Consider the following 144,179-nt stretch of genomic DNA (forward strand, 5'->3'; position numbering starts at 1 on the left):
CCAACCCATGTCTCCCACCACCCCCACCCCCCAGCAGTGCAGGGGCACACTCCACCAGGCCCACACCCATGTCTCCCACCACCCCCAACCCCCAGCAGTGCAGGGGCACCCTCCACCAAGCCCCCACCCATGTCTCCCACCACCCCCACCCTCCCGCCACCAGGGGCACCCTCCACCAGGCCCACACCCATGTCTCCCACCACCCCCACCCCCCAGCAGTGCAGGGGCACCCTCCACCAGGCCCCCACCCATGTCTCCCACCACCACCACCCCACAGCACTGTGGGGAACCTGCCAGCAGGCCCCCACCCATGTCCAACCCATGTCTCCCACCACCCCCACCCCCCAGCACTGTGGGGAACCTGCCAGCAGGCCCCCAACCATGTCCAACCCATGTCTCCCACCACCCCCACCCCCCAGCACTGTGGGGAACCTGCCAGCAGGCCCCCACCCATGTCCAACCCATGTCTCCCACCACCCCCACCCCCCAGCAGTGCAGGGGCACCCTCCACCAGGCCCACACCCATGTCTCCCACCACCCCCAACCCCCAGCAGTGCAGGGGCACCCTCCACCAGGCCCCCACCCATGTCTCCCACCACCCCCACCCTCCCGCCACCAGGGGCAGCCTCCACCAGGCCCCCACTCATGTCCCCTATCACCCCCACCCCCCCGCCACCAGGGGCACCCTCCACCAGGCCCACACCCATGTCTCCCACCACCCCCACCCCCCAGCACTGTGGGGAACCTGCCAGCAGGCCCCCACCCATGTCCAACCCATGTCTCCCACCACCCCCACCCCCCAGCAGTGCAGGGGCACCCTCCACCAGGCCCACACCCATGTCTCCCACCACCCCCAACCCCCAGCAGTGCAGGGGCACCCTCCACCAGGCCCCCACCCATGTCTCCCACCACCCCCACCCTCCCGCCACCAGGGGCAGCCTCCACCAGGCCCCCACTCATGTCCCCTATCACCCCCACCCCCCCGCCACCAGGGGCACCCTCCACCAGGCCCACACCCATGTCTCCCACCACCCCCAACCCCCAGCAGTGCAGGGGCACCCTCCACCAGGCCCCCACCCATGTCTCCCACCACCCCCACCCTCCCGCCACCAGGGGCACCCTCCACCAGGCCCACACCCATGTCTCCCACCACCCCCACCCCCCAGCAGTGCAGGGGCACCCTCCACCAGGCCCCCACCCATGTCTCCCACCACCACCACCCCCCAGCACTGTGGGGAACCTGCCAGCAGGCCCCCACCCATGTCCAACCCATGTCTCCCACCACCCCCACCCCCCAGCACTGTGGGGAACCTGCCAGCAGGCCCCCAACCATGTCCAACCCATGTCTCCCACCACCCCCACCCCCCAGCACTGTGGGGAACCTGCCAGCAGGCCCCCACCCATGTCCAACCCATGTCTCCCACCACCCCCACCCCCCAGCAGTGCAGGGGCACCCTCCACCAGGCCCACACCCATGTCTCCCACCAACCCCCAGCAGTGCAGGGGCACCCTCCACCAGGCCCCCACCCATGTCTCCCACCACCCCCACCCTCCCGCCACCAGGGGCAGCCTCCACCAGGCCCCCACTCATGTCCCATATCACCCCCACCCCCCCGCCACCAGGGGCACCCTCCACCAGGCCCACACCCATGTCTCCCACCACCCCCACCCCCCAGCACTGTGGGGAACCTGCCAGCAGGCCCCCACCCATGTCCAACCCATGTCTCCCACCACCCCCACCCCCCAGCAGTGCAGGGGCACCCTCCACCAGGCCCACACCCATGTCTCCCACCACCCCCAACCCCCAGCAGTGCAGGGGCACCCTCCACCAGGCCCCCACCCATGTCTCCCACCACCCCCACCCTCCCGCCACCAGGGGCAGCCTCCACCATGCCCCCACTCATGTCCCCTATCACCCCCACCCCCCCGCCACCAGGGGCACCCTCCACCAGGCCCACACCCATGTCTCCCACCACCCCCACCACCCAGCAGTGCAGGGGCAGCCTCCACCAGGCCCACACCCATGTCTCCCACCACCCCCACCCCCCAGCAGTGCAGGGGCAGCCTCCACCAGGCCCCCTCCCATGTCTCCCACCACCCCCACCCTCCCGCCACCAGGGGCAGCCTCCACCAGGCCCCCACTCATGTCCCCTATCACCCCCACCCCCCCGCCACCAGGGGCACCCTCCACCAGGCCCACACCCATGTCTCCCACCACCCCCACCCCCCAGCAGTGCAGGGGCAGCCTCCACCAGGCCCACACCCATGTCTCCCACCACCCCCACCCCCCAGCAGTGCAGGGGCAGCCTCCACCAGGCCCACACCCATGTCTCCCACCACCCCCACCCCCCAGCACTGTGGGGAACCTGCCAGCAGGCCCCCACCCATGTCCAACCCATGTCTCCCACCACCCCCACCCCCCAGCACTGTGGGGAACCTGCCAGCAGGCCCCCACCCATGTCCAACCCATGTCTCCCACCACCCCCACCCCCCAGCACTGTGGGGAACCTGCCAGCAGGCCCCCACCCATGTCCAACCCATGTCTCCCACCACCCCCACCCCCCAGCACTGTGGGGAACCTGCCAGCAGGCCCCCACACATGTCCCCCTGGCCCCAGGTCCTGACGATACACAATCATGGCAGTAATGGCCAGCATACCCAGCACAAACACCCAGGCAAGGATTGCATCCACCCACATAGTGAATGCAATCACATGACACAACCCCAATGGCAAGTATGCAAAAGAACACATGTCCGTCACACACACATACACAATGGGTGCAAGTGAGTGTCAAAACCCATATCATGACATGTAAGAAACCAATGAGAAAATAACACAAGTGTAAGAAAATATAAAAAATGGATTAAATACCAAAAATAAGTTAACTTCTCAAACATACAACTATGTGGCTAAGTAAATAAATGGTCCATGTCCGAGAACAAAAGTGATAAACAAAAAAACAAAGGAATAAAAAAAAAAAGAATTTGTCCAAAGCAATATCATGTAGTAGGAAATTAAAGAAAAACCATTACGTCATGGTGTAAACAATAAGAAATTAAAAAAATGTATCTCCCAAAAAAACAAACTATATACAGGAATGTTCCAGGGTCCATGAGCCCAACACCATAAATGAAACCTACTACTAACTAATGAAAAATATATGTACAAAAAAGTGGCCATTGTCCGAGCGGTCCAAAATAATAAAAATAAATAAAGGAAACCTAGCACTAACTAACTAAATAACTATATACAAAGGCAGCGGGCAAGTCCTGCGGCTCACTTGGTGATGTTGCTGGCCAGGGCATCATCGAACTCCATGTCGATGTCCTGGAGGCGGGACTCTGTCCTGGCCTCGAGGTCTCGCAGGGACAACCCCATGTCCACCTCAAACTCCCTGCGAGCTTCCTCGAGGCACTCAGCCCGCCTCAATGCCCGACGCATGGAGAACTCCGCCCTGACCATGGCGAGCCGCTCCTCTTCCGCCCGCTGCCGCTCCGCACCTATCCGCTGGCCAAACTCCTCCCACACGGAACACACCACCATGCCAGGGTTGCCCTGCCCTCCGGCCGATGCCTGCCCCTCTGATCTTGATGGCCCCGAGCCATGATGCCTCCCACGTCGAGCCCGCTGCTGCCTCCGACGCCACTGCCTCTGCCAGCATGACGGCATCCAGGCTGATGGAAACCACTGACGCCGTCGTGCACGTGCCCTGCCCGATGATGCCGTCACATCTTCCATCTGCTGGGGTCCACTTGCTGTGTTGTCCACCCCTGCTGGACCTCCGACTCCCAACTGTGGCAGGGATGGGATCCCCACCGAGCTGGCTGCATTGGTCGGGGCAGGTCTACAGGGGGCCCTGGTGGCATCTGGGCCGGAAGACGGCAAGGAGAACGACCGGTGGATAGCCTGCACAGAGGAGGAGAGGGCCGTCAGATTGGCCAACACATGCAGGAAACCCCCGAACATGGCCGATCCCAATTGGGCCACGTCGGCACGGTGCACTTCGTGATGACGTGCGTGCTCCTCCCGGGAAGCACGCACGTCATCACGAATCACAGCCGTGCGCATCGCGACCCCAATCAGGACCTTCTCCACGCGGCCAGGGGTTCCCACGTCCGCAGGTGGAGGGGAGTCAGGTGACATGGACATCCCCTCTACCTGCGGACGGGCCTGGGATGGGGCATCCCTGCTGGTGCATGGTGGTGCACTCACAGGGTCAGGGACAGTGACATGCACAGGCCCCTCCACGGTGACCTGTGCTGCCTCCTGCCCCTGGCCCTGGACTGCACCACTTGCACCAGCAGGGATGCTCCCACCAGGCCCCATGTGTGCACCAGTGTCGGCCTCCTCCTCCTCTGTGCAAACCACCAACCTGGATGGCTCCTCACCGTCTCCCGCCGTAGCAGGCCCCTGTGGGGGCTCACCCACCCCTTCCGCTGCAGCCGTGGGGGCATCCCCGCCGCCTTGCTCCACAGCGCCGTCTCCGCCCTCTTCTTCACTAGCCACTGCGTAGAGGGAGACAAAGGACACAAGCATCAGGCTACTGTACAATGGTCCCCTAGACAGGAAGCAATAGCAGATGAGCACCACTGTCAAAGTACACTTCCATCATGTCCCTCCACAACACATGGGTCAGTCCAGGCAAAACACACACAGTAACAGGCATGGTGCATGCCATGGACATTTCCATGCATGTCCAATGGACTCTTGAAACATTCAATGATATGTAACTCACATGCATCATGGCTCATGCATATCACATGCACACACTTCACCTCAGTCACATCCATCTGGCCCCAAACACACCGAACACAGGCGAAACAAGGGTAAGTTGGGTGCGTCACTGAATCTGTGCATTGTCACACACATGTGTCATGCATCCATGGCATGCACAAGTCACAGACACGCAGGTCAGGCACACAGACATGGCTACCATATATGTACCTGGCATCAGCACCCATCCTTCACCCCCATCCATGTCCAGGTACAGAGACTGGCATGCTCTCATGTCCAAAATCTGCATAGGTCTCCCCATGCCGCATTTCAACACATGCAACAACCATGTGGGTCACACATCACTGGTCGCACATGCATTACCATGATGTCCCTGCACACATACATGCATACATGGCCCATGGCACACATACAGGCAAGTATCATAGAACCAGCACACCGCAACATGCCCTGTCTCACACAGTAATGCTTGGACACTTACCGCTCAACTCCAGACGGGCCTCCCTCTCAAGGACCTGGGCGTGGAGCGCTGGGCGTACGCGTTGCAGGACCCTCTTCTGGATGGAACTCATGCGGCCCCGGCCCCCCTCCACGAGGCGCCGGGCCTTCACAAGGGTCCTGGACCTCAAGTCCTCCCAGCGCTTCTTGATCTTCTGGACGTTGCGGGTTGCCACCCCCTCCGCGTTGATGGCAACCACACAGTCGGCCCAGATCCTCTCCCGTCCTTCCTTGCTGGCGCAGGACGATCCAAAGAGGGCATCATACTGCCCCAGGACATGCTCCACCAGGACACCAACTTCGGTGGCAGTGAAGCTGGTGCCCCTCTGCCCCTCTGGCCTGGGGTTGCCACTGGTGCCAGATGTGGAAGTGCCCGACATGGCAACCCCAGAGGCAGGTGTGGGTGGGCAACTGGGTCCTGGGGCTGTGCTGTGGAGCGATGTAATCCCAGTTGGGAGACTTCAGTTCCAGCAGGGGTGGACACAGCAACTGGACCCCTGCAGATGGCTGATGTGCAGGCACCAAATGGCAGGGCACGGTGGCAGCAGGCAGGCAGGCAGGCAGGCAGCAGCAGATAGCACGTGGGAGGCTGCTCAGGGCACTGGGGGGCAGTAACTCGGCCTTCTGGGCAGGAGCGTGGTGTTCCGTGTGTTTTCGGGTGGCCAGCTTGATACGGAGTGATTTGGCACGTGAAAATCCTGCACGTCAGCGTGAAATCCGAGGAAAGGCCCTTAGCGCGTAAGCGCGTCAGCACGCATACGCGATTCTATTGGACCAGAGTCCCTCAGCGCGTAAGCGCGTCTGACGTGACCCGCACGGGCGTTCCCCACTCAGCACGTGATGACGGAGCACACGTGGAAATACTGCACGTCAGAGTGTCATCGCGTGTAATTGGTCAAAAGTGCGTGTACACGCGATTGGCCTATGTACGTGTATTTCTGGGGTGCGTCATCGCGTGTAATTGGACAAAAGTGCGCGTACACGCGATTGGCCTATGTACGTGTATTTCAGGGGTGCGCGGGCACTTACACATGCAAGTACGTCAGCGCACCTGTATCCCGTGCTGCGTGGGAATTTCCACACGCTATTGGAGTGGGAACTAGATTCCAGGGGTGCGCGGGTCACACGCTCGCCTAGAACACGCGCAAAGCATTAATTTGCGCACTTTTCAAATAACAAGCCAGATGCCAGGATGAACATACCGTTCCTAGCAGCAGTGGCAGTGGGCTACCAAAGGAGGAGGAGGAGGAGAGTCAGGGCCAGAATATTCACACCCAGAACCAGCCTTTTCGGGATGCCTGTTGACCAGGTGTATGGAAGGTACAGGTTTCCACCACACATAATACTGGACCTGGTGAGTGAGTGGGAGGATGACCTCACATCACCCACCCTGTGCTCTCAAGCACTCAGCCCCCTGGAGAAGGTCCTCAATGTACTGCACTTCTTAGCCACTGGATCATTTCAGCGGACAAGTGCCATAGTGGGTGGGGTGTCACAGGCCACCCAGTCACGCTGCCTACACCAGGTCTTGGACATCATCACTGCACGCCCATCAGTCCGCAGGCACATATACCTGCCCAGAACACCTGCTGTAAGGCATGCTGCCGCCCTGGATTTTTACGGTGTGGCACGATTCCCCAAAGTGCTAGGTGCCATCGACTGCACCCATGTGGCTCTACGTCCCCCCAGGGCATCTGAGCACATCTATAGGAACCGCAAGCACTGGCATTCCATCAACGTGCAGGTAGTATGTAATGCCAAGGGAATCATCACCTCAGTATATGCCAACTATCCCGGGTCCACCCACGACAGCTTCATTTACCGAATGTCCACCCTATGCCGGGACATAGATGCTGGGCGGCATGGCGATACATGGCTTCTTGGTGAGTATGTATGCCACTGCACATGCATGCATGTTGGATACTGAGCAAGGTCACAACCCCACCAATGATACCAATCACCACCTCCACAGGGGACAGTGCCTACCCTCTCAGCCCCCACATGATGACGCCAATTCGGAACCCCACCACGCCACCCGAGGTAAGATATAACACAGCCCACATTACAACCCGGGGCATAGTGGAGCGCACATTCGGAGTGCTAAAGTCACGCTTTCGCTCCCTTGACAGTTCTGGCGGGCAGCTGTTATACGCTCCCCCAGGAGTGTGCAGGATCATAGTGGCAGCATGTGTCCTGCACAACGTTGCAACACGCCGGGGCCTGCCCGTGGACATGGTGGTGGCCCCACATCCCCAACCACATGCACAGCCGCTGCGCATGGGAGGGGAAAGGGCACGAGGGGAGGCAGCCCGTACACAGCTAGTGGCTAATTACTTCACATAGTATTCACTCCCCTGTGGAGTGCACACTGGCCTGGCACATTCCATCTGACAATCAATGATGACTCAACCTGACACTGATCCTGAATGTCTGGAGATTCAACCGTGAAAAGCATATCAGCCTGAGATTGTTCACCTGGAAGTGTTACAATGTGTGCATCCCTACCCACACACAACACCAATGCAGTTTTGTGAAGGAACACATTCAAGCAGCCAAAATGAATACCCACTTGCTAAATGCAACAAGAGGACAGTGCCATGTCACCCAACCCATCCCCAGCACCGCCACACAACACACCGTGCCATGTCATGCTATGTGCAGGTAAACAAAGTAATCCCCACAACATGACAAGTGTTGCGATGTACAGTGTCCCCAATTGAAACTTCCTACACCTGAAATGCTCACTGTAATGCAGGACAAACAACAAACTTGAGCAGGTACTACCATAAACATGACTTCAGTAATGTAATAAATCAGTTGTCTCACCACCTGGATATGCCTGCACTCCCACCACTTCCAACTGAACAGTGTTGGTGCCATGTAGAGTTGTAGGTGCACTGCTGCCAACAAGGACCCCATCTCCAGACTAGAGGGCCTTGTGTAGACATGAGGAAGGGACCTGCAAATTGGGAGGCAGACACAGATGATGAGTTACACATCAATGCAACATGCAGTGTACAACACAACAGCAATATGCACTAGGAATGTATACACAGTATTGACTAGACTACCCACACATGTAGTGAGAGTCCAATGTCACCATGTACTTCAATGTCACTTGGGCACACCCTTTGCAAGCCCATGGAAACGGGAAGCAGGAGGGGTGTGTGTGACTCAAACCCAGGCATCTGAACCTAATACATGACAAGCCTGCATGTGCCCAGCCACAATGCAGCGTATGCCCACAGGAACCACGGAAGCCAACAAATTGTCCCAAAAAAATTGGGAAAAATATTTAAAAAAAAAAAAAAAAAAACATTTTTTTAAAAAAATAAAAAATGGCCATTAAAGGGCCCGGGGGGGTTGGGGAGGCCACCCAGGAGGTCCGAGGTCAGGGTGCACACCAGAAACCACCTGTGTGGATCCTGGGAAAAAAAAACACCTCCATGGGCTCATGGCCCACACGGCTACCCTATTGTGGGAGTATCAGTGCTGTCGCTATTATCACCCTGTGCAGCTGCATCCGGAGGTGGTTGCACTATGGGAGGCAGCCCACGCAAGGCCCTACTCTGTTCCTCCATGGCTGCAAGCATGCGGGTGTGGTAGGTCTCGTTCTGGAGGATGAGGGTGCGGAGGTCCCCATGCAACAACTCACGGGATGCCCGGACCTCCGCCCTCGTTGCTTGCATCTCAGCTGACAGCGTACGGGTGAGACGCTCCAGCTGCTGTTCTGTCCTTTGGTGTGTTGAAGCCTCTAGCTCAACAAGAGTCGTCCTGAGTTGATGTAGCTCCTGCCTCAGGGCTTCCCTGTGGCCCTGGGACTCTATGGAGATGGCCTCCTGCAGAGTCGCCAGTGCCGGCCGCCTGTCCCTGTTGGACGCCAACATGTCCTCCCTGTGTGACTGGCAGATGGAGTCGGTTGCCTGCTCTAGTCGCTCCATCAGCCTTTCAGCGGGGACAATGGAAGTGGCCACCCTATCCATGGCCTGAGCCATCATCTCGGATGATGCTGCCTGTTGGGTAGCCATACCGTAAATGGATTGCTCCCATGCGGTATTGCCAGGTGGCGTACGGCCACCACGTCGGCGGGCACCACACCTGTCTGGGGCAAGGCGGACTGCGCCTTGCTGTGCCGGCACTGCCTGAGGCTGCAGGACTGCATTCCCCCTCTGATCTGCTGGCCCAGGAACAGGATCAGATGTCGCGGAGTGTGACCCTGCATCCGTAACCACCAAAGGCCTAGCTGCCAACACTGACATCCCCATTGAGGGTTCTGACCCCGGTGCAGGTGGGTGGGACAGAACAGATTCCCTCCCTGGAACACTCACCTGCGACGGCACGTAGGTCTCATCATCCGAGTCAACAGCTGAGTACAGCTCGGGGGAGGTGCAGCCAGAGACACCCCTTGAGAGCACGACCTGCAGCACTTGTGGGTTTTCACCCACCAGCACACCATGTCCCTCACTGGTGGTTGGTCGGCCCTCGGACCCCTCCTGGCTCTGCACCATCTCCACAACCCCAGCAGTATCAGGTGCGTCTTCCCCTGCAATGACATAATGACAAAGAAATGGAAACCCGCATTAGCACCATGGCACACAATGAGGGCTAAGAAGCAAGAGAACCAGTACTTGATTGACACATGTCCCACATGACTAAGACCCTCCCATGCATGCACCCTCACTGCGTATGAAGGGCAGGCAAATGGCACACACTCATTACACAAAGATGGAAGATGAACACATTTCATGCATGCTGCCTGGCAGTGGCATCACACATTGCCCTGTGATTGCCAGGTGACACACACATGCCATCACACAGATGGCATGTGCCATTGCTATTGAGTGTAGATGGAGAGGAGGGCAGCACTTATTCATTCTGTCCAGTTCCCACATGCAATAGCTATTCTAATTCAAACAGGTCTGCTTTATCACCTGGAGCTGCCAGTCCAATATGGTCCAATTGCACAGGGACATGTGTGAACATATGATATCCAGGTAACAAAGTCAATCCACTTTACCATGGCCATGCCATACATGTGACTAGAGGACCGAGGAATGCCTAGTATAAGTGGTGGAATGCATACAATCTGTCTGATAGAACATAGGAAAATAAGCAACAATGTTGTGGCAAGGTGACACTTCAAGGCCAACTGGGGTGCTGTTGGGCTAGATGTCTACTGTTGGCAGAAGGGATACTGCAATGGCGAAATGCAGCTGCGCAGGATGTATTGCATGAAGCACATGGCTGACCCATTCGACTCAGGTGCACACACTCTCACCTGGCACACAAACAGATGCCCTCACACACACACCATGCACATGGATGACACACACATGCATGTGCACTCACCGGACAATGCCTCGTAATCAGGCAGATCTCCCACGCCTTGGATCTGTTCCTCCGTGATGTAGGTCCCAGCGACTGACTCATGTGGAGTGAGTTCCATGTCTTCTACTGGAGACCCACCTCCAGTCACTAGAGTTGCGGCATGACTTGAGGCCAGCTTCTTCTTTGCCCTGCGCTTTAGGTCATTCCAGCGCTTGTAGCAATCATTGGCTGTGCGCCTCACGATTCCAAGGGCACTTACGATGTCCGCAACGGTCTGCCAGTGTGCCTGGCGTTGTGCAGGTGTGGTCTTGGATCCTGCAACAATGACCATCTCGTTATCATGTCCGGACACATACTCGACAAGTGCATTCAGTTCGGCATCCGTGAAGCTGGGCTTCCTCGACGGACCGGACTGTGTAGCCGTGTCTGGGGCATCAGCCTGTGCCGGACGAGCACTCTTCCTCTTCCGCTTGGAAGGTGGTGGTGAGCCTGAGTGTCCTGCGCCGCTCTGGACACTAGGGGCAGGAGCCCTGGTGGGCTCTGTATCAGGTGTGTGGGATTGCACACTCAGCATGGGAGTTGGTGCAGGCATTGGCTCAAGTGTAATGGTGTCATGGGGAATCTCAGCAGAATGGACTAGGACGGACACTGTCCTGGCTGGGTGTGTGGGAGCTGGGGTGGATGGAGCCGCAGCAGCCCCTGCAGCCTCTCCGCCCTGCCTACTTGGGGCAGCAGATGACCTTGCTGCCCCAGATCCACGTGGCATGATAGCATCAACGTGCACCAGCGCACGTGTTGTAGCCCTGCTGACCTGGAAGTCAGCCATGGAGTCAGCCAGGTCTGGTGCCACAATGGGCTGGTCCAACAAGGGCTGAGCATGGATGGTGTCAGCCACATCAGCCTCAACGGGAGGGGGGGAGGGCGGTGAGGGGGGGGGATGATGGGTGCCCTTGACTGGTCCTCCACACATGGGGGGACAGGCTCACCCTGCAAGTTACGACCACGTCCCCTACCGGATCCACCACGGCCACCACTTGTGGCTCTTCCACCTTTGCCACCCTTACGGAATCCTCGCCTCCCAGCCATGGCACTGATATTAATGTGCGTATGGGAGTGGCTGTAGACAATTGTCCTGGGCAATTGGGGGTCAAAGGGGTTGGGTACCAGATGGTAATTGTACCCTAGTGCTCTAGCACGGCTGATTGTAACCCCTGGGGAAAGATGACAGGTCACGCAACGCACAGGAGGCCCAAAAAAGGGAGATGACGTGCACGCAACCCCTCCTAGACCACGTGTGCAGAAAGAAAAACCTGCACTACGCTGTGGCACCCAGTAACACAAGAATGAACGTATGCGTGTCACACGCAGCCTAGAATGACCTCTGAAGGGGTAGGCTACACACGGGGCAAGCACAGAAGTTAGATACGTGCGTGACTCACCGTCTGCCAGGTAAAAGAGCGTGAAAAATGAGCGCGTTTGGTTGGCAACACCCCCGCCAAAAGAAGATGTGTACGCTGTCTGAGGAGACAGGACAACAGTAGAAGGGGACACTGTTTGAGGGAACAGGCCCAGGTAAACCAGTACAAGAGAAAAAAGAGAAAAAGCTGTCAGAGGTAACAGGGAGTACGAACTGGAAACGCCGTGAAGTAAATCGCGTGTGAAACGACAAGAAGTACAGAATTCACCCACTCGCTCTCCACGAAAAGCACGTACAAGGAAATGGTGTTCTACACGTACCTTATATACAGGCCCACACGTACAGCGTCACTTACACGGTGTGTACGTGCTTGGCCCATGTTCACCAATCACACGCTTTGTCACTCCTGCGTGTAGATCCACTTTCAACAATCACACGCTTTGTCACTTCTGCGTGTAGATCCATATTCACCAATCACACGCTTTGTCACTCCTGCGTGTAGATCCATTTTCACCAATCACACGCTTTGTCACTCCTGCGTGTAGATCCATTTTCACCAATCACACGCTTTGACACTGGGACGTGTCACGCAACATTTTCCGGCACGTGCAGGTGACTATAGACGCACATATGCTGGTGACGGGTTTACGGGCGATTCACACGCTGACGTGTGGGATTTTCACTTGCAAAATCACTCCCTATCAGGCTGTCCACGCGTTCACACGAAAGACCACGCTCCTGGCCAGGAGGCCAAATTACTGCCCCCCCAGAGCCCTGAGCACGCTCCCACCTGCCATCTGCTGCTGCCTGACTGCCTGCTGGCCACGTGCCCCACAGTGCTGGTGGGTGGGGGTGTTGGGAGACATGGGTGGGGGCCTGGTGGAGGGTGCCCCTGCACTGCTGGGGGTTGGGGGTGGTGGGAGACATGAGTGGGGGCCTGGTGGAGGGTGCCCCTGCACTGCTGGGGGGTGGGGGTGGTGGGAGACATGGGTGGGGGCCTGGTGGAGGGTGCCCCTGCACTGCTGGGGGGTGGGGGTGGTGGGAGACATGAGTGGGGGCCTGGTGGAGGGTGCCCCTGCACTGCTGGGGGTGGGGGTGGTGGCAGACATGGGTGGGGGCCTGGTGGTGGGTGCCCCTGCACTGCTGGGGGGTGGGGGTGGTGGGAGACATGGGTGGGGGCCTGGTGGAGGCTGCCCCTGGTGGATGGGGGGTGGGGGTGGTGGGAGACATGGGTTGGACATGGGTGGGGGCCTGCTGGCAGGTTCCCCACAGTGCTGGGGGTTGGGGGTGGTGGGAGACATGAGTGGGGGCCTGGTGGAGGGTGCCCCTGCACTGCTGGGGGGTGGGGGTGGTGGGAGACATGGGTGGGGGCCTGGTGGAGGCTGCTCCTGGTGGCTGGGGGGTGGGGGTGGTGGGAGACATGGGTGGGGGCCTGGTGGAGGGTGCCCCTGCACTGCTGGGGGGTGGGGGTGGTGGGAGACAAGAGTGGGGGCCTGGTGGAGGCTGCCCCTGGTGGCTGGGAGTTGGGGGTGGTGGGAGACATGAGTGGGGGCCTGGTGAAGGGTGCCCCTGCACTGCTGGGGGGTGGGGGTGGTGGCAGACATGGGTGGGGGCCTGGTGGTGGGTGCCCCTGCACTGCTGGGGGGTGGGGGTGGTGGGAGACATGGGTGGGGGCCTAGTGGAGGCTGCCCCTGGTGGCTGCGGGGTGGGGGTGGTGGGAGACATGAGTGGGGGCCTGGTGGAGGGTGCCCCTGCACTGCTGTGGGGTGGGGGTGGTGGCAGACATGGGTGGGGGCCTGGTGGTGGGTGCCCCTGCACTGCTGGGGGGTGGGGGTGGTGGGAGACATGGGTGGGGGCCTGGTGGAGGGTGCCCCTGCACTGCTGCGGGGTGGGGGTGGTGGGGGACATGGGTGGGGGCCTGGTGGAGGGTGCCCCTGCACTGCTGGGGGTGGGGGTGGTGGGAGACATGCGTGGGGGCCTGGTGGAGGCTGCCCCTGGTGGCTGGGGGGTGGGGGTGGTGGGAGACCTGAGTGGGGGCCTGGTGGAGGGTGCCCCTGCACTGCTGGGGGGTGGGGGTGGTGGCAGACATGGGTGGGGGCCTGGTGGTGGGTGCCCCTGCACTGCTGGGGGGTGGGGGTGGTGGGAGACATGGGTGGGGGCCTGGTGGTGGGTGCCCCTGCACTGCTGGGGGGTGGGGGTGGTGGGAGACATGGGTGGGGGCCTGGTGGTGGGTGCCCCTGTACTGCTGGGGGGTGGGGGTGGTGGGAGACATGAGTGGGGGCCTGGTGGAGGGTGCCCCTGCACTGCTGGGGGGTGGGGGTGGTGGCAGACATGGGTGGGGGCCTGGTGGTGGGTGCCCCTGCACTGCTGGGGGGTGGGGGTGGTGGGAGACATGGGTGGGGGCCTGGTGGAGGCTGCCCCTGGTGGATGGGGGGTGGGGGTGGTGGGAGACATGGGTTGGACATGGGTGGGGGCCTGCTGGCAGGTTCCCCACAGTGCTGGGGGTTGGGGGTGGTGGGAGACATGAGTGGGGGCCTGGTGGAGGGTGCCCCTGCACTGCTGGGGGGTGGGGGTGGTGGGAGACATTGGTGGGGGCCTGGTGGAGGCTGCCCCTGGTGGCTGGGGGGTGGGGGTGGTGGGAGACATGGGTGGGGGCCTGGTGGAGGGTGCCCCTGCACTGCTGGGGGGTGGGGGTGGTGGGAGACATGAGTGGGGGCCTGGTGGAGGCTGCCCCTGGTGGCTGGGGGTTGGGGGTGGTGGGAGACATGAGTGGGGCCTGGTGGAGGGTGCCCCTGCACTGCTGGGGGGTGGGGGTGGTGGGAGACATGGGTGGGGGCCTGGTGGAGGGTGCCCCTGCACTGCTGGGGGGTGGGGGTGGTGGGAGACATGGGTGGGGGCCTGGTGGAGGGTGCCCCTGCACTGCTGGGGGGTGGGGGTGGTGGGAGACATGGGTGGGGGCCTGGTGGAGGATGCCCCTGGTGGATGGGGGGTGGGGGTGGTGGGAGACATGGGTTGGACATGGGTGGGGGCCTGCTGGCAGGTTCCCCACAGTGCTGGGGGTTGGGGGTGGTGGGAGACATGGGTGGGGGCCTGGTGGAGGCTGCCCCTGGTGGCTGGGGGTGCAGGGGGACATGATCAGGTGTGCAGGGTAGTCCCCTGTTTTGTGGGCTGCCTGCAGGGGCCGTGGAGGGTGTACAGGGTACACCTGTGAGGGCCCACCCAGCCTAATCGCGTGTGATAATTCCCACGCACCCCTATTATACACGTACCCAGCCAAATCGCGTGTGATAATTCCCACGCACCCCTGTAATACACGCACCCTGCCAAATCGCGTGTGATAATTCCCACGCACCCCTGTAATACACGTACCCTGCCAAATCGCGTGTGATAATTCCCGCGTACCCCTGTAATACACGTGCCCTGGCTAATCGCATGTAAGACTTCACGCATACCCCTGTAATACACGTACCCTGGCCAATCGCGTGTTGAACTTCCCGCGTACCCCTGTAATACACGTACCCTGGCCAATCGCGTGTTGAACTTCACGCGTACCCCTGTAATACACGTACCCTGGCCAATCGCGTGTTGAACTTCCCGCGTACCCCTGTAATACACGTACCCTGGCCAATCGCGTGTTGAACTTCCCGCGTACCCCTGTAATACACGTACCCTGGCCAATCGCGTGTTGAACTTCCCGCGTACCCCTGTAATACACGTACCCTGGCCAATCGCGTGTTGAACTTCCCGCGTACCCCTGTAATACACGTACCCTGGCCAATCGCGTGTTGAACTTCACGCGTACCCCTGTAATACACGTACCCTGGCCAATCGCGTGTTGAACTTCCCGCGTACCCCTGTAATACACGTACCCTGGCCAATCGCGTGTTGAACTTCCCGCGTACCCCTGTAATACACGTACCCTGGCCAATCGCGTGTTGAACTTCCCGCGTACCCCTGTAATACACGTACCCTGGCCAATCGCGTGTTGAACTTCACGCGTACCCCTGTAATACACGTACCCTGGCCAATCGCGTGTTGAACTTCCCGCGTACCCCTGTAATACACGTACCCTGGCTAATCGCGTGTTGAACTTCCCGCATACTCCTGATGTGAAGGTTGTCCGCTTTGCGTTCCTTGTTTGGCAGCCCTGTAAAGTGGTCCAGGGTTAGCGCAGCCCTTTGCGATGATTTAGCGATTTTGATGGCTTTTCCTTGCGCGAGGGCGTTCTTGGGGGCGTTACTGGCGCTGCTGCAGGCTCGCTGCGATACTCTGCGCCACGGCTGGTTTGGGAGCATGAAATCCATGAATACGCTGTGCGCGGAAATCGGTTTTATCGCACGTGCCTGGCGCAGACAATCGCACACGGACACTCTGCGCCAGCCGCTTGCGACACTTTTCTGCGAAATTCTATGAATTACCCTGTAAGTCTGCAGATTGCCTCTTATTAATCGTAGGTTCCTGGAATTCAAAGAAATTCAAAAGGTTAAAATGACCAATACTACCAATACGTTTTTGAGTATCCTTAGATTGCACCATTCTGAAAACTGTTTGACCTTTCACAGGAGTTAATTGTAACAAGTCTCCAAAAACAAGTACATGTTTACCTCCAAACAAATGTTGTAGTCAATCTTCAAAAGCTCTTGCATTCGCAAGTGAATGAAAGCTAGCATCAAGTTAACACCATACTTTCTTCATCTACAAACAATGTATTTAATTTTCTAAGAAGATTTTTTCTACTTCTTTTGCTGCACTTTCTACAACTATTTGATAGTCTAGTTTGTTGTCATGCTCCACTAGTAGCATTAACAGGTGATCTAAAGTAACACCTCCTACATTAATGCTGCAAAACATGTTGGAGCAGTTACAATGCATGACAAAGAGGAATCCGTTTAATTTAGGATCATAGCTCTTATTGCATGAATTAAAAAGATGTACCTGTCCCTACTTCTCCATTACCATACAACAAAACAGGCTTGTATTGCAGACAAGAACATTCATGCTTGTCATGCAGTAAACCATGTAAGAACCTCTCTTTAATTTTATGATTAACTTCTTTTTGCTCTTCATCAAGTTTACTAACAATTTCAGCACAATTCACATCTGTATCTTTACTCTATTGCATTGCACTTTCTACTTCCTCCATGGCAAGCTCAATATCAGTTTGAATAATTGGCTCACCGAGCACATTTTGACTTCCTAATGCAGAATCTTGACTTCCCTCAGGAGTCTCTTTTGCCAAAAGTTCTTCTTGACATAGTTCTTTCTCCAATAACTCCAAGTACTGCTCAACTTTGGGAAATTTAATTTAGCAAAAAATGTGTTTTCAAAAAGTTTCAAAACTTAAAGGCAAATCACTCTCTGCATGATATGTGAAGAACAACTGCAAAAGACAAAAAATTAAATAATTCCCTTTTCTCTGAAGTTTGGCATGACAGTTGTATGTGGTTAATGAGAAGTGCCTTCTTATGTCTCACTAGAAAACCACTACATCCATGTACTTTAAACCGTCCTCTGTCACTGTTTGTTTCAACATTTCGATATGAGAAGTGTTCTGCTACTTCATATACACAAAAATCCTCCAACATTTCAGATTGATTGGGATAATATGTATCAATCAAGTTGGTTTTCAAAATCTCTGAACTGTCAGGTGCTGCTTCAGCTAACTTCTCAATTTCATTCAAATGCTTAAATACCTGATTTCTAGTACTAGCTGGTCCAAGACTTAACCAAACTAAATTAATGATACGTCCATACAGAGGCAAACTAGTTAGCCAAACTGCAACTTGACAGCTACCACACTCTCTATGTGAAAGCATCTTCAAGTCAAATTTTAAAAGTTGCTCACTAAGACTTTTATCTGCTGATAAATGTGCCCATACCTCAGCTGCATTGCTCTTTTCAGCTTTTTTCATGTATGCTGTAACATAACGAGCAACAGATGTTGAATCATCAGCAATAAACTGTACATCAGTATTTGCATTCCATAGCTCAGCAATTACAGGACTGTAATGATTAATGCATTGGCATTCCTTACTTGTTTTTAAATAATATGTATTTCTTGGTGACATTAAACTATTCACTCGACCAACTGGTGTCACAGTCCTTGGAAAGCCAAAACTGCACTCAGTGTAGTACTTGTCTTTACTTTTTTCCCTGACTGTACTTCCTCATGTATGCTTTTGAAATCTTTCCACCTTGTATCGTAGATCAGCTTTCATGTGCTGTGCTGGAATGGAACAAGTGACATATTTTTCAATGAACTCCATCACACAGCCATCACTTTATTTACCAAACTGAGGAGCATCTTTAATCCATAAGAGCATATGTATATGTGGAGGCCCACGTGCCTGGTACTCTTTCCTCCGAAAGAAATGTTCCACAGTACCTAATGGACCATTTTCTTTATTACATATAAAGTGTAACATGGCTAAAAATATGTGATGAAAAAAACACAATACACTTACAGGATCCATAGAACACAATTCTCCTGGTATCATGTGGTTTCTTTCTATGCATTAGTTTCACAAATCCACTCTTCAAGATCATCCCAAACATACTCAGCGCAACTCCAAGTCACAAACTAAGTTGGAGATCCCAAGTTTCTGATCATGCATCTAACCTCAGAATGTCTCCCATACCAATATTCTCTCATTGTTGGAAGAATATTCATAGGTTTACCCTCTGAAAGTTCAATTTTTTCATTCACCTTTCACCTGTTGCAGAATCTCACATGCAGAAAGATTTTGAAATAGAGATCCGCTCTGAAGTGTATGAGCAACAGCATAACATAATGCTGAAAATTCACTTTCATACAATAAGTGAAAAATATATTCATAACTCTTGAATCTTCAGAATACATTCTTGTACAATGATATTCTAAAGCAAAAATGTGTACCTTCCAATTATCTGGTCTCCGTCCTGTACCAGTTGGAAAAAGCATTGGGAAACATCGTGCTTCTAATGTCCTTTCCCAGATACTGATTGGTGCAACTTTCATTGCTTTCATTTGATACAACTCTAAACTGTTGCCCATAACTTAACAAGAGTGTAAGGGATGAATAGTGTAATGTTCATACAAACTATTCCCTTCTGCAACAGATAGACTCTGAAACTGAACTTCACTGATTTTGTTTGTTGACGCAACATCAAGCATAGAGAAGTCTGGTACAGTCAGACTGATTTTGCATAAATCATTGTCCTCCAATAGCAACGCCAATGCATTTTTCACTTTTCCAATATCTATAAGTTGTTGCCAAAAGCTCTTATTTTTAGTGGCAACACCATTTACTAAAACAAACAAATAATTTGCAATGTGATGCTTCAGACACATTGTATTCCAAATTGAGAGGTAAATACAATATTACCTCTCACACCTTCCACTAATGATTTCTCAGGCAGATTGGACACCTTTGTTTGCAATCTAACAATAACCTGGAAAGGATGAACAGTGTGAAAAGCAATCACTTCAAACACGTTCAATTTATGAAGCACAGAAGGGATATCAGGCTATACCATGTCATTCAAAACTCTACTTTGATTATAAAAACCAACACAGTGTCTACAAACATACAGTGCCTCTCTTGTGTCAAATAATTCTTCTACAAAAAATACAGATACAGTTCTATCCAAACATCCTCTACAGTGTGTTTAATGTTCTCCTCAAAGTACACTAGTTGCACTTGAGACTTATAAAATGTGTGTAGACAAGATATGCAAAGAATGCCTGGTCTTTCACTAGAAGACAACTCAGACATTAGAATACTTGTATACTGTTGAGAAATCTGATCCTCTGAAAGCATAGGATCATAATTTCCACTTCCTGCAAGTGTTCCATCAACATACATGTAAGGTTTTTCTCCATGTTATATTCTTTACATTTGTTTCATCCTGTAAAACAATGAGTGAATAGAGACTGTAGGAGACCTGAGTATGGGGGAGGGTAACACCTTATGGCACACATGTGCCAGAGTTCTATATAGCCCAAGGGGGTGCAGTGGCCTCCAGGAAGCAGCTACCCAAAGAGGGCGCATGCAGGTTAAGACAACAGGCCTCATTACGAGAAGTGGGCTAAAAACGGGGTCATTACCGGCATGGAGGAACTAGTGGGTCCGTGCTCGTTTGACACCGCTAATAGCGGCTGATTACGAGTGTGCAAGCACACACGAACCCTCATTCCGGGAATAGCCATACCACCATGCCGCTAAAGGCCCTCCAACAGCCCGATAGCAGCATCACGGGACCCGCCGATACCGCCTCCGCCTAGGGGGCACCCCTTAATACCGACCCGGTAATAACACCATGTAAATACCGGGCTCGTAATACCAGACCCGGAAGTAACGTCATCGCGTTGGAACAGGAAATGTGCCAGTGGCCATCTTTAAAAACACAATCCATTGCAATCCTCCCAAACCACCACTGTTGCATAGGAGAGACCAGGGCCATTGAAAAGAACAAGTCTAAGGCAACCAGAAAAAACTAACCCCCCTGCGCAAGAAGCGTTTCTCTGATGAGGAATTGAACATGTTGGTAGACACCCTTGCTGCCCATGCTGATGAGATCAACACCCATAACCTCAAAAGGGAGGCGCAGCAGAGGAGGAGATATGGCAGGAGGTAGCCCGCAAGGTGTTTGCAGTCGGCACCACCCCACGCACAGTTAAAGACTGCAAGAAAAGGTGTGATGACCTCCGCCTCAGGGTACGCAACATCCTGGCCAGTAATCGTCAGGAGGCCATGGCCACAGGCGTTGGTGCCCATTCCCCGGTCAAACTAATGCGCTGGGAGGAGACATGCAGCGCTACAATCCAGATGGAGTCGATCAAGGGCTTCGGGGAGATGGAGACGGGTGCCGCAACATCTGGAGATGCAGGTGAGTGACCCTGCAAACCCCAGTAGGGCAAACCATGACGTAGCACAAGTGATGTGGAATAGAGCCTAGGCAAGGCAATGCATGTCCCATCACACACACATAAACATATCCATGTCCAGATGGAGGCCCAAACCCTGCCACACTGAAATGCATGCTGAGTGCCAATCCCATTACCAACAGACAACCACACAAGCTCCAATACAACGGCATGCCACCTGGCATGCAGCATTGCCGAATTGAGACGTCACGGCTAATGCCAAAATGCCCCCCCTTCAAACTACCCTGTGTGACACACCTGTAAGATATGAATGCATGAAAAATGAAAAACTCCACAGCACCATCTAATGCATCTTGCATGTAACACCATCACTGATGCCCTGCATCTCTTCTACCCCCCAGGCACCGATGGAGAAGATGGCAGTCAAGACCCAGCCACAAGGCCATCCACATCCTGGGCCAAACCACCTGGCACTGGCAAAACCACCTCCGGGGCAGCATTGCAGCCCACAGTACAAGCCAGGGCGAGTGTACAGGCCATGGTGGCACATGAGGGCCCCACAGCTGCAGATGAGACTGCAAGCACAGAGGTGCCAACCACAGTGGAAGGGGAGGCCAGTGGCACCCATTCTGCTGCAACAAGTTCCGTGGGTGAGGCAGCAGCCACAGCCCCACTGAGTGACATTGACATAGGAGTGGAGTACGTGGACCGAGAAGGCACAATCCATGTGGCATGTCCACACACCCCAACCCCCCGTCCACCCCCCAACCCCACACTCAGGCCACAATCTCCAGCCCCATTGCGGATCCCATTGCACAGTTCTGACCTGAGTACCACCCCCAAGGCCAGCCCTGCAATTGCATGCCCAGCCGCAGCACCCTCAACCTCTGCTCCTCCCACTCACTTTGAGGCACGGCTGTCAAGGGTGGAGGCAAGGCAGGACTCCATGCTAGAACTAGTTCGCCAATAGGTGGCTGACAGAGAAGACACAAGGCGAGAGATCACTCAGGCCATTGCAGGGAACACTGCCGCCATAAATGCCTCTGCGGTCATGATACGTGACAGTTTGGGGGCCGTCACGCAGGTCCTGACCAGCATACTGCAACACATGCAGAAATAACAACCTGCGCCAGCCGTGCCAATCCCTTCAGCATCCACCCCATCCTCCACACCCGCATCCTCTGCACCCTCCAGTCCTGTGCGACTGACAAGGCAGAGTGCGAGGCAGTCCGAAATGCTGCCCCCGGACACAAAGAAAGCACGCAAACAGTGTGGGACAACAATGGGAGTGGGGGAGGTGGTGTCGGTGCTGTATAGGTGAATAAGGGGGTGTTCATTGGGGGAATGGGGAGTTCATTGGGGGTATGGGGAGTTCATTGGGGGTATGGGGTGTTCATCGGGGGTATGGGTAGTTCATTGGGGTAATGGGGAGTTCATTTGGGGGAATGGGATGTTTTGTGTTTTGGGGGAAGGCGGTAGGGGGGAGGGCATGGAGTGGTGGAGGGATGAGGCACTTTTCTGTAGTTTACATTAATACACCCGTTGTGTAAAAAATAATGTAATGCCTGGACATTGTTCATTTTGTGTGTATTAATTTTATTCATGACAGTGCACAGTGCCCAACTCCCCACATACCCTGTGTGCATGTCCACATGGACCCAGTGCTCAGTGTAGTACTGACACATATCCATCAACGTCCCTGTGGTTCAGAAGTATTCGTCAATCAGTGATTGGCCCACAGCACGGCCATCTGGTGCATCACGTAATGGCAGGGGTGCTGCTTCTCCTCCATCTTCATCCTCATCATCCCCACCCGGTGCATGCATGTCAATGTCAGATGGCAGTGGTACATTTCTCCGGACGCACATGTTGTGCAGCATGACACAGGCCATGGTGATATATGCCACCTTCTCAGGCCTATAAAGGAGTGCTCCACCAGACCTGCTTAGGCAGTGGAACCGCACCTTCAACAGGCCAAAGGTCTGCTCACTCACGACACGGGTATGGGTATGAACCCGATTGTACTCCTCTTCATGGCTGATACGCGTGTTCCGCACAGGGGTAAGTAGGCACAGCTTCAAGGGATATCCTCCATCACCTGCATGGGAGTACAGAGAGGTCTGTGTGAGTCATTCTGAGCTGCCACCTTCAGGATTCACAGCCATGGCCACAGCTATTTGCTGTTGACATGCACATGTCCCTGTACGTATGCACAAAGATTATTTGGATGCATTGTGTACTGCAATATGGTCTGCTAGTCTGGATGGTGTTGTACAGATGATGCAGGTTGTTAACTTGCATGCTGATGCGGATGTACTGTGGATGCGGAACGATGTCTTGCCTCCCATGATTGCAGTGTATGCTATTCTGTGCCTAATCACACTAGACACATTGCCACAGTTGTAATCATGTTTAGTCATGCATCGCTTGACATACCCATGGTGGCCTGGTTGTGCGTCTTACATGTTGTCATTGATGTATGGCATTGGTCCAATGTGTGGCGTTGATGTGTCATGTTCGGGTTGGGAGGTTCAGGTCAGAAGTGTTTAGCTCTGAGTGCATTGTCCACTCACCGCCCATTCCCACCCTGCTGGAGTATGCATCCCCCCACATCACAACCCCGATGCACTGCCATGGGCCAGTCAGGCAACTCACCAAGCAGCCAGGCACGTTGTCCAGCATGTCGCTCCATGTGATGGGGTAGCGTGGAGTTACGCAGCACCATGGAATCATGTGTCGATCCGGGATATCGGGCACAACAATGTGTGATGATCTTGCTGGAGTCACATACCATCTGTACATTGAAGGAGTGGTATTGCTTGCGATTGCTTTACACCGCCTCTATGGCATGAGGGAATACCAATTCGACATGGGTGCAGTCGAGGGTACCGACGCAATTGGGCATGTCTGCCAGAGCATGGAAGCCTACTTTGGTGTCAGCAATCTCCTGGGTAGTCTGTGGTAGAGATATGTGGGTACTAGCGGGCTTCAGGAGGGCATCCAGCACTTGGGTCAGCATGCATGAAAAGAGTGGTTGTGATATACCATGCAGCTGGCCCACTGTGTGCTGGTGGGTGCCTGTGGGCAGGAAGTGAAGCACAGACACCACCTTTAGTAGCGGGGGGATGGCAGTGCGTATTTCTATGAGGCTGACCATGTCATCATGTATCATGTCCACAATGGTGGTGATGGTGGCCCGGTCCAACCGGTACAGGGTGTGGATCTGCTCAGGGGTTAGATTGAATGGGCTGGGTCTGATGCGAGGGATTGGAGGCTGCCTACGGGGTACTACTGGCTGTACTGGTGGTAATTGCTGGTCCTGTCTCACTCTCCTTCTCCTCCTGCATCTCCTCTGTGCTGCCTGTTGTGGCTGTAGTTGTTGTGGTAGTTTCTGTTGTTGCTGTAGTTGTAGCAGTACAGGCATGTCCTCCAGCCCCATGATTGCAACAGCTAGTGGTATCAATTTGGTGTGGGAAGGGGTGTGGTGTGTGGGTGTACTCCTTTTATACTGGGACAGGCTCCATTGACTCCACCTGTGGTGATTGTGTGCACCTGTAGCAGTTGCCTTCACTGCAGGTTGCTATTTACAGGTGGTCCGCGATGCCTGTATGGCCGCCGTCATGCAGGCCCTATTTACCGTCTTCAGGATGCTGGTAAGTATATGCCCGCGTAACTTGTGATGTCCTCCTATTACCGGCATCCCGGTATTTCCTCCACGAAGGGGTGCAGGTATGCGCACAAGTCGGTATGACGGGGCACGGTACGGGCAGTTGCGGTATTGGCGGGTTGTCATGTCATAATGGCCCGGACCCGTTAACGATGCCGGTAATACCATTTCGCCTTCCTATTTGCATTACCTCCATTCTCGTAATGAGGCCCAAAGAGTTTTGACCTGCATACCAACACTCATGGGGGGGGGGGGGTCAATGACCAATAAACAGGCACATACTTCTTGGTTTTGTTTGAGCGGGAGTCCACTTTATCTTTACATGAACACAGTTGGTAATGATCAAACAATACATACTTTGGACCTACATCACACCGTAGATCTTTGACCAGGGTGGTTCTCATAACATACCATTGTATTACATATTTGCACATGCACTAAATAGCTCAAATCTTATGTCAAACTTCTCTTATTTTACTGAACCCTGGTCTTTTCTACACATACCTAACATAGCTGGTCACAGATTTTACCATGGTGATGTCAGATGCTGCTGTGTTACATAACAACTTTTTCTGTCGACCGTCTCAGGGTTGACAGGGCACTTTTACCTTTGAGGAATACAGTGGAGTAATGCCTACAGGTGCTCCCTGGAAGCAAACATTTCTCACATTACAAATAAACAGCTCCTCCTGTCACTAGTCTTTCTTGTGACCATACATGTTTACCTTTGATAAATAAATAACATTAATGCCCATTGGTGCTCCCTGGAAGCGAACGCTTCTCATGTGACAAATAAATAGTTCCTCCTGTCACTAGTTTCTCTTGTGACAGAACACGTTTACCTTTGATAAATAGATAGCATTAATGCCCCATAGGTGCTCCATGGAAGCAAACGCTTCTCATGTGACAAATAACTCCTTCTGCCAATAGTCTTTCTTGTGACAGAACACTTTTACCTTTGATAAATACATAACATTAATGCTTCACAGGTGCTCCCTAGATGTGAACGTTTTCCATGTGACAAATATATAGCTCCACTTATCACTAGTTTCTCTTGTGACAGAACATTTTTACCTTTGATAAATACATAAAATTAATGCCCCACAGGTGCTCCCTGAAAGCGAATGCTTCTCATGTGACAAATAAATTACTCCTTTTGCCACTAGTCTTTCTTGTGACAGAACATTGTTACCTTTGATAACTACATAACATTAATGCCCCGCAGGTGCTCCCTGGAAGCAAACATTTTCCATGTTCCAAATAAATAACTCCTTCTGCCACTAGTCATTCTTGTGAGAGAACACTTTTACCTTTGATAAATACATAACAATAAAGTCCCACAGGGGCACCATGGAAGCAAACATTTCTTATGTGACAAATAAATAGCTCCTCCTGTCACTAGTTTCTCTTGTGACAGAACAGTTTTACCTTTGATAACTTGTTGACGCTTAGGGTCACGGACATTCCCTGAGAGAAAAAATGCTTCCCCCTGTGCCTGGCTACCAACTTAGTTTGTCACTGATGTTTCTTTGGATGAAAAGGAGGCCGATAACCACCGACTGAATATGCCACCCAACCGACAGGGTCGAGGTGAGAGCATGTAAAACACAGAAGCTGAGTAAACAACCTTCTACCTCTGAAGCCCCCGGAGGGGAGCACAACTAGTATTACCCAAGTAATGTTTGGCTAAAAACAAAGCAAACACCAAGCCTGTTGATAAAGCCCGGCTGACTATCTAGCGGTGACGGGTATTCCAGTTGCCTCTTCGGGTGTCTCCTATCTGCTCGGCCCCAGTTGCCTCATGAGCCAATTAATGAACGGTCCCTATTATGGGTTGCTCTCACTATGTGTCCCGGGTGGGGAAAGGGGGAGAGCTGCCAACCACACCAATAGGCAGATGCCCTAGGGTAAAGGGTGCTGGAGTCCCTGACTCGACAGAGGGCCTCAGTGCCCTCTGGAGAAGTCACGGCTTCAGCAGGGATTCCTCTCTCCCTCTTCTCTCCCCTTACGAACCTCCGTCTGGCTGATTTGCCCAACCAACGTTTACATTTTCTTCACCAGCAGGGGAGCTCCCTGCAAACCTGAGGTGAAATCACCTCATACATGGCCCGCTCCCCCTGCTGGTAGTACCCACATTATAATGGTCCCATAAACTAGGCACCCAAAACCACCACCGTGTGGAGAGTGGCAAACACAAAAAAAGGGCTAAGAAATACGCAGCCTGCTTCTCAATACAACACTGAGCCCTTTCTATCCTGAAACTTCCAAGGAAAAGGGGTTTACACTCACCCCCTGCTCCACCAAAACCCTTGTCCCAAAGGGTTTCACTAGTTTCTTACTACATACATTACAACATGACATTCCTCACTCCACAACAATGACACAGTCCACCATTGCCTGGACCCCCTCATGGATTCATTAACATACATTACTATGCCGGTACTTGTGTGAACAGGCACTCTTTGTCGGACATCTTCAATTTGAGCTCCAGGTGCATCATATCTAAAATTTCGGACTGGCCGAACTTCTCGTTGAGAGGTGCCAATTCTTGCATAACTTTTGTAAGCTGTGCCGGTGGTGCTTCTTGCAAGGCTGTTTAGGCAGGCAATTCATTCATATTAGGTGAGTCTGGCCTTGGTTGTCTTCCATGTTGGATATGGACAACTGCATTGGAGTCCCCCAATCCTGACAGTTCTCTTCTCATTTCGAACTGTTCAGGGGAGCTGGGTATGGATCCTGGCTCCCATGCCAGTAGCCAACAGTTAGGCCCTCATCACTGTCTTCTTCTTCATTTTCCTCTGTGTTATTCATATTGTCCAAGGACCTTGGCTCTACCTCACTTGTGGCAGGCCCTATATCCTCCGTATTGTTTTTCTTTTCTGTCTTGGATGCTACAGTCGGTACAGTAGGCGTGCTAGTGGGTGGTGGGATTTCTCTCTGGAGGGGCTTCTGGTGAAGACCTCTGGTGTCACATTTACTGGGGGTAAAAGGGATTTCCATACCATCAGGATCCATTACAACAACATCTCCAATAGGCAGGAGATGATTTCGGTGGAGAGTCTTCACATCGCTCAGGGGACCATCCCGCGTCTGAATACGGGCAACCCCGTCAGCTGTCCTTCAATCAGGTAGGGCTGTGAGTCCCAATGATCACCCAGCTTATTTCGCCCTCTCTTTCCTAAATTCCTGATGCACACCCTATCCCGTGGTTGCAAGTGGTCGAATTAGACTTTCTCATCATACCGCTGTTTGTTCTGCTGGGCATTACGTTTGGCAGTGTCTTGTGCTAATCTGAAAGCTCTTGACAATTGCTCTTGCAGATCCTACACATACTTTCTGTAGCTTTCTATCCCGGTGTCATCAGAAGAGACTCCAAAGCTCAGATCTATGGGGTGTCGGGCATCCCAGCCGAACATCAGAAGGTACAGCGTGAATCCCGTGCTATAGTTCTTGGTGCAATTGTAGGCGTGATCAAGAGAGGATACATGTTGGCTTCATTTCAATTTTTCGGTGGCACTCAGAGTCCCAGCATGCTCAGCAGTGCTCGGTTAAAGTGCTTGGCTTGGGCGTCTCCCTGTGGATGGTAAGGAGAAGTCCTAGTTTTTCTCATGCCAATCAGCTGCCTATGTTCTTTGATCAGTTTGGACTCGAAGTCTCGCCCTTGGTCTGAGTGTAAACGTGCCGGCTAACCATAGCGCACAAACAATGTGTCCCAGAGTACTTTTGCTATGTATATTGCCTTCTGATCCCTTGTGGGATATGCTTGTGTATATCAGGTGAAGGGATCAGTTTCTACCAAAATGTTTTGTATCCCTCCATGATTCTCAAGGCTCAGAAAGTCCACACAAACTAGGTCCATAGGTCCAGAGCTCTGTAAGTGGTGAATATCTGCAGCCGGATGACTAAGGGTTTTTCAGGCGATGCACCTTGCACAGGTGTGGCAATATTCCTCCACCTCGGGCCCTAAGCAAGGCCAGTAAAATCCACTCTGTATTAAATATAATCTCCGTTCACTCACCAGGTGTCCATGTTGGTCATGCAACACCTGCAAAACTAGAGGCCTTAAAGCGGAAGGTACCACCAGTCTATTTATCAGTCGCCCTTGAATTTGGCTCTCCTTATGTAGCACTCCTCCCTTCATCACCAATGATTTCCATTCTTTGAGATACATATGATAATTGGGCAGGTGGAGGCTTTCCGGAGGACCCCTAACACTGTTCTCTTTGCTCAGCAGGACTTCTCTCAGTTCTTTATCTTGCATCTACTTCTGCCTTAGGTCCGTCATGTTTAGGTGTGGCAGTTCAGACGCCATTATGCGGGTGACGTCACAATAGCTCGCAGGAACACCTTCCGCAAACCCTCCCAGGCAGTCGATACACCGCGCTGGCTCAATTTTTTTTACTTATTCCTGTTTGCAGGAGAGCTTTCATGGCAGCCGCAGGGGCTACTTCCACCCCAGAGTGGGACTCGTGGCTGTCATCAGGGTGGGGCATTCAGTACAATATGTTGTTGACTCAAGTACAATATTCAAGCTGAAAATTGTACATGGACAAGGCTGCTAACCATCGGTGTCCGGTGGCTTCCAACTTGGCTGACTTGAGAACGTATGTCAGAGGATTATCATTATTTTTTTTTTTTTATTATTGTTTGTTCTTACGATGAACGCAGCTCCATACAAGTAATCATGTAATTTCTCAGACACGGCCCACATCAGAGCCAAAAATTCTAGTTTATGTGCAGGATAGTTTGCTTCAGCTGGGCTTAGGCAGCAACTAGCAAATGAAACCGGTCTAACGCCTCCCTGTTGCTCTTGATAGAGTACAGCCCCCAGTCCATCAAAACTGGTATCCACATGTAATATGGAGGGTAACTTCGGATCCACATAGGCCAGTACTGGTGCCTCAGTAAGAGTTTTTTTTTAAACTGGGCAAAATCCTGTTCATAATCTTCATTCCAGCGCAGGCCGAAAACCTCCCTAGGATGATACTGAGCGGTGGACTGAGTTCCCTGTAGCTTCATCTTCTTCTGTGTGCCAGGGTACCCTTTGGTCAAATCTGTAAGTGGACATGCTATCTTAGCGAACCCAGGCAAGAGCCTTCTGTAATAATTACAGAACTCCAAGAAGCTTCTCATCTCTCGCAAGTTGTGTGGGTGTGGCCAAGTCTTAAGGGCTTATAGTTTAGTGGGGTCGACTCTCACTCCATCAGCAGACACTACATGACCAATATATTTTACACGTGTGCGCCAAAACTGCAATTTTTCCAGGGAGACTTTCAAACCTTGTCATTGAAGGTGGTCAACACTTTTGGCAATCTTTGGTGATGTTCTTCTAATGTCCCACCAAACACTATCACATCATCTAGGTACACCAAGACTTCAAGCAAATTCATGTCTCCCACGGTTCGCTCCATCAGACGCTGAAAAGTGGCTGGTGGCCCCAATATCACCTGGGGCATTCTGGTAAATTGGTAGAATCCTAGAGGGTAGATGAAAACTATCTTCTCCTTATCTGTGGGTAGCATAGGAATCTGGTAATACCCACTCCAAAGATCCAGTACAGAGAACCACTTGCGCCCCACTAGGCAGTCGAGTGCTTCATCCATTCTAGCTATGGTATATTAGTCTAGTATGGTTTAGCTATTCAACAGTCGATAGTCGATACAGAGGCGCACATCTTGATTTCTTTTTTGTCGCCACCACTATTGGGGAGGCATATAGGCTCTGTGACTCTTGGATTATACCAGCATGGAGCAATTCTTCGAGGTGACGTCCCACATCCTCTACATCCGGGGGGGGGCAGTCTTCTTGACCTTTCTCGAAATGGAGTGGTATCACTCAGACGGATGTGGTGTTGCATCCCTTGGCTTCACCTAAATTCCAGGTACTGGTTGAAAATACATCTACCCTCGTGGCCAGCTGGTCTCGTAAGTGAGTTTTTTCACATTCTGATAATGGGGAATCCCCGAAAGTCTATTTATTTCACATCTAACATAGGGTAGGAATTTCTGGTTCTAGCCGTCTGTGCTACTGAGTCAGCAATATACAACTGCGCTATGCTTCAACCTCCTGGCAGATGTACAGTTTTATCGGTGACATTCCTGATAGGAACTCTTATGTGGGTCACTGCCACTCCAGTCTCTCTTGTCAATGTGCATTGTACCATCAAACCACCCGCCAATTCTTCACCCTCCAGCGCCTCCATCACCAATGTACGGTAACAGCTGTTACCTTGAAGTTGCACATGGCCAAGCACCATAATGGTTTGACCCAGTGGTATATCAAGTTGACTGTGGTTAGCAGTGCTCACTTCTACCACAGGGCCGTGGAAATGCTCCACCTTCTCCCTGATGTTGTTAAGGTAGGCTTGTTTGCAGGCAGGGTGCATTGACAGAGAATGTGCAAACTGAGGACCGGCCATCTCACTAGACATCAGTGCTAACGTACCAAACATGGCGGAGTTGGGGACCATGACCAGGGGTACTTCGGAAGACAGGTTTATTGTGGTGCACACTAATGCCAGGGCGGTCAACGTAGTGTTTACTCCAGCCACTTTTTGGTCAAGGCGGATCTTTATGCACACATATCCCAGATAGCGGCAAGTGGCGTTGCCGACTCCCATCAAGTTTAACCCCTCGAGGGGTTCCAAAGGCAGATGTGACATATGCTTCTGATAGTAAGGCTGATAGACAATAGTGACCTAGGAGCCACTGTCCAATAGTGCTGTACTACACCGTCCTTCAAGCTCAATGGGGATGGTTAGTGGTGGCCCAATCAAACCCTCAGGGATACCTCTGAACGAACTTGCCTGAGTTCGTAGCCTGTTACATTTCGCAGGCACCAGTTGTCAGCCGTTGCAGAGCTCACAGACTAATCTGAGGTGGTCAGCTGTGGGACCCTCATGAGCCTTGACTTGGTGTTTGGTGGTCGGCACATTGGAGTCCTGTGTTTGAACGGATATGCAGAGATTAGTGTCAGCGGAGCTTACTCCTGTACTTGATGTTCTAGTTGCTCCTCAGCTACAACCTCCTGTGCGTTTCCTGACAATGCACAGGCAGGAGTTGGTTTGAGAGCAGTAAATCAGGCAGCTATTCAAGCATAGTCTTGTTCTTGGTCGCACAGCCAAGTAGGGTGGCGATCATCCCCATACCGATGGCAGAATCTACAAGGTGGTAACGGAGCGGGTGCAGATGTAGCATACTCTCAGGGCTCTTGAGTACGTCTAAATACTTGATGATCTATGTCACGGTCTGAGGGGAAAACATCTCTACCCCGTGGGGAGTTACTTGGATTTTCTTTGGGTAGTACCTGTGTCGGTAATTTCTTCACCATCTGTTGTAAGTCCTCAATCATTTTCTGCTGAACGAGGGGATAATCATGAGTGGGTATCTTGTGTTTGACGGGGTGACTCTGAGCATCAACATCGCCGGTTTCTTCCTCCAGAGCCCTTATCAACCTCAATAGCTCCTCATATGGGGGTGGGGAGTCCAGCTTTTCTTGCAGCCTCAATTGGAGGATGGGTATGGCAGCATCTTTGGCCCCTCTAAGGATCTGTTTCAAGCGTCATCGGTTCAGTTGGGACGTCTTTGATGTGCCAAATGCAAAAGTTGCTCAATCCTCATGAGAAATCCGGATAACTTCTCCCCAGATTTCAGTGAGGTGGAGTGGAACCTCATCATCAAATCTTCTATGGGTTTGGTGGTGCCAAAAGCTCCTTCCAGCGCAGCCATCACTTGTAGAGAAGTGGGGATTCAGGATGTGCAAGGACTGTACCGTCTGTAGTGCTGGTCCTCGCAAGGCCTCTATCACATGCCTCCATTTCTCCTGGTCTGACACTTTCCAATCCTGAAATATAAGTTGAGCTAGATCGGCCCACACCTCGTACCCTTCCTCTCCTATGGGCATGGATTTGTCACCTGAAAAGGGTTACAGCCGGGTGTAGGCTCCATGTTCGTTAATCAACGGCAATGTGGATTTCCGGTCCATAGTCACCCGGACTACTTCAGCCATCGCTGCAGCAATGACAATGGCATCCTTAGTTGAGGTGTCAGCTTCAAAGCGTGTAGGTAGTCCAGGCCATGTGTCGAGCTGCCACACATGGCAGGTAAACAATGGTTCCCTGCCTTGAATTTGGGTAGGCATAACTTTTCCTGTAATAGAAACTCCACCGTAACATAACATATAACATTTATTATCACGCCCTGGTAGGCGGCCCACACTTTTCACTTTTCCAGTGACCAATTCTAAAGGACTAGTTATGGCTAAAATGTCATCTGTGGTTATGTGTAAGGGAACCTCTCCTATCATGAAACAGGCCCCGGGGCTAAGTCCCTCAGCCGAATCCAATGTATCACATATTCTTGTGCCATTTTGACTAATGGTGTAAATAACTCACCAGGGGGGTGCAAGGGTTATTATAAAAATAAGTGCTAAAGTGCATCTATAGTGTACTTCTCTCAGATTCTTATATATATCATCCTTAATACATTAGGGCTAGTAGCTATATTTCTGTTCATTAGAAAATATTTCATTTATATTCATTTCATAGGAAATAGTACAAAATATCACCTATAAAACAGAGCAATTGCTCTCGAAGAAAAGAAGAAGTACTATTTGTACAATACTAAATATCAACTAAAAGTATCTTGCATATATTTATAATGCCCAAGATATCTAGTTATTCAGTAGTTTCGACAAATAGTCATATCTAGTTCCGCCCACACCCAAAAACAGAAACCGGGGCTGGGAGGAGCTGATAATCGTCTTCATCAGGACAACAACAAGTCAATGTTCAACAATTAATATGCAAACACAAGTGTATATGTGAATTAGAATCCATTTATAGGCTAGCTTGAGTATAGAAAATTAAATAGTCATCATCTTGAAGCTTATTGCAATCCACCTATTGTACAGGGGATAAAAAAGAAGAACAAGCATATTTAAAAAGAAAAAAGAAAAATAGACCGAGCCTAGCAACCCCATAGCACCAATAGAGTTCTAATTTTGTTTTCAAATAACAAATCCAAAAGTAATAGACCTGATAAGGTCCAGTGGAGAAATGAAGAATCAATCACACAAACAGACTCCACTGCAGCCAACAGATAATTGAAGAATATATCTGGGGAGACACAAAATCGGAAATAGGATTCAAAACTATCCCTAGTTCCACTACTATAGCCAAAGTAAACCATGAACAATAGAAATGACCGGTGTCAGATTTAACATACCTCCATAATAAATGGGTGAAATTTAGGAATGCATTCTAGTAGCCTTGTAAAACGGGCCTCAGGGTGATTCTTGGATGAAAAATCCATCTTCCATGGAATGGAAGGACCAGTGTCACTCATCCAGGTTCAAAAGCCTGGTAGAGAAGAAAAGAAAAGGAAAGAGGCGGGGACAGATTAAATAGTCCTTACAATATCATTAACAATAAACTTGCAAGGTCCAGTTGCAAACTAAGGAGGGTGTCTAGGTCCTTAAAGATCTTATGTCTTAAAGCCATCTCTATAAAATACACTCTAAAGGTCAGTACCTGTTTCCAAGCTCATGCCCTAAAGTCATCCGCAACATCCTCAGAGTTAATGTATGTCAACTGTATTTGCCGTATATGAGAGCAATGCACTTCTACAAGTTGGGGGTCACGACATGGGAATATCACGACACAACCTCCTTAAAGTAGATTAGTCCCAACTAATAAAAAGTTAATGGCCCACAAGTATAGCAACGCAACACGGGACTCCCGAGAGAACAAACCGACAGCACACGCTTGCCTACCCCAGATCTCAAGCTGATTAGGACCGGGCTGCCAGTAGCTGTAACGCTGTGTGCATAATATGCAAGACAGTATGCACTCTATTAAGCTCCTACATAGGTAATGGCAAAGCCACGTCCAATAGCTCGCGCTCACGTGACTAGAAGCGAATGTGTAATGTGACTGCGTGTCATGTGGAACACGATGGCATAAACATCTCCTCACGTGTTTAGAGGGCAGAAGGGCATAGTGATGAAAACAGAGCCCATGTAAATACCATAGGCTCAAAAGAACAATCGTATGGTCATAAAAACAGGACCTATTTATCCTGTATCAACCGTCCACGTAAAGCATGTTATTGATAACAATCTCAGAGGACCAGATAATCAGAACCAACATAATGAACATGATCACGTAATTCCAGAAAGCTCTCCCCTAAGATCTAAGACCAGATATTGCAGCAATAGCTTGCCACTCATAATGAAAAGCGTCAGACCTGGATTACGTTGATGCATTAGCCCTAGATTACGTTAATACACTATCCAGCCCGTATATATAAAGTGTGGAAAAAATAAATAAATCACGTGGGGCTGTCAACTAGCGTTTCCATTTTCCTTCACCAACAGGGGAGCTACCTGCAAACCTGAGGTGAAAGCACCTCATACACAGCCCCGCTCCCCCTGATGTTAGTGCCCACATTATAATGTCCCCGTAAACTACGTGTCCAAAACCACCACTCGTGTAAGAAATACACAGCCTGCTTCTGAATCAGCACTGAGCCCTTTCTATGCTGAAACATACTCTTTTAAATGTATGATATTTATCATTTCCACTGTAGAAACTAAACTTTCAACAGTTCCAGTGAAAAGTGCTTGATTTAGAACTGCAAGAGACATACTTGGTGTTTTGCACTCATACAGTTTAACTAGAAGGTATCTAATTTTAGTATGATGTTCATCCTGCATCCGTATATAATGATGAAACTGACTCTTACATCTACCTTTATCAAGACAAGCGTTGAGTGACCCAGAAGTCTAGTTTGTTCACGGACTTCACAGTCATCTACTCTTTGCAGTATCTTGATCTGTCTTTGAACATTATCATTTATGTGGAAAACTTGCAAAAATCTCTTGAAGACTTTACAGGAAAATGTATCAATATTGCACAAAGAATTGCATGTCCATAGCTCACAGTGCTTAGTTGGTTTTATTCTAGACTAACCTAAACTTTCCATTTCTATATTATCACACCTCTGATTTCTTCTTTTTTAGAAATAGCACTATTTTGGACTTCATAGCTATGTCCACTCCCATCAATAGCTGGCTGAACATTATTTCCTTGAATGTACTACTCCTCATTAAAAAATCTTTCCTTATGAGAAGTGTGAATCCACTCTCCACCAAACGCGTCACGTGTACTTATATGAACTCTTTCTATATTTATATACACAGCTGGAGCTGCCACGAGAGGAGCCGCCCTTTGCCTAGAGGCCCTTAGCCGCAGGGGCTGCCGGGCAGCGGGCTGCCCAGGGAGAGTCGAGTTAAGACTCGAGATTTAGCCTAGAGGGGAGGTGGGTGAGAGGAGGAGGGGAAACAATCACGGAAGACAAAGGATAACGGGAGAGGGCAATCCAACGTGCCGAGGGCTGGCTCAATTGATAGTAAAACAAACACAAACACAATCTGCAGGTGGAACGCGGAACGCAAGGCACCTACCTCCTCTGCTTCGCTGGTGGAATGGAGGGCAGCTGCAAGGACACGGCCAGTGAGCCCAGGTGCAGGCCCCAATGAGGGGAGGTGGGTGGGTTGGGAGGTGGGAGGAGGAGGGGAAACATCACAGAAGACAAAGGAGAAAAAGAAAAAGAGAGGGCAATCCAACGGGCCGAGGGCCCGGCTCAATTGAAAGTAAAACAAACACAATCCACATGTGGAACATGAAAAGCAAGGCACCTACCTCCTCAGCAGCGCTGGTGGAATGCGGTGAATGCAGTGCACAAAAGGATGCAAGGTGTAAAAGCAAACCCACCTATATACAATATTTTTAAAATGGTTCACAAATGAATGTAGTGCACACAAAGATGCAGGATGTTAAACCACAACTACCCAGATACATTATTTTTTAAAAGGGTTCACAAATGAATGCTGTCCACAAAAGGATGCAAGATGAAAACAAAGCACACCCACCTAGAAACGATTTTTTTAAAAATGGTTCACACGTGAATGCAGTGCATAAATTGATGCAGGATGAAAAAGCACACCCAACTAGATACGATTTTTTAAAAATGGTTCACAAATGAATGCAGTGCACAAATAGGATGCAAGATGAAAAGGCACATCCAGCTAGATACAATAAGAAAAAATGGTTAACAAATGAATGCAGTGCACAAAAGGATGCTAAATGAAAAAGCACTCCCACCTATATACGATGTTTTAAAAATGGTTCTCAAATGAAATCTGTGCATAAAAGGATGCAGGATGAAAAAGCACACCCAACTAGATACGATTTTTTAAAAATGGTTCACAAATGAATGCAGTGCACAAAAAGGATGCAAGATGAAAAGGCACATCCAGCTCGATACAATAAGAACAAATGGTTAACAAATGAATGCAGTGCACAAAAGGATGCAAAATGAAAAAGCACTCCCACCTATATACGATGTTTTAAAAATTGTTCTCAAATGAAATCTGTGCATAAAAGGATGCAGGATGAAAAAGCACACCAACCTAGATACAATTTTTGTTTTTAATCTTTCACAAATGAATGCAGTGCACAAGATGGAGAAACACAAGATGGAAAAATGAAGAAGCACAACTTGAAATGAAAGTACCTTTGTAGTACAGAGTGCAGTGAATGAAGATAAGGTGGGCGAAAGGGAAAGGACATAATCGGATAAGCACAGATTATGGTTAAGGAGATAGGTGAAGGATGCCATAGGACAGTTCGAGCAAGAGCAAGATGTGCAAGGGAGGCTGCAGCATTGTTTATAGAAGGGCACAATGGAGGGGACCCTCCTGAGCCCTTCCAGGTCCAGACAGGCTCAGACAGGGCCTAGCTGTGGGCCTTTGCTGGAGGGGCCGGATTGCACCTGCCAGCACCTCTCATTTGCTGAAGCGGGAAGAGACAGCCAATCCTGGTAGGGGCAGGTACCAGGCAGGCAGTCAATGGCACCAGCCCCTAGTGTGGAGCGGCCACCTTAGAAGGTGTTGAGGCCTGCAATGCGTGTTGGTGGTGGATGTCAAAAAAGCCCCACAGGAAGGTTTAAGCACTTTGAAATCCCCCAAACAGGGGGCTATGATTTCAAAACAATATTGGATCATCTGAGGTAATTTCCAGCATGATGCACGCTCAGCATCAAAAATCAAACAAATTGCTTGTTTTGCCTCCTCTGCAAGCTATCAAGCCCCACGGAGTCTACCTTCTAAGAGATCTGCAGCAGCAGCTCCCATTGCAACAATGTGATGGTGCCTGTAAAAGGGTGCTCCTTCAGCCTTCTTCATTGGAAACAAAGTCAATGCTGACATTCCTAGTATCCTAGAATACAACTGCCCACTAGCAATGTACACCCCCATCTAGACCCCCAATGTACTCAAAAAAGAAAACCTTTAAAAACTAATAGAAACAGAATCTATAACAGATCTCCCAACAATACTGTTAAAAAAAAAAGACTAACTGCTGGTCCATCAAATAAAACATCCAGAAAACTGTGTTGTACAAATTCACCTGCACGTCCATCAGAAGACAAAGAGACAAATGTCTCTTTTAATAAAACAACTTCAGACCAAACAAAGGATGCAGAGGCACAACTCTCTGATCCATTTAAATTCACTAAAACAACTGGAGTAAATAGCTATGCAAATTTAGCAATCAATATTCTCTTCCAATTGCCACCAATTGTTCACAATATTTACTTAAACGGCTCACACCAGTTGTGTTTGCAAATGCTTGTCCTTCATAATAATGCCACAAATAATCCTGACAGCAGTTACACTGTCTCAGGTTTAAGGCAAGAATTGTACTACTGTACAGGAATGGTAAAATTCACCATCAACACACAGGAAGATCCACACGAATTCCTAGTGTACTTACTACAAGCACTGGAAACCAAAAATATCCCTATAAATGAAATCTTCCACGTTTCCTACACGTGGAAACATATGTGGACTCTCTGCAACCATGTTTCACAAGAGCACATCCTTAATGAACAATTTGTTTATGTATCTTGGCAAACTCCTGGAAAAGTTAGCCATCTCTCAGCTTAACCTTCATTCCAATTCTGTTGGCTGTCTCCATGACCACCAGTCTGGCTTCAGAGCTGCCAGAAGCACGGAAAATGCTCTCCTAAACATCCGTGAAGATCTGCTCACCAACCTTGACTCTAACATTCCCTCTGTCCTCATCCTCCTCGATCTCTCTTCTGCCTTCGACGCGGTCAACCATACCATCCTGCTCAACCGTCTCCATGAAAACCTGGGTATCACTGATCAGGCTCTGGCCTGGCTGACCTCTTTCGTATCAGAATCGACCCTCCCAGGTCCAACTTGGGTCCTTCCATTCATATATCTTCCTCTCTAACTGTGGTGTTCCCCAGGGGTCTAACCTCTCGCCCTGGCTTTTCAACCAATACCTGGCAACTCTCGCCCACTGCATTGCCATTTTCTGCTCTAATTTCCAGTGTTACGCTGATGACACTCAACTCATTTTCAGGCTGCCCTCTGCCACCTCCTCTCCCTCTCTCATCTCTGATTGCCTAACTGCCATTCAAGATTGGTGTGCCGCCAATGATCTTTGTCTGAATGCCAGCAAGACGGAGATCCTCCTCATCGGCACACCTTCACCATCCTTTCCCCTCACTCTCTGGCTGGCCTCCCTTGGCCCTCCTCCTACCCCCACCTGCGAGGCTAAGAACCTCGGGGTAATCTTTGACTCCACCCTTTCCTTCTCCGCCCACATCTCTGAGGTCTCTAAAAAGTCAAATTTCCGACTGCACCTCCTCAGAGGTACTCTGCCTTTCCTCTCCTTCCCCCAGAAGCTCATGGTATCTCAAGCTCTGGTTCTCTCTAGCTTGGACTATTGTAACAGCCGCTATCTACATCTACCTGCCTCTACTCTCCGCCCTCTGCAACTAATCCAGAACAGGACTTGTCCTTGGCCTCAAGTCCTGGGATTGTATCTCTCCAGCTCTGAAATCTCTCCACTGGCTCCCAGTGGATGCAAGGATTAAATTCAAAACCATCTGCATTGTCCACAAGTCTTTCTGGGTCCTGGGTCCAAAATTCCTTCAGCTATCCCTCCGCAAATACCTCCCCTCTCAAGATATTCACTCCTCTACCTCCAACTCACTCAGCATCAGTCATTTTTCTAAGAAACAAGCTTGGGGTAGATCTCTGTCTTCGGCTGGGGCCTCGCTCTGGAACAGCCTCCCTGCCACTCTAAAACTTGAGGAGAACCATCTCCGGTTCCGGAAGCACCTCAAGACCTTCCTCTTTTCTTCGGCCTTCACTCCCCCTTTCCCCTGCTGATCTGTTCTCTCTTGGCACCGTGCACCTGGCCACCCTCTGTCTTTTGTGCCCAGGTACCTGCTCATCCTACCACCCTCCCGCACTGCCTCCGGGCCACCCCTTGCACTGGGGTCTGTATCTGTACCCATACAGGCCCCCCTTTTTCTTCCTGCACTTATCAGACCTACCCTGTCTGCTGCCTTAAACCTAGCACTTGCAAATTGCTGGCTGCATTACCACTGTTTGTTGCCTTTATTATTTATGTATTGTTATTTATCTGTTTCTCCTCTGCTTCGCACTTTCCACCTCTCCCCCTTCCATGCACTTTTCCCCTCCCCCTCTCCCATGCACTTACGCGTTCTCAATGTCACTGGGCCTAGTAAGATCGCTGTTTTGTTCTCCCCTGTTCCCCTCCCTTGCCTTGTCGCGCTCTGAAACACTTGTGTACGAGCGTGATAGAAATACAATATCAATCAATCCATACCAAATTCTGAATCCATTTCATTTCACCAGCTTCTGCAGAAAGCAAATCATAGCATAGTATGCCCTTTTTGTTATTCAGACAATCGTTCCAACATACAAATAAACTCCCATGGCCAATATGTGATACAAATACTTCTAAGGTACAATGCATATTGTACCAAAAACAACTGTAAACTTACTAGTCTTACACACAGTCAAATATTTCTTGTCAAGAAAACCTTCACAGCAGTGGGCATAATTTACCACACTTGTGCTACAATGACTTCAGGCTACTATACTGCATAGGTAAAAAAAGAAGTGGTTGGTTTGAATATAACAACACCTCAGTTACTCCAAAACAGGTTACCAGCAAATCTAACAAATGCCTACTGAATTTTCCTTCAACCCAAATTTAGTCACTAAACTGTAGCACAATAAACAGTTAGAATACACCAGTGGGTATCTAACTACATCCATAATACTACAATAGTATTTTTAAAAGCCAAGATAGAATATACCAACAGGAATCTAACTACCTCATTGTAATATACTTCAAATATACCATAGCAGTTCTTGTTACTGCAATACGTCTTGTAAAAACCAATATAATTATAATTCACCAAGGTTACCATCAAATCTAAGAAATGCATACTTAATATTCCTTCATCCCAAATGTACTTACTTACTAAACATGTACAACACCAACGGGTATCCAACTACATCAAAAATACTATAATAGTACTTTTAAAATCCAAGACAGTTAGAATACGCCAACAGGTTTCTAACTACATTAAAAACACCTGTCATTGTAATACAGTAATACACTTCAAATATGCCATCACAGTTATTGTTACAGCAGATGTTCTTGTAAAGTCCAATACAGTTAGAATATGCCATCTAACTAATTTAAACATTACCTAATTACAACACATTTTCAAACAAACATCCTATCACACTTACACTCACAGAATATATTCATGCTACCACATACAAGTATTCTGTAACATGGACATTCTTTAAAACTACGTAAATGCCAAATGTAAATGTAATTACAGTAGGGTGTTTTAATCAACTTTGGATTTTCTTTCTCCCAATTACCCATTGATTATTTTATGTCAATACAACAACAGTGTACCATACACTAATGTTGTATCAGACTTAGTGCACTTGCACGTTCTGAATACTCACAAGGCATAGTAGGTTTGTCCCTCTCCCATTTCCCCCCCCACTGCTCTTAAATATTGTGTTTTAAATGTATTTCCCAACCTTGCTCCCTCCCTGCCCTGTGGGCGCTTTGAAACAGTATTTTCTTATTGTACAAGTGCCTATCAGTCAACAGTAAATAAACAACACAATAACAGTTATGAAGGTTAAAAAAGTAAATCTATGTGTACAATGGTATGCAACTAAAGATTTTAAACTATCTTGTTTAACAAATTAGACTGTTTCTTATTTCACAGAAAAATAATCAGAGATTTCATGTTTATGACCATATGCAACTAAGTAAACATAAACATTACTATCCTATTCATTATCTTCACAAAGAAACAAATCCATATTCCAAAAGCACTATCATAAATACCATATACACTTAGTACCTATAATTACTATACACAAATTACTATGGTTGTGGCCAGTGGCTAGATCCCCCAAACATCTGGCCACAACCACAAGAGAATTAAACCATATAATAAATACATACAATACACCTTCAAATAACATGACTCACCCAGAACCCCCCAATTCCAAAAACGTCCCCAAACAGGAAAATTGACTGCGGACTTGGCTGCAAACCTTTTTTTTTACCTATAATATATATATATGTTTGCTACTTGCATTTGGCCCGCGGGAGTGTGGTTCGCCTTTTTCTCTTTGCCTTTGCATATATATATATATATATATATATATATATATATATATATATATATATATATATATATATATATGTATATATTACATTACATGGCCACGGTAGTGGCCATGTAGTTATGGTTAAGTTGCTGTTTCCATAGGAAGAGCACATTTTGGGTGGCTTATAACTTCGCTCTCCCTGGACGGATCCTCACCAAACTTTGCAAGAAAAGTATTTGGGTCACGTTGAATTGTTCGTCCAGGGGGGGCAAAGTTATAGGGGGGTCCCAAAACTTTTTCTTTTCCCATAGACATAATGGGAAAAAACTTTGCTCACGCCTACAGCCCAAACCGCTGGACGGATTTACACCAAATTAGCGTCAGGAGCGGCGGCTTGGTCCCGAAAGCGTGCTTTGCTTTATTTGGTGTAAATCCGTCCAGTAGTTTTTAAAAAAATGACAAAAATGTAAGTGAAAAAAATCAGTGATATCTGTGTTCGCTTCGCGGACACACTTCCCTGTTCGCTCCGCTGACAGGACGGTGATTGGGCAAGCAGCTTGCGTGACATCTGACGTGCTCTCTCATCGGATGCGTGAAAGCGTGCAGTGCGTCTGGCTTCAGAGACGCCCGCCATCTTTGTTCCTCGCATGAGAAGCTTTGTATCTCGCCTGTAAATCCCCCACCCCTGCTCATGCCCGTGTCTGTCTCCTGTTCCTCCCACCCCCCACTCATGTCCGTGTGTCTTTCTCCCTCCCGCCGCCGGCTCATGTCCGTGTGTCTTTCTCCCTCCCGCCCACCCCCGCTCATGTCCATGTGTCTTTCTCCCTCCCACCCACCCCCCGCTCATGTCCGTGTGTCTTTCTCCCTACCGCCCACCCCCCGCTCATGCCCCGCTCATGCCCTGCTCGTGCCCCGCTCGTCTCTCCCAACCGCCCACCCCCCGCTCTTGCCCCGTGTGTCTCTCCCACCCCCGTGTGTCTCTACCACCCGCTGCTCATGTCTGTGTGTTTCTCCCCACCCGCTTATGTCCGTGTGTCTCTCCCCACCCGTCACCCACCCCCCGCTCATGTCCGTATGTCTCTCACCACCTGCCGCCCACCCCCCGCTCATGTCCGTGTGTCTCTCCCCACCCCCACTCATGTCCGTGTGTCTCTCCCCACCCGCCGCCCACCCCCCGCTCATGCCCCGTGTGTCTCTCGAACTCCCGCCCACCCCCGCTCATGTCCGTGTGTCTCTCCCCACCTGCCGCCCACCCCCCACTCATGTCCCTTGTGTCTCTCTCCCTCCCCCCCACCCCCGCTCATGCCCCGTGTGGCTCTCCCCCTCCCGACCACCCCCCGCTCATGCCCCATGTGTCTCTCTCTCCTTCCCCCCACCCCCCACTCATGCCCCGTGTGTCTCTCTCCCTCCCCCCCACCCATGCCCCATGTGTCTCTCCCCCTCCCGCCCACCCCCCACTCATGCCCCGTGTGTCTCTCGCCCTCCCGCCCACCCCCGCTCATGCCCCGCGTGTCTCTCCCCTTCCCCCACCCCCCGCTCATGCCTCGTGTGTCTGTTTCCCTACCCCCCACCCCCACTCTTGCCCCGTGTGTTTGTCTCCCTTCCCCCCACCCCCCTGCTCTTGCCCCGTGTGTCTTTCCCCCTCCCACCCACCCCCGCTCTTGCCCCGTGTCTCTTTCCCCCTCCTGCCCACAACCGCTCTTGCCCCGTGTCTCTTTCCCCCTCCCGCCCACCCCCGCTCTTGCCCCGTGTCTCTTTCCCCCTCCTTCCCACCCCCGCTCTTGCCCCGTGTCTCTTTCCCCCTCCCGCCCACCCCCGCTCTTGCCCCGTGTCTCTTTCCCCCTCCCACCCACCCCCGCTCTTGCCCCATGTCTCTTTCCCCCTCCCGCCCACCCCCGCTCTTGCCCCGTGTCTCTTTCCCCCTCCCACCCCCCCCGCTCTTGCCCCGTGTCTTTCCCCCTCCCACCCACCCCCACTCTTGCCCCGTGTCTTTCCCCCTCCCTCCCACCCCCGCTCTTGCCCCGTGTCTTTCCCCCTGCCGCCCACCCACGCTCTTGCCCCGTGTCTTTCTCCCTCCCGCCCACCCCCGCTCTTGCCCCGTGTCTTTCTCTTCTCCCGCCCACCCCCGCTCTTGCCCCGTGTCTTTCTCCCTCCCACCAACCCAGCTCTTGCCCCGTGTCTTTCTCCCTCCCGCCACCCCCGCTCTTGGCCCGTGTCTATCACCCTCCTGCCCACCCCTGCTCATGCCCCTTGTGTCTCTCCCCCTCCCGCTCACCCCCGATCATGCCCCGTGTGGCTCTCTCCCTCCCCCCCACCCCCCGCTCATGCCGCGTGCGTCTCTCTCCCTCCCGCCCACCCCCCGCTCATGCCCTGTGTGTCTCTCTCCCTTTACCCCCACCCCCCGTGCTCATGCCCCGTGTGTCTCTCTCCCTCCCCCCACCCCCGATTATGCCCCGTGTGTCTCTCTCCCTCCCGCCCACCCCCCCGCACATGCCCCGTGTGTCTCTCTCCCTCCCACCCACCCCCCGCTCATGCCCCGTGTGTCTCTAGCCCTCCCGCCCACCCCCCACTCATGCCCCGTGTGTCTCTCGACCTCCCACCCACCCCCCGCTCATGCCCCGTGTGTCTCTCTCCCTCCTCCCACCCCCCTCTCATGTCCGTATGTCTCTCACCACCTGCCGCCACCCCCTGCTCATGTCCGTGTGTCTTTCCCCACCCGCCGCCCACCCCCCGCTCATGCCCCGTGTGTCTCTCTCTCCTTCCCCCACCCCCCACTCATGCCCCGTGTGTCTCTCTCCCTCCCCCCCACCCATGCCCCATGTGTCTCTCCCCCTCCCGCCCACCCCCCGCTCATGCCCCGTGTGTCTCTCGCCCTCCCGCCCACCCCCGCTCATGCCCCGCGTGTCTCTCCCCTTCCCCCACCGCCCGCTCATGCCTCGTGTGTCTGTTTCCCTACCCCCCACCCCCACTCTTGCCCCGTGTGTTTGTCTCCCTTCCCCCCCACCCCCCTGCTCTTGCCCCGTGTGTCTTTCCCCCTCCCGCCCACCCCCGCTCTTGCCCCGTGTCTCTTTCCCCCTCCTGCCCACCCCCGCTCTTGCCCCGTGTCTCTTTCCCCCTCCCGCCCACCCCCGCTCTTGCCCCGTGTCTCTTTCCCCCTCCTGCCCACCCCCGCTCTTGCCCCGTGTCTCTTTCCCCCTCCCGCCCACCCCCGCTCTTGCCCCGTGTCTCTTTCCCCCTCCCACCCACCCCTGCTCTTGCCCCATGTCTCTTTCCCCCTCCCGCCCACCCCCGCTCTTGCCCCGTGTCTCTTTCCCCCTCCCGCCCCCCCGCTCTTGCCCCGTGTCTTTCCCCCTCCCGCCCACCCCCACTCTTGCCCTGTGTCTTTCCCCCTCCCTCCCACCCCCGCTCTTGCCCCGTGTCTTTCCCCCTGCCGCCCACCCACGCTCTTGCCCCGTGTCTTTCTCCCTCCCGCCCACCCCCGCTCTTGCCCCGTGTCTTTCTCTTCTCCCGCCCACCCCCGCTCTTGCCCCGTGTCTTTCTCCCTCCCACCCACCCAGCTCTTGCCCCGTGTCTTTCTCCCTCCCGCCCACCCCCGCTCTTGCCCCGTGTCTATCACCCTCCTGCCCACCCCTGCTCATGCCCCTTGTGTCTCTCCCCCTCCCGCTCACCCCCGATCATGCCCCGTGTGGCTCTCTCCCACCCCCCCACCCCCCTGCTCATGCCGCGTGCGTCTCTCTCCCTCCCGCCCACCCCCCGCTCATGCCCTGTGTGTCTCTCTCCCCTTACCCCCACCCCCCGTGCTCATGCCCCGTGTGTCTCTCTCCCTCCCCCCACCCCCGATTATGCCCCGTGTGTCTCTCTCCCTCCCGCCCACCCCCCCGCACATGCCCCGTGTGTCTCTCTCCCTCCCGCCCAACCCCCACTCATGCCCCGTGTGTCTCTCTCCCTCCCACCCACCCCCCGCTCATGCCCCGTGTGTCTCTCGCCCTCCCGCCCACCCCCCACTCATGCCCCGTGTGTCTCTCTCCCTCCCACCCACCCCCCGCTCATGCCCCGTGTGTCTCTCTCCCTCCTCCCACCCCCCTCTCATGTCCGTATGTCTCTCACCACCTGCCGCCACCCCCCGCTCATGTCCGTGTGTCTTTACCCACCCGCCGCCCACCCCCCGCTCATGCCCCGTGTGTCTCTCCCCCTCCCGCCCACCCCTGCTCATGTCCGTGTGTCTCTCCCCACCCGCCGCCCACCCCCACTCATGTCCCGTGTGTCTCTCTCCCTCCCCCCACCCCCGCTCATGCCCTGTGTGTCTCTCCCCCTCCCGCCCACCCCCCGCTCATGCCCTGTGTGTCTCTCCCCCTCCCGCCCACCCCCGCTCATGCCCTGCGTGTCTCTCCCCTTCCCCCACCCCCGCTCTTGCCCCGTGTGTCTGTCTCCCTCCCCCCCACCCCCGCTCTTGCCCCGTGTCTCTTTCCCCCTCCCGCCCACCCCTGCTCTTGCCCCGTGTCTCTTTCCCACTCCCACCCACCCCCGCTCTTGCCCCGTGTCTCTTTCCCCCTCCCGCCCACCCCCGCTCTTGGCCCGTGTCTCTTTCCCCCTCCCGCCCACCCCCGCTCTTGCCCCGTGTCTCTTTCCCCTTCCCGCCCACCCCCGCTCTTGCCCTGTGTCTCTTTCCCCCTCCCGCCCACCCCCACTCTTGCCCTGTGTCTCTTTCCCCCTCCCGCCCACCCCCACTCTTGCCCCGTGTCTCTTTCCCCCTCCCGCCCACCCCCGCTCTTGCCCTGTGTCTTTCCCCCTCCCTCCCACCCCCGCTCTTGCCCCGTGTCTTTCTCCCTCCCGCCCACCCCCGCTCTTGCCCCGTGTCTTTCTCCCTCCCGCCCACCCCCGCTCTTGCCCCGTGTCTTTCTCCCTCCCGCCCACCCCCGCTCTTGCCCCGTGTCTTTCGACCTCCCGCCCACCCCCGCTCTTGCCCCATGTCTTTCTCCCTCCCGCCCACCCCCGCTCTTGCCCCGTGTCTTTCTCCCTCCCGCCCACCCCCGCTCTTGCCCCGTGTCTTTCGACCTCCCGCCCACCCCCGCTCTTGCCCCGTGTCTTTCGAACTCCCACCCACCCAGCTCTTGCCCCGTGTCTTTCTCCCTCCCGCCCCCGCTCTTGCCCCGTGTCTATCACCCTCCTGCCCACCCCTGCTCATGCCCCTTGTGTCTCTCCCCCTCCCGCTCACCCCCGATCATGCCCCGTGTGGCTCTCTCCCACCCCCCCACCCCCCTGCTCATGCCGCGTGCGTCTCTCTCCCCTTACCCCCACCCCCCGTGCTCATGCCCCGTGTGTCTCTCTCCCACCCCCGATTATGCCCCGTGTGTCTCTCTCCCTCCCGCCCACCCCCCCGCACATGCCCCGTGTGTCTCTCTCCCTCCCGCCCAACCCCCACTCATGCCCCGTGTGTCTCTCACCCTCCCACCCACCCCCTGCTCATGCCCCGTGTGTCTCTCTCCCTCCCGCCCACCCCCCACTCATGCCCCATGTGTCTCTCTCCCTCCCACCCACCCCCCGCTCATGCCCCGTGTGTCTCTCTCCCTCCTCCCACCCCCCTCTCATGTCCGTATGTCTCTCACCACCTGCCGCCACCCCCCGCTCATGTCCGTGTGTCTTTCCCCAGCCGCCGCCCACCCCCCGCTCATGCCCCGTGTGTCTCTCCCCCTCCCGCCCACCCCTGCTCATGTCCGTGTGTCTCTCCCCACCCGCCGCCCACCCCCACTCATGTCCCGTGTGTCTCTCTCCCTCCCCCCACCCCCGCTCATGCCCCGTGTGTCTCTCTCCTTTCCCCCCGCCCCCGCTCATGCCCCGTGTGTCTCTCCCCCTCCCGCCCACCCCCCGCTCATGCCCTGTGTGTCTCTCCCCCTCCCGCCCACCCCCCGCTCATGCCCTGCGTGTCTCTCCCCTTCCCCCACCCCGCTCTTGCCCCGTGTGTCTGTCTCCCTCCCCCCCACCCCCGCTCTTGCCCCGTGTCTCTTTCCCCCTCCCGCCCACCCCCGCTCTTGCCCCGTGTCTCTTTCCCCCTCCCGCCCCCCCGCTCTTGCCCCGTGTCTTTCCCCCTCCCGCCCACCCCCACTCTTGCCCTGTGTCTTTCCCCCTCCCTCCCACCCCCGCTCTTGCCCCGTGTCTTTCCCCCTGCCGCCCACCCACGCTCTTGCCCCGTGTCTTTCTCCCTCCCGCCCACCCCCGCTCTTGCCCCGTGTCTTTCTCTTCTCCCGCCCACCCCCGCTCTTGCCCCGTGTCTTTCTCCCTCCCACCCACCCAGCTCTTGCCCCGTGTCTTTCTCCCTCCCGCCCACCCCCGCTCTTGCCCCGTGTCTATCACCCTCCTGCCCACCCCTGCTCATGCCCCTTGTGTCTCTCCCCCTCCCGCTCACCCCCGATCATGCCCCGTGTGGCTCTCTCCCACCCCCCCACCCCCCTGCTCATGCCGCGTGCGTCTCTCTCCCTCCCGCCCACCCCCCGCTCATGCCCTGTGTGTCTCTCTCCCCTTACCCCCACCCCCCGTGCTCATGCCCCGTGTGTCTCTCTCCCTCCCCCCACCCCCGCTCTTGCCCCGTGTCTATCACCCTCCTGCCCACCCCCACTCATGCCCCGTGTGTCTCTCTCCCTCCCACCCACCCCCCGCTCATGCCCCGTGTGTCTCTCGCCCTCCCGCTCACCCCCCACTCATGCCCCGTGTGTCTCTCTCCCTCCCACCCACCCCCCGCTCATGCCCCGTGTGTCTCTCTCCCTCCTCCCACCCCCCTCTCATGTCCGTATGTCTCTCACCACCTGCCGCCACCCCCCGCTCATGTCCGTGTGTCTTTACCCACCCGCCGCCCACCCCCCGCTCATGCCCCGTGTGTCTCTCCCCCTCCCGCCCACCCCTGCTCATGTCCGTGTGTCTCTCCCCACCCGCCGCCCACCCCCACTCATGTCCCATGTGTCTCTCTCCCTCCCCCCACCCCCGCTCATGCCCTGTGTGTCTCTCCCCCTCCCGCCCACCCCCCGCTCATGCCCTGTGTGTCTCTCCCCCTCCCGCCCACCCCCCGCTCATGCCCTGCGTGTCTCTCCCCTTCCCCCACCCCCGCTCTTGCCCCGTGTGTCTGTCTCCCTCCCCCCCACCCCCGCTCTTGCCCCGTGTCTCTTTCCCCCTCCCGCCCACCCCTGCTCTTGCCCCGTGTCTCTTTCCCACTCCCACCCACCCCCGCTCTTGCCCCGTGTCTCTTTCCCCCTCCCGCCCACCCCCGCTCTTGGCCCGTGTCTCTTTCCCCCTCCCGCCCACCCCCGCTCTTGCCCCGTGTCTCTTTCCCCTTCCCGCCCACCCCCGCTCTTGCCCTGTGTCTCTTTCCCCCTCCCGCCCACCCCCGCTCTTGCCCTGTGTCTCTTTCCCCCTCCCGCCCACCCCCACTCTTGCCCTGTGTCTTTCCCCCTCCCTCCCACCCCCGCTCTTGCCCCGTGTCTTTCTCCCTCCCGCCCACCCCCGCTCTTGCCCCGTGTCTTTCTCCCTCCCGCCCACCCCCGCTCTTGCCCCGTGTCTTTCTCCCTCCCACCCACCCCCGCTCTTGCCCCGTGTCTTTCGACCTCCCGCCCACCCCCGCTCTTGCCCCATGTCTTTCTCCCTCCCGCCCACCCCCGCTCTTGCCCCGTGTCTTTCTCCCTCCCGCCCACCCCCGCTCTTGCCCCGTGTCTTTCTCCCTCCCGCCCACCCCCGCTCTTGCCCCGTGTCTTTCTCCCTCCCGCCCACCCCCGCTCTTGCCCCGTGTCTTTCGACCTCCCGCCCACCCCCGCTCTTGCCCCATGTCTTTCTCCCTCCCGCCCACCCCCGCTCTTGCCCCGTGTCTTTCTCCCTCCCGCCCACCCCCGCTCTTGCCCCGTGTCTTTCGACCTCCCGCCCACCCCCGCTCTTGCCCCGTGTCTTTCGAACTCCCACCCACCCAGCTCTTGCCCCGTGTCTTTCTCCCTCCCGCCCCCGCTCTTGCCCCGTGTCTATCACCCTCCTGCCCACCCCTGCTCATGCCCCTTGTGTCTCTCCCCCTCCCGCTCACCCCCGATCATGCCCCGTGTGGCTCTCTCCCACCCCCCCACCCCCCTGCTCATGCCGCGTGCGTCTCTCTCCCCTTACCCCCACCCCCCGTGCTCATGCCCCGTGTGTCTCTCTCCCACCCCCGATTATGCCCCGTGTGTCTCTCTCCCTCCCGCCCACCCCCCCGCACATGCCCCGTGTGTCTCTCTCCCTCCCGCCCAACCCCCACTCATGCCCCGTGTGTCTCTCACCCTCCCACCCACCCCCTGCTCATGCCCCGTGTGTCTCTCTCCCTCCCGCCCACCCCCCACTCATGCCCCATGTGTCTCTCTCCCTCCCACCCACCCCCCGCTCATGCCCCATGTGTCTCTCTCCCTCCTCCCACCCCCCTCTCATGTCCGTATGTCTCTCACCACCTGCCGCCACCCCCCGCTCATGTCCGTGTGTCTTTCCCCAGCCGCCGCCCACCCCCCGCTCATGCCCCGTGTGTCTCTCCCCCTCCCGCCCACCCCTGCTCATGTCCGTGTGTCTCTCCCCACCCGCCGCCCACCCCCACTCATGTCCCGTGTGTCTCTCTCCCTCCCCCCACCCCCGCTCATGCCCCGTGTGTCTCTCTCCTTTCCCCCCGCCCCCGCTCATGCCCCGTGTGTCTCTCCCCCTCCCGCCCACCCCCCGCTCATGCCCTGTGTGTCTCTCTCCCTCCCGCCCACCCCCCGCTCATGCCCTGCGTGTCTCTCCCCTTCCCCCACCCCGCTCTTGCCCCGTGTGTCTGTCTCCCTCCCCCCCACCCCCGCTCTTGCCCCGTGTCTCTTTCCGACCTCCCGCCCACCCCTGCTCTTGCCCCGTGTCTCTTTCCCACTCCCGCCCACCCCCGCTCTTGCCCCGTGTCTCTTTCCCCCTCCCGCCCACCCCCGCTCTTGGCCCGTGTCTCTTTCCCCCTCCTGCCCACCCCCGCTCTTGCCCCGTGTCTCTTTCCCCTTCCCGCCCACCCCCGCTCTTGCCCTGTGTCTCTTTCCCCCTCCCGCCCACCCCCGCTCTTGCCCTGTGTCTCTTTCCCCCTCCCGCCCACCCCCACTCTTGCCCCGTGTCTCTTTCACCCTCCCGCCAACCCCCGCTCTTACACCGTGTCTTTCCCCCTCCCTCCAACCCCCGCTCTTGCCCCGTGTCTTTCGACCTCCCGCCCACCCCCGCTCTTGCCCCGTGTCTTTCTCCCTCCCGCCCACCCCTGCTCTTGCCCCGTGTCTTTCTCCCTCCCGCCCACCCCCGCTCTTGCCCCGTGTCTTTCTCCCTCCCGCCCACCCCCGCTCTTGCCCCGTGTCTTTCGACCTCCCGCCCACCCCCGCTCTTTCCCCATGTCTTTCTCCCTCCCGCCCACCCCCGCTCTTGCCCCGTGCCCCGTGTCTTTCACCCTCCCGCCCACCCCCGCTCTTGCCCCGTGTCTTTCACCCTCCCGCCCACCACCGCTCTTGCCCCTTGTCTTTCACCCTCCCGCCCACCCCCGCTCTTGCCCCATGTCTATCACCCTCCCGCCCACCCGCGCTCATGCCCGTTGTGTCTCTCTCCCTCCACCACACCCCCGCTCATGCCGCGTGCGTCTCTCTCCCTCCCCCCACCCCCTGCTCATGCCCTGTGCATCTCTCTCCCCTTACCCCCACCCCCCGCTCATGCCCCGTGTGTCTCTATCCCTCCCCCCACCCCCGCTCATGCCCCATGTGTCTCTCTCCCTCCCCGCCCACCCCCCGCACATGCCCCGTGTGTCTCTCTCCCTCCCGCCCACCCCACTCATGCCCTGTGTGTCTCTCTCCCTCCCACCCACCCCCTGCTCATGCCCCGTGTGTCTCTCTCCCCTCCCCCCACCCCCGGCTCATGCCCCGTGTATATCTCTCCCCTTCCCCCACCCCCCGCTCATGCCCCGTGTCTGTCTTCTGTTCCCCCGGCTCATGCCCCGTGTCTGTCTCCTGTTCCCCCCACCCCCCGCTCATGCCCCGTGTCTATATCCTGTTGCCCCCCCACCCCTCCCGCTCATGCCCCGTGTCTGTCTCCTGTTCCCCCCACACGCTCATGCCCCGTGTCTGTCTCCTGTTCCCCCCACACGCTCATGCCCCGTGTCTCTCTCTTGTTGACCCCCACCCCCCCACTCATGCCCCGTGTTTGTCTCCTGTTCTCCCCACCCCCTGCTCATGCCCCGTGTCTTTTTCCTGTTCCTCCCACCCCCGCTCATGCCCCGTGTCTGTCTCCTATTGCCCCCCACCGCCCCGCTCATGGCCCGTGTCTGTTCTCCCCACCCCCGCTCATGCCCGTGTCTGTTGTTCCCCCCACCCCTGGCTCATGCCCCGTGTCTGTCTCCTGTTCCCCCCACCCCTCGCTCATGCCCCGTGTCTGTCTCCTGTTCCCCCACCCCCGCTCATGTCCCGTGTCTCTCCTGTTGCCCCCCCGCTCATGCCCCGTGTCTCTCCTGTTGCCCCCCACCCCCCGCTCATACCCCGTGTCTGTCTCCTGTTGCCCCCCACCCCCCGCTCATGCCCCGTGTCTGTCTCATGTTGCCCCTCACCCCCCGCTCATGCCCGTGTCTGTCTCCTGTTGCCCCCACCCCCGCTCATGCCCCCGGTCTGTCTCCTGTTGCCCTCCACCCCCTGCTCATGCCCCGTGTCTGTCTCCTGTTGTTCCCCCACCCCCTGCTCATGCCCGTGTCTGTCTCCTGGTCCCCCCACCCCCCGCTGATGCCCCGTGTCTCTCTCCCTGTTGCCCCCCCCCCCCGCTCATGCCCCATGTCTGTCTCCTGTACCCCCCACCGCCAGCTCATGCCCCGTGTCTGTCTCCTGTTGCCCCCCCCGCTCATGCCCTGTGTCTGTCTCCGGTTCCCCCACCCGCTCATGTCCCGTGTTTCTCTCCTGTTGCCCCCCACCCCCTGCTCATGCCCCGTGTCTGTCTCCTGTTCTCCCCACCCCCCGCTCATGCTCCGTGTCTGTCTCCTGTTCCCCCCCACCCCCTGCTCATGCCCTGTGTCTGTCTCCCGTTGCCCTCAACCCCCGCTCATGCTCCGTGTCTGTCTCCTGTTGCCCCCCACCCCCCGCTCCTGCCCTGTGTCTCTCTCCTGTTGCACCCACCCCCCGCTCATGCCCCGTGTCTGTCTCTTTTGTTCCCCCCACCCCCCGCTCATGCCCTGTGTCTGTCTCCTGTTCCCCCCACCCCCCGCTCATGCCCCGTGTCTCTCTCCTGTTGCCCCCCACCCCCTGCTCATGCCCCGTGTCTGTCTCCTGTACCCCCCCACCCCCCGCTCATGCTCGTGTCTGTCTCCTGTACCCCCCACCCCCCGCTCATGCCCCATGTCTGTCTCCTGTTGCCCCCCCTGCTCATGCCCCGTGTCTGTCTCCTGTTCCCCCCACCCGCTCATGTCCCGTGTCTCTCTCTTGCTGCCCCCCACCCCCCGCTCATGCCCCGTGTCTGTCTCCTGTACCCCCCACCCCCGCTCATGCCCTGTGTCTCTCTCCTGTTGCCCCCCACCCCCTGCTCATGCCCCATGTCTGTCTCCTGTACCCCCCCACCCCCCGCTCATGCCCCATGTCTCTCTCCTGTTGCCCCCCACTACCCCGCTCATGCCCCGTGTGTCTTCTGTACCCCCCACCCCCGCTCCTTCCCCGTGTCTGTCTCCTGTTCCCCCCACCCCCCGCTCATGCCCCATGTCTGTCTCCTCTTGCTCCCACCCATGCCCCGTTCTTGTCTCCTGTACCCCACACTCCGCGCTCATGCCTGTGTCTCTCTCCTGTTGCCCCCCACACCCCCGCTCATGCCCCGTGTCTGTCTCCTGTTGCCCCCCACCCCCTCGCTCATGCCCCGTGTCTGTCTCCTGTTCTCCCCACCCCCCGCTCATGCCCCGTGTCTGTCTCCTGTTCCTCCACCCCCGCTCATGCCCTGTGTCTGTCTCCTGTTGCCCCCCACCCCCCGCTCATGCCCCGTGTCTGTCTCCTGTTTTCCCCACCCCCTGCTCATGCTCCGTATCTGTCTCCTGTTCCCCCCCACCCCCGCTCATGCCCCGTGTCTGTCTCCTGTTGCCCCCCACCCCCTGCTCATGCCCCGTGTCTGTCTCCTGTTGCCCCCCACCCCCCGCTCATGCCCTGTGTCTGTCTCCTATACCCCCCACCCCCCTGCTCATGCCCTGTGTCTCTCTCCTGTTGCCCCCCACCCCCTGCTCATGCCCCGTGTCTGTCTCCTGTACCCCCCCACCCCCGCTCATGCCCCATGTCTCTCTCCTGTAGCCCCCCACTACCCCGCTCATGCCCCGTGTCTGTCTTCTGTACCCCCCACCCCCCGCTCATGCCCCGTGCCTGTCTCCTGTTCCCCCCAACCCCCGCTCATGCCCCATGTCTGTCTCCTCTTGCTCCCACCCATGCACTGTGTCTGTCTCCTGTACCCCCCACTCCGCGCTCATGCCCGTGTCTCTCTCCTGTTGCCCCCCACACCCCCGCTCATGCCCCGTGTCTGTCTCCTGTTGCCCCCCACCCCCTCGCTCATGCCCCGTGTCTGTCTCCTGTTCTCCCCACCCCCCGCTCATGCCCCGTGTCTGTCTCCTGTTCCTCCCACCCCCGCTCATGCACTGTGTCTGTCTCCTGTTGCCCCCCACCCCCCGCTCATGCCCCGTGTCTGTCTCCTGTTTTCCCCACCCCCTGCTCATGCTCCGTATCTGTCTCCTGTTCCCCCCCACCCCCCGCTCATGCCCCGTGTCTGTCTCCTGTTGCCCCCCACCCCCTGCTCATGCCCCGTGTCTGTCTCCTGTTGCCCCCACCCCCCGCTCATGCCCTGTGTCTGTCTCCTATACCCCCCACCCCCCTGCTCATGCCCTGTGTCTCTCTCCTGTTGCCCCCCACCCCCTGCTCATGCCCCGTGTCTGTCTCCTGTACCCCCCCACCCCCGCTCATGCCCCATGTCTCTCTCCTGTAGCCCCCCACTACCCCGCTCATGCCCCGTGTCTGTCTTCTGTACCCCCCACCCCCCGCTCATGCCCCGTGTCTGTCTCCTGTTCCCCCCACCCCCCGCTCATGCCCCATGTCTGTCTCCTCTTGCTCCCACCCATGCACTGTGTCTGTCTCCTGTACCCCCCCACTCCGTGCTCATGCCCGTGTCTCTCTCCTGTTGCCCCCCACACCCCCGCTCACGCCCCGTGTCTGTCTCCTGTTGCCCCCCAACCCCTCGCTCATGCCCCGTGTCTGTCTCCTGTTCACCCCACCCCCCGCTCATGCCCCGTGTCTGTCTCCTGTTCCTCCCACCCCCCGCTCATGCCCCGTGTCTGTCTCCTGTTCTCCCCACCCCCGCTCATGCTCCGTGTCTGTCTCCTGTTCCCCCCCACCACCCGCTCATGCCCTGTGTCTGTCTCCTGTTGCCCCCCACCCCCCGCTCATGATGCCCCGTGTCTGTTTCCTGTTGCCCCCCACCCCCCGCTCATGCCCCGTGTCTGTCTCCTGTTGCCCCCCACCCCCTGCTCATGCCCTGTGTCTGTCTCCTGTTGCCCCCCACCCCCTGCTCATGCCCCATGTCTGTCTCTGTTGTTCCCCCGCTCATGCGCCGTGTCTGTCTCCTGTTCCCCCCACCCCCCGCTCATGCCCCGTGTCTCTCTCCTGTTGCCCCCCACCCCCCGCTCATGCCCCGTGTCTGTCTCCTGTACCCCCCACCCCCTGCTCATGCCCTGTGTCTGTCTCCTGTTGCCCCCCCACTCATGCCCCGTGTCTGTCTCCTGTTCTCCCCACCCACTCATGTCCCGTGTCTCTCTCCTTTTGCCTCCACCCCCCGCTCATGCCCCGTGTCTGTCTCCTGTACCCCCCACCCCACGCTCATGCCCCGTGTCTCTTTCCTGTTGCCCCCGACTCCCCCGCTCATGCCCCGTGTCTGTCTTCTGTTCCCCCCACCCCCTGCTCATGCCCCGTGTCTGTCTCCTGTTCCCCCCACCCCCCGCTCATGTCCCGTGTCTGTATCCTGTTGCCCCCACCCATGCCCCGTGTCTGTCTCCTGCATTCCCCCACTCCACGCTCATGCCCCGTGTCTCTCTCCTGTTGCCCCCCACACCCCCCGCTCATGCCCTGTGTCTGTCTCCTGTTGCCCCCCACCCCCCGCTCATTCCCCGTGTCTGTCTCCTGTTCTCCCCACCCCCGCTCATGCCCCGTATCTGTCTCCTGTTCCCCCCCATCCCCCGCTCATGCCCCGTGTCTGTCTCCTGTTCTCCCCACCCCCCCGCTCAAGCCCCGTGTCTGTCTCTTGTTCTCCCCACCCCCCGCTCATGCCCCGTGTCTCTCTCCTGTTGACCCCACCCCCTGCTCATGCCCTGTGTCTGTCTCCTGTTGCCCCCCAACCCCCGCTCATGCCCCGTGTCTCCCTCGTGTTCCCCCCACCCCCCGCTCATGCCCCGTGTTTACCTCGTGTTACCCCCCGCCCCCCGCTCATTCTCCGTGTCTCCCTCGTGTTCCCCCCACCCCCCGCTCATGCCCTTTGTCTCTCTCCTTTCCTCCCCACCCCCGCTCATGTCCCGTATGTGCCCTGTACCCCCCGCTCATGCCCTGTGTCTCCCTCGTGTTCCTCCCCACCCCCTGCTCATACCCTGTGTCTCCCTCATGTTCCTCCCCACCCGCTGCTCATGCCCTGTGTCTCTCTCGTGTTCCCCCCACCACCGCTCATGCCCTGTGTTTCCTTCCTTTTCCCCCCACCCCCTGCTCATGCCCCGTTTGTACCCTGTTCCCTCTCACCCCCCGCTCATGCCAATGTGTCTCCCCTGTACCCCCCAACCCCGCTCATGCACCGTTGTGTTCTTTATACACCCCGCTTTCCCTTTCCATGGTGGCCATCTTGGTAAAAGATTTTCCTTCCTACACCGAGACGCCGCAGGCGTCCCGGCGTAGGAAGGAAAATCTTTTTGTTTTTTTTTACCACCCGGCATTCCCACTTTGAGGACATAAGATGTTAGTGGTCTTCATCTATTGAAAAGGATGTTATGGTCACGTTGTACTAATAAAAACCTTTAAAATTTAGTTTAAAAAAAATGTTACAGGGACGTTATGGTTAAGTTGCACTAATAAAAACCTATGAAATTCAGTGAAAAAACTTTGTCAAAGGAACGTTATGGTTCCAAGTAAAACCGAAAAACCCTTGAAATTCGCCAGTTATGGTAAACTAAGCAACCATAACTCGCGCCACCACCGTGCACTGCTAAGACTAACACCCAGGACATCAAAGACGACATCACAAATGTCATTGATGACATCACTGATGACATCACATGTCTGGCTCACTCTTTTTTCTTTTGCTGACATATCTAGGCCACATGGTTTTCTTCAGTAACAGTCAGAAACTAAACATTTTATTTTATTTGTAGACGTATCCTTCAAGTAGGTTCTTACAGTAATTCTGTTAGAGTCCAGTCACATCATATGAAACATATACATACGGGAAGACACAAGCTTGAAAGACAGCAATCCTTTTTGTGCATAAAGATAATCAATAGACTTATGAGCACTTACTGATAGTTCTGTTTTTTTTTTATTTTATGGCTGTACTTTCCCTGTGGGTCCAATCACATCAAGTGATACATATACATAGGGTGAATAGCAGCTTTGAAACAGAGCAATCATTTATTTGCATGAAAATAATCAGTTAAGTTATGAATTGTTTCTGCTACTACTTGTGCTTTTTTGCTAACTTCACTTTCCCTGTATATACCCATATTGGTATGTGTTCTTGTGTCTTTGTGTTTTGTCTATAGTAATGTTTTATTAGCTACGTATTACATATTTCACAGTACACAACAATCTATTAAGAAAACAATTATCATTTAATTATTCAACATATTAACGTTACGAATATTATACCTTCATCTTGTACACTGCACACCATGTTATGTTTCTGAGGTGGGTTTTAGGCTCTAGGAGTGGAACCTGCCAGTGCTAAGCTCCAATTGTATTGTGATTGTGATTTGGGCAAGATCACAGGAGCAGTTTTGGGGTTTAGCCTAAGCCCCAGTTTGGTGAGTAGGAAAAAAGAGGTTTATTGCTCCCGGCTATCTTGCTTGGAGTTTGTAAAATAAATATTTTTAACACTCTGGTTAGTACGAATTAATTTCTTTTATTTTATTGTTGGTGTTCTTCTTGGGTGATATTTTCATAAATACATGTGTTTTTGAGAAACACTATTTGGAACTTGACGAGCAAGTTTAGGTCAGCCGACACGTGTTTCGACCCTACGGTCGTTCTTAAGGCCAATTACGGTTGCTGTGTGCCCTCAGTGGGGTTCTGTAGTATTAAACTGTCCTTAAGGCAGTCCTGGCTCCTGTTGGGCCCTGTATGCTCTGTCTGGCGTCCCAGGCGGTGCTCTGCTGCTTCTGTTATGTTTCTGTATCAGTAGCTTAGTATAATAGATAGAACCCCATAATAGAATGCTATTTATATCAATGCATCGTTCAATGCACTAATTAGGGTATGATATTTATTGCAATGGTCCTCGACACTTGTTTCGCAACATTATAATAAGAATCCCTTGTACACATATTTCATGAAAAGTACATACACATGTGATGTCCTCAGTGATGTCATCAATGACATGTGTGATGTCATCTTTGATGTCCTGGGTGTTAGTCTTAGCAGTGCACGGTGGTGGCGCGAGTTATGGTTGCTTAGCTTACCATAACTGGCGAATTTCAAGGGTTTTTCGTTTTTACTTGGAACCATAACGTTCCTTTGACAACGTTTTTTCACTGAATTTCATAGGTTTTTAGTAGCGCACTTTACCATAACGTCCCTTTAACAAAGTTTTTTCACTGAATATACATATATATACATAACACGGTAGTGGCTGTGTAGTTATGGTTAAGTTGCTGTTTCCATAGGAAGGGCACTTTTTGGGCGGCCTATAACTCCGCTCCCCCTGGATGAATCCAGGGGGAAATGTTTGGTCCATGGAGAGGAAAAGTTATAGGGGGGGATCCCAAAACGTCTTTTTTTCCCATAGACTGAATGGGGGAAAAACTTTGCGCACGCCTACAGGCCAAACCGCTGGAAGGATTTTCACCAAATTTGCGGCAGGGGCTTGGTCCCGAAAGCACGCTTTTGTAAATTTGGTGACAATCCGTGCAGTAGTTTTCTTTAAAACGACCAAAAAGTAGGTCTAAAAAAATTAGTGATATCTATGTCCGCTCCGTGGTCACACTTCCCTGTTCGCTCCGCGGACAAGATACCGATTGGCTAAGGGGCTGGTGTCATGACCGCGGACACGCGACGTCTCCGCCGATTGGCTGCAGTAAGGCGTGTTCTGCGTCAGATTGTTTGGATGCGCCCGACATCTTGGATCTGCCGACAGCGCGGCGGCGACCAACGGCAAAGTGCTATTTTGGAAACTGTTTTGCTGTGTCAGAGTACTTGGGGAGGTGCAGACAGTAAGAGATGGGGGAAATACTGTATTTGTTCAGGTGGTAGGTGTTAATAATGTATTCCCTATGGCCGCCTTGTTCAGGATGTTTGTAAGTACAGAAAATGAGGGGTCTCATAAGGATAGTACTTTAGTCCGTGCTGTGCGCAGGGAACTTGAAACTATTCTAAGGACACGCGTGGTGTTAACTAACATTGAAATTGAGTACATAGAGTAGTTAAATGTTTTTTTTTATATGGATAGCATTTGCTACAGTTATAATGTTTCATTCTATGGGTGTGCTAATGATTTGTAAGCGATCATGGGTGTGATATGCTGCGGTGGTTGTGGCCAGGGCCAAGAGTCTTGGGTGCATGGCCGTAGGCCATTGGCCATTCTTCCAAGACTCTAGGCCCTGGCCACAACCACCGCAGCATGTCAAAGCTATGGATACACCTGTAGTACTGCTTATTGATCAGATGGTTGTGGGGAGTGTGTACAGTCTTGGGTGCATGGCCAAAGGCCATGCACCCAAGAACAAAGTTATAAGCACTGGAGTTATGCATTGCATTGCACCCATGCATTGAAATATCTATGGACATACACATAAGACTCTAGGCCCTGGCCACAACCACTGCAGCATGTCACAGCTATAGATACACCCGTAGTATCGCACATTATTCAGGTGGTTGTGGGGAGGGCCTGCAGTCTTGGGTGCATGGCCGAAGGCCATGCACCCAAAACTAAATTTATAAGTAGTGGACTTAGAAGCCACAATCGGTGTGATACGGTGTGGTGGTTCTGGCCAGCAGCTAAAGTGTTGGGTGCATTACACCCAAGAGTGTAGACCCTGCCCACAACCACTGCAGCAAATCACAATCATACATCACACCCATACAATTGATTATGTATCTGGTAGGTGTGGGCAGGGCCTAGAGTCCTGGGTACAAACAGAGTACATGCTACAGTTATAATGTTTTGTTCCATGGGTGTGCTAATGATTTATAAGTGACCATGGCTGTAATATGCTGCGTTGGTTGTGGCCAGGGCCGAGAGTCTTGGGTGCACCGCAGCATGTCACAGCTATGGAAACACCTGTAGTACTGCTTATTGATGAGATGGTTGTGGGGAGTGTGTACAGTCTTAGGTGCATGGCCAAATGCCATGCACCCCAGAACAAAGTTATAAGCACTTGCTACAGTTATAATGTTTTATTCTATGGGTGTTGTAATGATTTATAAGCGTCAATGGGTGTAATATGCTGCAGTGGTTGTGGCTAGGGCCTAGAGTGTTATAAGCACTGGAGTTATACGCCACTGCACACCCATGCATTGAAATGTCTATGGACATACACCTAAGTCTCTAGGCCCTGGCCACAACCACTGCAGCATGTCAAAGCTATAGATATATTCGCACATCACTTAGGTGGTTGTGGGGAGGGCCTGCAGTCTTGGGTGCATGGCTGAAGGCCATGCACCCAAACCCAAATTAGTACATAGTGAAGTTAGAAGCCAGAATGGGTGCGATATGCTGTGGTGGTTCTGGCCAGGACCGAGAGTCTTGGGTGCATGGCCATAAGCAGTAAGGTTATAAGTCAGCATGGGTGTGCTGTGGTGTGGTGGTTGTGTGCATGACCTACAGTTTTAGGTGCATGGCTGCAGACCATGCACCCAAGAGTAAACTTATAAGTAGTGAAATTATAAGCACCATGGTTTTCATATGCTGCACTGGTTGTGGGCAGGACCTATAATCTTGGCTGCTTGGCCGCAGGGTGTAGGTGGTAGGTTATACATCCAAGATGGTAGGCCCTGACTACAGCCAATGCACCATATAATTCGACTACTTAGACTAGATTAGACGTGCTGATTGGAATATGTATGCCATGTGTGCAATTATACTTACTGTTTACTTTGCTGAGAATCCATATACTTCTTACATGGCTTTAGTACTTGGCGGAAATATCCTTTTTTAATTTCTGTGATAAAAGAAAAGACCATATTAGTGTTTGTATTTCATGAAGACTTATTACATTGCACAATAGACATGTTACCTTTTTTATTTACCCTCATATTTAGTTTACAAACCAGTGTACTGTATATTTTGCTCAGTTTCTGTGTTTGTTTCTCTAATCCTTGGGTCTGGGGGAAAAAATCCTTGTTGGATTAAAAAAAAACCTTTCTTTGCTATGCTACAAACTATTTCTTTGTTTTCTTTGAGTGTTTCTGATTAATGTTATGTCTGTTGGCTTGTTGCAGATTTTAAAAAACAGTTAGACACCTGTTGGCGTATTCTAACTGTGCATTTTTTCTTACCGATTAGTGGTATTCATTTATCTGGTTGGTTGTTATACACTCTTGGGCATTGGGCAGTTAGATACCTGTTGGCGTATTCTAACTGTTTATTGTCGTTTACTTGAATTTTTGTTACTGTTGAGGTACACATTAGTTAATAAATTCTTTGGCTTTAAGAATATTAAATATGCATTTGTAAGATTAGCTGGCAATCTCTGCTTTAGAGTGATGGTGCTATAATTACATTCGACCCATCCACATTTCGTTTTAATGTATGCAGTCTAGTGACCTGCATTGGTTGTAGCTCCTGCGTGGTACATTATACCTATTGTTGTAAAGGTTTTCTTTTGACCGTGTGTGAATCCAGTCAGCTTGCAGTTATTTTTGGTACCATCTGAATTGTAACGTAGAAGCATAAGTATTATGTAGTTACTATGTGTTTGTATCAGTAAGGTGGAGCGATTATCTGAATTGCACATAGCACATAATCTGCCATGGTTTGCATTCTGTGCAAGTTGCTGAAATGGAATGGATTCACAATTAGGTATGGATACATACACAAATCGCTCATTTGGGATTTGTTCCTGTATCACATTGTTACAGAGAGTGCATGTATGTTTCCATATGTATGAAATCTGTAAGATTTCATTTATAGGTATGTTTTTGTTTTCCAGTACTTGTAGTAAGTACATTAGAAATTCTTGTGGATCTTCTTGTGAGTTCATAGTGAATCTCGCCATTCCAGCACAGTAGTCCAATTCTTGTCTTATTCTGTGAACACTGTACGTGTTGTCAGGATTGTTTGTTGCGTTTCTGTGAAGGACTAACATTTGCAAACACAATTGGTCTGTACTGTGCAAGTAAATATTGTTAACAATTGGTGGCAATTGAAATAGAATATTCATTGCTACATTTGCATAGCAACTTACACCAGTTTCATTTGAAAATTTGAATGGACCACCTAGTTCTGTCTCTGAGTGCTTTTTTCTGAGTTGTTGTTCCTTCTTTGAAGAAGTACCTTATTTACTTTCCCTAATAGGTTCTTCTTTGCTTGTGCTAATTGATGACGTTTTCGCTGCTTTTGTTTTCTTTGAAGGATTTGCCGTCAGATTTTGTTGCATTTCTGTTTGAATTAGTTTTCTTTTACCACATTTTACTTATTCTGGAACAGGATATTGTTTCAGATGGGGGTGTACAGTGAACACAGTCTATTGTATTCTAAAATGCAAGGAATATCAGTGTTCAGTTTACTTGCATCAAAGTTGATTAGAAATAGACCGTCAAGTGTACGTAAGCGTGATAGTGCTACGTAGATCATGCCTTCTTTAAAGACTGTGTTTCCTATATCTATCAATGCTTTGTCTAGGGTAAGACCATGGAATTTATGAATTTGTGACTGCATATGCAAGCGTTAGAGAAAATTGTTCTCTACGTACATACATGTCTTTGAAGAGAAGGAATCGAGCAGTTGAGCGCCCTATCCTTTTCACTTCTGTAAGATTGTCAAAGCGAATATTGACAAACTGAATGTTGTTGTCACGTGGGTGTGTTTGAAAGCCAACAACTGTACCCAGTGCCCCATTAACTAGCCCTTGCTCCACGTCAAGGTTATGTTTAAGCATTACTCTACAATTTAAGGATAATTTTAATATTTTTCCAGCCCAGCTGTGTTGGAGATTGAATTTTCTATGGTATTTAGTCTTGTTGTGGCTTGCTCACACATGGGTAGTGTCATACCATGTACGTCTAGTTTATCTGCGTCACAAATTTCCATTATTGGTTGCATTTCTTTGTTCCATAACATCAGTATAACATGCATTATCGCCATAAAGTGCATGAATGTGCCGGTTTTTCAATATTGCTTGTGCTTCTTGAGATAGTACACCAACTATAATACTTTTTAAAATGTTGGCATAAGTGAGATCTGCAGATTGCTGCATGTTTTCTGTTAATTCTCTGTATTGGAAATGTTGCCAAAGGTTGACATTTCCTATGCTGCCAACAGTTGTACGGTAGAGTTTGTGTCCTAAGGTTTTAAAAATAGGTTCACCTTTTACTGGTGTCAATTGTAGAAGATCTCCGAAAACGATAATGTGTTTCCCTGCAAAGCGTTCTTCGTACTTTTTTTCAGTACCTCTTGCAATCTGAGGTGAATCAAAGCCAACATTAGGTTGGAGACCATGCTCACTTCATCTATTAGTAGCATTTTCATTTGTTTTAATATTTTGCGTAGTTCCATTGCAGTTTCTGCAGAAAGTTTGTAATAGTCTCATTTGTTTTGGTGTTCTACTGGAAGGAGTAGTAATTGGTGTAAAGTGACACTGTCTATGTTGTAGGCAGCTAAACCTGTGGGGTCAGTTACAACAGCTGACAGTTTGTTATTTGTCAATTGTTGAAGAAACTTGCTGATGATTTTGATTAAGAATGTTTTTCCTGACCAAGCTTCATCACTGACGTACAGCGGTATAGGTTTGTAATTTTGGCAGGTACATTCTTTATTTTCGTGTTGTACACCATTTGTTTTGTTACTTCTTCAAAAATGGTGCGCTGATCTTTGTTAAGTTTTGCTTGTAGTATAGTTAAGTCTTCTGTATCTTCTTCATAGTGACACATGGTGTTTTCCACTTCTGTCATAGCTAATTCTGCCTCATTTGCTATTAGTGGCTGTCCTAGTGGTTCTTGCCTTCCTGTTACAGAAGGTTGACTACTGTCGGAAGTGTCCTTATCTAGTTGGGCCTGAGTTCTTCTTCGTGTTGCTGTTCATTGTGCAACATTGTTTTGTACTGCCTAAAGTTCACATCGGTGATGGTGCTTTCATTTGCTTTGAAAGCATCTTCATAGCAGTCATAGTTATCTAGTATGTCTTCCTCTTTTCTCCATGGTTTAAAAAGTTGTAGCAGAGACATGTAATATAGTTCTTTCTGTTGAGGAGTTTTTAATGACAATTTGACATGATTAATTAAGCTTCATTTGATAAGTTTCACTAAGCTGACTTCACAATCTGTCACTCTATATTTCCTTTGCTTTCATCAGGTTTCATATTATTTTTGTATGCAAAGTTTTGACCTATGTGGTATAGACACATGCTTTCCAAAGTGCTAGTCCTGTTCAGATAGTATGTGTCCAGTAAATTGTTTTTTAAAATGTCTTGGCTGTTGGGATCATTTCTGGCAATTGTTTCTATGTACTCATATGATTTTAGAACTCTTTTTCTAGATTTAGCAGGACCAAGACTTAGCCATACTATGTGGTCTGATTTTCCATACAAAGCAGTACTGGTTAAACGATCTGCTGCTTCATAGGCTCCACATTCTCTATGAGAGAGAATTTTTATGGCTAGGCTGTACAATTTCTGAGATAGTGTTTTGTCTGATGATAGGTCATTCCAGAGGTCTTGAAGCTCTGTTTTTTTCTGCTTTTGTTAAGTAGGCTGTAACACATTGTGCAACTGCAGTGGAATTGTCTGCAATGCATTGCACATCTATGTTTGAATTCCATAAGAGGGCAATGATTGTATTGTAATCATTGATATATTTTGAATCTTCTGTTCTTTTTATGTAATACTTGTTCTTAGGTGATTTACCTTTAACACTAGGTCGAACTGAAGACATGAAGTTGTTCACTTCACCTGTTTATGTAACTGGTCTAGGGAAACCAAAGCGGCATTTGGTGTAGTATTTCCCTTTGCTTTTGTATTTGCAAGACAATATTTGCCACATTTGTGTCTTTGAAATTGAAAAATCTGTCCATGCAGGTCACTATGTATCCATTGTGAAGGGATTTCACAAGTGACATATTTTTGGATGAACTGCAAAACAGTGGCATCACTGTCGTGACCAAATTTAGGTGCACTTTTGATCCATAAAAGCATGTGAATATGTGGTGCTCCTCTCGCTTGGTATTCTTTACTCCAAAAGAAGTGTTGCACTTCTCCGAGGGGAGGAACAGTTTTATTACAAATAAACTGTAGCATAGCAATGAAACGATGATGGAAATATCTTGACACATTAACTGGATCTCGAGAGCAAAGTTCTCCAGGTGTTAATATATCTATGTTGGTTTTGTTGTTGTTTGATATGCGTAGGAACTTATGTAAATCTTCCCATGCATATTCTGCACAACTTAGTGTAACAAACCAAGTCGGTGGTCTAAGGTTTCTGATCATACACCGTACATCTCCGTGCTGACAGAACCAGTATTATTTTGTACCACGCATGTTTGCAAACAGATTTGTTATACTTGATTGTAAAACCTCATCTTTTTCTTGTACTTTTTGTATTAATTGCGTAGCTGACATATTTTGAAAGTGGGTCCCAGATTTCAAAATGTTTGCAACTCCGTAACATAGGGTTGCTAGTTCACTTTCAAAGAGTAGGTGGAATATGTACTCCACATTTTGTCTAAATCTGGGATCTTGCGAATACATTCGTAATGACCGGTATTCTGATGCCATAATCTGAGTGGGTCTATCATCATATCTTCCACCTTTGCCAGTAGGAAATAGCAGTGGAAAAGCATGTGCTTCTATACTTTTTTCCCATATGCTCATTGGTGACCCTTTGGTTTGTCGCATTTGGTAAGTTTCTAGTGCATCATCGATGCTTTCATTGGAAGGCAATGTGCCTCATTCCGAGTCCGGCGCTAACCAATGGCGGTAGTAGCGCCTTGGTCGGCACCTGACCCGTACCAGCACCGCCCTGGTGGAATGGGAAATTACCGCCCTATTCCGAGTTGACCAGGGCGGTAATTTCCCATTCCCCAGGGCCCTTCCCCATTCCCAAATGAGCCCCCATAGGACTCAATAGGAATGGGGAAATTGCAAATAACCGTGACCGTACTTTACAGTCATCGTTATTGGCTAAAAAGCCCCTTTGCGCCCTCGTCCCTAACTCCTGCTAAAAGCAGGCGTTAAGGACGAGGGCGCAAAGGGAACTCGGAATGTGGCGGTAAGGGATTACCGGCACCGGTCTCGTTAATGGTGACCGGTATCCCTTACCGCCATACTCGGAATGAGGGCCAATGGATGAATTGTGTAATGGTGCAAAAGAGTGGATAATGCAGCAGGATCCAGAAGTTCAAATTGACCACTTTCTGTTGACTCTTGAATTATTTCAGTTGTTTCCCTTAAGCTTTCCTCAGTATTTATTTCTTTGTAGTATTCGTTATTGTCTTTCAGATATTGCAAGGCTTGTCTAACTTTATGTAAGTCCACCAGTTGCTGGCAAATCTTTTTGTCTTTTGTTGGTACACCATTTACCAAGACAATTAAAGAATGCTGTATTGGATGTTGCACTCCTAGAATTTGTAAATTTTCTGTTAGATCTAAACTACTTTGCCACGAATGCCTTTCACCAATTCAGAGGAAGGTAATTTTGCTGTTTTTGGTTGAAGGCGTATAATTGCTTGAAATGGGTGAACTGTTTGAATTATGATGCTCTCATATAAATTGAGTTGTTGCAGGGGTTTTGGTAGTGGGAACAATTCCAAATTATTTGTGATAGCACATGAAGGAGTTTGGTTGTTGTCCAGTTTTGTAGTGCAGTAACTGCACCATATTAGGGGTTCACTTATTTGGTACTTGTTTTCTGCTGAAAGGTAGAGAGCTAATTCAAACCATTTGGAATCTTCATTGTCTTCTATTTTGTATGATATGTCTATATTTTTTGTGTTTCTTTTGTAAAACGTTCTGCGGCAACACACACACACATGGTTTGGTACTTCAGCTGATGCTTTTTTAAATTTTAGTATTTCTTTTTTGTATGTGTGTAATAGAAGGTTGCTATGTGCAGAATTGTTGCCAGTCGGTTCTAAAACTATTGCATTTTGTAAGTGGCTTTCACTTCCAAAATATTTTCTCTGGATACGGTCAATTTATTGTTGTAGGTATTTGGGTGTACCATGCAGAAGAGTGTTATTTAAATTGGCTAATTCTAAAGCTGGACTTTTAGCATAGTACATTTTATACACTAAATTTCTTACATTTGAATGATGTATTGATATCCTTTTGATATCATGGAAGGTGATTTTGCAAATAGGTCCTGAAATGCAGGCAAATGAATGTCCTTTTAGTCCTGTGTATTTGCCCATTGGACAGATATCCATATTCTGAAGCACTTTCATTTTAGTTTTGTCTTTACCTTTCACATACTGATTGAGGAACTGATGTAAAGATTTGAAAGATTTGTTAGGAATGTCACACATTGACGTGCATGGCCATTTGTATACTGGACGGTCTGGTTCAGTCGAATCGAGACGTAATTCTGAGTTTTCAGGGGATACTTTTGTAAGCAGTGTTTCTTGTTCCATGATGGTATTAATAATTTTTTCATACCCTCGTCCACTGCTATGGATGGCAATTGTGTTTGTTTGATTTTGTTTGTATGCTTTTTCATTAAAATATGGTTCTGTGGTTGTTGTGACTCCATTCACCTCCACAAATATTTAAGAAGTTATTTTTGTTCACATTCTGTTTATTGACAAGTTTCTTTTTAGTTTAGTACTTAGTTTTGTTAGTGGTTTCATCCAATTTAACATTAATATAAACAACTTCCTTTGGAGAAGGATTGCACTGTCTACGAGAGCTTGTAGGATTAATTTTCTACGGTAGGGTTTAAGGGTTGAGGATGATTTTGGTCCTCTTCTTATTAGATTCTGAAGGACTCTGTGGTGAAACATTTTTGCTAAAACACTTTTTTTACTATGGTTTCTTGTTACTATATCAGGATTAATGGGAGCATTGTTAGCAGTACTGGTAGCTGATTTTTTGTGAAGCGTTTTGTATGTTGTGCCACATTTTGATGGTGGAGGTACAGTTTTGGTAGTTGAAGCTTCCTTTGTTTCGCTAAACGACTGTATTAGGTGTTTTGTTCCAACGTTCTCTACAAACTCTGCTACAGATAGATGCTTACTTTGGACACTTTTATTTTCATTTGCTCTATTTCTGTGTTCCTTTCTACGGACTTGCTTTTTGGTAGGCATTCTTTGGGGTCTGTTGAAAAAAAGAAGGCATGGTTTGGTCTGTTGCACAATGTATGTGTGCTGTGTGCATGAGTGCATGAGTTTGATGGGGAAGCTGTTTGTGGTGGTGTGTGAATATGCATTGGCTTGTTATAATGAGTTGGTGAGCCTCATTTTCTGTTTGTATACTACTACACTGTGCTTCAGATGAGAGTACAAAGTGAGCTAGTGGTGAGGAGAAGCATTAATAGTAAACGTAATGGTATAAAATTGAAACAGCTATTTTTTTCTAGTACTAACATTATAAGGCTTTTGTATGTTAGTTCCAAAAACAAAGGAATTTGTGAGCCACTCTGCCTGGTTTTCTTTGTTCAATAAATGGGGATTTGTGGGTAGAATGGTTCAGAAATCAATGTTTGTTTTGGTGCGCAAATTAAATAAATAACCCACACAATCTCTTTGAGGAGCAGTAAGAATATAAAGGTAGTACTGTACTTACTTTTTTTTGCGCATTGACCAGGTTTCTTTGGATATGTCATTTGCAGTGTAGATGCTGTTGATTTTCAGGAGAGTAGTCTTCACTGCGATTGTAAAAAGAAGAAGTTAGTAACTTTGTGTGTTTAAAGCAGTGATGTTACTGTGCACGTTAATTTTGCATCTTTCGTCTGAGTACTCTCCTTTGACATCTCAACAGAGTGTATGAGTGCATTTCACTACACTATGTACTGCCTTTGTATGTTATTTGCAGTATGTTAGTTGAACGTGATTCGCAAATGAGTACAATTTTTAGTTTATGAAAATGCCTTGTTTTTTTTAAACTGTGTTGTCCATAGCAGAGAGGTTTTTCAGTGATAGGTCATTGTAGTAGATGGGAAAAATGTCACTACTTTCATATTATAATGAATAATTAGTACGAATCTGAAAAATCTGGAGACCCTCAGAGGGAGATGTCACCACAGCAATCGGGAGATTTTATTTTTCTCATACAATCGGATTGGAAGTAGCATTAATGTAGGCGGTACACAGTAAAAAATGTGACATTTTGTAATGGAAAATCGAGTTTTGCACTAAATAAAAAGTGTTGTTACATATGTATAGGTTATGCGGGAGACAGTAAGAAGTAGTGCGATTTGTGAATGAAAAATCGGAAGTCTTGCACTTAAAGGGGGAGCGTTGGTATGTATTGGCTATGCAGATTTAGTGGCATTAATTTGTTTAAATTAAATCATAAGGGTTGCACATGTTCTCTGATTAAAATATACATACCTGTACTTTATACTCATGCATGTACGCATGCATGGAGCTGTACGAAGAAATCCGCAACACTTGCACAATAGTTTTTGAAGTAGGTGCCTTGTAATGATATGCAACTTGCATTCAGAGTGATCAATAGTACATTTGAAGTGCGAAATTTTCATGACGGAGTTAGATGTAGAGATGTTGAATGTGATTGGCGGATGGTTGTGTGACTGCTTAGCTGTGTCCAATGAGGGAATGGATTCGCGAGTGATGTCGAAAGGGTAGAAGGACTGACTAAGAGTTACGTGCCACACGTAGACAGTGCATGTCCACGGGTAGGGCGTGTCACATATGGGGTTCTACAGCAAATCCAGCATGGGAAAGGGGACTGTAGGCATCAGCCAATCAGATGTTCCCATTCTTCTTTTGTGTCGAAAGACGGTACGTATACTGAAGATGGCAGAGGTGGAGAGAGTCATGGTTTTGGTCCTTGGAGTTATTTTTGTGCAGGTTTACAGCACTATTCTGAAAGTAGGCATGTGGCACATAATTTCGATGTGAGAGGAGTGGAGGTGGTGTGGCGCGCTGAGAGTGATCGCGGCAATTCTCCAAGTTTGCAGAGACATGTGTAGGATGACCACTCCACTTGTGGTACATTTGTACTACAGTGCTTGCCATTTGAGCTACGTGAGTTCAAATACTTTGTTGGAAGATTTGGAACAGTTGGTGCAAGCAGTCATTAACATCTTTCCAACTGCGAAAGTACATTTTTATGGGTTACTCCCTAGAGGAAAATGGGACAACAGTTCTGTTTTCTGTCCTGATCAACTATTGGGAGGTGGAACATCAATTGCGGCATGCATGCTTTTATGTTACGCTTTGGTATGTTTTTCTGCAGCCACAAGAACATTGTTCCCAGGAATGCGGCTTATTTTGAAGCAGATGGTGTTGCGTTATCTTCTTTGGGAAATGCCATGTTCTTTTGGAATGTAAGGCTTGCTTTGGAGAAGGTTCTGTTATGATTATAGGAGTAAAGTAAGAAGAAATTAAATAAAAAAAATACAAAATAAGGCATCTGCCCAAAAAAGTAAAAAAAATGCTCTTTTCAGAGTCCACCTTAAAGGGGAAAAGGGGAATAATATTTAAATGTACAGTCATCACGCTCTGATCCTCTACGTGTTCACGGACATGGCGGTAGTCTGCAGACAGCGCATATTACCAACGGGGATCTGGGGTGGAGACGCATGCAAATGAGAATGTGCGAAGGTAGGGATTGGTCTGTAAAGATCAGTGGGTGTGTTCTGAACGGAGAAATTTACTGCGAACGTCTTCTCCCTGACAGGACACCAGTCAGCCATGGCTCTGTGTGCTCGAAAACAGATTATCTTGATGTTGGGAGACTCATGGATACATTGGTTGAATGTGCATGTAGAAAGTTGCGGTCTATCTGTAGATCTTGGATTTCCTCATGTGGAAGTGCACTGGCATGGCGTGAGTGGAATGAGGTGGCTGGACTTGGTACCTCTCTGTGCTACTTTACAGACAGAGCTTCATCCTGATATAATTATCATTCATTGCGGAGGAAACAGTTTAGGGCATGTCTCTGGAATTTCTTTGCAATTTGCAATGAAGGAAGGATTTACAAAGGTCATGGACATGTTTCCAAATTGCCAAATACTTTTTTCCCGTATTGCACAACGACAAAGATGGCTGCGTTCGTCTGCATGTGGTCCACAAATGGAGAAAGCGAGGCGCAATGTTAATGAGCCTGTTTGTGCCTTTCTAAGAGATGTTGGCAGTTCCTCATTCCACAATGAAAAGATTTAGTTTTGCAGCACTTTCATTTTTCGCAGAGATGGAGACCATCTCACATATGCTGGAAATTAGATTTTTCCTCAAAATGTAAAAAATGCATTGCAACCTTTTTTGGTCTCATAGTCACCTATTTGGCAATCCGTTTTTTGCAATCCATAGTTTTCAAAACACACAAAACACCACTGAAAGGCTCTTTTCAGAGCCATCACTTACTCCCAGCGAAAAGTGCTTTGGTTTTGCTCCGCTTGAACCCTCCATTTTTGTGCGTCCTACCATTGTCTGCTGACTTTTTGAGAAATGCGCGGGGGCCCACAACCGTCACTTCATAGTTCTACTGTTAAAATGAGAAAGGCGGCTCAGAAAAGAGCCTTTTTTGTAATTGTTGTTTTTTTCCAGTTTATTGCTTTACAGCACACGACACACTGGGAGAGGAGGGCAAAGGAGGGTAAGGAAGGGACACCAACTATGGGGATATGAAAGGGCAGGTGGAGAGAGAAAGATGTAAGGTGGCCTTTACTTAGGTAGGGTGCAGTTCTTCTGGTGCTCCGTGACCGTAGCCTCAAAAGCACTTCGAAAACTCTCCCCCCTGCAGAGTACTGCGTCGCAGTACATACACAATGTTATGACCCTCGAAAGGAAAGGGTCAACAACATCGCGAATGACCTGTGAGGCAGCTGGAGGGATGCGCTCTCCCACAGGAGTGTATGAGTGTCTCTTGTGGTGAGAGGATCGGACACAGAGGATGCTGTGGAGGAACTCAATCTACTACGTTCTTCACATGGTACCACCTTGCGAATGTCCGCACTGTGGAACAAAGTTAGGTGTCGCTTCATGGTTGTCATACCAAAGCTGTACACACCAGGTCTCATGTGACTCAGCACCAACTGGTTACACCTGACTCGGTTCGCACGTGCTTTTGGTACGTTCCCAAAAACGGAAAACAACCGCCACACCCACGACTCCCGGCGAGTGCTTGTAGTGCGGAGTTCCTCCACCTCATTCTCTTCTTCCTCTTCTTCCTCGCTCTCTACATCTTCACCCATATTTCCCTCTGCAGGCCCTTGGGGAGGTGGTGGCGGTGGAGGGTTCGGGGTGGTGCTGAGGCTGATGAAGCAACAGTAGCCATGGATGCCATAAGGATTAGTCGGCTAAAGTTCGCTACAGCTGTAAAGGCAGTACAAGTGAATCTGCTATAGCCAGAAGCACAATGAGGATGAGCTCGGGGTGTGGCCATTTATAGGGGTGGAGGGGTGCGGCTCGTGACCTTATTGATCACTCAAAAGCATTGCAAAAATTCCAAACACTACATTCAAAGGTAGGGCCATTGTATGGGACATGTGAAATGGTGATTTTACACTGTAAAATAATTTACCATGTTTGCATAAGTTTTTTTGAAATGTTGCAGAAGCAGACAAACTGCGCAAATTAGTCCACATGCTCAGCGTGGGTACAGTCACATGATGATGTCCTGAACACATCCGCGAAGGAAATGCATGCCCGCTGGACAGCAAATGCAGAGTAACGGACGTGTGCATTTGCGCGGGTGTTCTACAGACATTGTTCGGATCCTGAAAGTAATTGAAAGTGTGACACAAGTGACATGGACAGTTACGGACAGGCGCGATGTTCGCAGTACTTATGGGTGTAGTGCGCATGTGCGTACATGATTTGCTGACTGTACGGCCAGATACGGTGTCCTTAGGACACCTCCATTTTGTTTGCCTACGGACATGCCGGCCTCTGCGCCTGTTCTACAGACAGTTCCATCCTGGCTGCGGACGGTACGGACAGGTATAGTGCCCTTAGGACACTCCGATTTTGTTCATTTACAGACATCCTGGACACCTGGTGTGTTCTAAGAACATTTTTTATCTTGTTTGTGAGCAGTACGGAGAGGTATAATCTCCTTAGGACGCCCCATTCTGTTCATTAACGCACAACTTGACCAGATGGTGGGTTCTAAGATCTGTTCCATCTTGGATGCCATTGGTAAGGGTAGGTGTATTGCCGTTAGAACATCCATATTCTATTGTTTACGGCCAGCTCGAACAAGCACGCTGTCCGCGAACATTTTAACTCTTTTTTTTTTTAATGTTTTGCCTCACACCCTTCCACTACAACTAACATAAGAAAAATTCCAATACACACACACATCAAGCAAAACAAATACTTGGGAAGCAGATACTGAAACAAATATAGGGGAATTAGGGTTTAATACGGGCTGGTTCTGAGGGGATGATTTGTGAGGGGGTGAAGGGATGGATGTTTCATCAAAACGTTTCTTTTCTTCTTCAAGGTTTGGGGATGGTTCACTAGTAAATGGAGAAGGGGGGCAGGTACAGGTGGGACAGTGATATCGTATTTTTCCTCTAACAAATTCCTCCACAAATTGTCTTAACCTGTTAAAATTGTCATTTAGTATGTCCATTTTCAATTCCATCCTTTTCAGCCTATCCTCCTCTGTGCCGTTTGTTGGCATTTCTTCTTTTTTTACCTGGTCTGTTAAAAATAAATATATTTATATATGTTAAATGACCATAAAATACTGATCATTAATTTGCTTATGCAGAGTACTGTGTACCATTATTATCGTTATCTTCCGACATTTCCCCATGCGGAAAATTCTCCTCCAGCCACTCCAAACTACTGCATATTTCTGTGTCAAAACAACAGAAATACATTACTTTTTCTGCGTCTCATACAAAAAATACACACACATATAAGAAAAATGAGATTCACTTACTATTTTGTTGTAATTTCTCTTCGTTGTATTGTGTACGTCTACTGTTGCTCCTGGTTGCACAGTTGTGTGAGGTAATTACGTTGGAGGAATACCTTTTTTTTGTTATGGTTTAATCCATTTCATTCTACATGGTCATTAAATACATGGTTATTGTTTCAGACACTTAGGTTCACTTATTTTTTATTAGTACTTAAAATGTCTTTATGTGTCCTTTTTCAAAGTTCTGCATTTTCCATGTAACACAATAGTACAATTCCAGATATCCCCTGACTGTTTGGGTACTGTTGACCTCGTCCGCGCCCGTCCGCAGACAGGCGCTCAGTCCTTGCCTTTCAAATATCATTAGCAAGGGGGTTCAGTATGATACATCTATATAAAAAAAACTGAAATTCGCCAGTTATGGTAGGCTAAGCAACATTAATGAATGCTGGGAAACAAAAAACAGTGTAAAAAGTTGTAGAAAGCTGATAGAAGTGTTAAGAATGTTAATAGGAGGTGGGGAATGACACTTGAACGTCATAGATTGGCTGAAAATGCTACTATGTTGGGGTTGACTATGATATTAGGAAGTTGTAGCAAATTAGGGTGCACATTTGTGATGTCTTCTTTGATGTCCTGGGTGTTAGTCTTAGTTAGTCTTAGCAGTGCACAGTGGAGAGTTATGGTTGCTTAGCTTACTGGTGAATGTCTAGGGTTTTTCGGTTTTACTTTCAACCACAACATCCCAACACAGTTTTCTCACTAATTTTCACAGGTTTTTATTAGTGCAAAGGTAGCAAATTATTAATGGATGATGCTTAACACCTAGGAGCTGCCTTTAATCCCTGCACATCAAATCTTTATTTCAAACCATACAAAGTAATGCAAACTCAGAAAAAGTCCCCTCCCCGCCCCTGTGTTTTCCATCTGTAATTGTAAAGCTTAAAATCAAAATAATCTGTGAGATAAGAACACCAGCATGAAGCCATTGTTGGCACAGCCATGCAGCTTGTTAATTTGAATGATCTGAACTGCAATTAAAGGTGCACACACATGTAAACCCTTTCCGTGTGTCAAGCATGCAGATATTATATAAATCAACTATACAGCTATAAAAATGATATATTTTGTGAATTTGTTTGTCTTGAGCAGTGGTCGAAGTGACCAGGAACGGTTGGGAGTGGTGTTCCACTACTTTTATTTTTTACTGTTAACAGCTCCACTATTTTTTGCATCCATTTTCACCTATTCCGGAACTGGTCTATATGAAGTAATAGCAAACTTCTCCACTTTACCACCGGGTTATAGCTAAACTGAAATCTATTTCAGCTCAATTGGCTGTCAAGCAGCATGAATGCAACCCTTGAAAAATGTGTTGCAGGTTGCTCCTTTCCTTCCTACTCTGTGCCCTCGCCGGAGTCACAGTTCCACTACTTTTTTGGTACAGTTCTATCACTGGTCTTGAGTAAAGGCACTGATGGATTGATGCTGCAAGGGGACTTTCATTCAAATCCAATGATTGCAGTATGTATTACTGAACATTAACACTTACTAGGTAAACTTGTCTCAGGCAGTGATCGCTCCAACAATCCCTTACTGTTTGTTCATTAATTATACAGATGTTTCCACTGAAATGTGTTGCTGTTAAACAAGGATATGTGTTAAACATGCATACCAGGATGTGCTGTGTGTCACCAGCATCCTCGGTATGATGGCTCTGGTGGCGCTGCATTGAAGTTTACACTATGCAGTGATCATATAATACAAATCATCAACCTAAACATAACACTTTATTTCGTCATTTGCCATAAATGTCATTGGCTGAAGCATACAACTGCTATTACACCGACTGCAGAGCATATACAAAATGCATGCAAATATATCATACAATAATAAAAATATCAGCTAGGGTCATATTCTAGTCTCAAAGGTTAAAGTGCAAGTGCCTAGTAAAGAGAGCATCTGGAAATACAGTACATATTCACATGACGAGTGCAGACGGAGATAAAGTGTCTATATTACGTAATAATAACATTAAAAAAATGCTATTGTCGATGAGAAATTAAATACAATTTAGTACTGAAATAAATCACTAATTGTGAATTGTTCTCGATGGCGGCAAACAAGCTTTTGCGGGAGAAGAGCGATAAAGTAGCTTCAAGAACTTATGTAAGAGTGATAAGCCTGCTTTAAAGCAGTTTATAGATAACTGCATTTCATAAAAGGGTGTAAGACAGCACAAAAACATTAGATAGCCAACAAGAAAGTGGTGCTTAAAGTGTCACGCATAAGGCATGGACGCGTGACTCATAAAAACACTGTACAGGTGGAAATGTCACGCATTAGCAGACTCGCGCCAGTTTTGGAGGCTGTTCGGTGTCCTCTTAAGAGCTGAAGCGCTGTTCCCAGGCCAGAACCTGGTGATTAGGGATCGACCTCGGCGGTGCTTTCCACATCAATGTTCAGCGTTTGTCTTGAGACACAGCATAAGGGACCGAGATTGGATAGGCATGAAGAAAAAACGAACCCTTTCTAATCCAGAGGTTTTGTCCGCAGCACGAGTTTTGCCACGCATGCATTCGTTTTTTTTTGTTGTTTTTTTGTTGTTGTGTGAATGCACGTGATGACAGAGCATAATCACACAAGGCGGGAGGAAGATGTTCAAAGGGTCCAGTGGCGTGTGCGTGTCCAGCCTCTTTTGACAGCGGTGACCCAGGTGGGGGCAGTGACTTGGGCAGGGGTGGCATGAAGCGAGAGCGTGTGCACACACGTCTGAATAGCATTAATTTAATTTGTGTTTCCACTACCCATACCTACTTTAATTACTAGCATTAGTCTCTTACATTCCTGTGTTTAAACTTTAGTGATCATAGTTTAGGAAAATGGGGTGGCTCCTTGGGTGGCCAGTCAAATTCCAGGGGTAGCACGTGCCACTCCAGGCCACTCCTTAAACTCAGCCTATGCCGGGGCACAGAAAAATCCAATTGAACAGTAAAGCGTGACATATAGCTTGGTGCCAATAACTCAACTGAATTACTTAATTTGGAGGGGTGACAGACCCCAGCAGCTGCTGAGACTCAAACTGGGCATCTACCAATGAGAGATCTCAGCATTTTGGCCTTGGTGAAGAGGCTGAGTATAATATTGATATTGTCAATTTATAAAGTACATAGGCTGCATTGAGGCTTGATGCTTTAATAATATGTATTAGTTGCTCAACTCAAGCGGTGTCTCACTACTTTTTACTCTGTTTACCATTCCTCTACTTTTTATGACCATATTCACCATTCTATGTAGATGATTTATCCATTCATGTCCCTGTGCACAGTGCAAGTGGAAAGTTGCAATAGGAGTCTTAGTTACTAGTCACTTAGACTCTTGCAGTGCCCTTGTCCCATGTTGCACTATGCTTCCGCCTACCCTCCCCACACCCCCGGCCGATACCACAGTTTCACGACTTTTTTCGCTACACTTCTTCCACTGAAGCGCCCCCATTTTATCGACTTCGGAACAAGGGAAGAAGGTTTGTGTACCCGCATGGATGAATGGAGCGCCAGTGACCTGGAGGTTACAGATGTGTGGTCCAGCCTATATTATTGCATAACACTGCAGATGAACAGAAGAGACTTGATCCACGAGTTTTTAATCCAGCTTTTTCACTTGGCGCTTGTTTATTAATTAAATGTCCATAATGAGCACACATGCACGGGTTATTTCCTCGCTTCGCACAAATGCAAAAATCCCACACTTTCTAATAAGGTGAACAACGCTTCACCTTCAAGTCCTAGACTTATGGTATCAAATATTACACGTCACTGAAACCATAGCGCTTTTTATAGTACTAAATCTGGAGCGTGTATTGCGGTAGTGCAAGATGTGACTGTCCGAATACCGCTATATTTCTTCATCTAGCGTACAGTGCCAAGATAATCAATGATCACAGTGCAGGCCAGGCCCATTTTAAGGAATTTTTTGGGGGGCAGAGGTGCAGACTCATTGGAACCCGCCACAAACCAAAGAAATAAAGGATTTAAGAATATCTCGCCGTTGTCCCCCATCACATGCGCATCTGTAGTATGGTGCTTATACCAGCTACCTGGGAGGGAATGTGGAATATGCATTGGAACCAGGAGCACCCCGGGGTTCCCTGAGTGACCATTGGTCATCCAGGTCATGGGAGCTAAGCTGGAAGGATGCCTATCACCTGTTTCCCCTCTTACCTACTAGCCTGTAACCTGAAATAGATTAAATAACGAATTCCTTTTGTACTTACATGGTCCTCCTGTTCATTGAGAACCTCCTGTCTTCTGATGACTGCAACCCTAGAATATCATTGGCAGCAATTACAATAAGCCTGGGAACTCCCTTCAAGCCTGGTGCCTCTTCCATCCATACGAGAACCAGACTGATAAACAAATGGCATTTCAAGGGCAATGTTGGCAGTTCAAGATGAGGGCATTGTGGTCTGCCCGAGAACAGCACACAGTTTAATAACAGCAGTCTGGTATAAATGCAGGATACAGGTCAATAGCCGTATGGGCAAGGTACACGTACACCAGCATAGATACAGCTGTCTGAATAGCAGTTCTGCAGAACGTATGAGTGTTCAAGAATATATACAAGAGGCAGATTAGAAACTGCAGAGAAGGTACACATATCATAACATTAGATAGAGGATACAGATATGTGGCTACCAGAACACATATCCGAAAAAAGACTGAGATTAGCAGTGGGCCATGGTTTACAAGTGTTCTTGCCATTGCCATAAGCAAGTCCAAACAAATTACTTTTTTGGTGTACAATATAGCAATGGTCAGTATTATATATCAATGGTCAGTAGTATAGCTGTATAAAATGAAGGAGGGAGCCTAATTCACATCAGACCATACATTTGGCCAGGATCATTATCCCAAGGGATACATATCCTCCCAAAATCTATAAGCCTATTAGCACATAGTGGTAGAAGCAATATAGGTTTAGGAGTTGCAATCATGTAGAAAAAGACACTAGATTAATAGTAAGTAAGATAAATTGACAAAATGTGCTAGTAAATTAAATGTGGTTTAATTTTGTAGTATTTAGTTAATATGTTGTCATTATAAGGTTAACATTTCCATTGTAAGCTTGCTTGAACTCTAACAGTTTTAACATGAGTTTGCTCTGGGTGTATTGTAAAAGTAAATGGTTTCTCTTTCTGACAGGGAATGTATTTATCCCATGTTTTGGCTTACACTGTATTGTATTAGGTTGGAGCTTGCTGGTCACATTGAAGGTGTAGGGAAAATAGATACTTTCAGAGAGGGATGTCTTGTAGAAAGAAATCTTGCTGGGAATTGCTTTTTCCCTGTCTGCCTCTGAACTCAGAATGCTTAAGAGTATTCTTATTGGCTCAGAGGAGGTCAATAATGGCTTACAGGTGCTAGTATTATATATGGGGGAATAATACAGCCAACTAAACCATGAGTGAAGCTTTTTCAATTAGTGTATTCTGAGTACAAAAACACTCCTAGGGGCTAACAATTTTGAAATACTTAGGAACTGGCAATGTTGACACATTAAGCACCATAGAAGTGCCGTGGATCACACATTTTGGTTAAGTGATGAAGTTGGGATTTGAGCCCAGGTTGCAATTTAGCCACTGAACCACATTGTTTCTAAACTCTTGCTGCATTCTATGGTGCAATTAAGAGTAAATGCTTGTCTTTTAGGAACTGAAATAATACCGTATTGTGGAACTGACATGGAAAGTGCAAAGAGCACATGATAAACCAACATGACACTACTTTTATTTCAAAACAAATCTTTATATAAACATGGTAGACAGAAGGGTATTTATTGTAGCTTTACTTTCTCTGTCATAAATTGAAGTCTAAAAGTACCAAATAATAACAGATGTAAGCCTAAGAAAATCTGAAATTGGAACTAAAAGAAAACATGTAAAATTCAATGTTCTACCTGTCCACTTTTTATGTGGTTTTGGGTATTTGTTGATCTTCATTACACATACATAAAGTTTCTTGTCCTCACTCATGTTCCTTGAACTTTGAAGCACTGTGAGCCTCTTTAAAGGAAAGGAATATTCAGCGTGGCCCCTTTATATCACCAATTTGTGGGACAATAAGTTCAGACACTGGCAGCCATGCAGGGAATACCTGGCCATACAATGACAGTCCTTGGTATTTTTGCATAATGGCTCCTTGGTATTAGGGAGAGTGCCAGGGTATTTGATGACAATCTAAGCGTATGGGTCTTTAATGGCAATACCTAGCAATTGTATGAGTACCTGGACATTTGATGGCAAACCCTGGGGATGGTGAACATAGTTTCACATATGATGGCAATACCTGTAAAATGCTATAGGTAACAGGGCATAGCTTGGTGATGCCTGCAAAATGCTCATATAGTTCTTATGTAAACAAAGAAGCCCAAACTATTGGCTTTGCCAATGCTTGTTGTAGAATTGCTTGGTGAATGAACACGACATGCATATGGTTCTTAGCTTGCCAAAAGCCAGCAAGATAGTGCAGTGAAATGGTACTTCAAATCTTAACATCGTAGGCCTGAGAATGGCAACCAATGTGATACAATAATGATACATGTTATCGACAGCATTTGATACACTGTTAGGGATTTGGAACTTGTTACAAAATGATAAGACAGCTTACTCCATGACTTCATGTCTCGCCTCTCAAAAACACCAATCTATACATCAATGTAAAAATAGTGATTATTATTGTACTTCAATAGCCATGCAGAACATGTCAACCAAAGCTTCTAGACCCTTTAAATCACCACAGGGTAAAACATCTGTATTATAATCAGAGACAGGCCTGAGGTAACACAATAATAACGTATTAAAATGACTGTCACACATTGGTGTATACCCTCTCTCTAAAATGTAGAGTTTGTGTTATTTATTTGTAGGTATCCCATCACACAGAACCACTTAGAATAATTGCAGATTGTGAGGCCTGACACAAAGTACAGCCCTCGTCTCTGTCTGAACATATGAAGCCTGCAGATGGTGCCAAGGGAATGGCCATTATTCCGGCTACCGGGACACACTCAGAAGCAAGTAAGAAAAGAAAAGTATTTATAACTTTGTTTCCCAGTTTTATGATTGATATTACTAATAAGCCACAATGACAGGTTTCCTTGTACATTTACGCCCTGGATGATTCTCGGCTGAGGCTCATTGAGTTCTCCCACAAGGGCATCAACTCCAGGGGAACGTCCTTCATCCGTGTCGCCAGGATGCATTTTAGTGAAGTTTCTGTTCCGAAAGAATCATTCTTTTGAGGAAGGATGTGTGTCTTGGCATGTGATGAAGAAGTTTTCAAACAGGGTAGCTCATCTGTGACCCCATAGTGCCATTTGCTGAAACCCAAGCCATGGCAATAGCTGGCATTACCATCCTAAAAATGTCTGTTTAATGCATGTGACTTGCATCTGTAGCTTACTAATCTTTCTTATGACAGCTGCTATTGCAAGCCACCGCACACATTCAGCCTTGTTCTTTTATTTGTACAATGTATGGGAGCCCCTATTCTAGGAACAAAGCCAGCCAAATAACCTGTTCTCTGGGACGGTTCACACTTATGAGGGACTACGACCATATATCGATGACCCTTTCACAGAAGAGAAATATCCAATTGCATATCGGTCTGGCCCAACCCACAAGAAGCTTTCATACGTGAAATGACAGGCAATTCTGATCTGAACAAAATGAACTCCAGCTTTTGCCTTGTGGCCTTCATCAGTGAGGTGAGGATATGTGTCTCTAAGTACAGAGAGCAAAGGGTCCATATTGGATTGCCATTCTAACCTATGGTGAAAGACCAAGTATTAACCACTTGCAAAATTGGGGGTGCCCCTATTCTAAAACACACGCCTCCAAATAGTCTGTTATCTGGGATGGAGCTACAACCATATCTTAGCTCCCTGTATCTTTCACAGAGGCAGAATATTAACTTCCATATCAGCCTGGTCCAGCCATGTCTTGGGAGGATAGCTCAGGGGCAACGTGCTGGCCTTGGAAGCAAGATGACACAGAGCAACACAGGTTTGATCCCCAGGTCCACGCTTAGAAACCTTTGGGTATTAACCATGTTATAAATATCATATCATAAGGACAGCCCAGCACCAAAATGCAAGATAATTCACCTCTGAACAACAGCACCAACAGAAACTTGAGACACACATTTGTGACTTGATTGACATCATCAATGAGGTGAAATCTTTTCTCTCGAAGACCAGAGAGCAACGGGTCCAGGCCTGGAAGACCCTTTTCGTAGGGTAAGACCATAAGTGTTCCAAATTTGCAAAATTGTGGGAGCGCCTTTAGATCAGGAGGGTCTAAAACGATTTGGTATCTCACTGTACCTTTCAAAGAGGAGAACTATACTTGCTTCAAATACCTGCCATAAAAGTTAGCATGGTATCTGTTTCTTGTTGGCCTCAAAATGTTTATCTGTTGCAAGGAAAAGGTGGTGGCATGGAAAACACTTTAAGGCAACTCACCTACACATGAAATACAGACATAAAGGAAAGAACTGCACCAAACCATAGAGATAGAACAGAAACATCAGATGGGGCTCGAGACTCAATTTCAAAATGGTAAACTTTTTAAAGACTTAGGGCCTCATTACGACCCTGGCGGTAAGGGGTTAACGCCAGCGTTAGCTGCGCCAACCCCTTACCGCCAATTACGAGTTCCGTTACCGCCATGGCCAATTTTCCGCCTGCTTTTCGCAGGCGGAGGAAACCATGGCGGTAAGGGAACCTCGTGTTAATTACGCCACCGTAATTTACGGTGGCGTAATTAACGCCTTCCCCACTCCCATTATGTCCTATGGGACAGAATGGGAATGGGGAAGGGCAGAATGGGGATTGGCGGATTTACCGCTCCACTCCACTCGGAATGGGGCGGTAAGTCCGCCATCCGCCATGGCGTAAAGGGACTTTGCGCCATGGCGGTAAAGTCCGGCCCTGGCGGAAAAATTCCGCAAGGGTCGTAATGAGGCCCTTAGTCTTGACCCAAACTCAAATAGTGTTTCCACCTGGATAGCCAATTGCATCCCCTCATTTAGCACTAGGCAGAGGTTCAGGCCCTCATAGGGAGCCCAGCCCTAGGCAAGGGCATGGGGGTCTGAATGGGCTAAGCCCAAAGTAGGTGAAGAAAGACAAAAGTGGCATGGTGGTGAGGAGGAGCAGGGCAGAAGTAGTGTGTTGGTGTAGACTACAGGAGCCACAACCCTGAGAGTGGGAGGTGGTAGAGGCTTTTGATAAGACAATCTTACAGAATAAGAAGGGTGTGGGCATCTCTTAAAACCAGAACTGAGAATCCAATCACAGGGAAACATTGAGGTGGTAATCAAAGGATGTGGTAACCTCTTAAATCTGTGATTCAGATATGACAAGGATGTCATTTTGGGGTGAAAAAACACCTTTAACCCAGACACTCAACCTTGAGGGGATCCTGTGCCACCTACTATCACATATTCAGTTGTATTCCTCTTCTCCTCCCTGGTCGTGCTCCTTGGTGTTTTTCCTGTTTAAGGTCCTTTAGAAATTGCAGAACTTTCAACATGCTCTTGAGAGAGAGTCTTGCAACTTTAAGGTTTCCTCCTTTCCAATTATGGGTGGCTCTAAGAACTTTATGTGGGTATATAATGTTGCTGTGAGGCAATTTAGTGTTAGCATTACTCAGAAAAACAGTCACCTAGCATGGTCTACACATTCCAGTCTGCAGAGCCATGAACACATTCTTTAAGTAACTGCTCTTCTATGTGCCACACTTGCTTCTTCTTTCCAAATGTATGCTAAAGCTCCCTCTTTTGAGAGATTGTTTCATGTAGAGCGCAACGCTCATCTTCCGCTTTATTTGACTCGCTGTAATTGCCGATGCTGACTCGTTGGCCGATACTAATATTAGCGAACCCTAGTTCTTCCATTCCTAGTAATCGGTGCAATTCACATTTTACCATGCCTCTGTAGCCTATAGTATAATTGTACCTGTCTAGTTAGCCTAACGCCCACTTCATTGCCAATTTGCATATGTCTAGGCCTTGTTGCAGCCCATAATATAATTGCACATGTCTAGGCCTCTATAGCCTATAGTATAATTGTACCTGTCTAGTTAGCCTAATGCCCAGTTCATTGTCTAATTTACACATGTCTAGGCCTCTTTGCAGCCCATAGTATAATTGCACATGTCTAGGCCATTGTAGATCACAGTAAATAGCACACGCCTTGCCCACCTAACCTCCAGCGCAGTGTCTAAATTATACTTGTCTATGCATGTCCAGGTCTTAGTATAATTTGCACTAACAAACCAAGTTACACCTTGCCCAAGACCACAATGAAAAGCTCCCAAAACTATACATTCCATTTTGCATTAAACCTCCTTACTATCATGGCGCTTGCACCTGTTGCCTCTTGCCCACCTGAAGACAGAAACATGAGACTAAGAGCTAGACTATCTTACCTTCATGAACCATCATCCTACCACACCTTTAGGGGCTATACCAACCTAACTAACCCAACGAACAAACGCTCACAACACCCCAAACCTACTCCTCTGCCAGTAGGCATTTCACCCACCAAACAGCTACCATCTCAAGTAGCCACCTTAATGAATAAGATGCAACCCCCTACTACTACACCAACCAACACCCTCTTGCTAACTGGGTCCCTCATCAATGCCAGATCCATGGTAGCCCACGCTACACAGATCTCTGACACCCTAATTAATGAGAACCTGGACCTGCTGTTCATAACCGAAACCTGACTCCATGAGGCTGCTGGACCCGCGATTATGCTAGCAGTACCAGGTGGATACCAACTGCTAAGAGTTGACAGACCTAATACCAAAGGAGGTGGCTTAGCCATCATCCACAAAGCTAACCTGCCCATCAGATTGGCCACTGCTACGCCATTTCAGTCCTGTGAACTCCTCACTGCCAAACTCCAACTCTCATGTAACCGTACTCTTACCATCTATGTGATCTACAGACCACCTGGACTACTAGGAACTTTTGAGGACGACCTAACCAGTATCCTGACCAACAATACAAAAGACCATGCACAAACTCTATTATTAGGAGACTTCAACCTTGGCTTTAACGACTGCAATGATAAGCATGCCACATCAGTTGCCACATTACTGAATGATTATGGATTGACACAAAAAGTCACTACCCCTACACACTCTAAAGGTAGGACTCTAGACTGGGTTGCAGACTTGAACTGCAACATCAGCATTGTTAGTATAACTCCTCAAATATGGACAGACCACCATTTAATCTCATTCTCTGCCTCACTTGACCTCACCCACCCTAAACCTACAATCATGGCCCCGCCACTCCCTACTAGAAGTAAAAAAGACATTACAGTTGAACAACTCTTACCGCACCTCCTCCCCACCCTCAACAATGTAGACAATATCACAGACCCGATCCTCCTTGTGGGAACTTTTAACAGCACCATGACCAAGGCACTCAATCTGATCCCCCCTACCAAAATCTGCAAAGGTAAACAACTTTCCCACTTGAATAATTGGTTCACACCACAACTGAAAGACCTTAGAATTCAAAAAGGAAAACTGCTTTCAATTTGGCGACACTCCCCTACTGAGGAGAACAAAATTAAGTTAGCCACCCATGCCAAACGATACAAAAAAGAAATGATTAGCACTAAAAAGAACACCTACAACGACAGAATAGCGAAAGCTAAGTCAGATACCAAGGAATTATTCTCCATTCTCCGTGAAATGGAATCACCCATACCACAAATTGACAATACTCCCAAAAACAAGCTCTGGTGTACTAATATACAAAATGCCCTTGTAGGAAAACTCAGCTCTCTTCAAACCAAAATTGACACTAAAAAGCTGCCTTACTATTGCCAGTGGAGCATACTCCCAAGGCACAGCCCTCTCTAAACCAGCCCAATAACACTCCTCAGCCCTTTAGCTTCAAACAAATAACTATACTTGAAACTGAAAAAATCATACTCTCCCTAAAGTCTTCAAATTGTAAAGGAGACAACTGCCCTGGTCAAATTATAAAAGATGCAGCGAGAGACCTAGCTCCCTTTATCTCTAAACTGATCAACGCCTCCTTTAAAACTAACCTAGTGCCTAATAACCTTAAACAGTCCTGGGTCCTACCTCTGCTAAAAAGAAAAAACCTTGACCCGTCCATTCCAACAAACTACAGACCCATTACCACCGTCCCATTTCTACTTAAAATTATCGACAGGGTAGCTTATCTGCAAATCCAGGATTACCTTGAAACTAATAACCTTCTAGGCTCACGACAATCCGGCTTCTGCCCCCTTCACGGCACCGAAACAGCCTTGATTGACCGAAAGACTCCAATTGACGAGCTGAAGTATAATGGAAAATCAGCTATGCTACTCCTCCTTGACCTCTCAGCAGCCTTTGACCTGGTAGATCATGCAGTCTTATGAAATCACCTCGGCTCCGCTGCCCATTTTTCAAGTGATGCCATAGCCTGGGTATAATCCTTCCTTGCCAACCGGACAATGAGAGTCTTCTCCCAACTAGCAGCTGCTGACCCCATACAAGTCTCCTGCGGTGTCCCCCAGGGATCATGGGTGTCTCCCACAATGTATAACATCTTTACCAAACCTTTGTTTGACAAGTTGGATAGACTGGGTGTCATCTACACTAACTACGCAGATGACACTCAGATCCTCATCCCCCTTTCAGGCAACTTCTTGGACGACTCAGCTTTGGTAAACAAGATATATCTCCTCGTTCAGGCATGGATGGCATCCCATGGCCTCTGCCTGAATGACGATAAAACTGAGATCCTGATCCTTGGCACAGAGACAGCAATTAAAAAACTTGACCCAAACTATGCCTCGTTTAACATCGACAACAATGTCATTAAAGTGATGCCCGCAGTCAAAACCCTAGGGGCCTATCTGGACTCAGCGCTCTCTTTTAAGAAACAAATTAACTCCCTAGCTTCTTCTACAGCCTATACTTGCAAATTGATCCGAGCATGTAGAACATTCCTAACAGAGGCTAGCTGCATTACCTTAGCTAATGCACTTATCATATCCAGACTGGATTATTGTAATGCCCTATATGCGGGATCTAACAAGTATATCCTTAACAAACTCCAAACCCTCCAAAATAACGCTCTTAGAGTAGCCCTAAACATTCCCAACAGATCCCATGTCTCTACTTCCAGAAGGAATATACATTGGCTAAAAATTAAGGATAGAATCACCCTCAAAACCCTCTTGCTTACGTCCAAATGCCTTAACAATATAGCTCCTTCCTATCTAGCAAACAGAATCAACAGGAGAACTTCAAACCGTCCCACAAGAAGGACTAACGCCTTCACCTTGACGGTGCCCAGATACAAAAAGAATACTGCTGGCGGCTCTAGCTTCCCAGTCATAGCTGCCCAAACCTGGAACAAACTCCCCCTAGAACTCAGAACAGACCAACTCTACCCAAGTTTCAGGCGTAAGGTCCTTTCATGGATACGTTCTAATCACATGAAGTGGGAGATTGGAAGAAACGGCTCCCAACAATCATCTCCCACCCTTGGCCTAGAGGATCACGGCCCAGACACCCACCACAAGAGGAGTTTGCCCATATCCCAGATGACCAAGTGCCCTGGTACAAGAACATACGGATGTGCCCACCCGCGTGCCCGCCAGCCTGCCGTACCCTTGCCGACGCCTGCGGCATGGAAGGACTCGACTGATCCACCCAGCACTACCTCAACACATCGTTAGAGATGCCATGACGACTAAGCCAGCGGACAGAATACCTGTACAACATACACACTGGACATTCCCACACCAGTCCGCACGAAGAACATACTCAGTGCTATGACGTAGGTGACGGACACACCCACAGACGCGCATCTTTATTATTTTTCACTCAGGCTTCTTAAAATGCAGAAACGCAAGACGCACAATGAACTCTCTAAAAGCTTGCTTACGCTTCTCCTAAACCCATGTGCAACAACGAAAAGTCTAATGAAGGCACGACAATGAGGACAAAGCAATATGGCACCATAACCTAAAGCGCCTGTGCACCAAACGGCTCCACCTATACACCAGGCCCAAGTAGGCCTCAAGCAAGAGTTTCCATGAACATTGAATGAGCAAGAGTACAGTTGCTGATCCCGCAGAATGAGCCCGGCTAAAGCAGACAGTCAAGGGCACGATGTTGCTAACTCACATGCCACAAGTCGACACCAAGGTCGCCCCTGCAATTAAGCGAAGCGCACAGTGGAAAATGCAATATTAATTGTGCAGAATTATGCCTCAAACACGATCCCACCTCACGTGACCAAGCCGAATCTGACAGAGTGCCAGGTCCGGGAGGAGAGAGAGACGCCTGGATACCCCGCTTCAAAGGCCCAGGCAGATACAAGCGAGCGTCTCAAAGGACATCTGCAGCGGTGGGAGTAACCGGCCTTCCAGCATATGAATAAATCTTACATTGTCTACACATATCACTAGTGAAACATTGTTGCAATTGACAGGTGCACTGCGAGCTGGGAACAGCGATGGTCCCAGACTGGGGGGCTCGTGTGTGGACCAATCAGAACATGGGGCTCTTATCACTGACGCCACTAACATTGACCAATCCTCAAGGGCCTCCATGTAACAATTTTCATGTATCAATTTGTAGGGACAACCCAAGTACACCACCTGACTAACCCTCAACCACTAACAAAGCTCTCTATACGTGTGCTATACTAACCCTACCACTCGAGGAGCCAATCCAGAGTGGCGATAGGTTTTTTGCTAACTTTCCCAGGTGACGCAAGTAGCGCGTCATACTAAGGTAAAAAGGGCCTGCGAGCCCATGGTGAAGTGAGAGTGTCAGGACGGACGCGTACGTTCCTTGACCCATCCCTGCCGTTTGTTCAATAAACAGCAGAACCACCTTGCTTCTTGTGTGTGCCTCATACTCATTTTTGGGATACACGGGAGGAGTTGGGGCCTCCCTGCCCGGAGGTCCGCGGACGTCTCTGCCGGCCCCGGGAGAATTTCCCCCCGACAAGTTGGAGGCACTGCTGAGATCTGTTTGAGGTCTGCTTTTATTTTTATTTTTCCGAGTGCCCCTGTTGCTGGGAGGACCGGCGGCACGGCCCCCTCTGCCGCTGCCCCCTTTTGAGGACTACAGGACCATCGCGGAACTGCGAGAAGACCAGACAGCGCAATCCGGATATTGGCCTTCGGGAGCCGGTTGAGAAGTATCCCGCCCGCGGTTGGCGAGTGTCCAGACGTGGTCCAGACGAGGGGAGGTGGCGAGCCGCTTGGAGGGGTGCACGCGGTCGAGCGGCCCGCATCAAGAGCACTTGGTGAGTATGCCACGCACAACAAACAATATGAAATTTTGAGGGAGGGGGGAGGAATTGAATGCGGGAGGCGGGAGGTGTTACACAGGCGCGCGGCGAAGGTTTGACAAATTAGTGTTGGCAATGAATGAATGGTAGCCGGACAAGTGCGAGAGCAGTCCGCTACGTTACGGGAGAGAAGGGGGCGGAGCACGAAAACATCACGTGCGGCCGCTCGGAGACACTGATTGGCATAGGTCGCGACCACGTGTAAGGGTGTGTGTGCGTGCGCGGTTTTCTACGATTTGGTGATTATTGATCAATGAGTAGATGAGGATCCCTATTGATCGAGCAAGAGACACGATAGGTAGATGACGTTTCCCTGTAGGCGGTAGCTAGCTGGTTGCCCAATACGGAAGATAATTGGCGGGTTAAGCCCTCCTGTCGAGGGGCGTATCACACGCGAGGCGACGCAGCGTGCGCAGTCCGATTATATTGTTGATTACCTTGTTCCAGGCGTGACAGGAAGACAGCTGTGGGGCTAACAGGGGTGGATTGCAAATATATTTTGAACTTTTGAAGAATTTACCAGTAGTTTGAAAAAATCGGTGACGTCACCAGTAGGGCTTTCTCATAGGATATCTCAAATACAAGGCACATTTATTTATTTATTTTTTTTTAAAGTGGAAGGGAGCGGAAGCGGAGATAAACGGTACTGAATTAGTCAGGGGGGAAGGCGGAAAAGGGGGCGTGGCTGCGCACGGAGAACGCCGGCCACGGCAAGTATAAAAGAGGGAGGAGGAGCAAGTGGGGCGGCGGTATAGGAACGTGAACAAGGGGCACGCAGCCGCAGGGGGCTACGTGCGCCTCGGCCGCAGGGGGCCGTAAAGGTGGAAAAGAGAGAAAAGAATATACAAATGTGAATGATATAAATTATTGTTGGATTATCACAAGAGGCTATACATTATAAAGTGTAAGAAAGGTAACGACTAGCAACTAGGGGATGGACAACGAGTGTAGGAGCTACCATGTCATATGGGACAGGATCGGGAGGGTGGGGGAACACTCTCACTACCCCGCTACAACACATATGTAAAACAATATTGCCCCATAGAGAGAAACTTATCAAGTATAGCATTGAATGGACACAGGGGACGGACAACAAAATGACGACACCATGGCCACCTAACGGTAGTTTCGACCCATATATCCAACATTCGCTATTGACCCATCTGCATAACACATACAAGGGGAAGAAGTTGACAAACCATGTGGAGGTGTTTAACTTATGGAGAATGTTCCAAGGGTCCCGACCAGGACCAAACGGAATGTTTGTTATGGGTGGAACAATGGAGGAAGAGAAGATTAAGGAAGAAGGAGAGAATGGGGAAAAGGAGAGGGAAGCACACAGAACACGGGGAATGGAGGAGAGGGAGGAGAGAAGAGTAGCAACATAAGTGGAAAGGAAATAAAAAAGGAACAGTCAGAAGATATACCCATAGCGAAGGTGGTGAAAACGGAAGGAGGGGGGTTATATCCTCTAACAGAACTACGAGAAATGGTTGAATTAAGGGCGGCTGAAGGGTACTCGAACCCGACATACAGCCCGCCACCGTATACGGCTACAGGTAACTACACAGGAAGGGGACAGAGTAGCACGACGGGATCAGCCTGCACGAAAAAACGGACAGGAGGAGGAGGGTCTGGCGAGGAGCAGATACCTGGAATAGGGCAGGATGAGTGGGTAGCTGTGCAGGTATTATTAAAATTACGAGGTTCATTAACAGGAGAGGAGGAGGAGGTAGTGAGGAAAGTGGAGGAGGATGACACCAGAAGGAGCAACGGGACAGGGGTAGAGGGGAAAATAAAGGGGGAAGAGCTGTTAAGGCAGAAGGAAGAGGTGTTGGAAGAACGACTAGCAGAACTAAGAGATGAGCAGAATACACTGATCAAGCAGCTCGAAAGAGAGGAAAGAGAAAGAGCACGAAAAAGGAAAGAAAGCAAGGATGAGCTGGACAAAATAAGGGAACGGAATGAGGAGAAAAGGAGAGAAGCAGAAAGGGTGAAGGCAGCAGCAGAAAGGGGGTCAAGAGCAGCACTAAGCGACAAAAAGAGGGAAGAAGAAGAGGAAGAAGAGAAATTGGAAATATGTAGAAGAAAGTTATTATCAGAAACGACAAGGAAATACAAAGAACGAAGGATGATAGAGGGCATATTAGAGAAGGAAAGGGCGAGATGGGAAAAACAGAAAGAGGAAGAAAGAATAATGGAAAAGATGGATATAAAATCGTTGGAGGAATATATAAAGGAAAGAGCAGAAATTGATAGAGCTATAGTTATAAGAAATGAAGGAGAGAGAGAAGAAAAGTGGGGGGGAGGTGAATTAAGTAAGTACCTATACAGAGACACAGAAGTGGCAACGACATCACAACAAAGGGGAGCAGCTGGCAAAGTAAGAAATGAAGAATTAGATCTAATTGACTTACAAACAGTAACAATAAAAGGGAAAAGGACGGAATGGGGGTCGCCATTAATGGAAGGATTTTGTAGTGAGGAAGAAGAAGGGGTTGAGAGGGAAGGGGGAGGTAGTGGAAGGGAGAGTTTAGATAAACTATACATCACTAGGACAAACAGAGAATCACCATGGATATGTAGGAGGAAGGAAGAGGAGGAGGGAAGTGAGGAGAATGAGCAAGGGTCAGTAGTTAAAGAGACACGTGCAGTTACACCGTCACCCTCCCGCCCAACATGCTCCACTACCCTGCGCTCATTACGTACGACAGCACGATCTAACTTAGCGCCCTTCCCACGTGACCTGACCCCCTATGCAGGGAAGCTTAGGGACCTCCCTGGACGTAGGCTGAGAGAACAACTACACACACCCATATTAGATAAAGGAAAAAATATAAGAAAAGGACGAGAGGGAGGTGAACAAGATACATGTGATATGGGGCAAATTGACGATGTAAAAGAGAGAGAAGAGGAGGAGGGGTGCACGGATGCGATTGTGTGGGACCCCAAGGGAAAACAAGGACACAACTTGATGCCACTCCTGGAGAGAGGAGGGGTTAGACCACAATACGTCACCTGGAAACATGCAAACAAGGAAAATATAAAGTGCAGACTCCCATCACTAAGTGGAGGTGCGGGTAAATGGATATATGAAATGGAAAAGCACACTGCAGGACAGAAGTTGGCAGTGGGGGATGTAAAGGGCCTTCTAATATCAATATTGGGGGATGCAGCGGATGATATATGGAAGAGAGCGGGCTTCCCCGGGGTAACAATAACAAGCACGTCACACGATGGGGCACCATTCGCAAACTACAGACATGAATTATGGCAGGCACTAAGGGTCCAGTACCCAGACACATCAGACATAGGGGCAATTACCTCGCGCAAGATGAGGGACAATGAAGATCCTGTTGATTATATCCAGGAAATTCAAGAGAAGTGGCGCATGGAAACTAGAGAGCCGTGGGACAAGACACCAGCAATATTTTACCACATACTAGTACAAGGGCTCCCAGACGTAGTACAGAAACAACTGAAGAAAGTAGTGGGGATGGAAGCAAAAGCATGGCCAGAAATACAACTGACGATAGTGCATCATTGTAGAACATGGCAAGAGAAGGTAAGACAAAAGGAAGAGGATAGAAAAGCAGAAGAGGCTAAACTAGTGCAGAAAAAACTGAATAAATATACAATGGAAGGTGCATTAATAACCACACCCGCAACAATGATTCAAAGCCCCACACAAGTAGTGGCTGCACAGGATCCCTCTCAAATTCAATCACCACAGGCTGTAACACAACACCAGCCACCACTCCCACCATACACAACAAACATGGGAGGGGGATACACAACACCAGGAGCTGGGTATTATAATTACAACAGGGGACGGGGAGGGATGATGAGAGGTAGAGGATATGTATACAACGCACAACAGCAGGTGGGGGGACTTAGAAACTACTACCCCACCGGACAACCAGTATATCAGGACAACACAGGTAATTTTCCATGGCAGAGCAGGGAACCACCAGTGTGCTGGATCTGTGGATTGGTGGGGCACATGTCACGCACATGTAGAGTAAGACCAGGCACACAATCCTGGAATGAACAGGGGCAACAAGGGCTCACACAGGAACAGCAGAGCATCCAACAGCAGCAGACATTGCAAATGGGAAATGGACAACAACCACCACAGTCACAGGCATATTCACAACCGCAACAACAGGTGGCGTTAACACAACAGCCCCAAACACAGCAAGTACAACAACCCGCACAAATTCAAGATAACATCGTATCTTCTACCAATACACAGCTACAGCAAACACAACTGGGTAGTGTGACGGTCTTGGGACACAACCCTTACACTGGAAGTGGTCAATCTTTATACCCCCAATAGGACAGCCCACAGACAGCCTTGGTGTGTCCCATCCTGTCAGTAACCCCTAACAGTGCGGAGGAACCACGCATAGAGGTGACGATAGGTGACAAAAAATTATCATTCCTTGTTGACACTGGGGCGACCCGGTCCTGCATTAGGGAAGGTAAGTTTAAGATGTCAGGTGAAGCCATGAACACACAAGGATTCTCTGGGGCTAGGGGGTTGGTTCCTTTCACTGATAACATTCCCTTATCTATAGGGGATTATGACATGTCAGTCCCACTATTGTACTCTAGGGCCTCACCAGTGAATATATTGGGAAGAGACATCATGAGCAGGTTGAATATGACGATCTCCTTTACGGAGGACGGCATAATATGCTCCACCCCAGGAATTAACATGCTCACTGCACGACAAATAATGCAAGCATATTGCGGACAGACAGTAGTTAGGGCTGAGCCAGTGGATGGTGAACTGTTCCAGTACGGGACGGACATGGCATTTGCATGGATGCCAGGGATTGAAGGAAAAGTTTGGAGGAGACCAGCAGCCTACTTGTTTAGACCTGAAACACCAACAAATGAACAAGAAGGAAAAGTGATTTCGGTGAGCATAGAGAGCATACTAGCAACTGCTGATTATATAGCAGTACATGCACAGGACAGGGAAGGAAGAGCATGGAGGGTGGTGATAGCACTAGCGGAAGGATGTAGGCTCACCCAAGTGTCAGATGAGGAGCTCTTCTCAGAAGGAAAGGAAGAGGGTGAAATGGTGTTTATGATGAGTGTGGAAATTTGGCTAAGAGTAATTTACAAACAAGTGGCACAGAAGATGGCAATGGCACTTGAGGCACCCACGACCACCCCAGTTCCATTTTTCGAAGAGGATATGGCAAAGGTACCTACATCATTATGGACCACCAGTCCCTATGACGTGGGGTGCATAAAAAGCATTGGGGGAGTGAGGATAAAGTTGAAAAAGGGTGCAATTCTACCCAGAGTGAAACAATACCCACTATCAAAGGAGGCAGATGAGGGCATATATGAAACAATAACGGCCCTCATAAACAACGGCATATTGGTCCCATCAGAATCACCATGTAACACTGCTGTATACCCAGTGCGCAAGGCTAAAGGGGGGTCTTGGCGCTTCATACAGGACCTCAGGCCCTTGAACAACATAGTGGAGGCAGAATACCCAATAGCAGCAAACCCGGCCACAATCCTGTGCGGCATTCCAGCAGAAGCATCACGATTCACAGTGATAGATCTCAAAAATGCATGTTTCTCAATACCCCTACACCCAGATTCACAAGACCTGACAAGCTTCACTTACAGAAACACAAAGTGGAAACACACCAGACTGCCACAAGGTTACTGCGAGTCTCCCTCAATATTCAACAGAGTAATACAGATGGACTTGGGTAACATTGAAGTGGAAAGTACAGTGTTACAATATGTTGATGACATAATAATTTGCAGCACCAGTGAGAGAAGATGCAGAGAAGACTCAGTGAAAATGCTGACGATACTGGCAGAGAAAGGTTACAAGGTAGACAAGGAAAAATTACAGTACTGTCAGGAACAGGTACTTTACATTGGTCAGCTCATATCACAACACGGAAGAAAGATTGCACCACAAAGAGCACAAGCAATTTCAAAAACACCCCTGCCACAAACAGTAAGGGAACTACAACAGTTCCTGGGACTATGCAACTACTGTAGAGCATGGGTATTTGACTACAGCTCGTACATAGGGCCCCTACTTGAGGGATTAAAAGAAGCTAACAGAGGGGAGAAAAGGTTGGGGTGGACAATGTAAATGAGAGAGGCTTTTAATGAACTAAAGGATGCAATATCCACTGCCCCGGTACTCGCCACCCCAGATTATGAACGCCAATTCTTCATATTCTCACATTGCGACTCAGCCGTGATGAAAGCAGTACTGGCACAAAAAACAAGTATGGGCTACAAACCAGTAGCATTCTACAGCGGCCACCTAGATCCTGTCATGTTAGGACATTTTCTCTGCGAACAAGGCCTCGCCGCAGCTGCTTTTGCAGTGGAAAAGGCATCAGCAATAACCATGGGGTGCCCAACCACACTGTTTGTGGAACATGCACTATTTGCAATATTGAACAAGCCTAAGGGCCTCATTACGACCCTGGCGGTAAGTTACCGCCAGGGCCGTGACTTTACCACCATGGCGTAAACTACGTTTACGCCATGGTGGTTGGCGGACTTACCGCCCCATTCAGACTTTGGCGGGGCGGTAAGTCCCCAATCCCCATTTACCCTTCCCCATTCCCATTTTTGCCCCATAGGGCATAATGGGAGTGGGGAAGGCGTTAATTACGCCACCGTAAATTACGGTGGCGTAATTAACACCAAGGTCCCTTACCGCCATGGTTTTTTACACCTGCTAAAAGCAGGTGTAAAAACCGCCATGGCGGAAAGGGAACTCGGAATTGGCGGAAAGGGGTTGGCGCAGCTAACGCTGCCGCAAACCCCTTTCCGCCAGGGTCGTAATGAGGCCCTAAGTCTACATTAACAACGCAGAGGGCGTCAGGGTATGAGATCATCTTATCCAGACCAGAACTATCCATTGTTAGATGCAACACGGTTAACCCTGCAAGGTTCATAGCAGAAGAAATTGAGGAGGGTGACTATGTACACGACTGTACGCAGACTACTGAAATGTACTCATGTACTAGAAAAGTTGAAGAGAACGCACTAGAAGGGGGTGAGCTCCTATTCATTGATGGGTCATCAACAATTGACCAAAGTAACGGGATAAGGAGGACAGGGGCAGCAGTGGTGAAAATGAACGAGGTACCTGTATGTGTGGCGATGAAATGTGTACAATTACCGCAACATTACTCTGCTCAAGCTGCCGAGTTGGTCGCACTGATCTTGGCGTTGAAGGAAAGCTTTAACAAACGAGTGACCATATATTCTGACAGCGCATATGTCACATCCACTGTCCACTCAGGGTTGTCTAAATGGAGAAGAAGAGGGTTCAGGAGAGCTGACGGTACTCCACTACAACATGCTCTCTTGCTGGCTGAACTAATTGAAGTAATAAATGACCCCCAGGAGTTAGCCTTGGTCAAATGCACCGCACACACTAATGGAGAAGATCATGTCTCAAAGGGAAACGCAGCAGCAGACGCACATGCAAAATATGCTGCATATTTTGGTGAGATATGGAACCCCCCAGAGTCAGAGAGAGGGAGAGGGAGGGGGATAGCTAAAGAAATGTTGATAAGGGAAGGGTACACCCATCTCCCAGCCACACAGATAATGGAACTGCAAGCAGCTGCACCGATGGCAGAAAAGGAAATATGGGTAAAAAGAGGATGTACAATGTCACCAACTGACGCCCTATGGCGCCAGGGTAACACTGGGAAGATGGTGATGCCACTGGCTCTATTGAACACTGCCCTGAGCCAATTACACCATCCAGCTCACACAGGCAAGGAAGTAATTGCAGCACGAATTAGGGAAGACTGGTTCTGCCCCGAGTTAAACTCCCATGTGACAAACTACATCAGCAATTGCCTCACATGCCAACAGTTCATGGCTGGCCACACTCTGAAGGTAATAAAAGGAACTATACCCCGGCCAGAAGGACCCTTCCTACACATCCATATTGACTATGTTGATATGAACAACGTATGTCAAGGAAATAGGTATATGATTGTAGTAGTATGCCCATTCTCCAGGTGGATTGAAGCAGGACCCTGTTCACACCCAGATGCATTCAGAGCAGCTAAATTCCTAGTGAGGGAGGTTTTCCCCAGGTGGGGGGTGTGCGAGGTACTGCGGTCAGACAATGGCCCACACTTCGCCAACGAAATGTTCCAGCACATCACATCCCTCCTGAACATCAAGCATAAATTTGAATGTGCATACCACCCACAAGCCAACGGTATATGCGAACGCCTGAATGGCCTACTAAAGGAGGCAATTGCAAAGATACAGCAAACCACAAAGAAGAGTTGGCTATATTGCCTTCCACTAGCCCTATTTGAATTGAGGAATAGACCAGGCTCCGACCACCACCTCACCCCTCACGAGGTGGTAACTGGACGCCAAATGCGCCTTCCTCTGACGCCAACATCAAGAGCATTCACTGACCACGAAAGCACTGCGACTGTTCTTGGAGATGAAATGTACCAATATGTGTCTTCCTTGATTACTAGTGTTGTGTTTGTATCTCAACAGCTCGAGCGCACGCGGGGCGGGTCTAAGAGCGACCAACAAGAAGACGAGGACAAAGAACGAGAAACAGGAAAACTGTGCAAAATTGCTAAAGGTGACCACGTGCTACTGCGCAACTTCAATAGAAAGTGGAACAGCCCACGTTTCACTGGCCCCCATCTGGTAGAGGAAGTATCAACAAGAGCAGTAAAGCTACAGGACAAACGCGCCTGGAATCATCTACACGACGTAAAGATCTGCAAACTCCAGACCCGCCCCAGCGCCACCGACAGGGCCGTTGGAAAAACAGCAACAGCGTCTCCCATAGAAGAAGTGACTTTTTCTACAGCTAACGACCCCCACAACCCCCCTGATCCTCCAGAGACAACTACCACCATAGAGAAGGACAATACCCACACAGCCCACCCCATGGTCACACGATCAAAGAGTAAAGTAACCCCCGCCAGTTGAGCCCTAAACCCCCTGCCTGTATAACCCAACTGAAGGACATTTGAAGGACATTGTCTTGCACATATACACATGTAAACACTTGAATGCTCTCTTCTTTTTCTCTCGCACATGCAGGTATTGCGTATTATTGTACTGCCAAGAATATAAGTAACTAACAAAGCTCACTGCCCAGGAGTAGATGCTACCCTCAGACGATAACTACCCTGAAGAATTATCACACCAATTTGTCTATCACATAAAAAGGCCAAAGTACCTAAAAAGAAGGAGGGTACGTGTCTACTACACGGCATTCCTCTTGGCCATAGAACAATCAATGCCCCACCTCCACCCTTACTTGCCTGTCCTAAGAGATAGATCACTTAGATTGGCGTGGGAACAGCTCTTCGCCTGGGCATTGAACGACTATCTGATAGGGAGGGCTTGAAAACAACAACTAACACTAATAACAAGCATATTGAGAATTTTCAGGCGGGCAACTTTAACATCGCAAGAATTAGCTGCTGGACTGCAGCAAGGTAAGAGCAAAATGCCGGTGAGACTAGCATCTGTAATAAAAATGATAGGGATATTAATAATCACCGGGTTCTTGGCTGCCTCTGTATGGCAGAACAGCTGTGCTATCAATATTTTGGCTGTTCCCAAATATAACATGCCCCCACCCCCGGCTGCAACAGGTGTTACGTCAGGTGGTACCAGAAAGATCACACACAAAGGAGATAGAGTTAAACGCAGCACATACTCAGACCGTAAAGGTATTGACAACTACATACAAGATTCAGCACACGTCTCGAACAACATGTGGTACCAGCACATGACTCAAATCGGTAAACAGACAACAGAAGACAGCTGCTACGTCTGCTCATTGATCCCATACGCCATGAGCGCTTCCCGAACTTTTGTTGCCACAGAAATTGATGAAAAAGTAACACGATGTATAATATACATGGCACTGTTCCAGACGAAAGGGAGGTTCCAAGGGAACACGGTGCACCTGGTATGGAAAACACGAGACACATACCCGTACGAAAACAACTTCCTCAAGGTTTATTTGAGTTACCACAAGGCCAGCTTGTATACTGAAGCATTCAGATATATAACCAGCGGCCCTGAAAAAGGGGAAACAAAGAAAGTAACACTGCAGTACCTGCCATGTGATTGGTATGCCACTGAAGTCCCTGGTAAACAAGGATGTTGGGAAAGGCCGCTGATAATAATAACAGGGAAGGTGTACCTGGGTGACAAATGGGACACAGGTGTGGCTGGCAGCAATATGATAACGAGAGAAGATACGAAGAGCATTGCTGAACACAACGAAAGATGTTGGATGACTTGGGTAAAATACGTACCCATGCTAACATGGTTAGAGGAGGATGAGGACCCAATAACAATACTGCCACTGACTGCGCCTAAGGTATGCTACAAGCATAAAGGAGAAGTGGATGTGGGACACAACACCAACTGTGCAAGTGTGATGGAGTTACCTGAGGGGGGAGCAGGAACAGCAGTGATAATGGACCATTACTGGGCCTGCGGAGACAAGGCATACCACACACTGCCCCCTCTGTGGAATGGTATATGCTCAATGGTACACGTCAATGTACCATCACTAGTGGTGCCCCAAAAACATGTGAATGTGGCAAGCTTTCCCAAGATGGATGAAGGAAACAAGAGGAAGAAAAGATCTGCACACACTCAAAAGGAGCCAGAAAATAAAGACAGCAGCAACAACACTGTCCTGAACAGGAAAAGGAGACAAGGAGAACCCCTGACAGGAAATTATCTATGGGGACGATCGGAAACAGCACTCTCTTCAATCCCTCCAGAACACAGACTATTCAGCAGAGCAGCAATGTTCTTCTCCTCAATCATACATCCGGGACTACAGGCGTACGCAAATGCAAAATGGCTCCAGATAACAAGGTGGGAACTAATGATGACAATTAATTCTACAGTAAATGGATTTAACGCAATAAAGGAAGAACTGCGAGCTGTAAGGATGGTAGCACTACAGAATAGATATGTACTGGACCTCCTCACAGCAATGGAAGGAGGAGTTTGCGCAAAGATAGGACAATCATGCTGCACATTCATTCCTGCTAACGACGCTGACAATGGCACCCTGACAGAAGCAGTTTCACAACTGGCCCAGATGCATTCCAAGATGATGGATGAAAGTAAAGTTGTAAATAAGGATGAGAGCTGGTTTTCAATATTATGGTCATGGATGCCATCCTGGCTGTCAGACGGACTGAAGATTATAGTTGGGTGCATTATCCTGGCTGGAGCCGCACTGATCTTGACAAGATTTTGGAAGGCCCGAAAAGCACGGACCACTGACGAAATGATCGAAATGGTTGGTATGCACCCCTTGATGCCAGCAGATGACGGTCCTCACACAGGTATAATAATAAAGGAAAGAGAGAAGTTGTGCAACCAGATCATCGCTAACCATCTAGACCCACCGTCTGTGAAGCTCGAGAACCCAAGAAACCCAAGGAGCTACGTAGGGAAGTGGGTATACTGCACACCTGGAGGAGCTTGCCTATATATGTATTGGTCATTTGAAGATCATGTTAAGCACTATGGACATTTGGGAGGAATAACTAAAATATGGAGAGTAAGAGGAGATAAGGAAAAGGATGTGTTTGTGGTCGACAAGTCGACCAGAGGGGGGACTGAAGTGGGAGAATGGAAGAAACGGCTCCCAACAATCATCTCCCACCCTTGGCCTAGAGGATCACGGCCCAGACACCCACCACGAGAGGAGTTTGCCCATATCCCAGATGACCAAGTGCCCTGGTACAAGAACATACGGATGTGCCCACCTGCATGCCCGCCAGCCTGCCGTACCCTGGCCGACGCCTGCGGCATGGAGGGACTCGACTGATCCACCCAGCACTACCTCAACACATCGTTAGAGATGCCATGACGACTAAGCCAGCGGACAGAATACCTGTACAACATACACACTGGACATTCCCACACCAGTCCGCATGAAGAACATACTCAGTGCTATGACGTAGGTGACGGACACACCCACAGACGCGCATCTTTATTATTTTTCACTCAGGCTTCTTAAAATGCAGAAACGCAAGACGCACAATGAACTCTCTAAAAGCTTGCTTACGCTTCTCCTAAACCCATGTGCAACAACGAAAAGTCTAATGAAGGCACGACAATGAGGACAAAGCAATATGGCACCATAACCTAAAGCGCCTGTGCACCAAACGGCTCCACCTATACACCAGGCCCAAGTAGGCCTCAAGCAAGAGTTTCCATGAACATTGAATGAGCAAGAGTACAGTTGCTGATCCCGCAGAATGAGCCCGGCTAAAGCAGACAGTCAAGGGCACGATGTTGCTAACTCACATGCCACAAGTCGACACCAAGGTCGCCCCTGCAATTAAGCGAAGCGCACAGTGGAAAATGCAATATTAATTGTGCAGAATTATGCCTCAAACACGATCCCACCTCACGTGACCAAGCCGAATCTGACAGAGTGCCAGGTCCGGGAGGAGAGAGAGACGCCTGGATACCCCGCTTCAAAGGCCCAGGCAGATACAAGCGAGCGTCTCAAAGGACATCTGCAGCGGTGGGAGTAACCGGCCTTCCAGCATATGAATAAATCTTACATTGTCTACACATATCACTAGTGAAACATTGTTGCAATTGACAGGTGCACCGCGAGCTGGGAACAGCGATGGTCCCAGACTGGGGGGCTCGTGTGTGGACCAATCAGAACATGGGGCTCTTATCACTGACGCCACTAACATTGACCAATCCTCAAGGGCCTCCATGTAACAATTTTCATGTATCAATTTGTAGGGACAACCCAAGTACACCACCTGACTAACCCTCAACCACTAACAAAGCTCTCTATACGTGTGCTATACTAACCCTACCACTCGAGGAGCCAATCCAGAGTGGCGATAGGTTTTTTGCTAACTTTCCCAGGTGACGCAAGTAGCGCGTCATACTAAGGTAAAAAGGGCCTGCGAGCCCATGGTGAAGTGAGAGTGTCAGGACGGACGCGTACGTTCCTTGACCCATCCCTGCCGTTTGTTCAATAAACAGCAGAACCACCTTGCTTCTTGTGTGTGCCTCATACTCATTTTTGGGATACACGGGAGGAGTTGGGGCCTCCCTGCCCGGAGGTCCGCGGACGTCTCTGCCGGCCCCGGGAGAATTTCCCCCCGACAGACATCTAATGTGATCTCCCCCCTCTTACTAGAACTACTCGCCTGTGTGACACATCCGGACCATGCCTGTGGTCAACTCAACCCCCCCCCGTAGTGACATCTGACCACCACTGCTAGTATACAGGAATTTCTCTGGGCCCTACCTGGACTACAAATTCTGAGTGATTGCTACCCAACACATTTGCGTCCGACACCTGGCATTAACTGTTTAAGTATATTCAGATTGTAATAATGCCGTACTATCCTACTGTCTTTTCTTTTTTGTGTATCACTGTAACCAAGTTCTCAAGTATCCTTGTAATGTCTGCGCCCGGCTACCTGCGGGTTTGGTTTTGCACTATATTAAATAAACAAACAAACAAACAAAGGGTTATACACCCTTGTAAACAGTGTTAAAGAGCTGACTCCAAAATAAAAAAGGGTTTCTGTTCATGCACACCAAAACTAGTGTGGTACCCACACCAAAAAATGGTTTACCATACTCCTTGCCCTGCTTGGAGGGTTGATATGAATATAAATGAGTTCCAATATAGCTTGTGATAATGCAATAGAAGGAGCTGAAGAAGAAAATAATAGGCTATCCATAGCCGCTGCCATTGAGAAGTCCATTTTGACAAGATAAACAAGCAAGAATGGTGCTCTCAGTAACAATGCACCAGAGAAATTCCAAAACTAAAGTGCAGTTTAAGTTGATTCTTTCACAAGTGAAACCACTTCAAACTGTAGAAACAGGCCCCAATTTACCAAACTTAATCAAATCAATACTCAAGAATGAGTACTCAAAATGCATGACAAAACCCAGCTTTATTCAAAACACAGAATCTCGGCTGGGACAGCATACAAGCAGCTCTCATTATTACATAGAGTGTGATGGGATTTTTACTAAACAAATACTAAGTAATGATGTCATAATACAATATAAGTTACAAAATGTATAAGTGGTTAGGATTGGTAAATATCCTAAGATATATATAGAATACATAAGTGTTAATTTCCTCATTGTCTTATACATCTCTGATGGGTACTCCCAAGGCCACCCCATCATAGATAATAGTTTCATACATTTTACATCGGCCACTAATTGGCTGGTGTTGTTCATCATAGGTGCGGTGGCAAGAGGGATTTCTGTTGGTTGGCATTTTACTTACCAACTTTGGACACTTTGACGCAACCTCAAAATATAAGAAACACATAGGGTAGGGAGACAGAAAAGCTGATGGTCTGAAATTATTCCAATTAAAATTACCCCATCTTTCCCAGGCCATGTGACCCATCTGTTCCTTTGTATTTGGTTGTGTGTATGATTGCATGTCTGTGTGTGTGCTAGGGAGATTCAGAAGGTGTCTTATCTGTACTTGGATCATAATGAAAAGCCAGTGTCTTTCATTTATTGATCACGTGTTAGGGGACTGTGCTGCAGAATTAAGTTCATCCTTTTTACTAGGCTTTAAGCTAATTCTAACATGCATGTTGAACTCTTTGTGGCCACTGGAGACACACTTTTTCTATCCAATATAGATTCTCTGGCATACTGATGTTTGCAACAGCTATTAATCTCTGTTCATGGTACATTCACGTAGTGTATCTGCCATACCTTAGTTTCCCTGCACGTGTATGCTGCATCCTATCTACCTATAATTTCATCTGCCCTATCAGTGTATTGAGTCCCTCTCTTGGTATTCCAGAATCCTCCTTGCCGCTATGCTATATACAGCACACTACTGGTGCTTACTGCTATCTAACTGTAATCCCTACTAGTGTCGCACAACCTAACTAATTCTTACGACAGAGAGATGTACATTAACTGATTAAAGTATTTTTTCTTGGAATCTGCTTAGGTTTGTTTTGTCATTCACCTCTAGACACATGTGGTGGTAGGGCGGCCTCAGCTGGTATTGTTTCTCACCTGTATGGTAATGGTGAGGAGTAGGAGCAGGAATTGGCATTTTAGTAGGGGCAGTAGGGATACATGCATAGTCACCTGCTCCATTACAAAACACTCCTTCACCAATACAGTGTCCAGCACCACACAAAAGCAAATGACTGGACTCAGTTTTACTTGTCACTGTACATACTTGTCACTTACAACTTGGAAATGTGTACTTTCGTTCAATACTGCAATTATCTCTGAGGTACTTGATGTTCAACAGGCTATCAATTCCTATTTCAAAGTATTTGTGCATATGTACTGTTAAGTGTCAGCACTGCATGGCAGGGACGAGGGAGCCAATTATATGTCAAGTACCCTAGAGAGAACTTTAATTGTCTGCTAATAAGCAGCTTTCCAGTTCGGAGTGACAGGTGATTGGTCCAATGAGAAGTTACTTTGAGTGCATGATTTATAATGTTTCTTGAGTGAGTGACAGGGTCAGGGATATGAACTTGTCAGGGGGCCCAAAGGATCCCACTAACACAGGCCATGCCAGAGCCAGTCTTACCCCAAAGGTGGTGTGAGGGAGCTAAGGGACATAACTGAAGATGGATCCCGGGTATGGTTGGGGTCATGCATGAGTATTGGTTCCTCTTTACCCATCATGGTGCCTATCAGCCTCTGTCTTGGCCAGGTATCTCTTTCTGATTCAGGTGAACCCCCATAGGCTTGGCAAACAGAACATCCTGGTATCGTGATGTGAGGGAGTACAGCTACCAGCATGAATCAGATGTCTGAAATGGGTAATGGATTCCAGGAAGCAACACAATCCAGAGATAAACAGTAAGGACTACAAGTACCATGATGCCCCTTGGTCCAAAGCACAAAACTGATCCAATCTCAAACACACAGAAATGGTTGATGTTGTACAAATGAATGATCCTCCCCCATTCAGAAGCCAATTGGGAGACCCAACACCTACGCCACAACCATCAGACTCCCTTCAGGGGATCGGTGGAGCAGCAGATGAGGCAGGACCACAAGGGAAGATGCAGTACTAGGAGGGATAAGGTTGTATTGAGTAAAGGGTTGAGAAAGAGGACAAATGATGGCAGAAAACTTATGGCAGACTAGGAGGAAATTGAGACTTCCAGGGAAAATTCCAGCTTACAAGGGAGACCTTCCAATACAGGAATGGGTGGGCTATAAAATGCCAAGAGTGTTGCTCTGCAGTGAAAGGAGTTTGGGGAGGTCAGAGTAGGTATTGTTATTCCAGTTGCAGGAACTCCCAGGATCTCAGGTTCTCTCCTGTGTTTGGAGATAGAGAAGATGTTGCGTTGGGAATGAGATAGTTGTGTAAATGTTGTTGTATGTTTTGCTATGACTCGATGTGTGAAAGCAAGAGAGTGAGGGAGAGTGTTAGACAAAGGAGTGAGATCAGGGGAGTTAGGAGGGATTGGTGACAGTAGTGGTGTGAGGCGGAATTAAAAGGGAGCGGAGAAAGGAGAGAGGTGAAGAGTGGAAACAGGAAAAGGGCGAGATATAAAAGTAGGAGGGGGAAATATAGTGGAGAGGTGGAGTGGAAGGTAGAGAGGAAGAGTGCAAAGAAAGAGTGAGGATAGAGAGGGCAGAAGTGACACCAGAAGAAGGATACCTTGAGGACATCAGTCTATCCCAATGTAATTCCCCTAGGAAGTATCTAAGGGAGTTAGGAAGATAAAGCTACTCTTTCAGGCCTCGATATCAGGGCCAGCATAGACAGTAGGACAGCATGGGTTCCCTCCTGGGGATTTTGGTTTTATTGTCAGACTCTAGTTGGGATGCCGGATCAGATAGCCATCTGTTGTTTGTGCGGAGATATCGATCTCTCTTTCTATAGGGTTTGTTGTTCATTTGGCAAGAGGAAGCTGCCATGACACATAAAACAGCATCATCTCTAGGTACACAAGCTTTTTGCACATGGTGATGCAGACTGGACTGTATTTGTTAGAGAAGTCCTTACGGAGCACTAGGTTACAGTCACTTAGTACATTCAAGTGCTCTTTTTAGATCCAACAATAATGAGACAAGTGTTAGATTGTAAATTGAGTTTATTTATTTTTTAAGTTCTCGCAAACGTCATGTAAGAAATAAGGTACACTATGAAATCATACTGAAGTGACGTTTCTTTCTTGTATATACTAGGGTAGTCCTGATAAGGACTGTTCATTGTTGGTGTTGTACCATCGTGTGTCTAGAAAACCAGTAAAGATGACTGAATATTGTTGCGGCACAGTCCATTGAAAGCATCTTTTATTGGGCCCACTATCATGCAGGTGCAGAGCAGCCACATTCACTGGATTTGTATTGCTATCCAATGTGTTCTGTGGTCAAAGCTGTATACAGAGACACAATATTATTGATATTTGTAATTAATTTCTGAAATGTAGAATTGAATTTGTTTGTCCAATCCCATTTCTGCCTGTCTATAATAATGGAAAAAATAAAGAAAGGAAGCGTGTGGGTACAGCTTCATGAATTTTGCAAAATTGTGTGGCATAGCTAACAATAGGGAATCTACACGAACGGTGTGAAGATCATTGCCTCAACAATGAATGACAACAACACAGGGGTGCATCCCATTGGCCACGGAGGACAATTTGTCCAAAACCTGGTGCCATTTCATATCTATTTACCAAACCAATTAATTCTACAATTGGGAAAATCCAGACCCATGTTAATTGCATTATACCTGCAATGCATCATCAGCCAGTAGATCTAAGAAGAAGAATCCATTACTCTAGAAATGCATGCCTTTGCTCTCAGACAAAGTTGAGGTACGTGTGGGAAAGGGATGAGGTAGCGACATGTTTCAGGTTTAGGGGCAATGATACTGTTTTTAAACGTGCATGTTATTGATATAGACCTCGGTTTAGGATGTTCATTGGAAGCCATGTTTAAAAACAGGTAAAGAGTACAGTAGTTTATGATGAAACCAGTGGTGGCAGCCATTTTGGTCTAGCCTTAGCGGCTCCTGTCTTCCAAGATGTAATAGACACGATATTTAAGTGCATTGACCATGTCATTTTCTTTCAAGATGACATTTTAAGATATTCTGAAACTCTTGATGAACATTTGGTGATGCTAGAGCGAGTCACGCTTGTACCAGAGACCCAGGGCCCTTAAAGGCTGAGGAATGAGAACTGTATGCAGAACAGGCACATAACCTCAGACATACATTCGTAAATGGAGGCGGAAAGCCAAAGGATGACCGAGTCAAAGCAACACAGGACACCCTGGCCCATTAAACAAGGATGAAATCCTGTCCTTCTTAGGGGTATGCAAATATAACTCAAAATTCAGGAAGGGGTTCTTCCGTAGAGACGAGCCTATGGGGAGGATGGTTAAGAAAGGAAAAACGTTCTTGTGGGTCCCTGCACAACAAGTTACATTCTTGCAAGCATTGTGAATGTAACAATGCTGATATACTTTGACATATGCAAACACGATACACCCATAGAATATGGCTGCGGTAAGTGACTGGCAGCTCTCCTCAGTGTCAAGGAAGTAACAGTAAGCCTTACTCTGAGTCCTTAACAAGTAAACAATAAATGACTCCTTTATTGATCGTGAAGCATTAGCTTGTGCTCGGGCCTTCAAGCATTTCCGCCAGTTTATATGGGGAGCAGAGTGCACTTTGAAAACTGATCACAAACCCTTATTTCATATCTTGAGAGTTAGAGCATACACGCAAATACCATCTCAGGTAGGCCAGAGAGCTTCAAGGCTGAGCGAATTCTGGTGCATCGCCAAACACAGGGCTGGCTGTATCGGTCCATTGAATAATTGAATGGACACCAACAGAATCAATGCACGAGGTGCTGCGAAGATACCTCACTGTATTCATTCATGGTGTGCTATTTATTTCCAGAACTACAACCAAAAAGAGTGGTGCCCAGGGCTGGACTGGGCCACCGGGACATCCCCCGGCAGGCCTCTGGGCTTAGGGCTGCTTTGTAGCAGAAGGCTGGTGCATCGCGTCAATCCGCCTGAGTGGTTTACATGAACTGGCTGCCTGCCGGCTGCTCCCACTCACGGCACGCTGAAGCTGGCGCTGCCTGCGCATTTCTTAAAGCGGGGAGAAACCTTGAGCTCCCTGTTAGCGGTGAGTCTGTTACGAAGTGATGTGTTTACTACTGTCTTTTAGGCTCTGTTCCCGATTCCCACGGATTTTTGAGCAGATGGGCGAGACTTGCCCATCGTATGTGTCATTTTCTTTTCATTTCAAGTAGATGTGCATTATTTGTGTTCCATTTGAGGGGCAATTTCAAAATGGAAACTTTTTTCGGAGAGGATTTTGGAACGTTTCCTGTTTTGCTGCAGTAATGATGACATAGTGTGATGCTGGCACACTTGGAACAATATGACGTAGCTTTGTGTACATGTATTTGTGAAATGGCTAAGCATGTTCTGAGCTTGCCTCGGACATTTGAGTCGTGTCTGCATGATTTATGCTCACATCTCCACAGGGCCGGTACAGTCTCCCATATCATATGTCAAAGGTCGATAAAATGCGTACCAGGAAACATATTGCAATATCATTACTCATAGCATTTAAAAGCAGGAGTGTGCCATGAAGTGCAACCCAAAATGTGAGATAACAAAAATAATCATAACAACATGTTCCATTTATTTGCACACGCCCTCCTATACACCTCCTACACCCTCCTCTGCCCAGTTTATAGTTTCTCCCTTCTAGCCCGTCCTATCGCTTCCCATAACCCGCTCATTATTTTCACAGCCTTCCGATCATCTTGAAACAGTTAGAAATAACGTGTGTATACTTTCTCCCCACATTAGACGTCCCTCCCTTGCAGCTGTTACCTGAACTGCATTCCCCTTTATCAGAGACGTGCTGCAAGAAATGGCCAGCTTTCAAAGATACTCTTAAAAGTGGAACATTTGACTGTTTTGTAGAATGTTTTCAGGACATGGTATGGAAGGCTGTGGCTGTCTCAGTTATAGAAGTGTACCCAGAAAGTAGTGGAACTGTGACCCCGGCAGGGGACAGAGTAGGCAGGAAGGGAGCAACATGCACCACATTTTTCAAGGGTTGCAGCCATGCTGGTTGACAGCCAACTGAGTTGAAACGAATTTCAGTTTAGTTGTGACTGATATTATTTATTTATTTATTTTGTATTTGTAGAGCGCACTGCAGTCCACGGGCATAGAGGCGCTATCAAGGATACTTAAGAAGGCTTGCTTGCGGGTTACAATAAGCGGCCCAAGAAAAAGTATATAACGTTTGCTTTGATAGGTACAGTTACAGAGAAACAGTGTTATACATTGTAAGGTGTGACACAGTCAGAGAAACAGTATTATACATTGTGAGGTGTGACACATTCAGTGAGGGAGCATATGTCAGGAATCATACATGGGTAGGACCTCTAGACAAAGAGCCTAGTTTTTAAGGCCTTACGGAAGGCAGCATGAGATTCGATTGATCTGATCTCGTTCGGGAGGTTGTTCCAGAGAGAGGCTGCCATTGTTGGGAAGCTCGAGCCCCCAGCACGCACTCTACGCGTGTGAGGAATCTGGATGCGGTTGGCATAGGCAGCCCTGGAGGGTCTGGTCGCTGTTTGGAGATCCTTTGTTCGAGATACAGGGGTGTGAGTCTGTGAAGACATTTATGTGTTAAGGCAAGTGTTTTGAAGACCACCCTTTCTTTGATAGGTAGCCAGTGTGCCTGTCTTCTAACCAGTGAGATGTGTTCCCTGCGTGAAGAGCCTGTTGCGGCCCTTAGGGCATTGTTCTGGGCAATCTGGAGTTTAGCCAGGTTTCTTTGAGAGGTGGTAAAGGTGGTAAAGTGGAGAAGTGTGCTTTAACTTCACAAAGAACAGTTCCGGAATGGTGAAAATGATTGCAATAAGTAGTGGAGCTGTTAACAGTAAAATATGAAAGGTAAAACACCAGTTCCGACTGTTGCCGCTTATTCCGACCACTGGGCTATCCTCTCAAACAGGTACACTCACTCTATTTTGGGGTAAATATTGATTAATTATATCCTGAATATAAAGTGTCTTTTTTTTTGTTTTTTGGGTCCAACTACTAAAGCAAAATTATTGGCATGAAAGTGGAGATGCTACCGGAAGGGGCATACAACCCGCACTTGCCTACCTACCCATTCAATCTACAAAACCATTGTCTGATCTATGTACCTTCCTTCCCATTCCCTGCTAATTCTCACTCAAGCTACCTCTCGGGCGATGTATCTTTTAATTCTTTGTTTCTCTACTTTTAGGAATGCCAGTGAGTGGGAAGAAGAGAGTGGATGTAAATCATTGCCAGTACAAGCTGTGTACAGCAATGATTTGAGTATATCCTCATTTCCACTAGTCATCTTTCTTCCTCCTCCTTCTCTCGACTTACATTTCCTCACCTGTTCTCCTCATTCATAAATGCTTGTGCTTTTTAGGACACTATCATTTTTGAGGATGTCCTATAGGGCTGGGCTGGGCAGCTCGGCTGCACCTGCACATGAGGGCCTGGCCATGGCCTGGCACTGTGGAAGGGAACCGAAACGGCTCACACACTAGAGTGAGAGCTAGAGGCGGCGAGGGCTGCGAGGCGCAGTTTTCAGAGAGTCCCCTGAGAGGCTGCCTTGCGGACTTCACGGTGACTCTCATCCCTCTCGCTCCCGCTTATTTTGGAGGTTGTTTGCCTATTGGCCCCGCCCCAGACACTGAAGACTTGCTTCTCGTGGTAAAAAGCACCAGGCTTGAATTCCTACTCCTACTGCATCCCGCCTTGTGGTTTCTCTCCCTCTGCTGTTCGCTCGCTTCTCTCCTTGCTCTTCACCCTCTCCTAGTGCTACCCAGCTTCCTCTCCGTCCGAGTTCTTGTCAGCAAGATGGCACAGGTGTGTACAGGCTCTGACACTGAGATGGTGTTTGTGAAGCCACTCTCTGCCGGAAGTATGCCTTGAGGCAGAAGCTGGTGCACAAGGTGAAGAGCCGCAAGTTCACTGTGCGCTTCTTCAAGCAGTCCACTTCTGCAGCCAGTGCACATCCTTTATCTGGTAAGGGTCAGGGCCAGCGCAGGCCTGAGCGCGTGCTTCTCAAAATGATTACCGTTCCTCGGGACAAACAGCCCATTTCAAAATACTGGCGATTCTCACAAAGGGCTGGACAGACAATTGTTTCCAATGATGTAGTCATGTTTTAATATAGGAAAATGGAGTTTGTGGTATTACAAAATATGCATGTGTGTATTAAGTAGATTGTTTTGTCTTCAGATAAACAGAAGAACCTACGCCACCCTTCTACCTTTCATAGTGGATTGCTTTCCCCCACATGTTGCATAAGTAAGGTGTCTTCAGCTGAGACATTTCTTCTGTGGCTTTGGACAGCAACAACGGACTGCTAATTGCTTTTACGCACCCTGGAAACACACATTGCAATGCATGCTGGTTTCAGCCTGACATGTCCGAATTGTGGAGATAGTTGACTTGTGTGGCTCAGGTCCATTGGAAGTGGATCCCAGGAGAGCCGAGCAGCATGACTGCGGGTGCACATTTAGGGGTGTTTGTGTGTGGGCATAGAGACATAAAAATACTTTCTGTATCCGAAATTCCTGGCTTGGGGATAGCACACTCTTTTCTCCCCAATAGATATTACAGAATTGGATTCTGCGGTGTAGACTGTATTTTCGTGATTCTTATATATATATATCATGTTGTTTTCCATTTGTTTGCCATGTTATTTGTGGCCCTGAAAGTCGTTGGCCATTTTACGCAAGAAAGGCCATTTTTGTGGACGTGGTGCGGGTCTCCATTAGTCTCCTTTTTCTCACTGTGCTCCACCAGCCCTGCACTTCCCCTCTAAACAGGAGAACACCCCCCAAAAGTATCCAATGGGACTCAACAAGAAGTGCTGTAGCAAAGGGACATGTGTGCTGGATATCTGCCAGGGCACTATGTGCTGGGATGGTCAGGGGCTGGGCTAAACCAGCAAGGATATGATTGCTCTGTTGCCAGCTAATCGATGACATGTTATTTACAGGTGGAGCAATAGTCCAAAGCTGTTATGAGCCCATTCCAACATTGGGGTGTCATGGGAAGGCGGAAGTCGGGAGTGGGTGATCAAGATGTGTGTAATGTGTGATGCACCACAGGACCGTCATCCATGTATGGCAGCAACTGACTGGAGAAGTGCTGCTGTCAGCTTGCACGGCTTGGGTAATTTTGGAAACAAGTTGGTCAAGCTATGTTATGCTCATTTTGCTATGCTACTGTGTTTACTTTGTTACCGTTCGTGGTGTGTTTCCATTTCTAGACTTTATCATGTAGTCCTAAGCTCCTATGTTATGTTATGCCTCATATGTTCTGTTAAGCATGTGATGATGGACTGCTCTGTCCTCATTGTGCCCTGTTATATTCAGCAGCTGCGTTATGGTCCGTCATATTACATGGATTACGGCGGATTGCTATGCTAAGTGGTGCCTTTAATGCAAAACCAGGGCATGCTATGCGAGTTTGAGGGTAGCATGCATATCCACTCTGTGTGCCTGGGCTTCCAAGCAATCCCAGAGCACCTGCTGAACCATCCTTTTATATGTATTTTCTAGAGGGTAGTTCATTTTCTAGGTGAGTGTGACCTCTCGTGTTTGTTTGGCGAGAGATATGACGCTGTGGTTTAAATTGCTCTTGCGATTACCCTTTCACGGTAGTGTCTGGCAGCCACCCTTGTGTATGTCTACATGCAAAGGGTCCTTGTGGCCAAATGCCAAACTGGAGCACAGTGAGCTCCTATATGTTTAAAACATGTGCTTTAAATGCACACATTTTGACTCATTGTATTTAGCATTTCCTTGTGCGAAACGCCCAATCACCTCTTAGAAGAGTTGGACCCACTCCCTGGGCTCTCGCACCTTCGGCGAAATATGGGGCCGCTTGGACAACATTTTCCAGGGCCACTTTTGGTTCCCAGTCCAGCCCTGGTGGTGCCTGTGAAATGGGGACAGCCATTTTGTTAGAAGGGCAAACCACGGACATGTGGGCCCCGGCTGCGGTTGAGATCTAATTCTTGACCAGGAGATAAACACACACGCCACCAAAGACGAGGTGGGCAGCAGCTGTTCATTTAAAGGAATCATTATCCCTGCCTTGCTGAAGAGGGAAACTGGGAGAGAGAGGTCAACATGCAACTATGCTCACCCAAGCCTTCATTGGAAGCCGGGGCATCTCTTCTAATTGCTAAAAAGTGTTGGGATGCTGCGACGGAGGCTTAAAACCTGAAATTGTCACTGGAAATCCAGCACTTCTGGTCACACTAGCTTAGTCCCTTCACAGAGCAAAGAAAGTATACAAAAAAAAAGCAATTCTATGGCATTCTCCCTAAGTCTTAGGAAAGTGGTAGATGTATAGAGTTATTTTTTTTATTGCTATTTTTTATAAGCCCTGCATGACCAATGTCAGTCGTTCCAGGGTAACACATTAAAGCATGTGACTTTCTCTCAAGTGACTTTCAGCTTCTAGCAAACTGGAACCAAAAAGGATCTATGATTAATCTGATGAAGAGTGACTTCTTGAACCATCCCTGGTTCCACTGGCATTGTGGTGATTTTGGAGAAAAAAAAGAAAAAAGAAAAGAGAAACATTAGTTACTGTACCTATGCTTGAGCAAACACAATTTACCACACACACTTTAAATTAGTTCAATAAGATATGGGCCAGATTTACAAAAGTGTTTTTCAATGGGAAAATCAGGCTCATTGAGTACAAGGGAACTCAATCTGGAACGGGCAGCAGCACAAAGCTTCCATTTGTGGTGGCATTCTCCAGGCAGCGTTCACATAGATGTACTTTGAGACCGCGGGTGTAGTATAATCTTTATCATGAAGATGCATAGTGCCCGCATGTATCATGTGGAGTACTGGAATATTGCTGTTGCAACAAACCTTCCCAGTGCAAATGGCATGTATGCATGCATGTGTGCACCAAGTTGAGCTCTGAAGCAGCGGTATTGCAAGTTTATGTGAATGTTAATATTTGGCCTGTGCCGCAAAGCATCTATAGCACCACCACATGTGGTGTTTGCGTGCAAGGAGCAAGGCGGTCCCATTATGGCTGATCATCGTGTTCTATACCACCTCATTTTGAAACATTATAAAGAATGCAGATGCACTGTTCATGCATTATTATTGTCATCTTAAGAAGTTTCTGCAGTTTGGGTCACTGTGCTGTAGACCTAGCATACCCCACACCCCACGTCATTGGAACCTCAAAGCACCCTCACTCACTTTTCTCACTGATTATGCCTTTTCCTTCTCCTTAGAATCCAGCACCTATGTGTCTGAAATAGTATTTATCCTGCAAGAATGCCTATATCTGCACCATTCATTGTCTGTGACCTATCCATTATCCCTGTGGGCGCTTGTGCGCCTGCGATTACACCTTGTTTGCATGTGTCGAAACAACTGTCCTTTTGGTCGTTTATGCACTAGTAACTACCCCTCAATGGCCTGTAACTGAACACTTGTAGTTTGGGGACCTGCACATTCTGTCTCTTCCAACTTCTTTCCCAGCCCTCCACCACCCTTCATCATGTGGACCAACCTTTGGCTTTCCTTGGAGCCTCTCCTTCATATCCTTCCTCCATCTTCTCTTCCCCCCTACTACTACTCTCCTTCTTGGCTTCAGGAATATGCAGTCACTCTGTAATAGGACTTCCTTTATTTTAGACCACTTGGTCTCCCAGCACTCCAACTCACTGTTATGTTAGGTTAACATGGTTAACGGTGGAAGTCGGGTGCTACTTTTGTTGAAAAGAAAGTGTTTCCGATGCTTCAATAAATGCAGTAGATTTGTCTCTATTTGAAGAGAGACTGGGAGACTGTGTTAAAGTCTGGTGGCTTGGACCGCAAAAATGTGGCCACCCTGTCTTTCCTTCCGATACCTTGGAATGGTCAGCTTCCTGTCTAAATTAGCCAGTGCAAGGGATTGTGCAGTCTGAATTTAGGTGCAAGGGGATTATATATAGGCTGTTGAAGGCTTTTACATTCTGGGCACATACTCTTCAATATGATCTGATTTTGAATTGAGAGACAATGAAACGAGCACAGAGATGGGGTGGCATGGCCATATTTTTAAGTTCATGACAACATTTTGGCCATAGTATTTTGAACTCTCTTTAGATGCATGATGCGCTACCTAGGGCCTGCCAAGTACATGCTTTTCTTAAAATCTAGTCTGGATGAGACCATGTAGCTCATCACTAGGACTTGATGGGGAAAATGCATGATTTAGGGACAGAGGCTACTTGGCTATTTAACGTTAGTTTATTGTCTAATTCCTAGACTTCACACTTAGGTTCTGGACATTGTCTGAAGGAGACTGGCCAAAAAGAGGGAGGCCAGGAGTTGAGGTTTCCTCTCACTATAAGAATTTTGGTTTTATCTGGATTAACCGTTAAGTGGTTTCGGTCCATCCATTGTTTGCTAGATAGCATATAGTCTCTGCAACCCAACCACTCCTTTGCCTCAGGATCATTCCCCTCCCCTCTGAAGCACTCCCTTGTGCATCCTCTTCTCAAGAAACCCACAGCTGATCCTTCCTGTCCGGCTATCTATCACCCAATTTCCATAACTCCCTTTCTGGGCAAACTCCTGGAAAATCCAGCAATCTCCCAGTTTAACCTTCATTCCGATGCTTTTGGCTGTCTCCATGACCAACAGTCTGGCTTCAGAGCTGCCAGAAGCAAGGAAACTGCTCTCCTGAACATCCATGAAGATCTGCTCCCCAATCTTGACTCTAACATTCCCTCTGTCCTCATCCTACTCAATCTCTCTTCTGCCTTTGACACAGTCAACCATACCATCCTGCTCAACTGTCTCCGTGATAACCTGGGTATCACTGATCAGGCTCTGGCCTGGCTGACCTCTCTCCTCTCTGATCGAACCTCCCAGGACATACTAGGGTCCTTCCTATCATCCATCTCCCTCTCTACCTGTGGTGTTCCCCAGGGGTCTAACCTCTCGCCCTGGCCTTTCAACCAATACCTGGCAACTCTCACCCACTGCATTGCCATTTTCTGCTCAGATTTCCAGTGCTACGCTGACGACACTCAACTCATCTTCAGGCTGCCCTCGGCCACCTCCTCTCCCTCTCTCATCTCTGATTGCCTTACTGCCGTTCAAAATTGGTGTTCTAATAATGATCTTTGTCTGAATGCCAGCAAGACTGAGATCCTTCTCAACGGCACACCTTCTCCATCCTTTCCCCTCACTCTCTGGCCGGCCTCTTTGGCCCTCCTCCTTCCTCCACCTGCAAGGCTAAGAACCTTGGGGTCATCTTTGATTCCACACTTTCCTTCTCCCCCACATCTCTGATGTCTCTAAAAAGTCAAACTTCCTACTGCACCCTCTCAGAGGTACTCTGCCTTTCCTCTCCTTCCCCCAGAAGCTCATGGTCTCACAAGCTCTTGTTCTCTCTAGGTTGGACTATTGTAACAGTATCTTTCTAAACTGATCCAGAACAGGACTGTGACACTTGTCCTTGGCCTCAAGCCCTGGGATCATACCTCTCCAGCTCTAAATTCTCTCCTTTGGCTCCGAGTGGATGCACAAGGCCTTTTAGGTGCTGGGTCCAAAATACCTTCAGCTATCTCTCCGAAAAATACCTCCCCTCTCAAGCTCTTCGTTCCTCTATGTCTAACTCCCTCAGGGTCAGTCGTTTTTCAAAGAAACAGGCTGGGGGTAGATCTCTGTCTTCGGCTGGGCCCTCCCTCTGGAACAGCCTCCCTGCCACTTTAAAACTTGAGGAGTACCATCTCCAGTTCGAGAATAACCTCAAGACCTTCCTCTTTGCTTCTGCCTTCGCCCCCTCTCTCCCCTGCTGATCTGGTCTCTCTTGGCACTGTGCACCTGCCCACCCTCTGTCCTCCGGGCCCAGGTTCTTGCTCACCTTGCCAACCTCCCGCAGTGCCTCCGGGCCACCCCTTGCACTGGGTTCTGTATCTGTACCCATACAGCCCCCCTTTTTCCTTCCTGCACTTATCTGACCTACCCGGTCTGCTGCCTTAAACTCAGCACTTGCCACTTGCTGGCTGCATTACAACTTTTGTTGCTTTTATTATTTATTTATTTATTATTATTTATGCTGTTCTCGTTTTGCTCTGCACTTTCCACTTCTCCCCCCTTCCTTGCAATTTTCCTCTTCCCCCCTCCCATGCACTTGCACATTCTCAATGTCGCTGGGCCTAGTATGATCAGTGTTTTGTTCTCCCTTGTTCCCCTCCCTTGCCTTGTCGCGCTCGGTTACATTTGTGTATGAGCGCGATAGAAATAAAATATCAATTCAATTCAATTGATCCTTTTGGCCAGAACATCACTACCTTTGTTCGTTCTGACCCATTTGCTCGATGCCCAATTGTTCGCAATGTTTTAACACATTTTCCCTCAAGTGCTCATGGGGTTGGGTTTAGGTATTTAGTTATGGTCGGTGGGTTGCAGTGGATTCCACCCTGCATTTAATTTGCAAGGAAATGTGTTAAAAAACATATATTGAGAACAAATGGACCTCAAGCAAATTTTCTCGAACAAACATCATAGAACCCCTTTGTTAAGATTCACTGAAGGTGCATTGACCCCCATTGGTACAGCAATGCTTGTTGTTCGTTGCACTAACCCTGCTACTTTCTTTCACTCTCTGTGGCACTGGATGGCACTCCGAGGCTCAGTTCTTCTCAGACCTTAGTCATGTACTGCCCTTCTTTTCACTCTGCGCACGGACTAGACACACCTTCCCTTAAGTCTAGCAGCCTGGAAGTCCTCTTTGGCAGGAATTCCTTATACACAGCACCACAGATGCCAACATGAACCTTGCGTACAAAGAGAAACGTACATTAAGAACATCTACCGCAACTGCACTTATAATTCCACTAAAGCTGTTATCTCTGATCCTGTTCTCTGAAACCTCGATACATGTCCTAGTGCCTTCTTGCACCTCCCTCTCCTCTGCTTTCCCCACTAATTAAAAATATCAACTTTGCAACCCACATCATTTAAACCTCCCTTGTTTCTTTCCCACCTCTACCCAGCACATCCAAAGTGGCTCTATGCATCACCAATCTCTCTTCACCTGACCCCTGCCCCCTGCCCCACGCACCTACACCCAACCTGGCATCCTCTGTTCACAAATACGTTGCATCTTGCACCCTTCACTCTAATTCTGCACTTAATGTTATGGTTCCCTGTCCTCTCTGAGCTGTCTTCCCTTTTTATCCATGTTGCCCTCCTTGCCGCCTGCCCCTGGAACGCCCTAATCTCTGACATCAAGAACACCACCATTATTGTAGCTTTCAAAGCAATCATCAAACAATCAAACAAGGTTGCCACTCCGTTGAAGAGGCCCTCCCCACTGATCTCCAACTCTGTTGTCCGCCATGTAAATACCTGAGTATTGTTTGCTATTGAATGTGCCTATACTATCACTGCAACCCCTTCCCACATGCCACCTATTAGTCCACAACTACTAGACTTTCCTGCATGGCACTAGTCAAGGGGATGGCCCTGGCCTCTACTGTAATGTATTGTAATGTATTTATCAGCAAAACACTATGCCAGTTATTAATACAGGCAATGCAATACTCTAAACACACTATACGTGACGCTACAAATTCTTGTCTTCCTAGATATTTCTGTAAACAAAATGGGAATTGTGGCTGACAACTGATTACCTGGTTACTCAGACTGAGCCAAGCAAGATAATGCCGAAGTGACCCTTGAAAAGTGAAACTCATGTACTCATAAGTTCAGCTCAGTAATGTATGCTGGACCCATACTGAAAACTATAAAACGTGCTTGTTTGTTACACCGATATAACCTGAAATGGGCATAATGGACATCACGATGGGCATAATGGACATCGCAATGGGAATAATGGACATCCCGATGGGCATAATGCAATGGGCATAACGGACATCACGATGGGCATAATGGACATCGCAATGGGAATAATGGACATCACGATGGGCATAATGCAATGGGCATAATGGACATCACAACGGGCATAATGGACATCACAATGGGAATAATGGACATCACAATGGGAATAATGCAATGGACATAATGGACATCACAATGGGCACAATGGACATCACGATGGGCATAATGGACATCACGATGAGCATAAAGGACATCACGATGGGCATAATGCAATGGGCATAATGGACATCACAATGGGCATAATGGACATCAAAATGGGCATAATGGACATCGCAATGGATGATTACAATTTCTTCAAGAACCTGAGGAACAATGGCTGAAACGTCACTCGATTCGAAGCGCATTGGTCAAGGTCCAAGATCCTTAAAAACTCTCAAAAACAGCTCACAAAGACCACTCAGTGTATAATCATATGCCAGGGAAATGGCCTAAATCCCTAAGTGACCAAAGTCTAGTCCGCATGGACGCACCGACTGACGCACCACCCGCAACTCACAGTACTGTGCTGCTGTTAAAAGATGCCTTTCCAAAGCCTGCTACCCACACCTTGTACAACCCTCTAGAGCCAGGCCTGCGCCTTAAATAATAAAATAATAAAAACAGAATGTTTTTGATCATTTGAAGTTAATGCTTCAAAATGTGTATTTGTATACTATGAGTGAATGATTTTCAGTATTAAAATGGTAATGCTAACCAGAAAATGTCTATGGGATTCCTGTTCTCCCATGTTCATACTAGCTGACAACACATAATGATAGATTATGATCATAGAAATCAGGAAAATTGCACCCCCCCCCCCCCCAAACTGGAACTAAATGTGTTACATCTGTGTGGTACTGTCGTTCTATAATGTGGCGAGGTAGACATTGTCATGTATGTGGGGTACAAGGGCATCCATGACCTGGCTCTGGACCTCAGCGAATGTTGGCTGTGACACTACATGTAGGGGTCGAGTCCTATGTTTGAATGCCCCTTGCACAGGTGTGCAGAGCTGCCAACAGATGGTGTAGAAGGGACATGGCAGTCCTTATTCTGATGCTGAAGTCTATGTCCTCCAAAACCAACTGGAGAACGGAAGCAGTGAACAGGGGGCCACCTTTTTCTCCTCATTCTCCTCCTCCTCATCATCTTCCTCCTTCTGCATGATCCCATGATCACTCACTGGTACCTCGAAGGTGAGCATGAGCTCAGACACCTGCCTGTTTGTGCACCACGACCATATATGTGGTTACTCAGTGTGCTTACCCTGTTCTGGCCTTTATTTTGGCCTTTTTGCCTGCACACTGCCCTAGTTTGCTATCACCTGGCAGTCATGTTTGCATGTGTCTTAGTTAAACTGATAATGCTCGGAATTTTTCTATATGTATGACTTGTGAGTGCACAAAGGTGCCCCAGTATGTCATTGGACTTACTGGGGCATTTTATTGTGCTGGCAGCTTCAGCGATTCTTCTTCTGGACTTTACACACAATCATTGTGGGCCTTGAGATTGTCCATTGCAGCTTTGTTGGATCACCTGACAGTCATTACAACAGCCCTTAGGATGGTGCACAAATGTGGGGATATGTTTTGTTTGTTTTCAAGTTGTTTTCACACGTATAAAGGAGCATAGTGTTTCCAATCCACCATGGGGTAAATACTGCATGTCACATGTCAAGGAAAAACTCTTCTCAGCAAACAAGAGAAAGGTTAGTAAACAGCAAATCAGCAACACAAACATTCGACAGGTTGCCACAAACAAATCCCAAACGAAATTGACCCTCCTCAAAACACATCAGAATGTATTATTTCTGATTACATAGGTTCCTATTAAAGGGCGTGCTTAACCGTGTTCATTATGATCATTTTAAGGACTAACTGGCATCTTCCTGCTAAGCTTACACACTTCAAAGGAGAATGTGTACGTCTGTTAACTCTTCAGTTCTTGGGTGAGGAGGACTCACTGCTATAAGCTGCCACATCTAGTTATAATTGGAACAAGGCAGCTTTTTCTCCTTTTGAATATAACACAACCATTCATTATATAAGTGCAAGTTGAAACAAATAAGCTTACCATGCAGAATATGAGAAGGCAGAGACGTCATTTCACCAAAATGGCAGGGGTAGCAGAAATGACATCACTTGACCCTTGACCTCTGATGACATCACAGGAAGTGATCTTGTTTGACCGCACCCTGAAGTGATATCAGGGGAAGTGATGGAACACTACCTTTCACCCCTTGACCAAACAGGAAGTGGCATCACATAGCATTGTTCCCGAGTACACTACGAAAATGAGGGTTACGATATCACTATAATGTGATATACATTTCATACAAGAATGGATCGCCATATGCATCGTCAATATCAGTATGCATGGGCCCATATTACGTCCATGGGCAAATGATAATGATGTGTTATTATTTAGCACTTACACTGAAACGCTTTATATAGAACAAATATACATATAATTTCACCCGACCTGTGTTGTTACTCATTTATCAACCCCAGAAGGAGAGAGGCTGAGTTGTGGTGTTTAAGAACAGACTAAATCAGTGACACACCTCCTAAAGTGTGCCTGAAATAAACCTTTAATGAGTCTAGGAATTATTGTATAGAATTCCAGAAAGACAAATTGTTTGGTATTCCTATTCTTTCTTGTTTAGAGTCACTGTTGAAACTGTTAGACTTGCGGAACCCTTTATTTTTATTTTTTTAAGAGGCCTGAACAAGAACGCCAGCCACTCCAGAAGCAGAGCCACGTGGTGTTAACCACAGCCCAGGACATTGCATTAAAAAAAACATCGTTTTTTTAGGGGTAGCTAGGGAGGACACAGGGGTCACAGTTGCAACCCCTAAATCACGACCCTGTGAGGAGGGAATTCTCACTTAAGCGTGCCAAGTGGAAATACGTGCAAGCCGATCACTCTTCTTTCAGGCAACATGTAGTTACCTCTCTACAGTGACCAAAGCACAGTTACACAGGCCTGGTCTAACTAATCATAATTACATAGGAGTGTGAGAGACCCTCTACTGATAACAAACGTGGTTGAAATACCATGTTCTTTGGAATATCTTCCTCTCTAGAGGGCCTACAACTACATTGTAGCTCACTGCACCCTTCATAGAGGAGAAATTAGCATTTGCATATCAGTCTGGTACCACCCACAAGGACTGTCCAGCACCAACATTTTAGGCAATTCTCCTCTGAACAAGAGCACCATCAGCAACTCCCAAACACATGTTACAGCCTTGTTGAGCCTCGACAATGAGGTGAAGCTGAGCAAGTGGCCCACATCTGAATTACCTTGCGTTACTTAGGGAGAAATCCCAAGCTTTACAAGATTACAAAGGAGTGTCTGAGCCCTCTACTGAGAATGAACATGGGTCAAATACCCTGTTCTATGGAAAGTCTTCCACTTAGGAGGGTCTACAACCACATTATAGCTAACTGTGCCCTTCTCATGGGATACATATCCATTTGCATATCAAAGGTACAGTGAGCTCAAGCCTGACTGTAGACCCTCCTGAGCGGGCACCTTCCCAGAGAAACGGTAATTTGGCTTGCTTCGTACTTGGTAGAGGGGCTCCTAGACCTTTTAAGAACTTGGGGTGTCACCCTAAATTACAGAGAGTAATCTGGACATGGACTGCTTGCTCACTGCGCTTAGAGAGGCAGAGCTTCACCTCAATGATGAGGCCTGACTAGGCTTAAACATGTGTCTGGGGTTGCTGTTGGTACTCTTGTTCAGAGGAGATTTGCCTAGCATTTCAGGGCTGGACTGTGTTAGTGGATGGGACCAGACTGATAGGCAAATAGATATTTCACCTATACTCATGGAAGAGTGAGCTAAAACATGGTTGTAGGCCCTCCCGAGTGGGCACCTTCCCAGAGAACAGGTTATTTGGCTGTGTTCGTTATCAGTAGACGGGCTCCCAGGACTTTTTTTAAAGTCCTAACTAATATTAGCAACGTTACATTGGTTTGCCTTAAAGTACAGTATCACATCGCTTTATTTGCAAGAGGTGCAACACATGCATTGCTTTGCAATTTACTTTACGTTGTCACCACATATCCAACTTGTAATCAAGCAATTTAGAAAAACAGGCAGTATTTAAAATTCTGGCTGTTTTGACCATTGCCACAATTCTCATAATGAGTCCTGGTTTAACTTTGCAGAAAGAGACTAGACCCTGTATACCTTGATGGCTCACAATGCTGAATGTCAATGATATGTGGGCTGGACAGTGTATGAATGGCTTTCAGTATATTAGGGGATACCACAGGTCAGATCAATTGTATGATGTGATCTTCCAAGAAGGGATAACGAGATTGGGTTTCAGTGCATTGGCTTTAATACCTGAGCCGTGCAATTGTGTTGAGAAAAGGTAGGATAGCATTGAATAGAAAGCGACTGCATGCAATTAAAGCAAACGTTGTTGTTGACGAGGCTCTGCAGCAAACTTATATCCTACCTTGGTCAAGATTTATTTTATTGTAAATTTACGGAATGTTTCTCATTTCTATAGAGTGATAGAACTTTAAGGTTCATCAAAAGAGTAACTAAAAATGTAGGAATGCAATAACAACAGTGTTAACCTTAAACCCAAGAGATACGTGAAAAACATGTCCTGTCGTGGTAAATGCTAGTTTGTATGGGATGTTGCCAGCATTTAAAACCATTCAAGTTAGACAATTTTTTGGAAGTCAAAATACTTCAATGCATATAATTTTGAACATAATGAACGCCATAATAAACACATGGAAGTCAATTGTAGAGTACGATGACTGGGCCGAATTCGTGAAATGGTCGAAGGTGATGAGGGTAGCCGACCACCCAGTAGCAATTTTCACTGTCCATCAGTACTTTTCAATGCACTTCAGAAGGTTTGTGAACACATATTTTATATGTATGATCTTGCAATGATTTTATCAGGTGCAAACACGATATGAAGATGGTGAGGCAGGTGGCATACCCTTTTTCAGTAAGGGTATTGGTGCTAGTCAAGAGTAGAACTTTCTGATGGTAGTCCTGTCACCTGTTGCTACGGGTGCCAGTGTTAGGGAAGGATACCAGGTGTGCCAATTAACAGCAAATGAAGAGGTTTGCGAGTGCAAGAAATAGAATGTCATTAGGTTCAATGTATGTATAGACCATGTTGCTGCTTTGAAATGCCAGGTATTTTCATATTATTCCCAGGTAGCCCAGTATTGGTACCATATGACAATGTTTTCCTATTATTTGCATGTAACACTCACCACACGCGCACACACACAACACACACACACACTCACTAAAACGTGGGTGCTCTGTCATCTTCCTTCTACTCCCTCACTCACCTACCTACTACGCCAGTTGCGCTCCTCCACCTCACCGCCTTCTCTATGGCTCTGCATGGTTCCTGATTGCTGTGTGCCACTTGCAGCTCTCCCACTCAACCTATGCAGTGCCAGGGAAAGAAGCCAGACCAGTGAGGACAACTGCCAATTTGGCAATAGAGGAACGAGAGAGAAAGAAAGACACCACAGCAGATGCTCAATGAGTACTGTGCTTTCTAACCCTGACATAGCCTATAAATAATGCCACTGACCCTTCGTACCAAGCATGTGTCACTTCGTACCCACACATGCTTGGCGAATTTCTTTTTCACTTTTCCTTTTTATTTATTGAAAGTTTCTGCTGCATCTCTGCCTCCACACTTGACCTTATATTGGACATATTTACTTTATAATGCCTGACTATTGTTAATACTCTTAACAATCCAATATTTTCCCACACCATTTTCCCTGGCCCCCAAACTCCGCCCATATTGCTTATTCACTTTGATCATGATCTCATACTCCCACAAGTGCACATTTCAACCTGTTGAGGAGCACTAGTTCAGATGGAGAAACTGGCCCTTAAAGTTGCAACCAATTATCTTCAGTGAAAAAATACAATAAAAACACCACCAGCCTTTGTAGGCTGCGTATGTATGATTTTTATATTTCAGAGCTCTCCAATTTCCCATGGCCATGCCCAAGAAGGTGATCCAGTGCTGTGTCTGCTTGGAATTATGGTACTTGGAGTTTTCCAAAATTTCGAATGGGAAAGAAAAAACTACACGTTCCAGAATCCAGAGGGGAATATTGAACTGAACTGGAGGCCCTTCTCACGTTTGGCCAAACTTGAGAGCTGTCATATGTATTCATATGTTAAACAAAAAGAAACCGTTTTGCAACACAATTTAATTTAAAGCATGTGGGGGAGCATTGCATATTAACTTGCTGAGAGTAAGCACGAGAGGAACGTGCTCAGAATGTGCATCAGATATCTAAAGATCGTAAGAGCGCTTCATTAAATGAGTTTCCTAGAGCAGTCCATAGGACGTCTTCCCTGGGGACTGTTGCTGCAAAGTGCTGTAAATAACCTAATTACTGTTAAGAATCACCGAACCCTCCGTCGTAGTAATTGCTACTTGAAGAAATGTAAGCAATACTGAAAAATTAACTATTGGTTAACTATCTTAATTCTCACTGAACCGAAACCGTAGTTGTGTAAAAATGGACTTTTGGCAGGTAAGATCCAAATATTGAGCGAACGATCAGTCATAAGCCTTCTTGCATATTTTGGCTACTCTATCTCAAGTGGGTTTAACAGATTGTAACAACTGTTTATTGGCACAATACTTTTAATTCATGTTTTTAGCATCTTTTTTAATGTCATGTCTGTTTGATGTATTATGATCTTATGCTTTTATGAGGTATATGTTATTTGCATTTGTACTTATTTGTACTTTTTTGTTCCCAAAAACTGTTGATTTGATTTGAAAAAGGACTTCTAGTGCATGGACATTATCACACAGCAGGCACGTTGTCTTCCAGTGCCAGAACATTGGACAGTGAAACACGTGTTTGTTAGTTTTGTATGTGTTTTGTTTTATGCTCCCATTATAATTCTATATGTGTATTCGATATGCTGCAATAGCAGTTCTATAGTGACAGCATTGTTAAAATAGAATAAGAACAACACTTTTTGAGGTGGTAATGACTTTAGAAATGTAAGAAACTACACAAATCCTTTGAAAATAAATCTGCACAGTTCTGAATGTTTTTGGGGTTTCCTCAAGACCAGTCAATAGGGTCCAAAGTTCTTGGATTGTCACAAAAGTCAATATTCTCATTCAAACTGCCTTAAGGAATCAATGCAGATGATACCCAGTTTCTCTTCCCACTTTCCGGGGATTACAACAAGGATTTGGCCTTGGTAAATAGGGTGTATCTCATCATCCAGGCATGGATGGCTACTCATGGTCTATGCCTGAATGATGATAAAACAGAGCTAATCATCGTGGGTACTCAGTCCAACCTGAAAAAACTAGGTCAAAAATATATGTCTTTTGAGACTGATGCCAATATCATTAAGGTGTCCAAGGAGGTGAAGACACTTGGCCTCTACCTGGACTCTACCCTCTCCTTCGACAAAAGAAAAGGGCTCCTGGTGGATACAACCCTATTCTGCCCAGGAAGGCATCAGTTGCTAGAACAAAAAAGGAATGGGTTGGAAAAACAATCTTACTAGGGAAACCTCCTTCCTTTTGTTTCATCCCAGAGCTTACAGCACGTACATGTGTAAAAAAATCTCATGGGAAATTTTCGAAAAGTTTTATATTTAGATATAGTTTTAAGTTTCTAGGTTACACATTTTCTATATTATACATTTTGAACAAAATGTGAAAGAACACACACATGAGCAAACACAAATTGCATTGTCAGAACAAAGCAGAAACAAGATACTGTTCTTGCATATTGGTATGGTTGAACAAAAGTAATGCAATCACTACAGTCACTGATATAAGCAGATGACAGGCGTCATACACAAAGTGAACAAATAGACAAAAAACAAGTCAGTAGTGCATATCTACAAGGGAACAAACAGTTAACATTGGTAATGTTGTAAATTGGTGAAAAAAAGCGTCTACAACAGGTGTTTCAGCCCTATAGCCAAGCTTAATGAGTCATTTCTTCCTAGGGCCTTCATCAGGACGAAGGGGTGTGTTCAGGATGTTCAAGGGGTGCTGTAACTGGAATGAAGGACATTGATAAGGGGAGGTTCAATATAAATTAGTTAACATAAGTGAGATAAATCACTAAGTGTATGTCAAAGAATTGAATCGACATAGCTTACCTGTGGGGACGCGAGTCAAACCACAGGTGGAGGTGAGTTACCTATAGGGGAAATGAACAATACCGTGTGACTGAATCTGGTATTAGAGGCTGAAGGTTAAAAAAGGTTTATGGGTCTACATGACTATTCTGAAAATCTTACCTATACAAGGTAGCCAGGTGTCCAAAATCAATGTAATAAGACAACTGAATCTTCACATTTAAGTGCTGTAGTAAAGACTAAACACATAAGGCTCTAATCACCTTCAGGATGTAGATGTTGCATGTGATGTGCACTTAGGTTTACAGAAAGCCACTTACCTAATAGGGCGAAGTCTCTAAATGGCTTCAAAGTGTACCGAAAAAGAAAATCTGTCCATCTGACTGTAATCAGGAAAAGGATCTAAAATGTGAACATAAAAGAATTGTCACATACCTCGCCATATCGTGCGAGGAATAGTACAAACTAATGTGGGAGGTGAAAGAGTACGAGGGTTACCTGTGTCTGCGAGCAAGAGAAGCTGCTGTAACGCAGTCCACTGTAGAGCGAGTGAACCGAGGACGCATAGAATGTTGGGCTCTGCCTGCGGCGGAGGTCTCACAGGTATAACCTCTGCCGCGTCTATCTGATTCTGAAAGAGACGCGCGTACAGCGAAGACGCCGTTGCTAGGAGCCACTTACTGATATAGCTGACGCCATTTTGAATTGGGGAAACACAATTAACTGTGGGGGAACCCGAATGTACCTGATGCCCACAGACTTGGCACGTGTTATTAACGGGGCTGTTGAAGTGTAACGTCCTCAGAAAATAGGTGATTGAAAAACAGTATGTTGATGCGCCGTTGCCATGGCAACCGAATCGTATCGTGACAACATTTTTAACTGTACGGACAGTGAGCCGGCAGGATCTTAGTTTGTTATATCCACCCTCTGGCTAAAGTGACTGCGTATGGCTGGATAGGTATAGATAGAGGACCAGGAGTAACCAGATAGGCATAAAGCTCAAACTGGAGCCAGATGTCTTAAAAGGACGCAATGAGAGTGAGCGTCCAGATACACACTTCTTGGATGGTTCCCAAATGTAACATGCCGAGATTGTCATTTGGCATGTATAACCTGTGACAGCAAGCATGACACCGGGCCATATAACCTGTTAGTGTGTGTGCAGTAACATAGTAAGTTATTATCATGGAAAAGACATGTCGATTTATCAAAGCATGATAATACATAACAAGCACATTTGTAATGGCCGCCTAAAAAACGTAAGCAAAAGGAAAAAAACAACAATTATGATCAAACAGTTTAGCTTGTTACTTTGTTGTCAATAGAGGGGTCTGAATGAATGTGGTAAAATATATCTGAGTCCTACATGAAAGATTTCCATTCTACGGAAATGTTTAGACCTGTTTTAACCGTATCAAGTCTATGAACCCAACATTGTTCCAATTGGGTGAGGGCTCTGTTGAGATCTCCTCCTCTCACAGTTGGTTCAAGTTTTTGGATAATGTACCATCTCAAGTCCATGTCCTTATGTTTGCAGAGGCAAAAGTGGTCTACAAGCGGTTTATCCGGAACTTTGTTCCGGATACAGGAGCGATGTTCAGAGATACGCATTTTTATGGGGCGGATAGTCTTACCCACATATAGAAGGCCACACGGACACTCGATGATGTAAATGACTCCTTTTGAGTTACAATTCGTGTGTGTTTTCAGTGTCCATTTCACATTCTTATATTCAAAGACTTTTTTCTGTAGAGTTAAAGGGCATGCCACACAGTGGCCACATTTGTAATGTCCCATTATAGCCGGTAAATTCCACAGTGTGTTTTCAGTTGGTCTTGTTGGTTCGACAAAAGTGTGGACAAGGGTGTCCCTCAAATTCTTATTCTTTTTTTATGCAAAACAGGGGACTTTGTTGAGCGTCCCTTCTTGCCATTACAAATGTGCTTGTTATGTATTATCATGCTTTGATAAATCGACATGTCTTTTCCATGATAATAACTTACTATGGTACGGCACACACACTAACAGGTTATATGGCCGGGTGTCATGCTTGCTGTCACAAGTTATACACGCCAAATGACGATCTCGGCATGTTACATTTGGGAACCATCCGAGAAGTGTGTATCTGGATGCTCACTCTCATTGCGTCCTTTTAAGACATCTGGCTCCAGTTTGAGCTTTATACCTATCTGGTTACCCCTGGTCCTCTATCTATACCTATCCAGCCAGACGCGGTCACTTTAGCCAGAGGGTGGCTCTAACAAACTAAGAACCTGCCGGCTCACTGGACGTACAGTTAAAAATGTTGTCATGATACGATTTGTTTGCCATGGCAACGGCGTATCAACATACTGTTTTTCAATCACCTATTTTCTGTGGACGTTACACTTCAACAGCCCCGTTAATAACACGTGCCAAGTCTGTGGGCATCAGGTACATTTGGGTTCCCCCACAGTTAATTGTGTTTCCCCAATTCAAAATGGCGTCGGCTATATCAGTACACGGCTCCTAGCAACGGCGTCTTCGCTGTACGTGCGTCTCTTTCAGAATGAAATAGACGCGGCAGAGGTTATACCTGTGAGACCTCTGCCGCATGCAGAGCCCAACATTCTATGCGTCCTCGGCGCACTCGCTCTACAGTGGACGGCGTTAAAGCAGCTACTTTCGCTCGCAGACACAGGTAACCCTCATACTCTTTCACCTCCCACATTAGTTCATACTATTCCTCGCACGATATGGCGAGATATGTGACAATTCTTTTATGTTCACATTTTAGATCCTTTCCCTGATTACAGTCAGATGGACAGATTTTTTTTGGGTACACTTTGAAGCCATTTAGAGACTTCGCCCTACTAGGTAAGCGGCTTTCTGTAAACCTAAGTGCACATCACCTGCAACATCCACATCCTGAAGGTGATTAGAGCCTTGTGTGTTTTGTCTTTACTACAGCACTTAAATGTGAAGATTCAGTTGTCTTATTACATTGATTTTGGACACCTGGCTACCCTGTATAGGTAAGATTTTCAGAATAGTCATGTAGACCCATAAACCTTTTTTAACCTTGAGCCTCTAACACCAGATTCAGTCACACAGTATTGTTCATCTCCCCTGTAGGCAACTCACCTCCACCTGTGGTTTGACTCACATCCCCACAGGTAAGCTATGTCGATTCAATTCTTTGACATACACTTAGTGATTTATCTCACTCACGTTAACTAATTGATATTGAACCTCACCTTATCAATGTCCTTCATTCCCGTTACAGCACCCCTTGAACATCCTGAACACACCATCTTCCCTTCGTCCTGATGAAGGCCCTCGGAAGAAATGGCTCATTAAGCTTGACTATAGGGCTGAAACACCTGGTGTAGATGCTTTTTTTCACCAATTTACAACATTACCAATGTTAACTGTTTGTTCCCTTGTAGATATGCACTACTGACTTTTTTTCTGTCTATTTGTTCACTTTGTGTATGACGCCCGTCATCTGCTTATATCAGTGACAGTAGTGATTGCATTACTTTTGTTCAACCATACCAATATGCAAGAACAGTATCTTGTTTCTGCTTTGTTCTGACAATGCAATTTGTGTTTGCTCATGTGTGTGTTCTTTCACATTTTGTTCAAAATGTATAATATAGAAAATGTGTAACCTAGAAACTTAAAACTATATCTAAATATAAAACTTTTCAAAATGTTCCCATGTGATTTTTTTACACATGTACGTACTGTAAGCTCTGGGATGAAACAGAAGGGAGGAGGTTTTCCTAGTAAGATTGTTTTTCCAACCCATTCATTTTTTGTTCTAGGCTAGATTACTGCAATGCCCTATATATCGGTGCTAACAAATCTATCATCCACAAAATTCAAATTCTATAAAACAATGCCTTGAGTGCAGTTCTGGGCATATCCAAAAGATCAGGTTTTCTCACTGTCTAGAACTCTCCCACCATTGAGTCATTGTTTACTTCTCCCCACTGTCTTTCTCTTATTTGCGTTGGCAACTTGTAGAACCTCCTCTGAGGCCATCCCTACGGTCTAGCCCTAGTAACCTCTCAAGATTTTTTGGAACATCCTCCCACGACCCCATAATGTTGGAACTACATTCTGGTTTGGACATTGTCCTCGAAGACTGCCAATAGCTGTAAGTTATTTCTTGCACAGCCTTTTCTCCACTGTCTATATACAGTTTACTTACTAGACATTTCCTATATCTACTCCCTTCTTGCAGACAAGGGTTCTCCCTCAAGACTTCTAGAGCAGATTCCGTGATTGCCCGGGATCCCTGACCCGGATTTACCTTTTCTCTTGAAGACATTTTATTAAAAAAGCACAAGGTTAGATTTATTACTGCTATTATTCCTTTGATGTTTCAGATCACACACTAGTTGCATTTTGATGCAGTTGATTATGTGCCTACTACCACTGACAAGGGAATCCCATGATACCTTCTTCCACCCTCACACCTACTTAAATATAAGGATACTAGAGTGGCTGACATGATGCTCTTTACTTTGTACTCTGGACCTTTTACTATGGATATTGAGCGCAAATAATGCTTATACGCATAGATTACATAGCAACTGAAGTCTGTCTAAATGATTACTTTACAATGTTTGGACCGAAGCGTAATTCTAATGTAAATATTGCACATATCTTTCTCTAGAAATATTGATTTGCCCCTGATGAAGAGTGTTGTACCACTCGAAACGCGTTGGGCCATCCGCAGCTTCAACATCAAGAATAAAAATGAATATTGGTGCTTGTGACCTCATTTCATTGAATGTTTATTTCCTTAACAGTTTTTCTTTTTCAAATTAATATAATACAAAGATCCCTTTCAATACGATTAGAAACACTGTCTAAATAACTACCTAACTGTTGGTCTCGTATTCCAGATACTAGAAAGTGTGCAGGGGACGTGAGTTCCCAAATTGGGAACTTATCTTGTTTCTCATTACTTTGTGCAACCTAGGTGTCAGGGTTGCTCCTTTCTCCTCTGCACCTCATATTTATTTCTCCTATTTCTTAAATTTCTTTAAACTGAGTTACAATCCTACACACTTATATCCTCACTACTAGGGTGTGCCATAACTGTCCAATGTTTCTTCTTTCATATCCAAAAGATCACACATATCAAAGACTAGGCACCAAAATAACTGGTTGTCCACCCAAAATAAAATTATCTAAAAACTGTATCCCTCGTCTACAAAGCTCTGAATAATGCCGCACCAAGCTATCTCACGAACAGATTCCTTAAAAGAAGCTCTACCAGACCAGCAAGAACTACCAATGCTAACAGTCTTATCATACCGAGATTCAGGTTGGCCAAAGCTAGGGAAGGCAGCTTCCAAGTACGAGCGGCCCAATAATGGAACTCATTACCATATTCCCTACGTGAAAATCAGCCTTATCTGAATTCAGATCCAATAATATTAACCTACTGAAGCCAGCCGATGACTAGTTGCCGATCAGACCTAATACATCCCAGTGTTATATATTCATACTGCCACTATCCCGCTGCCCATCTGTACTTCTCCCAGGCTAGGCACTGTCGACCCTGCTGTCCCGAATTTAGATTATCCTGCCTACACTCTGCAACCATCCCATGGTTTGCATATAGATTATCCTGCTCACATGATGTAACTAGCCCCTAGGTTCCTTATATATTCTATACCTCATGGTCTGTATATATGCTATCCTCGACTGCCTGTATATGCCCACTGATTTTCTGTAGCATGCTTATATTTCAGTTTTGCTTGTACTTTGTAACCATGTAACCTGTACAATACTAAGTAACCCGTAACCCCAAGCCTCGCATATCCTGTACTGCTGCACCCGGTTACCTTCGGGTCTTGTGCGCATTATAAGTAAATAAACAAACAAACAAACAAACAAACAATGCTTTTAAGCAGTGCAAACCCCACTGGATGGATTTATACCAAAATGGAGTTAGTAGTTGCATCTAAGCTAATTTTAAAATCCTCAATCGTAATGACTTTGGTGGTGCGTAAGAAATTACAAGAAACCTTTGAACATAAATATGCATTCAAGTTGAAATGTTTTTGGAGAGTTTCCTGAAGTCTCTCGTCAAGCAAAACCCTGCAAGACGATTAAATATCCGAACTTGGTTGTGTACAAATATGTGCAATGTTTAAAAAGAAAATGACCAAACATGTTAAAATACATTCCATCGTAAATTCAAACTGAATCCAGGTATAATATCAGCAGAAATATTAATAACTGTGCAACCAGATCGTCCACTGAACAAAATAAAAATCTGATTCCAGGAATGACCGTGTGTGATACAGTACTGAGCATGTTTGCCTGGCCGCCATATTGGATCCTCAGATCATATCAAGCAAAATATTGAGCAGACCAGTGGAGCATTTACTGACCAAAAGAGTGGCAAAGACATGGCCCACATGTGTCGAAAATGCCCATTTTCAATAAATTAAATATCAAGTTTATTGGTGGGATACATCGATCAGGGCAATGGTTGCTGACCTATAGGGCCCAGCAAAGTAAAATCAATGTAAATGTATGCATTCTCTGAAACACTTATGGTGGAGGACCAGAAAGTCAAAGTGGCAGCTTGAGTTTGGAAAATGTGATTTTGTGTGATTGAATAGTAAATCACAGTTACTGTCTTCTGTGTGATAACAATTTGTAAGGCAGCGGAGGTATTTGAGCATGAGTGTAGCATACCTTCTCAACAGCAACCGGAAAGCAATGTTGCTTGTGGGTCAGCTGCCATACATATATATTTATATTGTATTTATACTGCGCAGCCACTGACCCGGAGACTTAAGTGTCACCCAACAAGACAAGACAAACAAACAAATGATCAAGAACGAGTAGAGGCCATGGGAGTCCACGCCCTTATAGGAACCAGTAAATCATAATGCAAAACCAAGAAATGAACTTAAGCTTCTTCCTAAACTGGGCAGTAGAACTTTCTTCCCTGAGGTCTAAGGGAATTGTATTCCAGACAATAGGAGCTGCTATGAAGAACGCACCTTTTTTTTTACTTGTGACATTCTAAAGGCTGTAGCTCTTAGATGGGTAGTGTTATTTGATCTGAGATTGTGTGCATTTGATTTTAGTTCAAGCATTTCCCTCAAATACAGTGGTGATGAGCCTGTCAGGCTCTTACGAGTAATCAAGAGAAAGCGAAAATCAATTCTAGCTTCCATGGGGAGCCAATGCAGGCTCCTTCTTGCCTCAAAAACATGATCTCTCCTTTTGAGGCCCATGATGGTTCTGAGAGAATTATTCTGTACAGCCTGAAGCCGGCCCATATCAGATTTAGAGAGGCCAACTAACAGACTGCTACAATAATCAAGCCTAGAGTCCATCATGGTCCTGGCTAATATATCTTGGTTAATCTTGAAATGAAAGGCCGTGCTTGCGCCATCAGTTTTATATAATATGAGGCAGAGGAAACCAGACTACTGACCTGTACATTCATATTGATGTTACAGTCAAAATAGACCCCCAGGGTCTTCACTTTATTTTTTGTTTTTATGATGCCGCCATCAATTTGGAGCTGGGTGTACTTGGTTCCCATCTTTTGGGTTTTAACCTCTGTACCTACCAGCATCAATTCAGTTTTGCTGGTATTCAGAACAAGTCCCTGAGTCTGGTTTTAGAGCGGCCAGAAGCACGTAAACAGCTCTCCTGAACATCCATGAAGATCTGCTCTCCAACCTTGACTCTAACATCCCCTCTGTCCTCATCCTACTCGATCTCTCTTCTGCCTTCGACACAGTTAACCATACCATCCTGCTCAACCATCTCCATGGCAACCTTGGTATCACTGATCAGGCTCGCGGCTGGCTGACATCTTTCGTCTCTGATTGACCCTGTCAGGTCCAACTTGGATCCTTCCTTTCATCTATCTCCCTTTCTACATGTGGTGTTCCCCAGGGGTCTAACCTCTCACCCTGGCTTTTCAACCAATACCTGGCAACTCTTGCCCACTGCATTGCCATTTTCTATTTTAATTTTCAGCGCTATGCTGATGACACTCAACTCATTTTCAAGCTTCTCTCGGCCACCTCTTCTCCTTCTCTCATCTCTGATTGCCTATCTGCCATTCAGGATTGGTGTGCCGCTAATGATCTCTGACTGAATGCCAGCAAAATGGAGATCCTCCTCATCGGCACACCTTTACCCTCCTTTCCTGTCAATCTTTGGCCTGGCTCCTTTAGCCCTCCTCCTACCTCCACCTGCGAGGCTAAGAACCTTGGGGTCATCTTTGACTCCACACTTTCCTTCTCTGCCCACATCTCTGATGTCTCTAAAAAGTGAAACGTCCTACTGCACCTCCCCAGAGGTATTCTGTCTCTCCTCTCCTTACCCCAGAAGCTCACTGTCTCTCAAGCCCTGGTTGTCTCTAGGTTGGATTATTGCAATAGCCTCTTTCTACATCTACCTGCTTCTACTCTCCGCCCTTTGAAACTTATCCAGAACAGGACTGCAAGACTTGTCCTTGGCCTCAAGCCCTGGGATCGTATCTCTCCAGCTCTGAAATCTCTCCACTGGCTCTCAGTGGCTGCAAGGATTACATTCAAGACCCTTTGCATTGTCCTCAAGGCTTTCTGGGGCCTGAGTCCAAAATACCTTCAGCTCTCCCTCCATAAATACCTTCCCGCCGAGCTCTTTGCTCCTCCACCTCTAACTCCCTCGGGGTCAGTCCTTTTTCAAAGAAACAAATTGGGGGTAGATCTTTGTCTTCAGCTGGGGCCTCCCTCTGGAACAGCCTCCCTGCCGCTCTGAAACTTGAACAATCTCCGGAAGCACCTCAAGACATTCCTCTTTGCTTCTGCCTTCTCCCCTCCCCTCCCCTGCTGATCTGTTCTGTCTTGGCATCGTGCACTTGGTCCTCCTCTGACTTTTAGGCCCATGTACCTGCGAACCCTGCCACCCACCCGCATAGCCACCTGGCAATCCCTTGCACTGGGATCTGTATATGTAACCCTACAGCCCCCCCCCCCTGTTTTCTGCACTTATCGGACACACCCTGTCTGTTACCTTAAACCTAGCACTTGCCACTTGCTGACTGCCCTACCCCAGTTATTGCTTCTATTATTTATTTATTTATGTTATATTTATTTGTATTCCTTTTGCTCAGCACTTTCCTCCTCTCCCCCCTCCCATGCACTTTCCCCCTCTCCCTTTCAATTGCGTGTTCTCAATGTCACTGGGCCTAGTAAGATCGTTGTTTGTTCTCCCTTGTTCCCCTCCTTTGCCTCATCGTGCTCTGAAACGCTTGTGTATGAGTGTGATACAAATAAAATAGTAATATCAATAGCAACATTATGTTCCGGAGTGGTGTAGACGGTGACACAGAAGCCCAGTGCAAGATATGGGCTAGCAACTTTACGTAGTAATTTTGTTGGTCTGGTGATATGTGGCAAGCTTACCGACAATGTGTAAGGGAAATCAGTCTTCATCAAGGATCATGTATAAGCATTGGGGTGAGGAGAGTTATGATATGATATGATATGATATGTTATGATATGTTCATATCAGATGTCTTAATAGATGTATTATGAACATCCGCCAGAACTGAATTAGGGACTGGGTGAATTTCAGCCCTGAATCAAGTTGTTCCAGTAACAGGGGCTGGTTACTGAGAGATGCCATTGACTCAGTCCTCTATGTTTCAAGAGCAGCCTCATGACTACATTATCATTTCTGCAGCATAGGCGGAAGGTGTGATACATCCAAAGAGTTTGAAGCTGGAGCACTGTTTCAAGGGCATGGTTTTTAGTCGTGTCTGTACAGTGCATTGCACTCTGAAGGTTACTCTTCCATGAACTGGGAGCCAGAGAATGTACCTTAGTTTGGCTGATACAGAAAAGCACATTGTTAGCCCAAATGTCAGACAAAAATCAGTGTTTTCACCTTGTGACGTCTGAGGTTTGGGTTCTCTCGGGTTCCTGCACATATTGCATTAAGAGTCCATGCTCGTGCCGTTATCCAAAACAATACATAGGTTCATCAAAGCTTTTCTGAGCCGTTCATTTTAGCCAAAGAAAATAGACAGTGGTATTGCTCATCCAAGACCCGACTGCCTGCTGGCCCCTAAGTATTATGCTAAATTGTGTTGGCTTTCCAGATGTTTGCAGATAGGTTTGCATGCCAACTGCATATCAATGCTACAGAAGGTTGTGATCTCTTAGTAGGCTCGTCAGGGACGTCATGCAGATCTGACAGTGTTGACCCTTCTGAGATGGCAAATTGTGAACTCTTCCAGGTTTGCCCTCTGTTCCCTCTTTTCTAGAAATGACGGGAACCACCAGAGATGTATCAGACAATCCAACAACTGCATGGAGGTGCTGGAGTGGGAAGCTATCTCCTACAGTGTCACACCCTGCAGATGAGTCCAGCATAACCAGCTGTGAGAGACTGCTATTGTCTGAAGAGAGTAGCAATCATCGCAGTGCTGTGGCGTGGTCACAAGCCAGATTGGCACTGGCTTGCGACCTTTGTGTGAAGTAATTTAACTGCAGTGCTCCACTGGCACTTAGGGAGCCACTAGACTGGCATGTATGTCCGTGTGGTACCCTTCTCATCAGGCAAGAGGCGATCCTGAGTAATTATTGGTTGTCGAAGGGTTGTGCTTTACCAACAGGCAGTTTTCTGCAGGCAAGGTTTTTGCCAGCACAGCACACCACCATGTTGACCTCCTGGAGAAGATGCAGGATGTAGTGAGATAGCAGCCAAGACTTCAACAGTCAGAACTGGAGTTTGCACAAGCTCGCAATGGTGCCAATGTCATTGTGGTACAACGAACTGCTCAAGACATTCAAGTCCCTTGTTCCGCCTGAGTCTGCCATCACATTGTGTGATGTCACACTTCTTGACTTCTTGCTACCTTTGCGATGACACAAGTCAAACAACATGACCTCATTGCAAAGCAAGTATTCAGAGGCGGTACAATAGTTAAAGAGAATAAAGATGGAGATATTGTATTGGCTTCCACATTTTCAGAACAAAGTGCCGAAGCGAAGAATGTCATGCACAAGAATTGGATTGGAGGTTATTTATTTAATTTTGAATTTGTATGCAGGGCAAACCACGGACATGTGCGTTACAGTGCTGCACAATAAACAACCTGCAACTGATGCAAGTTTGCATACAGATGAGGCAGGAATCGGAAAGACTTTTGAGAAAGCAATTATGTCTGTTTTTAAAGGGGGTACATTGTCACCATGTCATGAATGGAGTTGTGTAGAGAAAAGAATGTTAAGATACATAGTGACAGTATGTTTGAAACTAGGAGGTGGATGTTAGCCCATCTGAATGCAGGAGCTGAATGAGAAATCATGCAAATGAATCATGCGGAGGCCGAACATTTAAGGGCAGCCAAGCATAGCATGATTCCAATTGGATTTCCAATTGGTGAACATTACCCGAATTCCACGAGAGGGGGAGTTTGGGACAAGTCAGGCGAGTAGCAGAATGATAACCTGGCATGGCAGACCCTCACAACTTGCTGTGAGTGACTACTAGCGGTGAGAGAATCCCAGTGCCCACCTTAAAGAGAATATTACGAGATTTGCGCTAAAAATCTCTCATTACCGGCATGGCGATAACAACATGTCCATGTATGCTTGATCTCGCAAACAGCGGCTGATCACGAGTGTGCGAGCACGCGCATACCTGTATGCCGGTAACAAACCCCCAGATAGCGGCATCATCAAACCCACTGATACCTCCTCCTCCATCGTCATCCCCTAAATAACGGTACAGCTACATTAGCGTTATTACTGAGTCTGTAATTACCGGAACCGGAAGCAACGTCTTTGCGCAGGGACGGGAAATGCTCTGGTGGCCATCTTCAAAAACACAATCCATTGCAATCTTTGATAGACAGGACCTGTTCTGGCAAAATACCATACACACCTTGAAGAAGATGTCTAAAGCCACCCAGAAAGGCACTGCCTGCTTGCACAAACCCAGATTCAAGGATGAGGAGCTCAACATGTTAGCTGACACACTAGTGGACCATGGGGACGTGGTCTTCTGTGCTAACCTGAGGCATCCAGCACAGCTCAGGAAGAAGGAGATTTGGGAGGATGTAGTGAGGAAAATGAGTGCGGTTGGTACCACTGCACGCACCGTGAAGGACTGCAAAAAGCGGTGGGACGACCTGCGGCTAAGAGTAAGGAACATCCTGTCGGTCAATTGCAGCGAGGGGCTGGCAACAGGTGGCTGTGCCCACTCAACCCTAAAATTGACAAGGGGGGAAGAGACCTGCAGCACATAAATTGATGTTGAGTCCATCGAAGGAGTTGGTGGAGCGGAGTTCAGAGTCCCATCATCGGATATGAAGGTGAGTGTCCCCACAAACACCTGACATCCAATGATCATTGTTGTCCAACATCCAATGATCATAGTTGTCCAACACAGTGTGATTGTGATCTGAGCCAATACATGGCCCATCATACACACATTCACATATCCCTGTCCAGATGCTGGCCCCCCAACTGTCACATCAATATGCATGCTGCATGCCGCTCCCATACCCAAATACACACCCGATACACAGATGAACTGCACGTGTCACACATCACGCAAGACACTACACACCTGTAGGCCCAACAGCAGACATCATGGTGAACATGTCAACACCTGAGGGATGACAATACTCCCCCCAATCCTTGCACGCACCCTGTGTGCCACAACAACAAGCATGCAACGATCCACATGGCACTAACTGCACAAAGACCAATGTATGCATGATGCAAGTACTACCATCACTGATGCCTTGCCTCTCTCTGTTCCCCACAGGAACGGATGCAGACAGCGATGAACACGATGTAAGTACACATGCCCAGGGGCCAGAATGATGGCACCAGGCCATCCACATTGAGGGGAACTAGGATGGTCCAAGTGCCATACAAGTCACTCACCAGTGCCCAAACAGCTCCACAGCCGCCAACACAGGAACAGCAGACACCTGCCCCTGCACCCTTGGAGACACAATCCACACAGGTTGAGGCCACATCTGTGGAAACTGAGCATGATGGCTCACAGTCCGCCGCCACAAGCTCGGTTGGGGAGACAGCTGCATCCGCACCTCATAGTGGCGATGAGGTAGAGGGCCATGATGACTACAAATATGTAGGCGGCATCTTGTCTGAGGATGTTGGAGAAACCCCAAGCCCCCAGGTCAGCCCACAGGGCACCCCACAGAGCACCACACATCATGGTGATTCTGAAGGACAGGGCAGACATGGAGAGTGCTCTCCAATAGAGGACAGCCCCGTATTGGCCTCACCCACACCAACAAACTAACCATCCACCTCCACCACCACAATACGGGACATCGAGGGACGTCTGTCAAGGATGGAGGGCCGGCAAGAGGAGATGCACGGATTAGTCAAACAATATGTTGCAGATGGTGAGGCAACATGATGTGCAATGCGTGAGAACACTGCGGCCGTCATCAAGGCCATCAACAGGAACTCTAAGCGGGTCCATGATGGATTTGTAGCTGTGGCCCAGATCCTCACGATGATAGCCAAGACTATGAAGCAGCAGCATACAGTGGCATCCGAGCCACAACCATCGTCATGAAGATCTACCATGCCTGCCAGTTCTACTCAAACCAGCCCTGTGCGCAGGTCCCTGCACAGCACGCAGCGCTCTGAGATGAAAACTCCTCCTCCAAAGGAGGGTCTCCAGTAGTAGGGGCACTCTGCACATGTTGAATGGCAGTGCATACAGACACCTGTTGTGCCATTGATGTTTTGGGGTGTTGGAGGAGAGGTGGGAGGGGGGAGGGATGTGTGGGGGGTGGAGGGTTCATTCACATTGTAAATACTATATGTACAATACACCCGTTGTGTAGCAAAACAACACATGACTGGACATTGCTTCTTCGGTGTGTGTCAATTTATTGCATGACAGTGCACAGTGCCCATATACCCCCACATCCAGTGCCCATAGTCCCACATACATTGCACCCTCAGCATCCCAGTGTATCAGAAAGAATGGTCAATGACTGATTGGCGCACAGCACATCCCTCAAGTGTATCATGACCTGGCCGATATCCAACACCTACTCTTTCCTCATCTTCAACTTCACCTGGTGGTGGCTGGTCCATCTCAGGTGACAGAGGTAGGTTTCACCGGATGCACATGTTGTGCAGCATGGCACATACCATTATGATCTTGCCCACCTTCTCAGGCCTGTAAATGACAGCGCCACCCGACCTGCTGAGGCAGCGAAACCGTGCCTTCAACAGGCCAAAGGTCTGCTCTATGACCACACGATTGAAGTCCTCTTCGTGCCTGTTCTGCAGATTCCTGACAGGGGTGAGGAGCCACATCTTCAGGGGATAGCCTGCATCACCTTCATAGGAGCACAAAAAGGTATGTGTAAGGGTGTTTCTCAATTTACATGTGTGCTCGGCCTGTACATCGTTCATGCTCACATGCAGTATTTCGTCAATGGCCGCTATTGACTTCACATCTGCACAACTCTCTGCCTTGTACACTACTTGGCACCAGCCACCCAGATGGTTTGACAAGGTCCATGATGTACACACATGTGAGGGTTGTGTGGCAGGGGATGAGACCAAATGCATGTTGGGCAATGTTTGATGCATTAGGCTGATGGACTACATGATACTGCTCGTTTAGACAATGATGCATATGGATTATTGTAGTCGCCATGCATGTGTCCCTCGAAGTCGTCACACTAGTCACAATGGCACAGTGTGATTGTTGGTAGTGTCCGGCAGTGTAGGGAAGAGTACCTTAGATGAAGCAGGTTGTCGACTTGCATGCTGGTACTCATGTGCTGTGGGCGATTCCCGCATCAATCGCACCCATGTAGTCGCACTACTTGATGGGTTCAATTTGAGGCTTCATTGTCACATGCGTTCTCCCATTTGAATTGATCTGCACATGTTGCCATGGTATTATGCGGTGTTACTGTCGGGGAGGGGCAGTGACAGCGGAATTGCCTGAGGTGGAATTCATACTGCACACTCATGGATGCTTGACCTGCGAGGTGCTTCAATGCAGTCATGTGTATTCAGCTTTGTGAACATGTGATGGTGAATTGTGGTGTGAGGGTATGGTCAGGTGATATCCAGTGCACATGTTCAAGAGTGTGCGCTGATTGTGAGTCTGACATTTACACATTGGTGTGCGGCCAGAGTGAGTCGGCCTCCATTGTCTGTGTCATGCATTGTTAGGGAGAATTCTCCAAATGTGCTAATTTCCCTTACCTTTTGAGACTCACAGAAACTTTGCTGGATTTCTAGGATTTGATGTTTTTACCTGGAAAGAGTGTGAACCTTTTTTGCCACTCTTTCATGTATTTTGATGTGTGTTTTGCTTTTGTGTTCTTTGTTTATGGAGTTTTAAACCAACTCCAAGGCGTCATCTTTTTCTGTGTGTCACACAGCACCTTCAGTGCAGTGGCACAGGGATGTCTTTCAGACTTTCCAAGGTTTAAATACCTTCTCTGTGACTGACTACCATTTCCCAGGGCATGTAAAGATAAATTGACTTTACTAGTCTCTTTAAATTTACTGACCCAGCACACTCTATCTTCCTATAGAGTGCTGGAGGGGTTGCTTAGCTTCCCCTGAGTCAAAAAACTCATGTAACAGTAAAATGTTACCCTTTCCTACTGTAAATGGTTGGTGGCAGTGGTTTAGATCAAACTACCATGATTTTTCCCGACCGCTAACAACTGTAGCTAAAAATCGGGTCAGCCATGTTTTTCAATATGGCGCCCAAGACCTATCTGTAAAAACAGACTCTGGTCATCTTTTTTCGCCATTTCTTTTAGGAAAGGTCCTTCTTGTTTTTGTATCTGTGTGCCAAACCAGGTTTGGTCCCTTTGTTCGTTGGCCTTTGGCAGGCATCAGTGCTCAAGCCCTCCTCTGGCGCTGAGTGTCTCGGGTGGACAGGATGTGATGGAGGTGCCCGAAACTCCCTCTGCTTAGTCTCTAGGAGACCTGAATGCACTAAAGGCATGATTGGCCAAGTGGCTGTCCAGCAAGGACAGCCACACTGCTGTGTGAGTGACAGCCAGGCTGGAATTAATTGGGAAGAAC

This window comes from Ambystoma mexicanum, chromosome 9, assembly GCF_040938575.1.
Source record: "Ambystoma mexicanum isolate Mex_15411 chromosome 9, UKY_AmexF1_1, whole genome shotgun sequence".
In the NCBI taxonomy this organism is placed as follows: domain Eukaryota; kingdom Metazoa; phylum Chordata; class Amphibia; order Caudata; family Ambystomatidae; genus Ambystoma; species Ambystoma mexicanum.